Genomic DNA, 109,408 nt, shown 5'->3' with positions numbered 1-109,408 from the left:
ATGCACGGGCCTGTCCTGGAGAACGGCTGAGCAGAGCTGCAAGGCTGTGGCTCAAAGCGACTTTGGTTACTGGTCATTTATCTCCGGTGGCCACACACTCATGCCGGGCACACAGCAGGTGCGCAGGAAATACCTGTGAGACAAACGAAAGCAGGGTGCCCATCGTTCAAGAAAACATTTGAAATGGGCCTGAGCGGGGAGAGGGGCTCATGTCGACCAAGCACCTACTGGGTGCCAAGCTCTGCACACATGCTGTCTGTTATCCTCATTCAGCCCCATTTGACAGAAGAGCAGGTGAGGCCCAGAGAGGCCAAACCACTTGTCCGGGGCCACAGCGCCCTCTCCAGGCAGGGCTGCAACATGCAGCTGAACTGAGACCTTGGTCTCCACTCCTCCTGGGGCTTGGTATTGACTCCCGTGTGCGATGTTAGCCTGGTATCCTGACCTCTCTGGCCATCCAGAAGCAGCAGTAAAAGAGATTTCTCCTTCGTCCTGAGCTCATTTCTTGGTTGAGCTCATTTCGTGTGTTTCTCTGATGCCTTTCCCGATTTGAGTTGTGCCAGAAAATCCCCCAGATTCCCCCCACATTCTGGCTCTTCTGCTGTCCCAGTGGGATAGAGCTTAGAGGAGAGTGTTGGCTGGACCTCAGTCCAGGCTGGCACCTCCTTCCAGCCCATTCTCTCCTCCTGGGCCCTAGAGGGTCGGTCCTGCGGTGCCTCCAAGTCCCTTCACATTTTGGCTCCAGTCTGAGTCCCCAGCCTCCTCTGAGCCCATTCTGGACACTTCTCCATGCCTTGGCTCTGCTGGTTCCGCGGCCTGCTGTTCCGTCCCTGGCACTGTGTGCGGGAGACTTTTCATCCTTCCGAGTTCAGCTCAGATGGCCCGTCCCTCCTTTGCCGCCTGCACTGTGGGGTCTCACAACACTCACTGCATGCCTTCCTTCACTGTTTTCTTTAATGCATTTTTATTGAACATTTACTATGTGCAGGAATCATTTTTGATGTTGGGAACACAGCATGGAACCAGTGAGGCACTGTCCCTGCCCTCATGATGTCACAGTGTCATGGGAGACAGCGACCCATAACCAGGTAAGGACAAGACTGTATGATAGGGGATCTCCGGGGAAGCGAGGAGTCAGAGAGGCACCAGACCCAGCCAGGAGTGGGGTAATCACGAAAGGCTTCCTGGAGGAGGTGGCAGGTGATCTGAGACCAGTTAGTTGAGGCAGATGGGAGGGAGGCATGAGGGATGTGGTGGGACCTGGGGTGAGAGTCTGGTACATTCAAGAAATTGAAAATGCTCCCATCTCATTTTAGCTTAGAGATGCAAAGTGGGTGTTGGAAGAGAGAGGGGGGGCTGAGAGGAAACTGGAGGGACTAACAAGGAGCAGACTTTTGGCTGCAGGGAGGCATCTGGGACTAGGGAGCCATGGATGGTTCTAAGCAAGGGGAAGGATGGAATCTGGTGTTGTGTGGGAAGCAGGTGCAGAAGTCAGAGCCAAAGCAGAGAACTGAGGCAGGGGGGATGCTGTAGTGGGTTTAAATAGTATCACTCAGAAATGTGTGTTCTTGGCACCTGGGTGGCTCAGTCGGTTAAGCGTCTGACTCCTGATTTCCACTCAGGTCATGTCTCCCGGTCATGAGATAAAGTCAGGCTCTGCGCTGACAGCATGGGGCCTGCTTGGGGTTCTCTATTTCTCCCTCTCTCTCTGCCCCTCCCCTGTTTACATGCGCAATCTCTCTCTCTCTGTCTCAAAATAAAGAAATAAACTTTTTTAAAAAAACAGGAAAAACCCAACTACAGTATTAAAAAAAAGAAGAAGAAATGCATGTCTGCTTTGGAACCTCAGAATTGTGACTTTGTTTGGAAATAGGGTCTTTACAGACGTAAACAGATAAGGATCTTGAGATGAAATCCTGGGTGGTGGTCCCCGATATGGCTGGTGTCTAATGACTGGTGTCCTTACAAGGAGAGGAGAAGATATACAGACATGAGAAGTTCATGGGAAGACACAGGCAGAGATCGGAGTGATGCAGTCAAGGTGCTGGTGACCACCAGAAGCCAGGAGAGAGGCGTAAGACTGACTCCCTCAGAGACTCCAGAAGGGGCTCCCCCTGCCCAAGCCTGGCCTCCAGAACTGTGAGGCAGCACACCGCTGTTGTTTTGAGCCACGCAGTTTGTGGCCATTTGTCTCCTTGGCCCCAGGAAATGAATACATGGGCTGGTGCCGTGTTCTAGGTTACACGTGCCCGCCCCAGGTGGGCGTGTCGGAAGTGACAACACAGATCCAGGAGGAGAGTGGAAGCTGAGCTGCGTTGTGGCCCGAGAGCGAGGCCAGCCCGGCTGCGGGTGGCTGGGGCGGCCTGGCACCGTCTCCTCCCTCCTCAGTCCTTCAGCCTGGGGCAGCCTGGGCCCAGAGCAGGGCCATGCTGTGGAGAGCCCATCTCTGTCCCAGTGCCTCTGCCTCTGCAGAGGCCGGACGTCAGCCCCTCCTCTGGACCACTGCCAGCGTCTGGGACGCGGGGCTTCCTCACCAAAGTGGACACCAGCCTGCTCTGGGAGGCATCCTCTCTGGAGGCCCTGGGGTGCCTGTTGGTGGGGTGTGGATGGAGCTCGGGCACTGGGAATGGGGTGTCCACACTTCACACTCCCTGAGAGGGAAGGGGAGGGGCATCACCTCGTTTTGTGTTCCCTGCCCTGTCCCCTTAGAGGTCGTCTTCGTACCTCCTTGTCCCCACCTAACCCTCTTCTGTGGGGTTTCAGAACAACCCAGCTCCCAACTGGGCACAGAGGGCCTCAGGGAAGGTTTGGAGGCCACATGTACCCCTGTGGGCTAATCTCAGGGAAGCCTCTGGCTGTCTCCCTGAGGCCCCCTCTTGACTCTGGGGCCCTGAGGGTGCCCTCCCCACCCCCCCCCCCCCCGCCCCCAGCACAGATCTCCTCTGGGATGCCTTTGGAGAAGAGCTTGAAAATTGCAGGAGCAACCTCCCGCCCTGCCTACCCCACTTTGGGGCTTCTGGTGTTGAGCATCAGTGGGGAGACCCAGGGCTCCCTCTGCTACCCACTCAGAGCGCTCCCGCCGCCGCCAACGGAGGGTGTGCCCCTGGGTGTCTCCCGGAGGAGGTGATGCAAGCCCGGGTTGTGGGGAAGGACTGTGGGTAATCAGAGTGTTGGGGTGGATCTTGGGACCCAGAGCCCAGCCGAACGAAGTCCAAGGCAAACAGGATCTGAGCGGAGGCCTCTGATTCCCAAATTGTTGACCCAGGCTGGCCGCGTACGCACAGTGCACGCACATCCGATGCGCATCCTGGCTGTGGCGGTAGATCTTAGGGTGAAGGTTGTCAGGGACACGGGCGTCAGTCACCGTCTTCCGGCTTCTACTGTGAGAGCGTCTGTCTGTGTGTGCCTGCAGGCTTGCCTATAGCCGCAACTCCGCGGGTGTGTGAGTCCTTCCCCAGGCGGGGTCTCTGATCTAAGTAACTGTCCGGGTCTGATCGCAGCAGGTACATGTGGGCCCCCTGTGTGCATATCTGGTGTGAGAGCTCACAGCAGCTGTGCGGGGTGGGAGGGGACGGGAGGTGGAGTACAGGTACGTGGAGATGGGGGGGCACACCCAACCACGTGTAGATGTTGGTGAGACACAGGGGGCACCGGGGTCCAGGTCCGTAGGAACAGGAGGCCCCCACCCACCCCTGAGCAGAGCGGCCCTGAGGGCCTCCCCTTCTGCTCTCACACACACCTGGGCAGAGGCTCAGGGTCTCCTGCCAGAAGGAACAGGAAAGCATAAGGGGGGTGGTGGGTTCTTCCTCCCTCTGCTCCTGACTGGCCCTGGGCACTCAGACCCTCCCTCTCCCTCTCTGGGGACAGTCTGGGCTGTGAACCAGGGGAGCAACAGCGCAGAAGTAGAAGGGGGCCAAGGAAGGCCCACTTTGCTTTCTTTTATTATTATTATTATTATTATTATTATTATTTTAGAGAGAGAGAGTGCATGCACAAGTAGGGGAGAGGAGCAGAGGGAGAGAGAATCTCTTTTTCAATGTTTATTTATTTATTTTGGGGGGGCAGAGAGAGAGGGAGAGGGTCCCAAGCAGGCTCCACACTCAGCGCAGAGCTCGACCCAGGACTCCATCCCACAACCCTGGGGTCACGACCTGAGCCAAAATCAAGAGTCCGACGCTCAACCAGCTGAGGCACCGGGCACCCCAGTCCCATTTTGCTTTCTAAAACAATGGGGCAAAAATCACATAATATAGAGTTAGCAATTCTAAAGGTGGCTTTTTTTTAAGTGTATTTATTTATTTTGAGAGAGACAGAGACAGCACGAGTGGGGGAGGGGCAGAGAGAGAGGCTGAGAGAGAATCCCAAGCAGGCTCTGTGCCCTCCGTGTGGAGCCCAGTGTGGGGCTCGAGCTCACGAACCGCAAGATCATCACCTGAGCCAAAATCTAGAGTCTGATGCTCAACTGACTGAGCCACCCAGGTGCCTCCATCCTTGCCATTTAAACTTTCACAAAGTCGTGACACACGCACCTCTATTTGGTTCCATACCTGTCACCAGCACAAAGGGAGATCTACAAGCCATTAACAGTCACCGTCCGCTTATCCTGCGCCCATCCCCCCCGCAACCACTGGTCTGCTTTCCGTCTTGATGCATTTATCTCCTTTGAATATTTCTAATAAACGAAATCCTACAATGTGCGGTCTTTGTGGCTAGCCTCTTTCGCTCAGCATAATGTCTTTGAGGTTCAACCGTGTCGTAGCATGGGCCACGTGTTGTGCTTTTGGTATCCTGTTACATGGGCCTGCCACTTTTCATTTATCTACTCATCTGTTGATCCATCCTGCGATTAAAAAAAAAAAAATGTTGCATTTTTGCATCAAGCCTGTTGGTGGCAGAGAAAGGAAAGCAGAGAGACAGAGAGGGGACACCAGATGGAGCAGGTGTTTGGAAGGAAAGCTACCTTCACGAGGAGCTGGGCCAGATGTGAGTCTGTTGTCACTTGGGGAAGGATGCGGGAGAACCTGTAGCTGAGAGCCTTGCTTGCTCCAGGAAGCAGGAGGTTGGGGATAGCGGCGTGGCTAGGACTCAAGGAGGGGCGGGGATTCAGAGAATGGCATCGTGAGATGATCAGCGATACAGCAGGGGTCAGAGAATGCGACTCTGGTGATGCCAGTCAGACCATGTCCTTGTGAGGGACTCGCGCAAGTCAGGCCGCACAACAACCACAGTAGCTAAGAGCCGAATGTGCATCCCTTCACCTACGTGCCACGGCAGCTGTGTGGAATAAGCATTATTATTCCATGTTCCAGGTGAGCTAGTAAGGGATACTGCTGAGATTTAACCAGAGCCTACGTCCTCTCCAAGACACGTAGGAGACGAGACTTCCAGCTGAGCTGGCTGTTAGGGAGTAGCTCGCTCTTAAAATCAGGAAGGATTTGGAGTCACAAGTTGGGGAGAACATGGAGTGACCCGCATGCTCAAAGACAGAAAATCCTGGTGGTTGTACATGGAGTCAATAATGGTAATAGCAGTAGTCATAATAATTGTCAGTATTATTTTTTACTGAGTTTTTACCACGCACCAGGACCAGCGCTAAGCACTTGAGGCCCACAATCTTCCATGAACCCCGTGCAGCTCAGAGGAGTGCTGACCATCGTCACGAGCAGCCTGTGGCCGAGGGACCGGCCATGGCCTGTGGGGTGAGGGGGTACCTCCTCGGGGAAGTCCTCCCAGGCTGGGCTCAGCACACACCTGTAGCTCCTGCCCACCTGGCCGCCCTCGCTCTCTCCTCACCCAGGGATGGCCGCCATGCTGGGCCGAAACCACAGCTCCGTGTCCGAATTCATCCTCGTGGGCTTCTCCACCTTCCCAAGGCATCTCCTGCCCGTCTTCTTCCTGCTGTTCCTGCTCATGTACCTGTTCACGCTGCTGGGGAACCTGCTCATCATGGCCACAGTCTGGAGTGAGCGCAGCCTGCACACGCCCATGTACCTCTTCCTGTGCGCCCTGTCCACCTCCGAGATCCTCTACACCTTGGCCATCACCCCGCGCCTGCTGGCCGACCTGCTCTCCACCCGCCGCACCATCACCTGGGCGGCCTGTGCCAGCCAGATGTTTTTCTCCTTCACGTTCGGCTTCACCCACTCCTTCCTGCTCACCGTCATGGGCTACGACCGCTACGTGGCCATCTGCCACCCCCTGCGCTACAATATGCTCATGAGCCCCCGCGGCTGTGCCTGCCTGGTGGCCTGGTCCTGGGTAGGTGGCTCGGTCACGGGGCTGGTGGTGACCATGGCCGTTTTCCACCTCACCTTCTGTGGACCCAATGAGATCCACCATTTTTTATGTCATGTGCCCCCTCTCTTGAAGCTGGCCTGTGGAACTGATGTACCAGTAGTGGCCAAGGGCATGGGGCTGGTGTGCATCATGGCCCTGCTGGGCTGCTGTCTCCTCATCCTCCTCTCCTACGCCTTCATCGTGGCCGCCATCTTGAGGATCCCCTCAGCTGAGGGCCGGCACAAAGCCTTCTCCACCTGTGCGTCCCACCTCACTGTGGTCATTGTGCACTATGGCTTTGCCTCTGTCGTCTACCTCAAGCCCAAGGGTCCCCAGTCTCTGGAAAGAGACACCCTGATGGCCATCACCTACACGGTCCTCACCCCCTTCCTCAGCCCCATCATCTTCAGTCTCAGGAACAAGGAGCTGAAGACTGCCATGACCAAGACCTTCCTCAGCAAACTCCATCCCTCCAGCATCTAAGTGGCCAGTGTGGAGGCAGTTTTTGAAGAAGGGGAAGGATGACCATACCCTCATCTGTACAGTGGGCTTAACAATGCTTACCTAGTGAGAATGGTATAGATTTGTGTGATGACACCCATGGCAGAGCAGGTACTAATAAATGTGAACTTTTCCTCTTCTTCCTCCCTTGGTTTGTGTCTTGGATATTAATTTTATTTTATAATTAAACAGCATTACTGAGATATAGTCCATGTGCCGTATAATTCATCTATTTAAAGCACTCGATTCAGTTGGTTTTAGTATATTCACAGTTATGCGATCCTCACCATGATTAATTAGAAACATTTTTTTGTCACCCAAAAGAGAAATTCATTCCCATTCAGTCACTCCCCATTTCCTCCCCAACCCCCTTAACCCCCAGCCCTAGGAAAGCACTTTTTTTCAAAAAAATATGTATTTTTAAAATTTTTAATTGCAGTAGAGTTGCCACACAGTGTTACCTTGGTTTCAATTATACAACATATGCTCAGCCAACTGTATACATCTGTCATCACACAATGCTGTTACAACACCATTGACACATTCCCTATGTTGTACCTTTCATCCCCGGGACTCACTCATCTACTTTGCCTGTTCTGGACATTTCCTACAAATGGGAGTATATGTTAGGGGATGTTTTTGACTGAGTTCTTTCACTTGGCATAATGTCAAGTTTCTTCCATGTTGTAGAATGTATCAGAACCTCATTCCTTTTTATAAAAAAATTTTTAATGTTTATTTTTGAGAGAGAGACAGAGAGAGTACGAGTTAGGGAGGGACAGAGAGAGAGGGAGACACAGAATCTGAAGCAGGCTCCGGGCTCTGATCTGTCAGCACAGAACTCCATACAGGGCTTGAACTCACTAACCATGAGATTGTGACCTGAGCCGAAGTCATATGCTTACTGACTGAGCCACCCAGGAGCCCCATCTTTTTTTTTTATATTTATTTATTTTTTTGACAGAGAAAGAGAGACAGAGAGAGAGAGAAAGACAGAGGGCGAGTGGGGCAGGGGCAGAGAGAGAGGGAGACACAGAATCTGAAGGAGGCTCCAGGCTCTGAGCCATCAGCACAGAGCCCAACGCGGGGCTCGAAGTCATGGACTTGGAGATCATGACCTGAGCTGAAGTCGGACCCTTAACCAACTGAGCCACCCAGGCGCCCCAGAACCTCATTCCTCTTTATTGCCAGACACTATTCCATTGTGTGGACATACTGGACTTCGTGTGTCTGTTCATTGCTTGGTGAACATCTCAGGGTTTCTACTTTTGCTATTTTGAATATTGCCACTATGAATGTTTGTGTACAAGGTTTTTGCTTGAATATATAGTTTCGTACTATTGCGTATATACCAAGGAGTGGGTTTTCTGGATGCAATGGTACCTCTATGTTTAATTATGAAGAATGTTCCAGACTCTTTTCCAAAGTGGCTGCACCATTCTGTATCCTCACCAGCAGTGCAGAAGGGTTCAAACGTCTCCACATCTTTGCCAGCACTGGCTATTATCTGTCCTGTTCATCGTAGCTATCTCTGTGCTGTGAAGTTTATCTCTTGGTGGTTCTGACTTGCATTTCCCTAATGAGTAATCACGTTGTGCATCTCATCACATGCTTGGTGCCCATTTCTGTGTGTTTTTGGAGAAATGCCCTTGATACTTCACCCAGTTTTAAAATCGGGTTGTTTGTCTCTTTGTTAAGTTGTGGCTAATTGTTTAGAGTTTCTGGTTACAAGGCCCTTAGCAGATCTGTGAGTTTCGAATATTGTCTCGCATTCTGACTTGTCTTTTCACGAACCTGTTGGTATTCTTTGCAGGACAGAAGATTTTAATTCTGATGACATCCAATCTATGCATTTTCTTTTGTTGCTTACGCTTTTGGTGTTATGTCTACGAAACTATTGCTTAGTCCAAGGTCGCAGAGATTCACAGCTATGTTGCCCTCTAAGAACATTATAATTTCAGTTCTTACATTTAAGTCTTTGGTCCACGTGGAGTTAATTTTTGAACATAGTGTGAAGTAGGGGTGAATGTTAGTTTTGGCTGGGTTCATCTCCTTGAAAATGACCATGTCTGTGAACTTCCATTGGTTGTCCATACCTGTGGTTCTATAAGGATGTGGGGAAAGGGAAGTCACCCCACGCATATGTGTGGGATTGAATTAGCAAACAGTAGCATTATTTCTGGCTCTTGGGCTGCTGTCACTGATGCTGGTCTAGCAATGGTAACAGTAATAGTCACTATATGAATATATACTATGTATTGAGCATTATGCTATATTCATTATTTTTGTATTTTTTTAATTTTTTTTTTTTGAGAGAGAGCATGTCCGCGAGTGGGAGAGGGGCAGAGAGGGCAGGGGGACAGAGGATCCAAAGTTGGCTCTGTGCTGACAACAGAGAGCTTTTTTTCAGGGCTTGAACTCACAAAACCTTGAAAATCATGACCTGAGCCGAAAGTTGGACGCTCAACCGACTGAACCACCCTAATTCCCCTATATTGAGTACTTTTAAGATAGCATTTCTTTACTCCTAAAAACCTGAAAATGGGGGGGGGGGGAGGAAGGCAATTTGTGCCAACAAAAAATGCCTTATTATTTATAATTTCCTGCTGCCTTTGAAGTCATAGGAATAAACTTATTTCTAAATGGAGCACTAGGTGTGAAGATGCAGGGCAAGAGAGGGCAGGGGAGGGGAATGGAGGGGAAAGAGAGAGAGAGACAGAGAGAGAGAGAGGTTTCTTTCTGTACATTAGCAGTGGAACAGAGAGAGGAAGCCAGGCAAGGCAAGGAAAGAAGCGGTGGCTTCACCTGATGAGGCTGTGGGCTCTGCTGGGTGGGGAAAAGAGTGGGAGAGAGAAGACCCTATTGTTGGTAGTGATGGTATCTTTGGGGAAAGAGACAGCCGATGGCTCAGAGCCTGGACACGAACGTGGTGCAGAGAACACAGGTGTTAGGTTTTAGACAGTTTCCACGTGACATCGACTATAAGGCTTCTTCCTTACCTGCCCACGAATGTGTGGCATTGTCATGACCTTGCTGAGCTGCACTGGTCTGCTGAATGCACCTTGGTCAGATCTGACTTCAAAGTGGACCCAGGAGGAACCAGGCTTGCTGCCTTGGGAGTCTATTGTTCCTCCCCCTGGGTCACCCTGATGTGGAGCGGAGCAAACAAACGCGAGGGGCCATCACCACGCGACAGGTAGAATTCCCTCTAACGAGCTGGCTGTTTGCTACAGGCAAGGAAACCAAGGAAGAGAGAAAATACGTAGATGGTATTTCCAACGTGCCACTGACACTCTCTCTGATCTACCCACTCTTACTCAGGGAGCTTCAAAAATCAGCACAGCAATACCTATCTCTCTGGTTCCCATTTCCTGAAATGAATCTTCTCTCACATTTTACTTTCTATCTGCACTTTGAACATTTTGTTTTCCTTTCACGCAGGGTACCCATTTCTCCCTGATTTTTTACTGGCGAAATGTCTAGTTGGCTTGGTAATGTGCCAAAGGTTAGCGGCATGTGATCTCGTTGACAGCTCACCCCCCTTTATATTGATTCCGTTGGATTTTTCCACTACAGTGGACTGGGAAATGCGTGAGGAGGAATTTAGACATGGAACTGTGGTGTAGCCCCAGCATGGCGGCCGTCCCTCTGGGGAAGGAGGGAAGAAAGCTCAGTGGACATCACTCAGGGTCTCCATGGAGCCCAGCCTGGAAGGACTTCCTCGAGGGGCTCCCTCAACCCCCCAGGCCATGGCCAGTCCCTTGGCCATATGCTGTTCATGATAATGGTCTGTGCTTCACAGAGCTGCTTGGGGTTTATGTAAGATCATGCCCCTCAAGTGCTTAGTAGACGGGTCCTGGTGCATAGTAAGAATTCAAAATAATAATAATTATTCTTATGACTACTATTTAAAATCCAAGTGGAAGGAGCTCAGGGTCTCTGTGCAGCCACATCTGGGTTGAGTCCCACTTCAGAGCTTGTCAGTACCTATAGTCCTTTTTCTAAGTAAGAATGGAAAAATAAAGAAAAAACCCAAGTCTAGTCTTTTGTTAAAAAAAATTATGCTAGGATCTTTAAAAAGTTGAATTGGGGGGTGCCTGGGTGACTCACTCGGTTAAGCATCCGACTTCGGCTCAGGTCATGATCTCGCAGTCCATGAGTTCAAGCCCCGTGTTGGGCTTTGTGCTGACAGCTCAGAGCCAGGAGCCTGTTTCAGATCCTGTGTCTCCCTCTCTCTCTGCCCCTCCCCTGATCGTGCTCTATCTCTGTCTCTCAAAAATAAATAAACGTTAAAAAAAATTTTTTTAAAGTTGAACTGGAACAATCTGGTGCTGGTTGACGTTCCATTTTTGAAAGGATATTGTAAATCTTACAATCACTATGTCCTGTATGCTACATCAACTCTGAGCTGTGTGCAAGCTTAGTAAGAATTGTGTGGTGGCTTTCCACTTTTTATACAAAACTCTACCATGTTATCCACATGAGTTAAATAAATTTGTGTAGTTTTTAAAACAGTGCTCCTAGGGGTGCCTGGGTGGCTCAGTCAGTTAAGTGTCTGACCCTTGATTTTTGGCTCAGGTCGTGACATCAGAGTTTGTGAATTTGAGCCCCACATCAGCTCTGTGCTGACAGTGTGGAGGCTGCTTGGGATTCTCTCTCTTTCCCTCTCTCTCTGCACCTCCCACCTTGCTCTCTCTCTCTCTCTCTCTTTGAAAATAAATAAATAAACTTAAAAAAAGAACAGTACTTCCCCAAAACTCCAAACCAATGTTGGGTTGGTTCCTTATTTCTTCCTATAATAAATATCTTCATATGAATCAATAACATAATGTAATATGATATTATATGTTATGTTGCATTACATTTTTAAAAATTATTATTGTACAATATATTATATAACATTATATAATATACATAACAGATAATGTATTATATATAATATCACATTAATATATAATCATATATATTATAAAAATATATACTGTGTTTTTATTATATGATATATTAATGATTACATATTATCATTGCTTATAAAATTAAATTTATATTACATTTTATATGTAACATAAGTATATGCATTCATATGAAAAATACTATAATTTATTAATATTAAAAGCATGTAATAATAATATACAATTATAAAATTTAATTATATTAAATTTTATACATAACATAAGTATATACATTATGTATGAAAAATACTATGCTTTATTAATATTAAAAGTGTGTAATAATATAAAAATAATAAAATAATAATAATATATAAAATACATAATAAATTATTTAATATATTCTTACATCAAATATATTTTTATTTTTTATGTTATCATGTCATGTAATTATGTTAATTATATTTATATATGGAAATATAATATATATTATACAATATATGAAATATATACTATATTATATATTATGTTAATATATGCCATATTAATATAGTATATTATATACTGTGTTGACATTTGCCATATAATATTGTATATTATATATATTATATACAATATCACAGTATAAAATATATATAGTTCAATACATATTGTATTTTATAAAATGGAACAACACAATTATAGCATACTATAATCTATAATGTATTGTAATCGCACTAGAACATTAGTTACTCACAAGATTGAGTTTTCCAGGCAGTTAACATATATTTATTTAGAACCTACTGTGTGCCAAGCATGGTGGAGCTGTGATGGTGTCCAGACAGAGTCCCTGCCCCCAGGAGCTTGCATCCTAGTGGGGAGGTTAACCGGGGAAAGGAGAACCAATGTGTGCTGTCCTGTATGGCAATCCTGCTAAGTGCAAATAACTCATACAAACTACCCTGCAGTGCACACACAAGGTCTCTGCACCACGTGCCAGTGCTAAGAGCATCAAGAGCCGAGGGTTTACCTCCCCCCCCCAGCAAACTTAGCAAAATCCCGCACACTCTGTGGAAATAAATGACCCTTGTACACAGGAACAGTCATAGCCACACACAAAGCTGGGCTCCCCCTGCACCCGCCCGCCCCAGGCCCAGAGGTCTGCAAGCACTGGGCACAATGAGGTGTGTGAGCAGGCCTGCGTCCTTCGGGGGATCCGGGGAGGGATGTGTCTCCTGCTTTCCCAGCTTCGAGGGCACCACGCATCCCCTGGCTCGTGGTTCCTGCCTCAGCTACTCCGATTCCTCCTTCCGGTGTCACATCCCCTGCTGCTCCCTGTCTCTGGCCCCTCCTGCCCCCTTGTCTAAGGACACTTGCAATTATAGCAGCCCATCTGGGTGATGAGGGTAATCCCCCTGTCTCAGATCTTAACTGCATCTCATCTGCACACTCCCTCTTGCTGGGTAAGGGAACGCAGCCACAGGCTCTGGAGAAGCACATCTTAGGAATGGTGGGGGCATCCGTCAGTAACACCGATAATGAGCAAAATAATGAATGGAACCCCAAAACTGCCATAGCCGGTTTTGCCAAGCACTCGTTGTCAGTGTTCATGAGACAAAGTGTCTCATAAACTCCTCTGGAGTCCGTGTTTCCCGCTGGCTGTGTGAAAGGGGTGTGTGCCTAGGGCTGCACCTGCCCTCCTTCCCTGAAAGTGGTCTCTTCCTTCTAATGACAGCTTTCTCCTCTAGGTCACGACCTCACTTCTCTCTGCAGACACCTGAGAGGTGGGTTCCTGATCACCAACTGCACACACGTGTACATTGTGGCCTGGGACAAATTATCCATCAGATTTGCATTTTCTGCATTTCAAAAATATGAATAGGCATAGACGTGAGTCATATCTAAATGTGGAGAAAGAATAATTTGGGAGTCTGAAGAATGAATGCGTCAGAAACCCTTCACACAACATTGGGCAAACAGCAGGCACTCATATGTGACGACAACCCTCCTTAGGTTTATTATTATGAAGCATCCTCTGCCTGCAACTCAAATATCTGGCTACAGTTTAAGTAAGAATTTACACCAACAGAAGACCCCCTTATGGATCCTCAGACATATGATTTCCCAAACCCCAGCATGGGAGTCAGACAGACCTAAAGTTGCATGTAACCCCTTCCTTCACATGTTGTGTGACCTTCACCAACATTTCTCATCTGCCTGAAGGGGTACCCACACCCTTGGCCTTTCTTTGTGCCATCTTGAGATAGCACTGTACCCTCTAACACATCCCGCAGATAGATTCAAGTAAATATGGGAATGAGAAATCTATGTTTTATTGAAAGTAATTGGGGAAAAATGGAAAAGGATTTCCATAAGATGCCAGATAGCAACACCCTTTTGACATTTTGTGTGTTCTTATCCAAGCACTGAACCCTCTCCTCCCCTCTCTCTCTTCCTCTCCCTTCCTCCCTTCCTCTGTCTCTTCCTCTTTCCCTTCACTTCACATTCTGACATCCTTCACTCAACACAGATCAAGGTAGAAAATATCCCTTAGACTCTATCCCTTACAAAGGCAGAAGCAATTATACACAGTCAACCAGCTTCTTGGAGAGAAATAGTTTATTTACTTTTTGTACATTTTTATATTAAGGGGTATATAAAACACTGGACCCAGTGTCTGAAATAAAAGCCCCCATTCTGGTGGCATTTTTTATTATGCTTACTTTTGTTTATCCTTATGATAGAGAAAGGAAAGTCTTCCCCTGATCCTCCATTCAAGAAAAACCATGGGCATCAGTGCCCGACACATCCATGTGAATCTCCCTCCAAACCATAGCTAGATAGCACATTCTTAAACAGAATGGGATGGAGTTCATCACATGGGGTCTTAAACAAGAGATCATCATTGTTAGAACCTATGCAAGAAAGGCACAAACAACTTGGAAAAAGCAAATACGCAGCATGTATACAACACCTATTGACCCATCCAACAATACTTTCTCAGTATTTTCTTACATTGAATCCCTACATCAGTCTTATGGAGATGGACCTTATCATCCCCAGCCCTACTGTCATTTTCCCCACCACCAACTGGCCATCAGGAGCTTAGGGGACTGAATTTTCTCTGGAAGCGTTTCTTTATGGCATTCTTGAGCTCCTTATTTCTGAGGCTGAAAATGATTGGGCTGAGAAAGGGGGTGAAGACTATATAGGTGGTGGCCATCAGGGTGTTACTGTCCATAGAATGGGGGCCCTTGGGCTTGAGGTAGATAATGGAGGCAAAACTGTAGTGCACAATGACCACCGTGAGGTGGGACACACATGTGGAGAAGGTCTTGTGTCTGCCCTCAGCAGAGGGGATCCGCAATATGGCGGCCACGATGAAGACATAGGAGAGGACGATGAGGAATAAACAGCCCATCAGAGCTGAGACACACACCAGGATCACAGCCAAGGTGACGGAGGCTGTTTCTTTCCCACAGGCCAATTTCAAGAGGGAAAACACATGGCATAGAAAATGGTGGATCACATTAGACCCACAGAAGGTGAGGTGAAAAACTATCAGGGTCGACATCATCCCTATGACTGAGCCACCGGCCCAGGACCAGGACACAAGGTGGGCACAGCCACGGGGGCTCATGAGCACATGGTAGCGCAGGGGGTGGCAGATGGCCACGTAGCGGTCGTAGCCCATGATCATGAGCAGGAAGGAGTGGGTGAAGCCAAACGTGAAGGAGAAAAACATCTGGCTGGCACAGGCTGCCCAGGTGATGGTGCGGTGGGTGAAGAGCATGTCAACCAGCATGCGAGGGGTGATGGCAACGGTGAACAGAATCTCGGAGGTGGACAGGGCGCACAGGAAGAGGTACATGGGCGTGTGCAGGCTGCGCTCGCTCCAGACTGTGGCCATGATGAGCAGGTTCCCCAACAGCGTGAACAGGTACATGAGCAGGTACAGCAGGAAGAAAGCAGGCAGGAGATGCTGTGGGAAGTTAGAGAATCCCACGAGGATGAACTCAGTCACCATGCTATAGTTCTGACCAGGCACGGGTGCTGCATCTGGTGAGATCAGAAGAGGAATGAAGGTGACCATCATGACAATCATGAGTCTATACAGCAATATATGAAATGGGGAGACTATAGATGCAGTATGTTAGGATTGGGAAAGTGACCCGGATACTCACTCGTTCTGCTGTTCTTTAGCATGGAACTGAAAGTCATGAGCGGTGCTATAAATAAGAACAAGAAAGAAGGTATGTACGGATGGGAAGGAAAGAGACATGCTCCTTCACCCAGAAAAAGTAAAGAATGAAGACATAAGGTACCACAGCAATAGAGAGCACAGTCTGCAGAAGACAAGATTGGCTCGCAACACTCAGTATTTCTCACAGAATTACTCCAGCAGTAATCATTCAAAGCATAAGCTTTAAGCAAAACTAAGATAACATTCCCAACGGTGACACAAACTATAAAGACACGGCTCGCCAACATTGTGGTCTGGTGATTTCTTAACACTCAAGAAAATGTGAGACTCTGATGGGTTCCTGTTTGGGTGCAGTACAACTCTCTGTTTTCACCATATTAGAAATTAACACTGAGATTGTCTGAAAATATGTAGTATGGATACATTCATGGGACACCTGAAGGTTCAGTCAGTTAATGGTCTGACCCTTGATTTCTGCCCAGGTCATGATCTCACAGTCGTGAGATCAAGCCCCATGTTGGCATCAATACTGAGCATTGAGTCTGCTTATGATATCCTCTCTCTCTCTCTACCCACCCCCACTTGCACATGTTCTCTCTCTTCTCCCTAGAAAAAAAGAAGGAAGGAAGGAAGGAAGGAAAGAGGGAAGGAAGAAGGAAGGGCGGTAGGGAGGGAAGGTGGGAGAGAGGAAAGAAAGAAAGAAAGAAAGGTCAACCTGTTCAAACTGCAATATAAGTCAAACTGTCAATATAAGTAACATATTTTTAGGAAAGTAAGTACATTTACAAAATTAACATTTAGTGAGAAGAGTGGCTTTAAAAAAACATTTTAACAAATTTGGAGACCAATTGATGCTCATTCTGCTTCTTCATTCAGCCTGTGGCAACATGTTGTTTTAGTCGAGCATATGATGAAAATACATCCTCACCTTCATTGGAAAAGTAAGCACCTGATGGTCCCCCAGAAAGGGTCTCCGGGACCCCAGGGTCCTCATATCACACTTTGAAAACTTCTGTTGTACGATATCTAGGAACTAATCAAACACAAGCAATACCTCCAGATTCAGAAATGTTAACCATTAGTAAAAATGTCGATGGCTATCTGAATACACGAAGGACAATCACTCTCTCGGGTGGATGAGCGAATATGGTGATGATTACATCATCAGTATACCTGCATATTCGGCTACAGTGAATCAAATGTACATTTGATAAAAGTTTCCTTAAGTTCCTTCTGGAAAATAAAGTCAGTGCAAAACCATACCAGTCTTCTAAAAAAATGGGTTAACTAGGAGAGAAATGCCCTGGCAGGTGTGGAGACCCATGATAGACATGATACACATCATTGTCATTTTCAAGTGTGACCCTGGAGCAGCCACAGACACCGATCAAGTTGGCTACATACCTCAGAAAGTACCCCAGCGTGATTCAAAACTTGATACAGGTGGGAGCACAAATCCAAGAGAAAAGATGGATGGTTTAGGAGTCCGTGGTGGGAACACTGGCCCTTTTATGAAGCAAAGCAAATCTGAATTTCTGCCTAAGGTCATACACACGAGTGGAATCCAGGTGGATTCAAGACTTAAATATGAAACACAATGCCCTGAAGGTAGTAGGAGAAGGTGTCGGAAAATACTTCTGTTGATGTAGGAGTGGAGAAGGACTTCTTAAACAAACTTCAGAAGCACAAACATGAGGTGGTTTTGAAAGACATGAAAACATCAGCACGATGTGTTTCTGTTCAACAAAATATCCTGGATCCAGTCGATGGGAGATGGAAAGGTGAGAAAAATCATTTTCATTGTACAAAAAAGGACTGGGGAATATAATCTAGAATTAACAAGAGACCGATTATGTGTACAAGAAGCAGAAAGCCTGATACAGAAATGAGCGAGACATAAAACAGAATTTAGCGAAGGTATGAGGAGATAGCTCACAGAGGGTGTAGTAAGAGCCAATAAAAACATGCTAATAAGAAAAAAGAGAGAGAGGGACAGAGAGACAAAGGAAGGGAAATGCAACGGAAATTCAGTGTATATCTATTCAATGCCCCAAGTTAGAAACTCCCTGGTGTTGATCATTTTTGGGGAGAATGCAACCCTCGTGCACGGCCTGTGAGAGCGCAGAATAGTGGAAATGAAGAGCGCACGTGCTCTGTGCCCCAGCACATGTGCTCCTGAACATCTATCGCGATTGCTCAAAGGCATTTACAGGGGAGCATGTCAGAGGGTGTTTCTGTAGCATTGCTTTTAGTGGGGAACTGGAAAGCCTGCTTGTCCATTCTTTGGAAGGGGGCAGGACCCATGGGCTGGATGCAAACCCTGCAGCCCCAGCCAGTTCGATGCACGCACAGCAGCATAAATGAAGCCATAAGATGTGTTGAATGAATGAAGCAAAAAGCAGACGAACGCTCCAGCATAATAACCTTTCGGCATATTAAAAATAGAGCAGCTGACACTATTCTGTAGGATGCTGTAACGGTGGATACATGCCATTATGCATCTGTCAGAATCCACAGAACCCACGACACAGACAGTGAACCCTAATGTATCCCGTGGGCTCTGGTTGTAGCCATATTGGCTCACCAACAGGATGGCTCACAACAATGTAGCCATATTGGCTCACCAACAGGAACAAATACACTATTCCAAGAGGTAAAAGAGGAAACCGTGTGAGGGAGAGAGGCAGTATGTGTTTTCCTGCAAACTTATAATTTTTGTATAAAATCAAAAAGCAAAAATTTTTCTATGAAATTTAAAAGGATGCAAATAATTCACAGCACATATATGCACAGAGAAGACAGTACGCATGTACAAGAGCACATGCAAATCAAAGCGCATACCTTTAGTATGGGAGAAGGTTGTTGGCACTGGAGGGATCAGGTGGTTGAAAGGGAACGTGAGCAAAGTAAGAGAAGGACGTGATGAAAACCAATGCTTGTCAAGCGCAGCGACCCAGAAACGTCATTGACTCAAACCTCTGCACCTGACATCCACCATAAAACAAAACAAAAATGTTTTTATGAATAACTTGAGCCTCGATGCCGCCCACAGCTCCTGAAACCCTTGGATCTGGGGCAGGACTCAGCCATAATTGCACCCCTTGGTCTTACTGATGTGTTGTTCCAAAGGATCCCCCACAATAGGGGTCAGCCTGGAGCCTAGAGGACACGGAACCAGCAGGACAGGGAGGGACTTTCCCAGAGCGAGGAAGGCTGGGCTGGTGAGCTGGAAATAAAGTCTTCTGACCATGCAGCCTTCCCCCCTCCCCAGACCAGGAACCGAGACACCCGTGTCAGCCCCCTTCTGTGCCTCAACCCCCATCACTCAGCACCCTCTCCCCCTGCTAAATAGCTGTCTGTGTGCTCTGCTCCTATCCATCTGCATGGCTCCACCTCCCTCCCTGCACTGCTCACTGCCCCAGGCCCCTCCTCTGCTCCCACTGCACTCTGGCTTCCAGAGAGAACTGTCTGAAACGCACCCCAGGTGTGCAGTCATCAGGGCCAGGGTTCAAGCCCTAGCTTTGGTATGTGTGTCTGAGAAAGAACGTTCTAGCCCTGAGCCTCCTCTCCCCAACTGAAAAATGGGAGTAAGCAGAGAACTATCTTCAGAAGGTCCAGAGGATTCATGGAAAGGGCTCCATGTTTACCTAACATGGGGGGTTATCCCTGATGCTGATATCTTCCCTGTCCTCTGAGCTGCTTTCCTGTCATCAGTCTGTACCAGATGCACCAGTTGGTCCCATTATAAATGTATGGTCTCCCCACTGGGGCCCTTAGGATCTCTGGTGACCTGAAAACACAGCTCCATTAGGGTCTTGTCCAACCTCCACCCCCTTGCCTGGCCCCTGCCTCACTCTGTCTGCCTTCCCACCTGCCACTTGGTGGAGTGGCTGCAGTTCGCCGGGCTGGGCTCCCCCATCTCCTCCGATAGGTGCAGGAGAGAGTTCATCTACTCTGGTCTCACAGAGGTTGGCTCTCCCACAGGTACTGAGCTCATGTCACACACCTGCATCCAGGAATGAATCCAGCTCAACCTCTCTGCCTCCCCTCAAGGATCACCTCCAGGTTAGGAAAGGCCACCTTCAGCCAACCCAGGATACAACGGCCAAGGCAAGACACATACCTGACACAAGGTTTCTGAACCTCAGTACGTGTGGGATTTGGGACCAGGATCATTCTCTGGGGTGGCGGCTGTCCTGTGCATTATATAACATTTAACAGGATCTCTGGTCTCAACCCATCAGATGTCAGTAGCATCCCCTCCAATCATGAGTCATGACAATAAAAAAATGTCTCCAGACATGCCCACATGTCTCCTGTGGGGCAGAACTACCCTGGGCTAAGGACCACTGACCTAGAAGCTACAAAAGGCACTAGGCTGGGTAAATAACCCAGGACCCATAACAGGTACCTGAGAAGACTTTCAGCAGCTGTCCAAGGGTAAGAGCCTGTCTTACCACCCTTCTCCCAGGACCTGTCCCCATCCCTTGTCTGGACCTTGCTCCCAACAAGTGTCCCACTATTGCCACCTACCCTGTCCCTCCTGGTCTCCCTCTTCCAGGAAGCAGCCAGCAGGGCTGCTTATTCTGTCAGCAGCACACAAGAGCAGGTGTGGGGCCAGACTTCTGGGCTCCTGGAACTGATTCTCTGTGCTTTATCCCTGCTGTAGCTTCCCAACACGCTGCTCCCCAGGGCTCCCCAGGATGCCAACTGGGAAGGGCTGCCCTCAGGGTCTGGAGCGGCCAAGAGAATCATCAGAGGGCCTCTGGGGACCTGCAGCCTCTACTCTTCTATTTAGCCTCTATTTAGCAGTGTAAATGCCAAATCATAGGGAGTACCTATGTTCATCTTGAATAGATTCTGCCAAATGGTTTTCCAAAGTGATTATACCAACAGGTACGTCTTAAGCCCAAGAAACATGGTCAGATTCCTGTTTGTAAGGAGCCCCTCTGGCTGCTGTGAGGGAAGCAGGCTGCTAAGGGCCGGCGGGGTGGGCAGACACAGAAAGAGATGAGCAGAAGTACACGTGGGCATCCTGGAATCCCCAACACAACCAAGACTCCTTGCTGTCTCTGTCTGCCCTAAGCCCAGTCCCTGCTGAGGACTAGGAGCTCCAAGTCTTGGGAGAGACCGGGCTAGAGTAGATACCTTAAGGTCAGAGCAGGGTCAGAGGGAAGGCAGGAGCTGGTGCGGCCCACAGTGGGAATCCAGGGCTCCCTCTTGGGGTCAGGGCAGCTGGAGGGTGTCCCAGAATAAGGGTAATTTAGAGCTGGGTCTTGGGGACTGATTTCCTTTGGTCAATAGAAGTTTTCAGGGTCTCCTGGTCACACTGGATAGCCCCACCTCCCCCCACTGGTCAAGTTCTACCCTATCCCTGTTGCCCTGGTGATCCGAGCCAGAACATCTCCATTAGTACGTGCATCCTTGGGCTATAATAACACATTTGGTCTTTGTCCACTTCATGACACACAGCTCCTAAAGCCCTTGTCTCAGGAGTGATGATACTGGATTTTGCATGCTAAGGAGATGCGTGGTGGTTGGGAGCCCCTGGGTAGTCTAGGAAGGAGGCTGCTCCCCTGAACGGCCAAGGTGAGATCAGAGAGCTGGGACTTCCAGGTGGGGAGAGGGGCTATGGATTGATATTCAATCTCCAAGGACCAATGATTTAATCAATCATGTCTGTGTAACAAAACCTCCACAAAAACTCCCTAAGCAATGGGAATCAGAGACCTTCCCATTTGTGAACACGTGGAGGTGCTAGGAGGGTGGTGTGTCCGGAGAGGGCATGGAAGGTCCTCGGTCCTTCCTCCACACCTTGCCTGATGCACCTGTTTCACCTGGCTGTTCCTGACTTGTGTCTTTTATAGTAAACTGGGAAGAGTAAGTGTTGCATTTTCCTGATTTCTGTGAGTCATTCCAGCAAAGTATCCAAAATGAAAGGGGGAATTTAGAAACCCCAACTGTGAAGTCCCATCAGACAAAAGTGCAGGTACCCTGAACACTGAAAACTTGTCACTGGCATCTCCAGGTAGTTCGTGTCAGAAGTGAACTGAATTATGGGACTGCCAGTTGGTGTCTGGGAAGCTGAAGAATTGTTCATTGTTGTGGGAAGAACTCACCCATTCGGTCTTAAGTGTTAGGTGTAGAAACAGTTCACTTCCTGTGTCCCTCTGTCCAATCAGCAACAGTGTCCATTCTGCCTCTGAAATCAACCTCCAGTCTGCCACTCGACCCAGTGCAGGATGCCCACGCACACATCTGCCCATCTCTTCCTGCGTCTGCCCACCCCACCAGCCCTCAACAGCCTGCTTCCCTCACAGCAGCCAGAGGGGCTCCCTACAAATGGGAATCTGACCATGGTGTATGGGCTTAATATGTACCTCTTGGTATAATTACTTTGGAAAGCCATTTGGCAGAATCTATTCAAGCTGAACATAGGTATCCCCTATGACTCGGCATTTACACTGCTAGCTTCAGACCCAACACAACATGTAAGTATTAATCCACGAAGGAACATGTAGTAGACGTCATAGGACCCCCAAGTGGAAACATCTGTGAATATATATTTATAATAGAATACCATACAGGTCTTTTATGTATGTATTTTAAAAGTATTTAGAGTACCCCCATTGTCCTTGGAACAAACTCCTTAAGTGGATGCCATGGTCTTGCATGATCTTGCCCTACCCACCTGTCTGCCTTCATAATCCAGAATCCCCAGAGCCACCTCCAACTCTCCAGGGTGCACTGGACAGCCATCGTCCCCAAATGCACCATGCCTCTGTCACCCTGAGCCTTTGCTCTTGCTGGAAGCCCGTTTTCCACCTGCTGTGTCATCTGAATCATACCTACTCTCCCTTCAGGTCTCAATGTAGCCACCACGTATCGCCCAAGTCTCTAAATTGCAGGCTGGGCTTCTGATCCACACTTGACTTCTGCAGATCCCTAGGGTGCCCTCATTACACCTCTGATCACTCTGTGCAGTCATCTTTCATTATATGACAGCTTCCTTCAGTAGACCATGAATAGGAGAGAGCAGAGACCTAGTCCTGAGTCAATGCTGGATCCTAGCACCTATAAGATTTCCATGTAAAATAAGCCTTGAATGACATTTTTTAAATTTTTATTTATTTATTTATTTTGATAAGGAGAGTGTGTGAGCAGGGGAGGGGCAGAAAGGCAGAGAGAGAATCTCAAGCAGGCTCTGAGCTGTCAGCCACGGTGCCTGATGTGGGACTCCATCTCATGAACCATGAGATCATGACCTGAACCTAAACCAAGTCAGATGCTTAACTGACTGAGCGACCTTGAGTAGCATTTCTTGATTGCATATATATATATATATATATATACACACACACACACACACACACACACACACACATGTATATATATGTCTTTATATATATGTCTTTATATATATGTCTTTATATATATAAATAAATATATACGTGTGTGTGTGTGTGTGTGTGTGTGTGTGTGTGTGTATATATATATATATATATATATATATATATATATATATATATATAAACGAGGGCCTAGTGCCATGAACACATAGGGCACTCTTTTCTGCCCATCACCATGGGCTATGATCACCACCTGGCCACCCGCCATCCCATGTACTACAATGTGCACATGAGTCCCTGTGGCTGTGCCCATCTTGTGTCTTGTTTCTGGACTGGTGGCCTCTGGAATAAGGAACTCAAGAACACCATAAAGAGGAACTTCCAAAGAAAATTAATTCCCCTAACCTCCTGACAACCAGTTTGGTGGTGAAGAAATATGACAGAAGGGCTGGGGATAATAACATCTGTCTCTATTGGACTGTTGTAAGGATTCAGTATATGAAAATACACACATCCATAGCTGTTGGACGCATGCTGGGTATTTGTTTTTCCCCAATTTGTTTGCCTCCCTCTTGCATAGATTCTAGTGGTCATGATCTTTTGTTCTTGACCCTGTCTGATGAACTCCATCCCATCAGTTCTATCTAAGAGTGTCTTATCTTCATATGGGCAGGTGGGGGGCATGACATGGATGTGACTGGGCACTGATGCACATGGTTCTTCTTGACTGGACGACTTTCCCCTCATCCATCAGGTGGTTAAACAAAAATAAGAACAATAATAAGTGCCAGCAACATTGGGCCTTGTCTTATCAAGCACTGTATCTAGTGTTTGATAGTATTGTTTTTTTTAATTATAAGAAATGCACAAAAGAAAACAAATCATTTGTTTTCAAGATGATGGTTCCTATTTATTATTCCTCACTGCCTTGAAGGAATAGACCCTAACGGTGATTTTCTATGCTAAGCTGGTTCAGAAGGTGAAGGGGGGAGGGAGAGAGAGAGAGAGAGAGACAGAGAGACAGAGACAGACAGACTAGTGGGATCTGAACAGGAAGTTGGATAAAGTGCATACAGGGCAAAATCTGGGAAAGGCATAAAGAATGAGAAGGAGGTTGGTAACAGGCACTTTTCATAAGAGGAAGGGAAAGGGAAGGGAGAGTGAGAGAGGAAGAGGGGGGAGAGGAATAGGGAGGAAAAGAGAGAGAGAAAGGGGAGGGGGAGCAGTGCTTGGATAAGAATATAAAGCATGTTAAAAGGGTTTTGCTTTCTGACAGCTTATGGAAAGTCTTTTCCCTTTTTCCACACATTACTTTCCATAAACATCAATTTCTCATTTCTAAGTTTGGAAGAATCTATTTGGGGGATTTGTTGTAGGCACAGTGCTATCTCAAGATGCACAAAGAGAGGTCAAGGGTATGGGTACCCCCTTTATGCAGATGAGAACCCTTGGTGGAGGTCACACAGCATGTGAAGGAAAGGGTCACATGGAGATTGAGGTCTGTCTGACTCCCATGCTGGGGATTGGGAAACCATAGGTCTGGGGACCCAGGAAGGGGGCTTTCTGTGGATCTAAACTACTACTCAAAGGTGAGGCCAGATGTTTGAGTTGGAGGCAGAAGATGTGATGTAATGTTAAACCCACAGCTCCCAGTCACCTCGTGAGCATACAAGAGTCTCCTCGGTGGTCAATGAACAAGGACAACACAGGAGACCAAATATTTGCTTGGTTATATCACAGAGAGGCTTATGTTGATGTGGACCCTCAGGCTCGGATCACCAGGATGACAGGGATAGGGTTGAACTTGACCATGAGGCGAGGTGGGGCAATCCAGTGTGTCCAGGAGACATTGAACACTTCTATTGACAAGGAGAAATCGCTCCCTATGACCCAGCTCTAAATTACCCTTATTGTGGGAAGCCCTCCAGCTGCCTTGACCCCAGGGCAGAGCCCTGGATTCCCATTCTGGGCTGCTGCAGCTCCTTCTTCCCCTCTGACTGTGCCCTGACCCTAAGAGGTTGAAGGCATTTACTCCAGTCCTGTCTCCCCCAAGACTGGGAGCTCCTAGTCCTCAGCAGGGACTGGGACCCTCTGGGCAGACAGAGACAGCAGGGAGTTGTGTTGGAGAGTTGGAGGAAGGAGTAGAGGCTGCAGGTCCCAGAGGCCCTCTGATGATCCTTCTGACCTCTCCAGACCCTGAGGACAGCACTCCAGATTGGTGTTCCAGGGATGCTCTAGGGAGCAGCATGCTGGGAAGCTGCGGCAGGGATAAAGCACACAGCATCAGTTCCAGGAGCCCAGAGGTCTGGCCCCACACCTGCCCCTGTGTGCTGCTGACAGAATAACCCAAGAGAGCGTCTTCTGTCCTCCCCTGCTGGCTGCTTCCTGGAAGAGGCAGCCCAGCAAGAGGGGGACCAGGAGGGACAGGGTAGGTGGCAATATTAGGCAGTTGTGGGGAGCAAGCCCCGGTTGGGGGTGGGAACAGGACTGGGGAGAAAGGTGGTAAGACAGGCTCTTAGCCTTGGGAGCTGGTGGGACTTTTCTCGGGTTGCCCCTGCTGGGTCCTGGGTTCCTCACTCAGCCTAGTGACCTTGGCAGCTTCTAGGTCACTATTGTTGATTGGGACTGATCCTGTCCCCCTGAAATATTTGCACATGCCCGGAGGCCCTTTTGTTGTCACAGCTCATGGGGAGGGAGGGATGCTACCGGCATCTGGAGGGTTGAGGCCAGGGATGCTGCTAAACGTTGTACAATCTGGTATTCATGTGGGGTGTTTGTTCCACTGGTGAACCAATCAGGACACGTTATAGTAACTCCGCCCACATTTACACTAGGGCTCACTGTCTGTGTTGCAGCCTGTGGGTTTGGAGCAGTGGACAGTGGCGTGTATACAGCGTTCCAGCATCCCACAGAATAGTGTCAGGTGCTCTGTTTTTAATGCGCCCAAATGCAATTATGCTGGAGAGTTGAGCTGCCTTTTGCCTCATTCACTCTGTCATTTTACGGCTTCATTTATGCTGCTGTGTGTGCATGGAACTCCTGGCTGGGGCTCCAGGGTTTGCATCCGGCCCGTGGGACCTGCCCCCTTCCCAGTTACGGTTCCCAAGCAGGCTTGTGCATTCCCGCACTACAAGCGGGGCTGCATCCCACATGCTCCTCCCAGGTAGGTGTGCGCCATCGAGACAGAGGTTCAGGTGCACGTGAAGGTTGCACTTCTCCATCGTCGGTTCTCACCCGCAGGCCGCGGGATGGCTCCCTCCCCGTATAGCTGTGGGCACTGGGCACTTCCTAATCTGGGGAAATGAATAGGTGTACAGGGAAATCTCAGGGTCGTTTTCCCCTTCCCTTTCCTTGTCTTGAAACCATCTGTTCACTTGCCTGTGTAACCCCTTCTGTGGGTTCTCTGCTCATGTCCTGGACTCGTTTCTGTATGGAGTCTCTACTTCTTAATGTGACTCGTTTCTTATTTACTCTAGACAGTATTCCCTGGTCAATTTTAGTCAATGCATCGACTCCTTTCCCAAATTTCCATCTGCCTGTTCATGTATCCTGGATATCCTTTGTTGAACAAAATCCTTGGGAAAGTTTTTATGTCTAATTTTTCCCAAGGAGTTAACATTTATGTACTAAGAATGGAATTTGGGGTACTTGGGTGTCTCAGTTGGGTCAGTGTCCAACTAGGGCTCAGGTCATGGTTTCACAGTTCATGAGTTTGAGCCCTATATTGGGCTCCTGCTGTCAGCACAGAGACTGCTTCTGTCAGCCCAGAGCCCGACATGGGGCTCAAACTCACAAACCGCGAGATCATGACCTGAGCCGCAGTCAGAAGCATAACCGACTGAGCCACCCAGGTGCCCCAGTCCATCCATGTTTTGTAAATGGCAAGATTTCAGTCGTTTTTATGGTTGATCAATATTCCATTGTACCTATGAACCACATCTTCTTTATCAAGCAATTGGACTGCTTCTATAATTTGGATACTGTAGGTAATGCTGCTATTAACATCGGGGTGCCTATTTCCATTTTAACTGGTATTTTAATGTTCTTTGGGTAAATACCTAGTAGTGAAAATGCTGGATATAGGGTAGATCTATTTTTAACTTTTTGAGGAATGTCCACACTGTTTTCCAGAGAGCTACCCAGTTTGCATTCCCAGCAAAGGGCAAGAGGGTTGCCTTTTCTCCACTTCACCTTAACATTTGTGTTTGAGATTTGGTTGAGAAGTCCTTCTTCACTCTTACATAGCAAAGTTATTCTCCTGAATCCTTCTCCTATTAATGTTATATTTCATTTTATGTGTGAAATCCATCTAGATTGCATGGGGCCTTAGGCAAGAATTCAGATTTACGCCGCGTCCTAAAATGACCAGTTTTCCCACCACAAATCAGTAAACCATCCTTCCCTTTTTTCATTTGGTTTGTGCTCCCAGTTTTGAATCATGCAGGGATATTTTCTTAGGTATCCAATCTGGGCATCACACACATCACCTCTGTCTGCCCCAGGGTCTCACTTTAAAAAATGATGCTGTATCAATAGAAGAATGGATAGCTGTGGGGCACCTGGGTGGCTCAGTCAGTTAAGCATCTGACTTCGGCTCAGGTCATGATTTCATGGTTTGTGAGTTTGAGCCCTGCCTTGTGTGACAGCTCAGAACCTAGAGCCTGCTACACACTCTGTGTCTCCCTCTCTCTCTCTCTCTGCCCCTCCCCTGCTTGCACTCTGTCTCTCAAAAATAAATAAACATAAAAAAAAAAGAGGAAGAATGGCTGGTTGGAAAAAATAAAATAAAAAAACAAATGATTCTGATTTGGTAGTGAGTCTCAACGCCATGAGGGACATCTCTCTGTCTCTCTTGTGTGCTTCGTTTTTAGAAGACCTGTACAGTTTTTCACTGACTTTATTTTTCAGAAGTAGGCTTATGATAGTTCTTAAATTTAACTTCTCTAATTGTAAATGCAGCTGCACTGAGCATAATTTGGGGAGGAACCGACATAACTGCTATATTAGCTCATCCCATCTAAGAGTACACATGGATTTACAGCTTTCCATGTAGCCAGACCATCTTCTACATATCTATCCATGGTTACAGTTTCTGTCCTTGGAGGTATTGCATGTGTTTGGTTAATTTCTAGATAGTAAAAAAAATTTTTTTTGATGTTTATTTTTGAGAGAGACAGAGTGTGAGTGATGGAGGGGCAGAGAGAGAGGGAGACACAGAATCTGAAACAGGCTCCAGGCTCTGAGCTGCCAGCACAGAGCCCAACAAGGGGCTTGAACTCACGAGCCGTGAGATCATGACCTGAGCCAAAGTCCGACGTTCAACCGACTGAGCCACCCAGGTGCCTGGGTTGATTATTGCACTTTTAAATGGGTTAAGAATTCAATATTTTCAAAGAATCTCAGTTTAAATTGCTAATATAGTAAGAATGGAGAGTTCTAACTCACTCAAACAAAAGCTTTCAAGGGGACTCAATAGTTTTTTTTAACATAAAGAAACACTGCAACCAAATGGGGGCACCTGGGTGGCTCAGTTGGCTAAGGGTCTGACTTTGGCTCAGGTCGCGATCTCATGGTTTGGTTCCTGAGTTCAAGCCTCACATCTGGCTCTATGCTGTCAGCACAGAGCCCACTGTGGATCCTCTGTCTCCCTCTCTCTCTCTGCCCCTTCCCCCTAGGCACACTCTCTCTTTCAAAAATAAATGAAACTTAAAAAAAGAAAAGAAATACTGCAACCAACATGTTTGACAACTGTCTCCTTATAGTTTGTGTCACTATTGGGAATTTTACCTTGCTTTTTCCTTGAATTCTGTCTTTCACATGATTACTATGAGTGCAATTCTATGGGAAATGCTATGAGTTTGGGAAGTTGATCTGTCTTCCACAGCATGTGTTCTGTCTTTGCTCAAAGATTTTCTGCCTTCATTCTTGTACCTTTCTAGGTAGATGATCACGTCTCTTTGCTTCCGATCCTGGTATTCCTTTTTTCTTTAACAATCCTCAAGCACCTCTCCTGGCTTTCAGTCCCCTGCTAATGAACAGCCAAGACAGTGAGTAACCTTGGCTTGTTTCTGATTCTAAAATAGTCTATTTAGGGGTGCCTGGGTGGCTCAGTCAGTTAGGTGTCCAACTTCAGCTTAGGTCATGATCTCACAGTTCCGTGAGTTCCAGCCCTGTATCTGGCTCTGTGCTGACAGCTCAGAGCCTGGAGCCTGCTTCAGATTCTGTGTCTCCATTTCTCTCTCTCTCTCTCTCTGCCCCTTCCCTGCTCGCACTCTGTCTCTATCTTTCAAAAAATGAATAAACGTTAAAAAAAAATTATAAAATAATGCATCTATCTGTCTCCCACTTCTTGTACTATTTCCTAGTTTGTAGCATGTATTCTTAGTTAACTAAGAAAGTCTCAGTTGATTTGATGTTGACAAAGCTTTAAAAAAATCCTCAAGATATATAAACATGTCATCATTATGCTGTGTATTAAAATAATATAATGTATGTCAGTTATAAATCAATTTTAAAAACCATATAGGAATTGAACTTTAGCAATCCAGGATAGCTTTCTAGATTGATATAATTATATGACATTTCCTTTTTAACTTATTCATGTGACTGACTATATGATAGGTTTATTCTGAATCATCCTTGTCATTCATGGGATAAATTACGCACCCTCATTCCCTTTCTGATCTCACCAGATGCAGCACCCGTGCCTGGTCAGAACTATAGCATGGTGACTGAGTTCATCCTCGTGGGATTCTCTAACTTCCCACGGCATCTCCTGCCTGCTTTCTTCCTGCTGTACCTGCTCATGTACCTGTTCACGCTGCTGGGGAACCTGCTCATCATGGCCACAGTCTGGAGCGAGCGCAGCCTGCACACGCCCATGTACCTCTTCCTGTGCGCCCTGTCCACCTCCGAGATTCTGTTCACCGTTGCCATCACCCCTCGCATGCTGGTTGACATGCTCTTCACCCACCGCACCATCACCTGGACGGCCTGTGCCAGCCAGATGTTTTTCTCCTTCACGTTTGGCTTCACACATTCCTTCCTGCTCATGATCATGGGCTACGACCGCTACGTGGCCATCTGCCACCCCCTGCGCTACAATGTGCTCATGAACCCCCGTGGCTGTGCCCGCCTCGTGTCCTGGTCCTGGGCTGGTGGCTCGATCATGGGGATGATGGTGACCCTGATAGTTTTTCACCTCACCTTCTGTGGGTCTAATGTGATCCACCATTTTGCCTGCCACGTGCTTTCCCTTCTAAAGTTGGCCTGTGGGAAGGAGACATCCTCTGTCACCTTGGGTGTGATCCTGGTGTGTGTCTCAGCTCTGATGGGCTGTTTATTCCTCATCGTCCTCTCCTATGTCTTCATCGTGGCCGCCATATTGCGGATCCCCTCTGCTGAGGGCAGGCACAAGACCTTCTCCACGTGTGTGTCCCACCTCACGGTGGTCATTGTGCACTACGGCTTTGCTTCCATTATCTACCTCAAGCCCAAGGGCCCCCATTCTATGGACAGTAACACCCTGATGGCCACCACCTATATAGTCTTCACCCCCTTTCTCAGTCCGATCATTTTTAGCCTCAGGAATAAGGAGCTCAAGAATGCCATAAAGAAAAGCTTCCAGAGAAAATTCAGTCCCTTAATCTCCTAACACTGGAGGAAACATTGTGGTGAGGAAATATGACAGAAGGGCTGAAAATAATAACATTGTCTCCATAGGACTATTGTAGGGGTTCAATATATGTAAATACTGAAAAGATATTATTGGATGCACCCATAGGTGTTGGATACCTGCTAGGTATTTGTTTTTCCCCAATTTGTGTGCCCCCTCTTGCATAGGCTCTACGGACCATGATCTCTTGTTTAAGACCCCATGTGATCAACTCTATCCCATTACTTCTAAGAATGTGTTATCTACCTATGGGCCAGTGGGGGGCATCACATGGATGTATCTGGGCACCGATGCCAATGGTTCTTGAATGGACAAGCAAAGGAGGATTTTCCCATCTTCCTCTATAAGGATAAACAACAATAAGCATAATAATAAATGCCACCATCATCGGGACTTTTCCTATCAGGCTCTGTGCTCAGTGTTGTATAAGCATATCTTTCAATTACGCCAAGTGCACAAAAGAAAATACATTATTTCTGTCCAAGAAGATGACTGAATGTGTATAGTTCCTTCTGTGTTTTGAGGGGATAGACTTGAAGGAGATTTTCTGTTGAGCTGAGTCAAGTGAAGGATGTCAGAAGGCAAAGTGGAGAAAGAAAGAGACAGAAAAAGGAGAGAGGGTTCAGTGCTTGAGTAATGACATACACAATGCTTAAAGGGTGTGGCTATCTGACATCTTAAGGAGATCCTTTTACCTTTTCCCCCATATGCTTTCAGTAAAACATCAATTTGTCACTACTATGTTTGCTTGCAGCTATCTGGAGGATGTGTTGGACGGCACAGTGCTATCTCAAGATGGCACAGAGAAAGGTCAAGGGTGTAGGTACCTCCTTTACGCTGATGAGAAATGTTGGTGGGGGGTCACACAACATGTGAGTGAAGGGGTCACACGCAACTTTAGGTGTGTCTGACTCCCATGCTGGGGTTGGGAAACCATGTCTGAAGCTCCAGGAGGGGGCCTTCCATTGGTGTAAATTCTTACTTAAACTGTGGTCAGATATTTGAGCTGCAGTCAGAAGATGTTTTACAATACTAATCTAAGGATGGTTGCCACATATGAGTACCTGCCACTTGCTAAATGCTGTGGGAAGGGTTTCCTATACATTCACTCTTCTAAGTCTCAAAATAAATTATCCTTTCTCCACATTTAGATATGACCCACATCTATCACTAATCACATTTTTCAAATGTGAAAAATGCAAATCTGTCCCAGGCCACAGCACCATGGAGGCAGGGAGGAGGAATCGATTACAATGTGCATGTGTGTGCCGTTGGTGATCAGGAACCCGCCTCCCTCAGGTGTCTACAGACAGAAGTGAGGTCATGACTAGGAGGAGAAGGCTGTCATTAGAAGGAAGAGAACCCTTTCAGGGAAGGAGGGCAGGTGCAGCCCTAGGCACACACCCCTTTCACACAGCCAGAGGGAAACACAGACTCCAAAGGAGTTTATGAGACACTTTGTCTCATGAACACTGACAACGAGTGCTTGGCAAAACCGGCTATGGCAGTTTTGGGGTTTCATTCATTATTTTGCTCATTATCGGTGTTACTGACGGATGCCCCCACCATTCCTAAGATGTGCTTCTCCAGAGCCTGTGGCTGCGTTCCCTTACCCAGCAAGAGGGAGTGTGCAGATGAGATGCAGTTAAGATCTGAGACAGGGGGATTACCCTCATCACCCAGATGGGCTGCTATAATTGCAAGTGTCCTTAGACAAGGGGGCAGGAGGGGCCAGAGACAGGGAGCAGTAGGGGATGTGACACCGGAAGGAGGAATCGGAGTAGCTGAGGCAAGAACCACGAGCCAGGGGATGCGTGGTGCCCTCGAAGCTGGGAAAGCAGGAGACACATCCCTCCCCGGATCCCCTGAAGGATGCAGCCCTGCTCACACCTGGACTCACACCTGGTGACCCTGATTCAATTCTGGCCTCCAGCATAGAAGAGGATAGATGTGTGTGGTGTCAGGGCACAAGGTTTATATGCTTTGATACAGCAGCCCCAGAAACTGACTCGTGAAATGGCATCTTGACATTAAAAGTTATTGGGTTTCACTTTACAATTAGTTTCAAGCCAGATTCTTAGACCATTCTTCTTTGTGGAGAAGACCTGGGGCGTTGAGATGGCTCTCGAGAAGTGCTGAGTGTCCTTGGAATTCGGTCAACAAAGGTGAAGGAGTCCCGGGAGCCCAGCTGCAGGGTTTGCTCATTGGGGTGTGTTTTGAGGACTCACCTGACCGTGTAGCTGCAGGGGCCCCAGCACAGGGCCTGGGGTGCGGTGTGCCCTCAACCAACACTATCGGAGCAGGCGCTGGAGGACAGGAGGAACGGTCTCCGTGCTCGACGTGGACCATGTGACTCAGGAGGGATGCTCACCCTCCTGTGTGATGGGGCCCCTGCATTAGAATAAAGACACAGCATCATGCACATCCTCAGATTGACGCTGAGTTGCAGGGGCTGAACTGGGGGAAATGCTTACCCACAGGACAAACCACCAGGGATCCTGAGGTCTGGGTCTCATCTCTTTAGATGGAAAAGGGACATTTTTACAAGGCCTCTTTTAAGGTTTTTGTGTTAGTCAGGGTTCCCCAGAAAAGCAGAACCACTGGAATGAATGTGTATATATGCGTGTGAACATATATACGTAAGTGTATATAACATATAACATATGTAATAATGTTACAGTATGTTTAAATTCATCTTTTTACTGCTTGTTGCTATTTTCTTTTCCGTGACCAATCTCAAAGCACAAATAACATTTTGTCCTTGGTACTCTAACAAGTAGTCTTGTGGCTAAAGACTAAGTGGTTCCAACTACTAAGCTCATGTGATACAAGATGTATAATTTAGTTTACAAAGTATAATACTTGAATTTTTATACTAATTTTTAAAGAATACAAACTAAGGTCTTTTTTTATTTAAATTTTTAAAAATATTTTTATTTATTTTTGAAGGAGAGAGAGAGACAGAGCATGAGCAGGGGAGGAACCGAGAGAGAGGGAGACACAGAATTTGAAGCAGGCTCCAGGCTCTAAGCTGTCAGCACAGAGCCTGATGCGGGGCTCGAGCTCACTAACTGTGAGATCATGACCTGAGCTGAAGTTGGATGCTTAATCGACTGAGCCACCCAGGTGCCCCCAAACTAAGGTCCTTAAAATACACACCCAGAAGAGAAAAGTGGCTATGCAAACCAGTACCAAAATAAAAAGTAGATTATTTTCTACAACAGCCCATGGACTTTCCCCTGTTCTCAGCTTTGGGGACAGAAGCCAGAACTGGAGATGGCAGGGGGGATCTGCATGTGGCCATAGCAAGTGAGGATGATCACAACGACCCCAGCGACATGCTCCCCACCTGCTCCTTGTGTGACCCTCCATCCACTCGTCAGTTCCTTAACCTGTGCCACAAAGCACTTCAAAATTCAGGTGAGAGGCGCCTGGTGGCTCAGTCAACTAAGCATCACGTCTCAATGTAGACACTACCAATTGCCAAAGTCTCTAAATTGCAGGCTGGGTCTGTGACTCACCCTTAGGTTCTGCAGATCCCTAGGCTGCCCTCCTCACACCTCTGACCACTGTGTATTGTCATGTTTGGTTATATGACAGGTTCTCTCAATGAACCATGAAAAGGGGAGAGCAGAGACTTAGTCCTGGGTCATTGCTAGATCCTAGCACCTGGAATATTTCCATACAAAATAAGCCTGGAAGAACATTTCTTTTTTTTTAATTTTCTTTAAAGTTTATTTATTTTTGAGACAGAGAGAGACAGAGCACGAACGGGGGAGGGTCAGAGAGAGAGGGAGACACAGAATCCGAAACAGGCTCCGGGCTCTGGGCTGTCAGCACAGAGCCTGACACGGGGGTTGAACTCATGAACCGTGAGTTCATGACCTGAGCCGAAGTCAGACGCTTAACCGACTGAGACATCCAGGCGCCGCTGGAAGAACATTTCTTGACTATACACATGCTAAATGAAGGCAAAGTATTGTGAGAACAAAGAGCACTCCTTTCTGCTCATGATCAGGAGCTATGACTGCTACGTGGCCGTCTGCCACCCCATGTGCTACAGTATGCTCATGAGTCCCTGTGGCTGTGCTGTCCTACATCCCAGGGCTGGGCTGGTGGCTCAGCTGGGAATGACAATGACCCCAATGGTTTTTCATCTCACTTTCTGTAGGTCTTGTGTGATCCACCATTTTGTCATGCTGGTTGACATGCTCTCCACCCGCCGCACCATCACCTGGACGGCCTGTGCCAGCCAGATGTTTTTCTCCTTCACATTCAGCTTCACCCACTCCTTCCTGCTCAAGATCATGGGCTACGACCGCTATGTGGCCATCTGCCACCCCCTGCGCTACCATGTGCTCATGAGCCCCCGCGGCTGTGCCCGCCTTGTGTCCTGGTCCTGGGCCAGTGGCTCAGTCATAGGGATGATGTCGACCCTGATAGTTTTTCACCTCTCCTTCTGTGGGTCTAATGTGATCCACCATTTTCTATGCCATGTGTTTTCCCTCTTGAAATTGGCCTGTGGGAAAGAAACAGCCTCCGTCACCTTGGGTATCATCCTGGTGTGTGTCTCAGCTCCGATGGGCTGTTTATTCCTCATCATCCTCTCCTATGTCTTCATTGTGGCCACCATATTGAGGATCCCCTCTGCTGAAGGCAGGCACAAGACTTTCTCCACATGTGTGTCCCACCTCACAGTGGTCATTGTGCACTACGGCTTTGCCTCCATTATCTACCTCAAGCCCAAGGGCCCCCATTCTATGGACAGTAACACCCTGATGGCCACCACCTATACAGTCTTCACCCCCTTTCTCAGCCCGATCATTTTCAGCCTCAGGAATAAGGAGCTCAAGAACGCCATAATGAGAAGCTTCCATGTTTTCATGTGTATGTTAGTCATCTGGTGTCTTCTTCAGAAAAGTTTCTTCTCATGTCTTCTACCCATTTCTTACCTGGGTTGTTGAGTTTTGGGTGTTAAGATTGATAAGTTTTTAAATTTTTTGTAATGTTTATTTATTTTTGAGAGAAAGAGAGAGAGAGAGAGAGAGAGACAGAATGTGAGCAGGGAGGGGCAGAGAGAGAGGGAGACACAGAGGCTCCAGGCTCTGAGCCATCAGCACAGAGCCTGATGCAGGCCTTGAACTCATGAACCGTGAGATCACAATCTGAGCTGAAGTCAGATGCTTAACCAACTGAGCCATCCAGGCGCTCTGAGTTCGATAAGTTCTTTATGGATTTTGGATATGATTCCTTTATGAGATATGTTATTTGCAAATATCTTCTCTCATTCCATAGGCTGCCTTTTGGTTTTGTTGATTGTTTCCTTCTCTGTGAAGAAGCTTTTTATCTTGATGAAGTCCCAATGGCTCAAGTTTGTTTTTGCTTCCCTTGTCTTCAGCAACGTATCTAGTAAGAAGTTGCTATGGCCAAGGTCAAAGAAGTTGCTGTCTGTGTCCTCCAGGGTTTTGATGGTTTCTCATCTCACATGTAGGTCTTTCACCCATTTTGAATTTATTTTTGTGTCAGGTGTAAGAAAGTGGTACAGTTTCATTCCCCTGCATGTTGCCATCCAGTTTTCTCAATACCATTTGTTGAAGAGACTGTCTTTTTTCCATTGGATATTCTTTACTGCTTTATCGAAGATGAGTTGGCCATAGAGTTGTGGGTCCATTTCTGGGTTTTCTATTCTGTTGCATTGATCTATATGTCTGTTTTTGTGCTAGTCATATTGTCTTGATGACTAGGGGTTTGCAATATAACTTGAAATCTGGAATTGTGATTGCCTCCAGTTTTTTCTTTTTCAGGATTGCTTTGGCTATTTTCAGTCTTTTGTGGTTCCATACAAATTTTAGGATTCTCTATTCTAGCTCTGAGAAGAATCCTGGTGATATATTTTCCTAGGGATTGCATTAAATGTGTAGATGGCTTGGGTAGTATACACACTTTAATATTGTTTGTTCTTCCAATCCATAAGCATGCAATGGTTTTCCATTTCTTTGTGTCTTTTTAAATATCCTTCATAAGTCTTCTATAGTTTTCAGAGTACAGATCTTTTACTTCTTTATTAGGATTATTCCTAGGCATCTTATTGTTTTAGTGCAATTGTAAATGGGATTGATTCCTTGATTTCCTTTTCTGATGCTTCATCATTGGTGTATAGAAATGCAACAGATTTTTGCACATTGATTTTATATGCTCAATATCGCTCATCATCAGAGAAATACAAATCAAAACTACAATGAGATATTACTTCACACCTGTCAGAATGGCTAAAACTAACAACACAAGAGACAACAGGTGTTGGCAAGGATGCAGAAAAAAGGGAGCCCACTTGCACTGTTGGTGGCAATGCAAACTGGTGCAACCACTCTGGAGAATAGTATGGATGCTCCTCCAAAATTGAAAAATGCAACTACCCTACAACCCAGCAATTGCACTATTACCCAAAGGACACAAAAATACAAATTTGAAGGGGTACATGCACCCCAATGTTTATAGCAGCAGTATTAACAATAGTCAAATGATGGAGAGAGCCCCAATGTCCATCAACTGATGAATGAATAAAGATGTGGAATATTGCTCATACACAATGGAATATTACTCAGCCATCCAAAAGAATGAAATCTTGCCATTTGCAACAATGTCGATAGAGCTAGAGTGTATTATGCTAAGTGAAATAAGTCAATGAGAGAAAGACAAATATTGTATGATTTCACTCATATGTGGAATTTAGAAAACAAAACAGGGGTGCCTGGGTGGCTTAGTCAGTTGGTCATCCGACTTCAGCTCAGGTCATGATCTCACACTTTATGAGTTTGAGCCCTGCATCAGGCTCCGTCCTGACAGTGCAGAGCTTGGAGCCTGCTTTGGATTCCGTGTCTTCCTCTCTCTCTCTGCCCCTCCCCCACTCACTCACGCTCTGTCTCTCTCTGTCTAAAAAGTAAATAAAGATTAAAAAAAAATTTTAAACAAACAAAACAGATGAACACATAGGAAGGGAGGGAAGAGAAGGGGGAGAAACAAACCATAAGAGACTGTTAATGATAGAGAACAGACTGAAGGTTGATGGAGGGAGGCGGGTGGGAGATGGATAGACAGGTGATGGGCACTAGCAGGGCACTTGTGATAAGCACTGGATGTTGTATGCAAGTGATGAATCACTGAGTTCTACTTCTGAAACCAATATCGCACTGCATATTAATAACTAAAACTTAAATTAAAAAAAAAAGAAAAGCTTCCAGAGAAAATTCAGTCCCTTAAGCTACTGTTGGCCAGTTTAGTGATGAAGAAATATGGTAGAAGGCCTGAGGACAATAACAGCTATCTCCACAGGAATGTTGTAGAGTTTTAGTCTATGAAAATACACACATCCATAGATGTTGGATGCATGCTGGGTATTTGTTTTTACTCAATTTTTACACCCCTCTTGCATGGCATCTAGTGACCATGATCTCTTGTTCTTGACCCCATGTGATGAACTCCTTCCCATTACTCTGTCTAAGGATGTGTTATCTCTCTATGGACCAGTGGGGAGCATCACAGGGATGTGTCTGGGCAATCACAGGGATGTGTCTGGGCAATAACGCACAAGGTCTTCTTGAATGTTCATGCAAGGGAAGATTTTCCCCTCCTCCAACATAAGGATAAAGAAAATTAAGCAGGGTAATAATATCTGACCCCAGAATTGACCCTTTTCATATCAAGCTATTCATCCAGTGGTTTATAGTATTGTCTTTTAGAGTATGACAAATGCACAAAAAAATTAAACTATTATTCTCTAAGAAGATGATCTATTGTTTACAATTCCTCACTGCCTTGGAAGGGATAGACCTTAAGGGAGGATTTCTGTATAATACAGGGTTCAGGGATGCCTGAGTGGCTCAGTTGGTTAGGCGTCCGACTTCAGTTCAGGTCATGGTCTCACTGGTTGTGAGTTCGAGCTCCGTGTCAGGCTCTGTGCTGACAGCTCAGAGCTTGGAGCCTGCTTCAGATTCTGTCTCCATCACTCTGCCCCTCCCCTGGTCATTCTCTCTCTCTCTCTCTCTCTCAAATATGAAAAATAAAACTTAAAAATTTTTTTAAAAAAACAGGGTTCAGAGGGTGAAGCAGAGAGAGGAAGGGAGAGACACCGGAAGAGAGAGAGAGAGAGAGAGAGAGAGAGAAAGATAAGTAGTGGGATAGGAGTCCTGAAAATGATCTGAACAAGAAGTTGGATGAAAGTGCATATGGGGCAAAATCTGGAAAAGGCGTGAAAATGAGAAGGAAGTTGGTAACAGCACAATTTTCACATGAGGAAGGGAAAGGGAAGGGAGAGTGAGAGAGAAGGAGGGGGGAGAGGAATAGGGAGGAAAAGAGAGAGAGAAAGGGGGGGATCAGTGCTTGGATAAGAACATAAAGCATGTTGAAAGGGTGTTGCTTTGCACTCTCAACAATAGCTAAATTATGGAAAGAGCCTAAATGTCCATCAACTGATGAATGGATAAAGGATTGTAGTTTACATACACAATGGAATACTACATGGCAATGAGAAAGAATGAAATATGGCATTTTGTAGCAACATAGATGGAACTGGAGAGTGTTATGCTAAGTGAAATAAGTCATACAGAGAAGGACAGATTCCATATGTTTTCACTCCTATGTGGATCCTGAGAAACTTAACAGAAGACCATGGGGGAGGGGAAGGAAAAAAAAAAAAGGTAGAGAGGGAGGGAGCCAGATCATAAGAGACTCTAAAAAACTGAGAATAAACTGAGGGTTGATGGGAACGTGGGAGGGAGGAGAGGGTTGGTGAGGGGCATTGAGGAGGGCACCTGTTGGGATGAGCACTGGGTGTTGTATGGAAACCAATTTGACAATAACTTTCATAAAAAAAAGAACATGATCGCAGATATGTCTTTATATAACAGGTTAGTTTGTGTATGTACATTTCTGTGCTGTTAGCTGAAAAGCCCCCAAATAAATGATAACCCACTAGCAAAAAAAAAAAAAAGGGTGTTTCTTTCTGACAAGTTATGGAAAGTCTTTTCCCTTTTTCCCCACATTACTTTCCATAAACATCAATTTCTCATTCCTGAGTTTGGAAGAATCTATTTGGGGGATTTGTTGTAGGCACAATGCTATCTCAAGATGCACAAGGAGAGGTCAAGGGTATGGGTACCCCCTTTATGCAGATGAGAACAGTTGGTGGAGGTCACACAGCATGTGAAGGAAAGGGTCACATGGAGATTGAGGTCTGTCTGACTCCCATGCTGGGGATTGGGAAACCATAGGTCTGAGGACCCAGGAAGGGGGCTTTCTGTGGATCTAAACTAGTACTCAAAGGTGAGGCCAGATATTTGAGTTGGAGGTAGAAGATGTGATGTAATGTTAAACCCACAGCTACCAGTCACCTCATGAGCATACAAGACTCTCTTCGGTGGTCAATAAACAAGGACAACACAGGAGACCAAATATTTGCTTGGTTATATCACAGAGAGGCTTATGTTGATGTGGACCCTCAGGCTCGGATCACCAGGACGACAGGGATAGGGTCGAACTTGACCATGAGGCGAGGTGGGGCAATCCAGTGTGTCCAGGAGACATTGAACACTTCTATTGACAAGGAGAAATCGCTCCCTATGACCCAGCTCTAAATTACCCTTATTGTGGGAAGCCCTCCAGCTGCCTTGACCCCAGGGCAGAGCCCTGGATTCCCATTCTGGGCTGCTGCAGCTCCTTCTTCCCCTCTGACTGTGCCCTGACCCTAAGGGGTTGAAGGCATTTACTCCAGTCCTGTCTCCCCCAAGACTGGGAGCTCCTAGTCCTCAGCAGGGACTGGGACTCTCTGGGCAGACAGAGACAGCAGGGAGTTGTGTTGGAGAGTTGGAGGAAGGAGTAGAGGCTGCAGGTCCCAGAGGCCCTCTGATGATCCTTCTGACCTCTCCAGACCCTGAGGACAGCACTCCAGATTGGTGTTCCAGAGATGCTCTAGGGAGCAGCGTGCTGGGAAGCTGCGGCAGGGATAAAGCACACAGCATCAGTTCCAGGAGCCCAGAGGTCTGGTCCCACACCTGCCGCTGTGTGCTGCTGATAGAATAACACAGGAGAGCATCTTCTTCCCTGCCCTGCTGGCTACTTCCTGGAAGAGGCAGCCCAGCACAAGGGGGTCCAGGAGGGACAGGGTAGGTGGCAATATTCAAACAGTTGTCGGGAGCAAGACCCAGACAGGAGATGGGAGCAGGGCCTGATAGACGGGTCATAAGACAGGCTCTTACCCTTGCCTGTGGTCTTCTCAGGTGCTGTTATGGGTCCTGGGTTCTTACCCAGCCCAGGGCCCTAGAAGCTTCTAGGCCAGTGGTCCTCAGCCCAGGGTAGTTGGGCCCCACAGGAGACATGTGGGCATATCTGGAGACATTTTTGATTGTTGTGACTCATGATTGGAGGGGATGCTACTGACATCTGATGGGTTGAGACCAGAGATCCTGTTAAATGTTATATAATGCACAGGACAGCCACCACCCCAGAGAATGATCTGACACCAAATCCCACACGTACTGAGGTTCAGAAACCTTGCGTCAGGTGTGTATCTTGCCTTGGCCGTTGTGTTCTGAATTGCCTGAAGGTGGCCTTTGCTAACCTGGAGGTGAGCCTCGAGGGGAGGCAGAGAGGTTGAGCTGGATTCACTCCTGGATGCAGGTGTGTGACATGAGCTCAGCACCTGTGGGTGAGCCATCCTCTGTGAGACCAAAGTAGACGAACTCTCTCCTGCACCTGTCGGAGGAGATGGGGGAGCCCAGCCCGGCGAACTGCAGCCACTCCACCAAGTGGCAGGTGGGAAGGCAGACTGTAGGGTGAGGCAGGGGCCAGGCGAGGAGGCAGAGGTTGGACCAGCCACTTGTCAAACTGTGTTGTCAATTTACCAGAGGTCCTAAAGACCCCACTGAGGTCAGAAACTATGAGTTTGGAATGGGACCAACTGGTGCATCTGGTACAGACTGATGACAGGAAAGCAGTTTGGAGAACAGAGAAGATATCAGTGTCAGGGATAACCACCCATATTAGGTAAACATGGAGCCCTTTCAGTGAATCTTCATGGTTCTTCTAAAGATAGTTCTCTGCTTACTCTCATATTTCAGTTGGGGAGAGGAGGCTCCAAACTGGAAAGTTCTTTCTCAGATACACACAGCAAAAACTGGGGCTTGAGCCCTGGCTCTGATGTCTGCACACCTTGGGTATATTTCAGACAATTGTCTCTGGAAGTCAGAGTGGAGTGGGAACAGAGGAGTAGCCCGGAGCAGTGAGGGGTATAGGTGGAGGATACATTAGGGTTCACTGTCTGTGTTGCACGTTCTGATGTATAATGGCATGTATCCACCATTACAGCATCCTACAGAATAGTGTCAGCTGGTCTATTTTCAATATGCCAAAATGTTACTATGCTGGAGCATTCATCTGCTTTTTGCTTCATTCATTCAACACATTTTACGGCTTCATTTATGCTGCTGTGTGAGCATCGAACTCCTGGCTGGGGCTGCAGGGTCCTGCCCCCAGCCCACGGGTCCTGCCCCCTTCCAAAGAATGGACAAGCAGGCTTTCCAGTTCCCCACTAAAAGCAATGCTACAGAAACACCCTCTGACATGCTCCCCTGTAAATGCCTTTGAGCAATCGCGATAGATGTTCAGGAGCACATGTGCTGGGGCACAGAGCACGTGCGCTCTTCATTTCCACTATTCTGCGCTCTCACAGGCCGTGCACGAGGGTTGCATTCTCCCCAAAACTGATCAACACCAGGGAGTTTCTAACTTGGGGCATTGAATAGATATACACTGAATTTCCATTGCATTTCCCTTCCTTTGTCTCTCTGTCCCTCTCTCTTTTTTCTTATTAGCATGTTTTTATTGGCTCTTACTACACCCTCTGTGAGCTATCTCCTCATACCTTTGCTAAATTCTGTTTTATGCCTTGCTCATTTCTGTATCAGGCTTTCTGCTTTTTGTACACATAATCGGTCTCTTGTTAATTCTAGATTATATTCCCCAGTCCTTTTTTGTACAATGAAAATGATTTTTCTCACCTTTCCATCTCCCGTTAACTGGATCCAGTATATCTTGTTGAACAGAAACACATCGTGCTGATGTTTTCATGTCTTTCAAAACCACCTCATGTTTGTGCTTCTGAAGTTTGTTTAAGAAGTCCTTCTCCACTCCTACATCAACAGAAGTATTTTCCGACACCTTCTCCTATTACCTTCAGGGCATTGTGTTTCATATTTAAGTCTTGAATCCACCTGGATTCCACCTGTGTGTATGGCCTTAGGCAGAAATTCAGATTTGCTTTGCTTCATAAAAGGGCCAGTGTTCCCACCACGGACTCCTAAACCATCCATCTTTTCTCTTGGATTTGTGCTCCCACCTGTATCAAGTTTTGAATCACGCTGGGGTACTTTCTGAGGTATGTAGCCAACTTGATCGCTGTCTGTGGCTGCTCCAGGGTCACACTTGAAAATGACAACGATGTGTATGATGTCTGTCATGGGTCTCCACACCTGCCAGGGCATTTCTCTCCTAGTTAACCCATTTTTTTTAGAAGACTGGTATGGTTTTGCACTGACTTTATTTTCCAGAAGGAACTTAAGGAAACTTTTATCAAATGTACATTTGATTCACTGTAGCCGAACATGCAGGTATACTGATGATGTAATCATTACCATATTCGCTCATCCACCCAAGAGAGTGGATTGTCCTTCGTGTATTCAGATAGCCATCGACATTTTTACTAATGGTTAACATTTCTGAATCTGGAGGTATTGCTTGTGTTTGATTAGTTCCTAGGTATCGTACAACAGAAGTTTTCAAAGTGTGATATGAAGACCCTGGGGTCCCGGAGACCCTTTCTGGGGGACCATCAGGTGCTTACTTTTCCAATGAAGGTGAGGATGTATCTTCATCATATGCTCGACTAAAACAACATGTTGCCACAGGCTGAATGAAGAAGCAGAATGAGCATCAATTGGTCTCCAATCCAAATTTGTTAAAATGTTTTTTAAAGCCACGCTTCTCACTAAATGTTAATTTTGTAAATGTACTTACTTTCCTAAAAATATGTTACTTATATTGACAGTTTGACTTATATTGCAGTTTGAACAGGTTGACCTTTCTTTCTTTCTTTCTTTCCTCTCTCCCACCTTCCCTCCCTACCGCCCTTCCTTCTTCCTTCCCTCTTTCCTTCCTTCCTTCCTTCCTTCTTTTTTTCTAGGGAGAAGAGAGAGAACATGTGCAAGTGGGGGTGGGTAGAGAGAGAGAGAGGATATCATAAGCAGACTCAATGCTCAGTATTGATGCCAACATGGGGCTTGATCTCACGACTGTGAGATCATGACCTGGGCAGAAATCAAGGGTCAGACCATTAACTGACTGAACCTTCAGGTGTCCCATGAATGTATCCATACTACATATTTTCAGACAATCTCAGTGTTAATTTCTAATATGGTGAAAACAGAGAGTTGTACTGCACCCAAACAGGAACCCATCAGAGTCTCACATTTTCTTGAGTGTTAAGAAATCACCAGACCACAATGTTGGCGAGCCATGTCTTTATAGTTTGTGTCACCGTTGGGAATGTCATCTTAGTATTACTTAAAGTTTATACTTTGAATGATTACTGCTGGAGTAATTCTGTGAGAAATACTGAGTGTTGCGAGCCGATCCTGTCTTCTGCAGACTGTGCTCTCTATTGCTGTGGTACCTTATGTCTTCATTCTTTACTTTTTCTGGGTGAAGGAGCATGTCTCTTTCCTTCCCATCTGTACACCTTCTTTCTTTTTCTTATTTATAGCACCGCTCATGACTTTCAGTTCCATGCTAAAGAACAGCAGAACCAGTGAGTATCCGGGTCACTTTCCCAATCCTAACATACTGCGTCTGTAGTCTCCCCCGGGTACATTGTTGTATAGACTCACGATTGTCATGCTGGTCACCATTCCCCTTCTGATCTCACCAGATGCAGCACCCATGGCTGGTCAGAACTATAGCATGGTGACTGAGTTCATCCTCGTGGGATTCTCTAACTTCCCAAGGCATCTTCTGCCCACTTTCTTCCTGCTGTACCTGCTCATGTACCTGTTCACGCTGTTGGGGAACCTGCTCATCATGGCCACTGTCTGGAGCGAGCGCAGCCTGCACACGCCCATGTACCTCTTCCTGTGCGCCCTGTCCACCTCTGAGATTCTGTTCACCGTTGCCGTCACCCCTCGCATGCTGGTTGACATGCTCTTCACCCACCGCATCATCACCTGGACGGCCTGTGCCAGCCAGATGTTTTTCTCCTTCACGTTTGGCTTCACCCACTCCTTCCTGCTCATGATCATGGGCTACGACCGCTACGTGGCCATCTGCCACCCCCTGCGCTACAATGTGCTCATGAGCCCCCGTGGCTGTGCCCGCCTTGTGTCCTTGTCCTGGGCTGGTGGCTCAGTCATGGGAATGATGTTGACACTGATAGTTTTTCACCTCACCTTCTGTGGGTCTAATGTGATCCACCATTTTGTCTGCCACGTGCTTTCCCTTCTAAAGTTGGCCTGTGGGAAGGAGACATCCTCCGTCACCTTGGCTGTGATCCTGGTGTGTGTCTCAGCTCTGATGGGCTGTTTATTCCTCATCGTCCTCTCCTATGTCTTCATCGTGGCCGCCATATTGCGGATCCCCTCTGCTGAGGGCAGGCACAAGACCTTCTCCACATGTGTGTCCCACCTCACGGTGGTCATTGTGCACTATGGCTTTGCCTCCATTATCTACCTCAAGCCCAAGGGCCCCCATTCTATGGACAGTAACACCCTGATGGCCACCACCTATACAGTCTTCACCCCCTTTCTCAGCCCGATCATTTTCAGCCTCAGGAATAAGGAGCTCAAGAATGCCTTAAAGAAAAGCTTCCAGAGAAAATTCAGTCCCTTAAGCTCCTGAAGGCCAGTTGGTGGTGAGGAAATATGATAGCATGGCTGGGGATAATGAGGTCTGTCTCCATAGAGCTTTTGTAAGGATTCATGTATGTGAAAAGACACACATTGATAGATTATGGATACATGCTGGGTATTTGTTTTTCTCCAATTTGTTTGACCCTGTCTTCCATAGTCTGTAGTAATCGTCACCTCATTGCTCTTGACCCCATGTGATGAACTCCTTCCTATATTCTGTCTATGTTGTGTTCTCTACCCTTGGGCTATTGGGGAGCATCACATGGATGTCTGGGCACTGATGCCCATGGTTCTTATTGAATGCACATGCAAGAAAGGAATTTCTCCTTCACCAACATAAGGATAAACAAAAATAGGAAAAACCAGTGCTGCCAGAATTGGGGCTTTTCTAAGCAGGAACTGTGTCCAGTATTGTATATATTATCTTTTAATTATAACAAATGCACAAAATAAGATTAACTATTTGTCTCTAAGGGAATGGTTGAACGTTAATGGTTCTTCACTGTCTTTGGAAGGAATAGATCCTAAGGAGGTTACTATGTTGATCTGAGTAGAGTGAAGAATATCAGAATCCGAAGTGAAGTGAGAGAGGGAGGGAGGGGTAGAGAGTGGGTGGAGGAAAGGGTTCAGTGTTTGGGTAATAACGTAAAGTGTGTTTACAGGAAGTTGCTTTCTGACAGTTTATGGAAAGTCTTCTTCCTTTTTCCCCATATTATTTTCCATAAACATCAAGTTCTCATTGCTGTGGTTACTTGAATCTATCTGGGGTATTTGTTGGAAGGCATAGTGCTATCTGAAGATAGAACAAAGAGAGGTCAAGGGTGTAGGTACCCCTTTATGCAGAAAAGAATTGTTGGTAGAAGTCACACAACACGTGAAGGAAGGGGTCACATGCAACTTTAGGTCTGTCTGACTCCCATGCTGGGGTTGGGAAACCATATGTCTGAGCATCTGGGGGAGGGGGGGATTTCCATTGGTGTAAATTCTTAGTTAAATTGTGGTCAGATATTTGAGTTGCAGTCAGAAGATGTTTTACAATAATAAACCTAAGGATGTCTGTCACATATGAGGGCCTGTTGTTTGCCAAATGCTGTGGGAAGGGTTTCCTATGCATTCACTCTTCTAAGCCTCAAAATAAATTACCCTTTCTCCACATTTAGATATGACCCACATATATCACTAATAACATTTTTGAAATGCAGAAAATGCAAATGTGATAGATAATCTGTCCCAGGCCACAGCACCATGAAGGCAGGGAGCAGGAATCGAATACAATGTGCATGTGTGTGCAATTGGTGAACAGGAGCCCCCCTCTCTCAGGTGTCTACAGAGAGAAGTGAGGTCATGACTAGGAGGAGAAGGCTGTCATTAGAAGGGAGAGACCCATTTCAGGGAAGGAGGGCAAGTGCAGCCCTAGGCACACACCCCTTTCACACAGCCAGAGGGAAACACGGACTCCAGAGGAGTTCACGAGACACTTGTCTCATGAACACTGACGATGAGAGCTTGGCAAAACCGGCTATGGCAGTTTTGGGGTTTCATTCATTATTTTGCTCGTTATCGGTGTTACTGACGGATGCCCCCACCATTCCTAAGATGTGCTTCTCCAGAGCTTGTGGCTGCGTTCCCTTACCCAGCAAGAGGGAGTGTGCAGATGAGATGCAGTTAAGATCTGAGACAGGGGGATTACCCTCATCACCCAGATGGGCTGCTATAATTGCAAGTGTCCTTAGACAAGGGGGCAGGAGGGGCCAGAGACAGGGAGCAGCAGGGGATGTGACACCGGAAGGAGGAATCGGAGTAGCTGAGGCAGGAACCACGAGCCAGGGGATGCGTGGTGCCCTCGAAGCTGGGAAAGCAGGAGACACATCCCTCCCCGGATCCCCTGAAGGATGCAGCCCTGCTCACACCTGGACTCACACCTGGTGACCCTGATTCGATTCTGGCCTCCAGCATAGAAGAGGATAGATGTGTGTGGTGTCAGGGCACAAGGTTTATATGCTTTGTTACAGCAGCCCCAGGAACTGACTCGTGAAATGGCATCCTGACGTTAAATGTTATTGGGTTTCACTTTACAATTAGTTTCAAGCCAGATTCTTAGACCATTCTTCTTTGTGGAGAAGACCTGGGGCGTTGAGATGGCTCTCGAGAAGTGCTGAGTGTCCTTGGAATTCGGTCAACAAAGGTGAAGGAGTCCCGGGAGCCCAGCTGCAGGGTTTGCTCATTGGGGTGTGTTTTGAGGACTCGCCTGACCGTGTAGCTGCAGGGGCCCCAGCACAGGGTCTGGGGTGCCGTGTGCCCTCAACCAACACTATCGGAGCAGGCGCTGGAACAGGAGGAACGGTCTCTGTGCTCGACGTGGACCGTGTGACTCAGGAGGGATGCTCACCCTCCTGTGTATTGGGGCCCCTGCGTTATAATTTTAATTACTGGTGTTTTAAGACTTAATTCTGTCACATTATTTAATACTTGAGCTATATATATATATATATATATATATATATATATATGGCTCAAGTGTATATACTATGTATTCTATATACATTCATGTACGTACATGTATATATATACAAAATGAAAGAAAAAGAGAAAAACATCAAACGCTGTCAGGTCATAAAGGAAATACAGGTACATTCCCAAGTACCAAAACCCAAAGCCCCAAATATCTGATCATTTGGCAATACTACTGGACTTTAATAAGAAAAGGACCCCTCAAAATTCCCATGTATTTAGAATGTAAATATTGGGTGAACCATTTGACAATGCTAAAGTAACATATTAGTCATTAATCATCTGGCTAAAAGGGAAATTAAGAGATACTTAGAAGTGAATGATAATGCAAACTTGAAATAACAACTACATGAAATGGATGGTGTCCTGGAATAGAAATAGGATATTAGTGGAGAGTCGAAAGAATTCTAGTAAGAGCTGTTGTTTGCTATACAGTGTTATATACCAGTGTTCATGCCCTAGGTCTCAACATTGTCCTGGTTCTGGAAGATCCTGGCATTCAAAGGGGTTGGTGGGGGGAGGATGAGAGTTTTCTGTATGCTTTTTGCAGCTTTCTCATAAGTTTAAAATTAGTTAATAATAAAACATTACAAAAGAAGGTATCATTCAAAGTTGCACAAAACCTGACAACAGTCTAGGAATTACTTTAAACAAGTACACACAGGAGCTTCATGGAGAACTATGAGACCTCTAACAGACAGGAAACATGACAGATGACCTAACAAAACGGATGAAAGCAAAAGACAATATCCGAAAGATGTTCATTCTTCCCCAAATTTAATCTATACATTCAATGTAATCCTCTCAAAAACATCCAGTTGGACTCTTGAGAAAGAGGATAAACATATTGCAAAATGTTTGTCAAAAATAAGGACCCATGTATAACTGAGTCCATCTGGAAATGAAGAATGACAGGAGGTGGGGGGAGACTGCACTCTGTAGACACACGACAGCATCTTGGAAACAAAGCAGTGTGGGATCAGTGCAAGGACAGACAGTGACCAGTGGTTCTGGAATCAGAGCTCGGAGACAGAGCCAGTCATGTATGGTTAAGGTCACACCACAAATCATTTGGAAAAAAGGTGAATTGTTTAGGGGATGCTGTTGAGGAAAGTGTCTCTCTCTACAAACAAAAACCACAACTAGACTCCCAATACCCCACCAAAAGGAGAATCAAGATAGATTGAAAACATAATTGTGAAAGATAAAAACATAGCTAATGACAGCAAGTGTAATAGGATCTTTGTGCTCCAAGAACAGGAAACACATTCCTTAAAAGGAAAAAAGAACACAAACCTTCAGTAAAAAAGATCAATTCTTTTACATCGAAATTCTGAATCCTTTTAACAAAGAGCATCGTGGATAAAGGTTACAGATGACAGAGAACAGAGAGCTACGTGCTGTATAAGTTCCTGAGCTCTGCCGTTCAGCCTACAAGCTAGAGTTAACAACACGATAGTGCACAAACACTTGTTAAGAACATAGACGCCAATATTGTATTCTCATCATCAAACTCGCTAAGAGACGAGATCTTATTTATCCCCAACACTAAAACAGACATGATGATCACGTGACCCGATAGACATGCTAACTATTAGCGCAATGGTGATCGCATTATAATGAATAAACATACCAACTCAACACACGGTACACCTTAAATTCACACAAGTTTATTTGTCAACTATATTTCAATAAAAAAGAACTCGTTAAGAGGGTAGATGTCCTTTTAAGTTACTAACACACACACACACACACACACACACACACACACACACAGAAGGGGACATGAGGAATCTTTGGAGGCGGTAGATAACATTTATTACCTTGGTTGTGCGGATGGTATCACAATTGTAGGCGTATGTCCAAAGTCATCAAAATGTACCCATTAAATATACGCAGCTCTTTGTATATTATGTATACCTCGATCAAGCTGAAAAAAACCCATTGACAAGAGAGTAATATCTAGAATCTACAGTGAGAAAAAAGAGAAATGAGGAAAACAATGAGAAAAAGGACAGGCATCATGATAGAAAGTGGGCAAGAGGGGGGCACAGGTGATCTGCAGCTGAGGAAACGCACTAGGCCAGCAGCAAACAAGGACATGAGCGGCTCATTAGCAAGGAGAGGAATTCGGTTTACAACAGCAACACTCAGGACGCCTGGGTGGCTCAGTAGGGTAAGCGTCTTTGTCTTGGTTTCAGCTCAGGTCGTGATCTCATGGTCCGTGAGTTCGAGCCCCGCATTAGGCTCTGCTCTGATGGTGTGGAGGCTGTTTAGGATTCTCTGCCCCTCCCCTGCTCATGCTCGCTCTCTCTGTCTGTCTGTCTGTCTCTCAATAAATGAATAAATATTAAAAAAATAATAAAACAGCATCAATCTGTGAACACAGTGGGTACAGGCTCCCCATCTGCTTGCTAGAGCGGCAAGACTTAGAAATCTGGATCCGCCCTGTGTTGGCCCAGATGTGAGATGAGTAGACTGAAGACATCCTCACTTGGTGGTTCATGGCCAGATTAAGGGGACACTTACCCAAGGTCCCACAAACACTTCTAGATCTCCATCTGAAACACAGCTCAGCGAGGGGACGTGGTCAAGCCATTCATGGCAGCCTTGTCTGTGATGGCAGACAGTCAGGGGCAGTCAGAGACACCCCCACCCTCACCTGGGGGCAGGGCCAAGTAACATGGGGTGGGCGTGAGCCACGAAGCTCTACACGGCATATAGAAAAAACAAACCTGACAGCCACAGAGCACAGGGGATGGCTCTGAAGCCGCAGCTCTGGTGAAAAATTGGAAAAGAGGTACACACAGGTATGCGTATTTATATCTGCATCACTGACACATGCATCTCGATGGTACATACTAATGTATCCGTGATACACAATCTGTCATTTACATATATCACTGAGATTTGATGACAAGGCTTCAAATACTTACCCTGGGGCAGGGCTCACCCCCATATCACAGCAGTGCTTCTGCCCCCTCACCCAACCCCCAGAAGCTTGTCACCAAGTGTTATCCCAGAGCCAAGTCAGCCAATGCTTGGAGGACCCAGGACCCCACCTGGAAAGTGGATGATTGGGCTGGGTGTCAGGATGGAGTCTCTCTCTCATGCAGGAAAGAACCATTTGGGGGCAGCAGGGGCCTGGGTGGCAATCCCGGGGCACCAAACTCAGCTCCTCCTGGACCTCATCCCTCAGCCACCATCTCTGGCCCCCACTGCCGCCTCTTTGTGCCGTGGTCTAGCCCTGGCTCTGGCCTCACGCCCCGTCTGCTGGTGCACTGTGCCCGCTGACCTCCCCTCTCGACTCCACCCTCCTCTGGCTGCCAGACTCCAGCTCCTGACACAGACACACCTTGTGGAGTCATGCCAACCCGGGGTCCAGGGCAATCTCTGTTCTGCAGGCGAGTGCCCCCTACCCACCTCCTATCCCCACCCCCTTGGGGAGCCCACCCCTTCCTCTCTCTCACAATGTCTGCCTTGGATGCCCTGGTTGCTGCTGCACTGGGGCCAGAAGTGAGCGGGGCAAGAGTGTTACCTCTGAGGGCACCCTCCCTTGAGGCAGATCCCGGGGACCTGGCCCCAGAGCACTGGAAGCTGGATGCGAACTCCTCCATGTCTAAAGAAGGTGGCTGAGGCCCTGGGAATGCCCTTCCTTTCTCTCTCTCCTTCCTCCCTCCTTCCCTCCCTCCCTCCCACTCCCTCTCCTCTTCCCCTCTAGTCATTCCTCCCTTCTCTCATCCACTCTACTTCCTTCATCCATTCATCACATCCGCTCTGATCTCTAGCTAAGGGACCCACTCTGAATCTCGGGACCTGAAAATAACACTGATGTAACCTGGCACTAAAAAAGCCCTCAGTGTGGGGACAGGAAGAGCTGGATGCAGGCATATCACATTTTATAAAATGGAACAACACAATTATGACATACTATAATATGTAATATACTGTGGTTGCACCAGAACAATATTTATTCAGTAAGTTGAGTGTTGTAGTCAAATAACAAATATTTAATAAACTTCTACTATGTGCCAAATGGGCTTTTCCTTTTGATACTGATTTCAAAGCTTTTTGTTCGGTTTTAAAAATCAGTGCCTCAAAGGAAAGGCATTATAATTTGTGAACTAAATTATACATCTTGCATTTAATTAGCTTAGTAGCTGAAAGACTACAGTTCCAGGACCAAGGGAAAACGTCATATATGTGATGAGATGGTACATTAAAAAAAATAGCAAGAAGTTATTCAAAACATGAATTTAAAACATACACTAACATTATTACATGTTATATGTGTTATATATGTTATATACACCTATGTACATATACACATCTGTATGTATACACATCCATCCTAGTGGTTCTGTTTCTCTGGGGAATCCTGAATAATACAAAAAAAAAAACAAACCTTAAAAAAGAAAAACAGGCCTGGTAAAAGTGTCACCTTTCTGTCTAAAGAGATGAGTTTGAGATCTACCAATCAATTCCTGGTGGTTTCCCCTTTGTGTAAGTACTTAATCTGCCATTTCATTCCCTGCAACTCAGCTGATTTTGTAATGAAACCCCAAAACATTTAATGCCAGGATACCATTTCAGGAGTCAGTTTCTGGGGCTGCTGTAACAAAGCATATAAATCTTCTGCCCTGAAACTACAACACCCTCCTCCTCATCTGAACACCCTCTCTTGATGGGTCAGGGAACACAGCCGCAGACTCTGGAGAAGCACATCTTAGGAATGGTGGGGGCATCCGTCAGGAACACCGATAATGAGCAAAATAATGAATGGAACCCCAAAACTGCTGTAGCCAGTTTTGCCAAGCTCTCGTGGTCAGTGTTCATGAGACAAAGTGTCTCATGAACTCCTCTGGAGTCCGTGTTTCCCTCTGGCTGTGTGAAACGGGTGTGTGCCTAGGGCTGCACCTGCCCTCCTTCCCTGAAAAGGGTCTCTTTCTTCTAATGACAGCCTTCACCTCCCAGTCACGACCTCACTTCTCTTTGTAGACACCTGAGAGAGGCGGGTTCCTGTTCACCAGTTGCACACACATGCACATTGTAATCGATTCCTGCTTCCCGCCTTCACGGTGCTGTGGCCCAGGACAAATTATCTATCACATTTGCATTTTATGCATTTCAAAAATGTGAATAGTAATAGATGTGGGTCATATCTAAATGCAGAGAAAGAATAATTTATTTTGAGACTTAGAAGAGTAAATGCATAGGAAACCCTTCCCACAGCATTTGGCAGACAGCAGGCATTCATATGTGACAGCCATCATAGGTTTATTATTATAAAACACCTTCTGCCTGCCACTCCAATATCTGGCCACAGCTTTGAGTAAGAATTTATACCAATGGAAGACCCCCTCCTGGGTGCTCAGACACATGGTTTCCCAAACCCTTGGCATAAAGGGGGTGCTCACACCCTTGACCTCTCTTTGTCCCATCCTGAGATAGCACTGTGCCCTCTAGCACATCCCACAGATAGATTCAAGTAAACACAGGAATAAGAAATTTATGTTTTATTGCAAGTAATATGGGAAAAGATGGAAAAAGATTTCCTTAAGATGTCAGAGAGCAACACCTTTTTAACAATCTGTATGTTCTTCAAGCACTGAATCTTCTCCGCTTTCTCTCTCTGTCACTCTGGCTCTCAAACTCTCTTTCTCCACTTTGCATTCTGACATCCTTCGCTCAACTCATCTCAACATTAAGAATCATTTAGGGTCTATCACCTCCAAAGAAGGTGGGAACTATAAACATGGAACCATCTCCTTAGAATAAAATAGTGAATGCTCTTTTGTGCATTTGCTATAATTAAAAGATAGTACTTACACAACACTGGACACAGTGCCTGATAACTAAAACCCCAGTGCTGGTGGCATTTATTATTATGCTTACTTTTGTTTATTCCTATGGTGAGGGAAGTTTGAGAAAGTCCTCCCTTGTTTGTCTATTCGAGAAGAACCCTGTGCATCAGTGCCAAGACACATCCGTGTGATGCTCTCCACTGGCCCATAGAGAGCTAACACATTCTTAGACAGAGGTAATGGGAAGGAGTTCATTGCATGGTATCAAGAAGAAGAGATATTGATCACTAGGGTCTATGCACGAGGAAGGTGAAAAAAATTGGGAAAAACTAATACCTATCCTGCTCCAAAACCCTATGCATCCAACAATACCTAACAAGTATTTCCATATACTGAATTCCTACAACTGTCCCTTGGAGACAATCATTATTCCCAGCCCTTCAATCACATTCCTCACCACCCAACTGGCCATCAGGAGCTTAGAGGAATGAGTTTTCTCTGGATGCTTTTCTTTATAGCGTTCTTGAGCTCCTTATTCCTGAGGCTGAAAATGATTGGGCTGAGAAAGGGGGTGAAGACTGTATAGGTGGTGGCCATCAGGGTGTTACTGTCCATAGAATGGGGGCCCTTGGGCTTGAGGTAGATAATGGAGGCAAAGCCGTAGTGCACAATGACCACAGTGAGGTGGGACACACATGTGGAGAAAGTCTTGTGCCTGCCTTCAGCAGAGGGGATCCGCAATATGGCGGCCACGATGAAGACATAGGAGAGGACGATGAGGAATAAACAGCCCATCAGAGCTGAGACACATACCAGGATCACAGCCAAGGTGACAGAGGAATTCTCATTCCCACAGGCCAACTTTAGAAGGGAAAACACATGGCAGAAAAAATGGCGGATCATGTTAGATCCACAGAAGGTGAGGTGAAAAACTATCAGGGTCACCATCATCCCCATGACTGAGCCACCAGCCCAGGTCCAGGACACAAGGCGGGCACAGCCACGGTTGCTCATGAGCACATGGTAGCGCAGGGGGTGGCAGATGGCCACGTAGCGGTCGTAGCCCATGATCATGAGCAGGAAGGAGTGGGTGAAGCCGAATGTGAAGGAGAAAAACATCTGGGTGGCACATGCCGCCCAGGTGATGGTGTGGTGGGTGGAGAGCATGTCAACCAGCATGCGAGGGGTGACGGCAACGGTGAACAGAATCTCGGAGGTGGACAGGGCGCACAGGAAGAGGTACATGGGCGTGTGCAGGCTGTGCTCGCTCCAGACTGTGGTCATGATGAGTAGGTTCCCCAGCAGCGTGAACAGGTACATGAGCAGGTACAGCAGGAAGAAGGCGGGCAGGAGATGCTGTGGGAAGGTGGAGAAGCCCACGAGGATGAACTCAGTCATCATGCTATAGTTCTGACCAGCCATGGGTGCTGCATCTGGTGAGATCAGAAAGGGAATGAAGGTTCGTAATTTATCCCATGAATAACAAGGTTGATTCAGCATCAGAAAACCTATCATGTGATCAGTCACAGGAATAAACTAAAATAAATATCATATAATTATATGAATTCAAGCTGCAATCCTGGATTGCTAAAGTTCCATTACTATTTATGGTTTAAAAATTAATACATAATTGTCATAAAGTATTGCACCATTTTAGATATACAGCATAATGGTGATAGATGTATATACCTTAAAAATCTTTTTAAAAGCTTCTTCTCAACATGAAGTCAACGGGGACTTTCTTAGCTTACTGGGAATATACAGCACAAAACTAGCAAATAGTACACGAAGTGGGAGAAATAGATGTATTATTTTAGCATCAGGAAGAAGCCAAGGTTACTCACTGCCTCTGCTGTTCATTAGATGGGAAGTGAAGCTGGCGGTGATGCTTGAGAAAAAGTAAAGAAGGAATATCAGGATTGGAAGGGAATAGACATGATCATCTACCTAGAAAGGTAAAGGAATGAAGACAACTATTTAGAACAAAGACAGACACACGCTGCAGAAGATGAGGTCAACTTCCCAAATTCAGTATTTCCTGTAGAATTATACCTGTAATAATCATGCAAATCCTCCAAAACCTAAACATAGAACTACCTTACATTCCAGCAACTGCACTACTAGGTATTTATCCAATGGATACAAAAATACAGATTTGAAGGGGCACATGCAGCATTATCAACAATAGCTAAGCTACGGAGAGAGCCCAAATGTCCATCGATTGATGGATGGATAAAGAAGATGTGGTATTGTGTGTATGTATATACGTACATATACACACACACTGGAATAACACTCAACGATCAAAAAGAATGAAACCTTGTCATTTGCAATGACATGGATGGAGCTAAAGTGTATTATGCTAAGTGAAATAAGTCAATCAGAGAAAGACAAATGTCATATGAATTTCACTTCTATGTGGAATTTCAGAAACAAAACAGATGAACATATGGGAAGGGGGGAAGAGAAGAAAGGGAAACAAACCACAAGAGATTTTTTTTAATGTTTACTTGTTTTTGAGAGAGAGAGACAGAGTGTGAGTGGGAGAGGGACAGAGAGAGAGGGAGACACAGAATCTGAAGCAGGCTCCAGGCTATCAGCATAGAGCCTGATGTGGGGCTCAAATTCATGAACTGTGAGATCATGACCCGAGCCAAAGTTAGATGCTTAACCGAGCCACCCAGGCGCCCCAAGAGATTCTTTCTTTTTTTAATTTTTGTAATGTTTATTTATTTTTGACAGAGAGTGAGAGAGAGACAGAGCATGAGCAGGGGAGGGGCAGAGAGAGAGGGAGACACAGAATCTGAAGCAGGCTCCAGGCTCTGAGCTGTCAGCACAGAGCCCGATGTGGGGGCTCAAATTCACAGACTGTGAGATCATGACCTGAACCAAAGTCAGACACTCAACTGACTGCCACCCAGGCACCCCGGTGCCCCAAGAGATTCTTAACCATAAAGAACAAACTGAGGGTTGACGGAGGGAGGCAAGTGGGAGATGGGCTAGATGGGTGATGAAGATTAAGGAGGGCACTTGCTGTGATGAGCACTGTGTGTTGTATGTAAGTGATGGATCTTTGAATTCTACTTCTGAAGCCAGATCAGATAATGATCTCATGGTTCATGGGTTCGAGCCCCAGGGCTGACAGCACAGAACCTGCTTGGGATTCTCTCTCCCTCTCTCTCTGCCGTTTCCCCACTCGTGCTCACTCTCTCTTAAAATAAAAAATAAGGGGCGCCTGGGTGGCACAGTCGGTTAAGCGTCCGACTTCAGCCAGGTCACGATCTCGCGGTCCATGAGTTCGAGCCCTGCGTCAGGCTCTGGGCTGATGGCTCGGAGCCTGGAGCCTGTTTCCGATTCTGTGTCTCCCTCTCTCTGCCCCTCCCCCGTTCATGCTCTGTCTCTCTCTGTCCCAAAAAAAAAAAAAAAAAAAAAAAAAAGTTGAAAAAAAGGAAAAAAATAAAAAATAAAATAAAATAAAATAAAATAAAATAAAAGATAGAATTCATGGAAAAAGTAAGATAACATCACCAATAGTGACACAAGCTATAAGGAGACAGCTCTCAAATGTTTTGGTCGCAGGATCTGTTTACGCTAAATAACTATTGAGTCCCCTAGAGGGCTTTTCTTTAACTGAGTTAGAACTCTCCATTCTTACAGTATTTGTAATTAAAACTAAGATTTTTTTATTTTTTTATTTTTTTAATGTTTATTGAGAGAGAAACAGAGAGAGCAGGGGAGGGGCAGAGAGAGAGGGAGACACAGAATCCGAAGCAGGCTCCAGGCTCTGAGCTGTCAACACAGAAACCAGCTCAGGGCTTGAACCCACAAACTGTGAGATCATGACCTGAGCCGAAGTCGGACGCCAACCAACTGAGTTACCAAGGCGCCCCGATCCTACGACTTTTGAAAAATATTGAGTTCCTTACACATTTAAAAGAACAATGATCAATCTTTGATTCAACCTAAAGGAACAATCGGTATCATGTTAACGTAAGTAACTTTTTAGGAAAGTAACCACATTTTAAAAACTCAGTGAGAATTGTGGCTTTCTTTTACATTTTAGCAAAATTTTCCAGTGCTGGCTGGATGGCATACAAGGTGATGCTGGTATCTGCTTTTTCATCCCGCCTGTGGCAACATGTTGTTCTAGTTGAAGCACATGACGAAAACACATCCTCGTGTTCACTAGAAGAGTGAGGACCTATTGGTCCCCCAGAAGGGGTCTCTGGGACCCCAGTGTCCTCAGATTACTCTTTGATATCCTTCGGTTTTTTTTTTATTTTTTTTTAAGTTTATTTATTTTTGAGACAGAGAGAGACAGAGGATGAACATGGGAGGGGCAGAGAGAGAGGGAGACAGAATCTGAAACAGGCTCCAGGCTCTGAGCGGTCAGCACAGAGCCCGACGAGGGCTCAAACTCACGGACCGCGAGATCGTGACCTGAGCCGAAGTCGGATGCTTAACCGACCAAGCCACCCAGGCGCCCCTGATATCCTTTGTTTTAAAATATCTAGGAATTGGGTGCCTGGGTGGCTCAGTCAGTTGGGCGTCCAACATCAATCATGATCTCACAGTTCGTGGGTTCCAGCACCGTGTCAGGCTCTGTGCTGACAGCTTAGGGCCTGGAGCCTGCTTCAGATTCTGTGTCTCCCTCTCTCTCTGTTTCTCCTCCACTCGCTCTCTGTCTCTCCCTCGAAAGTGAATAAACATCGAGAAACATTAAAAAAAAATATCTAGGAATTAACCAAACACACCTCCGAGGACAGAAGATGGTCTGGCTATGTGGAAAACTGGAAATCAATATGTACTCTCAGATGGGATGAACCAATATAGCAGTCATGTTGGTTCCTCCCCAAATTATACTCAGTGCAGCTGCATTTACAACTGAAGAAGTTAAATTTAATAACTATGCTAAACCCACTTCTGAAAAATAAAGCTAGTAAAAAACTATACAGGTCTTCTTAAAATGGAGCACACAAGAGAGACAGAGAGATGTCTCTCCCAGAGTTGAGACTCACTACCAAATCAGAATCATTTTTAAAAATGCGACCCTGGGGGCGCCTGGGTGGCTCAGTCGGTTGAGCATCCGACTTCGGCTTAGGTCGTGGTCTCGCAGTTTGTGGGTTCGAGCCCTGCATTGGGCTCTGTGCTGACAAACAGCTCAGAGCCTGGAGCCTGCTTCAGATTCTGTGTCTCTCTCTCCCCCTCCCCTGCTCATGCTCTGCCTCTCTCTGTCTCTCAGAAATAAATTAATGTTAAAAAATTTTTTTAAATGCGACCCTGGAGCAAACATGGATGATAGATGATATGTGTGACACCTGTGTCGTGCTGATTGGATATCTCACAAAACATCCTGCACCATTCCAAACCCAATATGGGATAAAGGTGGGAGCACAAATCAAATGGAAATAATGGATTGTTTACAGGTTTGTGGTGAGAAACTGGTCATTCTATGAAGCAGTATAAATCTTTTTAAAATTTTTGTTTTGATGTTTATTTCTTTTAGAGACGGAGAGACAGAGTACAAGTGGGGGAGGAGCAGAGAGAGCCAGAGACAGAATCCGAAGCAGGTTGCAGGCTCCCAGCCCTCAGCACAGAGCCCGACGTGGGCTCAAACTCACAAACCGTGAGATCATGACCTGAGGTGAAGTCGGACACCCAACCAACTGAGCCACCCAGGTGCCCCGGAAGCAGTATAAATCTGAATTCCTGCCTAAGATTCCACACAAAGGTGGGATCCAAGTGGATTTCACATGTAGAATGAAGTATAAAGTCAGTAGGAGAAGGATTCAGGAGAATGACTTTGTGATCTATAAGTGAAGGAGGAGTTTGTAACCAAACATCAAAAGCACACATGTTGAGGTGATTTTAAAAAGACGTGAAATGTGTCTATGGCATGCTTAATCGGTAAAGGAGCATTTGAATTTCAGAAGCGTATCTTCTGTGAGTGCTGACGCCAGTTCATTAAATTCATTTAACTGCTTAGAGAAAGAAACACATGAAAACTTCCAGGACATCCTGGAATATCCAGGATACATGAACAGGCAGATGGAAAATTGGGAAAGGAGCCTTTGCATTTTCCAAAATTGATGAGGGAATACTGTCTAGAGTAAATAAGAAACGAGTCACATTAAGAAGTAGAGACTCCATACAGAAACGAGTCCAGGACATGAGCAGAGAACCCACAGAAGGGGTTACACAGGCAAGTGAACAGATGGTTTCAAGACAAGGAAAGGGAAGGGGAAAACGACCCTGAGATTTCCCTGTACACCTATTCATTTCCCCAGATTAGGAAGTGCCCAGTGCCCACAGCTATACGGGGAGGGAGCCATCCCGCGGCCTGCGGGTGAGAACCGACGATGGAGAAGTGCAACCTTCACGTGCACCTGAACCTCTGTCTCGATGGCGCACACCTACCTGGGCGGAGCATGTGGGATGCAGCCCCGCTTGTAGTGCGGGAATGCACAAGCCTGCTTGGGAACCGTAACTGGGAAGGGGGCAGGTCCCACGGGCCGGATGCAAACCCTGGAGCCCCAGCCAGGAGTTCCATGCACACACAGCAGCATAAATGAAGCCGTAAAATGACAGAGTGAATGAGGCAAAAGGCAGCTCAACTCTCCAGCATAATTGCATTTGGGCGCATTAAAAACAGAGCACCTGACACTATTCTGTGGGATGCTGGAACGCTGTATACACGCCACTGTCCACTGCTCCAAACCCACAGGCTGCAACACAGACAGTGAGCCCTAGTGTAAATGTGGGCGGAGTTACTATAACGTGTCCTGATTGGTTCACCAGTGGAACAAACGCCCCACACGAATACCAGATTGTACAACGTTTAGCAGCATCCCTGGCCTCAACCCTCCAGATGCCGGTAGCATCCCTCCCTCCCCATGAGCTGTGACAACAAAAGGGCCTCCGGGCATGTGCAAATATTTCAGGGGGACAGAATCAGTCCCAATCAATAATAGTGACCTAGAAGCTGCCAAGGTCACTAGGCTGAGTGAGGAACCCAGGACCCAGCAGGGGCAACCCGAGAAAAGTCCCACCAGCTCCCAAGGCTAAGAGCCTGTCTTACCACCTTTCTCCCCAGTCCTGTTCCCACCCCCAACCGGGGCTTGCTCCCCACAACTGCCTAAATATTGCCACCTACCCTGTCCCTCCTGGTCCCCCTCTTGCTGGGCTGCCTCTTCCAGGAAGCAGCCAGCAGGGGAGGACAGAAGACGCTCTCTTGGGTTATTCTGTCAGCAGCACACAAGGGCAGGTGTGGGGCCAGACCTCTGGGCTCCTGGACTGATGCTGTGTGCTTTATCCCTGATGCAACTTCCCATCCTGCTGCTCCCCAGGGCCTCCCTGGGACACCAATCTGGAAGGCTGTCCTCAGGGTCTGGAGAGGCCAAGAGGATCATCAGAGGGTCTCTGGGGACCTGCAACCTCTACTCCTTCCTCCAACTCCCCAACACAACCAAGACTTCCTGCTGTCTCTGGTGCCCAGAGAGCCCCAGTCCCTACTGAGGACTAGGAGCTCCCAGTCTTGGGGGAAACAGGGCTGGAGTAGATGCCCTCAATCCCTTAGGGTCAGGGCAGGGACAGGAGGAAGGCAGGAGCTGGAGCAGCCCAGAGTGGAAATCCACTGGGAATCCAGTGGGAATCCAGGGCTCTGCCCTGGGGTCAAGGCAGCTGGAGGGCTTCCCACAATAAGGGTAATTTAGAGCTGGGTCATAGGGAGCGATTTCTCCTTGTCAATAGAAGTGTTCAATGTCTCCTGGACACTCTGGATTGCCCCACCTCGCCTCATGGTCAAGTTCGACCCTATCCCTGTCGTCCTGGTGATCCGAGCCTGAGGGTCCACATCAACATAAGCCTCTCTGTGATATAACCAAGCAAATATTTGGTCTCCTGTGTTGTCCTTGTTCATTGACCACCGAGGAGACTCTTGTATGCTCACGAGGTGACTGGGAGCTGTGGGTTTAACATTACATCACATCTTTTGTCTCCAACTCAAACATCTGGCCTCACCTTTGAGTAGTAGTTTAGATCCACAGAAAGCCCCCTTCCTGGGTCCTCAGACCTATGGTTTCCCAATCCCCAGCATGGGAGTCAGACAGACCTCAATCTCCATGCGACCCTTTCCTTCACATGCTGTGTGACCTCCACCAACTGTTCCCATCTGCATAAAGGGGGTACCCATACCCTTGACCTCTCTTTGTGCATCTTGAGATAGCACTGTGCCTACAACAAATCCCCCAAATAGATTCTTCCAAACTCAGGAATGAGAAATTGATGCTTATGGAAAGTAATGTGGGGAAAAAGGGAAAAGACTTTCCATAAGCTGTCAGAAAGCAAAACCCTTTTAATATGCCTTATGTTCTTATCCAAGCACTGCTCCCCCTCCCCTTTCTCTCTCTCTTTTCCTCCCTATTCCTCTCCCCCTCTCTTCCTCTCTCACTCTCCCTTCCCTTTCCTTTCCTCATGTGAAAATTACCCTGCTACCAACTTCCTTCTCATTCTTCATTCCTTTCCCAGATTTGGCCCCATATCCAATTTTATTCAAGTGTCTGTTCAGATCAATTTAAAGGATTCCTATGCCACTACTTATCTCTCTGTATCTCTTTCTGTCTCTCTCTCTCTCCAGGTCACCTTCTGAACCCAATTTGACATAGAAAACCTCCCTTAGAATCTATCCCTTCCAAGGCAGCGAGAAATTATACATAGTAAATCATCTTCTTAGAGACTAAAAGTTTAATTTCTTTTGTGCATTTGTTATAATTTAAAAGACAGTAGTATAAACCATTGGTAAAGTGCTGGATGAAATGCTGAGTCATATATAATTACTCTGCTTAATTTTCTTTATCCTTATGTTGGAGGAGGGGAAAATCTTCCCTTGCATGAACATTCAAGAAGATCTTGTGCGTCACTGCCCAGACATATCCATGTGATGCCCCCCACCTGCCCATAAGAAGATAACACATTCTTAGGCAGAGTAATGGGAAGGAGTTCATCACATGGGGTCAAGAACAAGAGATCATGATCACTAGATCCCATGCAAGAGGGGTGTAAAAAATTGGGGAAAAACAAATACCCAGCATGTATCCAACACCCAACAATATGTATATTTTCATTTATTTGAGTTTCACCTATGAGTGAAAACATATGGTACCTGTCTTTCTCTGACTGACTTATTTCACTTAGCATAATACCATCCAGTTCCATCCATGTTGCTGCAAATGGCAGGATTTCATTCTTTTTTTTTAATGTTTATTTATTTTTGAGAGAGGGAGAGACAGAGTGCAAGCTGGGGAGGGGCAGAGAGAGAGAGGGAGACACAGAATCCGAAGCAGTCTCCAGGCTCTGAGCTGTCCGCACAGAGCCCGATGCAGGGCTCAAACTCACAAACCATGAGATCATGACCTGAGCCAAAGTCAGACGCTCAACCAGCTGAGCCACCCAGGCGCCCCAGGATTTCACTCTTTCTCATTGCCAAGTAATATTCCATTGTATACATAAACCACATCTTCTTTATCCATTCATCAGTTGATGGACCTTTAGGCTCTTTCCATAATTTGGCTATTGTTGAAAGCACTGGCATAAACCTTGGGGGACCTGTGCCCCTATGCATCAGCACTCCTGTATCCTTTGGGTACATTCTAGTAGTGCTATTGCTGGGTTGTAGGGTAGTTCTATTTTTAATTTTTTGAGGAACCTCCACACTGCTTTTCAGAGAGGCTGCACCAGTTTGCATTCCCACCAACAGTGCAAGAGGGTTCCCTTTTCTCCACATCCTCACCAGCATCTGTTGTTTCCTGAGTTATTAATTTTAGCCACTCTGACTGGTGTGAGGTGGTATCTCACTGTGGTTTTGATTTGTATTTCCCTGATGATGAGTGATATCTTACCTCAGTCCTATGAAAACAGAAGTTATTATCCCCAGCTCTTCTCCCATATTTCCTCATGAGCAAACTGGCTACCAGGAGCTTAGGGGACTGAATTTTCTCTGGAAGCTTTTCTTTATGGCATTCTTAAATATGGAATTCTTAAATAAGCTCCTTATTCCTGAGGCTGAAAATTATTGGGCTAAGAAAGGAGGTAAAGACTATATAGGTGGTGGTCTTCAGGGTGTTACTGTCCATAGAATGGAGGCCCTTGGGCTTGAGGTAAATAATGGAGGCAAAGTCGTAGTGCACAATGACCATAGTGAGGTGACACACACATGTAGAAGGTCTCAGCTGAGTAGATCCTCAATATGGCGGCCACGATGAAGACATAGGAGAAGACGACGAGGAATAAACAGCCCATCAGAGCTGAGACACACACCAGGATCACACCCAAGGTGACAGAGGATGTCTCCTTCCCACAGGCCAACTTTCGAAGGGAAAGCACGTGGCAGGCAAAATGGTGGATCACATTAGACCCAAAGAGGGTGAGGTGAAAAACTATCAGGGTCACCATCATCCTCATGACTGAACCACCAGCCCAGCACCAGGGGCAGCTGTGGGGACTCATGAGCACATTGTAGCACAGGGGGTGGCAGATGGCTATGTAGCAGTCATAGCTCATGATCATGAACAGAAAGGACTGCTCTGTGTCCTCATATCGCTTTGCCCTCATTATTCATTCATATAGTAAAGAAATGGTATTCAACACTTATTTCATATGGAAATATTATAGGTGATGGGATCCAGCTATACCCAAGAACTAGGTCTCTGCTCTCTCTTTTCATGGTCCAGTGAAAGAATCTGTCATATAACCAAAGATGACAGCACAGAATGGTCAGAGATGTGATGAAGGCAGCCTAGGGATCTGAAGAAGCTGGCGTGGGTCACAGATCCAACCTGGGATTTAGAGACTTTGGCAATTGGTGATGTCTACATTGAGACATGAGGGAGTGTAAGTATGATTCAGGCAAGGCAGGTAGGTGGAAGATGGGTTTCCTGACAGTATAGCAAGTGCAAAGGTTCAGAGTGACAGAGGCATGGTGCATTTGGGGACAATCATTGTCTAGCACAGCCCAGAGAGTTGGAGGTGGCTAGGGGAGTTCTGGAATGTTAAGGCAGATAGGTGGGTAGGGCAAGATCATGAAAGACCATGGCGTCCACTTAAAGAGTTTGTTCCAAGGAAAGTGAGGAACTCTAAATACTCTCAAAATACATATAGAAAAGATGGAAGGCCTGGATGGCTCAGTTGGTTAAGCATCTGACTTCAGCTCAGGTCATGATCTCATGGTTCGTGGGTTTAAGCCCCGCAATCTGGCTTTGTGCTGACGACTCAGAACCTGGTGCCTGCTTTGGATTCTGTGTCTCCCTCTCTCTCTGCCCCTCCTCACACTCACACTCTGTGTCTCCCTTTCTCTCTCTCTCAAAAATGAATAAACATTAAAAAAAATTTTAAATACACAGAAAAGATGTGTATGGTAATTGAGTATGTCAACATATTTGTAGATGTTTCCACTTGGGGGTCCTATGACGTCTGCTACATGTTCCTTCGTGGATTAATACTTACATGTTGTGTTGGGTCTGAAGCTAGCAGTGTAAATGCCGAGTCATAGGGGATACCTATGTTCAGCTTGAATAGATTCTGCCAAATGGCTTTCCAAAGTAATTATACCAAGAGGTACATTTCAAGCCCATGCACTATGGTCAGATTCCCATTTGTAGGGAGCCCCCTGGCTGCTGTGAGGGAAGCAGGCTGCTGAGGGCCGGTGGGGTGGGCAGACGCAGGAAGAGATGGGCAGAGGTGAGCGTGGGCATCCTGGACTGGGTCGAGTGGCAGACTGGAGGTTGATTTCAGAGGCAGAATGGACAGTGTTGCTGATTGGACACAGGGACACAGGAAGTGAGCTGTTTCTACACCTAACACTTAAGACCGAATGGGTGAGTTCTTCCCACAACAATGAACAATTCTTCAGCTTCCCAGACACCAACTGGCAGTCCCATAATTCAGTTCACTTCTGACACGAACTACCTGGAGATGCCAGTGACAAGTTTTCAGTGTTCAGGGTACCTGCACTTTTGTCTGGTGGGACTTCACAGTTGGGGTTTCTAAATTCCCCCTTTCATTTTGGATACTTTGCTGGAATGACTCACAGAAATCAGGAAAATGCAACACTTACTCTTCCCAGTTTACTATAAAAGACACAAGTCAGGAACAGCCAGGTGAAACAGGTGCATCAGGCAAGGTGTGGAGGAAGGACCGAGGACCTTCCATGCCCTCTCCGGACACGCCACCCTCCTAGCACCTCCACGTGTTCACAAATGGGAAGGTCTCTGATTCCCATTGCTTAGGAAGTTTTTGTGGAGGTTTTGTTACACAGACATGATTGATTAAATCATTGGTCCTTGGAGATTGAATATCAATCCATAGCCCCTCTCCCCACCTGGAAGTCCCAGCTCTCTGATCTCACCTTGGCCGTTCAGGGGAGCAGCCTCCTTCCTAGACTACCCAGGGGCCCCCAACCACCACGCATCTCCTTAGCATGCAAAATCCAGTATCATCACTCCTGAGACAAGGGCTTTAGGAGCTGTGTGTCATGAATTGGACAAAGACCAAATGTGTTATTATAGCCCAAGGATGCACGTACTAATGGAGATGTTCTGGCTCAGATCACCAGGACAACAGGGATAGGGTAGCACTTGACCAGTGGGGGGAGGTGGGGCTATCCAGTGTGACCAGGAGACCCTGAAAACTTCTATTGACCAAAGGAAATCAGTCCCCAAGACCCAGCTCTAAATTACCCTTATTTTGGGACACCCTCCAGCTGCCCTGACCCCAGGAGGGAGCTCTGGATTCCCACTGTGGGCTGCACCAGCTCCTGCTTTCCCTCTGACCCTGCCCTGACCCTAAGGGATTGAGGGCATCTACTCCAGCCCTGTTTCCCCCAAGACTGGGAGCTCCTAGTCCTCAGCAGGGACTGGGGCTTAGGGCAGACAGGGACAGCAGGGAGTCTTGGTTGTGTTGGGGAGTTGGAGGAAGGAGTAGGGGCTGCACATCCCCAGAGATCCTCTGACGATCCTCTTGGCCACTCCAGACCCTGAGGAGGCCCTGGGGAACAGCCTGCTGGGAAGCTGCAGCAGGGATAAAGCACAGAGCATCAGTTCCAGGAGCCCAGAGGTCTGGCCCCACACCTGCCCCTGTGTGCTGCTGACAGAGTAACACAGGAGAGCGTCTTCTTCCCTGCCCTGCTGGCTACTTCCTGGAAGAGGCAGCCCAGCAAGAGGTGCACCAGAAGGGACAGGGTAGGTGGCAATAATGGCACGTTTGTTGGGAGCAAGACTCAGACAGTGGATGGGAACGGGGCCTGGTTGAAGGGTTGTAAGACAGATTCTTAGCTCTGGACACCTGCCAGGGGGGCTTCTCAGGGTGCCCATGCTGGGTCCTGGGCTCTTCACTCAGCCTAGTGCAAATGGCACCACAGAGGCCGTGAGTTTGGAATGTGACCAACTGGTGCATCTGGTACAGACTGATGACAGGAAAGCAGCTCAGAGGACAGGGAAAGATATCAGCATCAGGGATAACCCCCCATGTTAGGTAAACATGAAGCCTTTTCCATGAGTCCTCTGGACCTTCTGAAGATAGTTCTCTGCTTACTCCCATTTTTCAGTTGGGGAGAGGAGGCTCAGGGCTAGAATGTTCTTTCTCAGACACACACACCAAAGCTGGGGCTTGAACCCTGGCCCTGATGACTGCACACCTGGGGTGCGTTTCAGACAGTTCTCTCTGGAAGCCAGAGTGCAGTGGGAGCAGAGGAGGGGCCTGGGGCAGTGAGCAGTGCAGGGAGGGAGGTGGAGCCATGCAGATGGATAGGAGCAGAGCACACAGACAGCTATTTAGCAGGGGAGAGGGTGCTGAGTGATGGGGGTTGAGGCACAGAAGGGGGCTGACACGGGTGTCTCGGTTCCTGGTCTGGGGAGGGGGGAAGGCTGCATGGTCAGAAGACTATTTCCAGCTCACCAGCCCAGCCTTCCTCGCTCTGGGAAAGTCCCTCCCTGTCCTGCTGGTTCCGTGTCCTCTAGGCTCCAGGCTGACCCCTATTGTGGGGGATCCTTCGGAACAACACATCAGTAAGACCAGGGGGTGCAATTATGGCTGAGTCCTGCCCCAGATCCAAGGGTTTCAGGAGCTGTGGGCGGCATCGAGGCTCAAGTTATTCATAAAAACATTTTTGTTTTGTTTTATGGTGGATGTCAGGTGCAGAGGTTTGAGTCAATGACGTTTCTGGGTCGCTGCGCTTGACAAGCATTGGTTTTCATCACGTCCTTCTCTTACTTTGCTCACGTTCCCTTTCAACCACCTGATCCCTCCAGTGCCAACAACCTTCTCCCATACTAAAGGTATGTGCTTTGATTTGCATGTGCTCTTGTACATGCGTACTGTCTTCTCTGGGCATATATGTGCTGTGAATTATTCGTATCCTTTTAAATTTCATAGAAAAATTTTTGCTTTTTGATTTTATACAAAAATTATAAGTTTGCAGGAAAACACATACTGCCTCTCTCCCTCACACGGTTTCCTCTTTTACCTCTTGGAATAGTGTATTTGTTCCTGTTGGTGAGCCAATATGGCTACATTGTTGTGAGCCATCCTGTTGGTGAGCCAATATGGCTACAACCAGAGCCCACGGGATACATTAGGGTTCACTGTCTGTGTCGTGGGTTCTGTGGATTCTGACAGATGCATAATGGCATGTATCCACCATTACAGCATCCTACAGAATAGTGTCAGCTGCTCTATTTTTAATATGCCAAAAGGTTATTATGCTGGAGCGTTCGTCTGCTTTTTGCTTCATTCATTCAACACATCTTATGGCTTCATTTATGCTGCTGTGCGTGCATCGAACTGGCTGGGGCTGCAGGGTTTGCATCCAGCCCATGGGTCCTGCCCCCTTCCAAAGAATGGACAAGCAGGCTTTCCAGTTCCCCACTAAAAGCAATGCTACAGAAACACCCTCTGACATGCTCCCCCGTAAATGCCTTTGAGCAATCGCGATAGATGTTCAGGAGCACATGTGCTGGGGCACAGAGCACGTGAACTCCTCATTTCCACTATTCTGCGCTCTCACAGGCTGTACACGAGGGTTGCGTTCTCTCCAAAACTGATCAACACTGGGGAGTTTCTAACTTGGGGCATTGAGTAGATATACACTGAATTTCCACTGCATTGTCCTTTCTTTGTCTCTCTCTGTCCCTCTCTCTCTTTTTTCTTATTAGCATGTTTTTATTTGCCTGTGCTACACCCTCTCTAAGTTCTCTGCTCAAACCTTTGCTCATTTTTCTTCCTTTTCCCTCTGCTTATTTCTGTATGGAGCTTTTGCTTGTTGTAGATGTAAATGGTTTCTTGTTTATTCTAGATTGTATTCCTTGGTCCTTTTTGCACAATGAACATGATTTTTCTCACCTTTCTGTCTCCATTAACTGGATCCAGAATATTTTCTGTTGGACAAAAACGCTTCTTGTTGATATCGTTGTGTCTTTCAAAATCATGTAAGGTTTGTGCTTCTGGAGTTTAAAAAGTCCTTCTTGGGGTGCCTGGGTAGCTCAGTCGACTGAGTGTCTAACTTTTGATTTTAGCTCAGGACATGATCCCAGGGCCATTGAATCAAGACCCGGCCAAGCTCCACACTGAGCTTGGAGCCTGCTTCAGATTCTCTGTCTCTGACTTTTCCCCTCTCCCTTGCTCACTCTCTCTCTCTCTCAAAACCAAAAACAAACACAAAACAAAAGAAGATCCCCACTCCTAGTTCAAGAAAATTATTCTCCCCCACCTTCTTCTATTAACTTCATAGCATCATGTTTCATATTTATGTCAGAAACCCAATTGGATTCCACCCATGCATGTGTTTATAGGCAGAAATTCACATTTACTTTGCTTCTAAACGGGACGGATTTTCCCACCACAAACTCTTACACAATCCATCTTTTTCCATTGATTTGTGTCCCACCTTTATCATATATCAAGTTTTGCATCACACTGGGGTACTTACTGAGGTGTGCAGCCAACTTGATCGGTGTCTGTGGCTGCTCCAGGGTCACACTTGAAGATGACAATGATGTGTATAATGTCCATTATGTGTCTCCACCTGCCAGGGCATTTCTCTCCTAGTTAATCCATTTTAATGGTGCAATTGTAAATGGCACTGATTCCTTGATATCTCTTTCTGCTGCTTCATTATTGGTGAACAGAAACACAACCAATGTTTGTACATTGATTTTATATCCTGCAACTTTGCTGAATTCACGTATCAGCTCTAGCAGTTTTTTGGTGGCGTCTTTTGGATTTTCCTTGTAGAGTATCATTCATCTGCGAAGAGGGAAAGTTTGACCTCTTCCTGCCAATTTGGATGATTTTATTACTTTTGTTTCCTGATTGCTGAGGCTAGAACTTCCAACATTATGTTGAACAACAGTGGTGAGAGTGGACACCTGTGTTGTGTTCCTGATCTCAGGAGGAAAGCTCTCAGTTTTTCTCCACTGAGGATGATGTTAGCTGTGGGCTTTTCATATATGGCTTTTATGATGTTAAGGGATGCTCCTTCTATTCCTGCTTTCTTGAGGGTTTTTATCAAGAAAGAATGCTGTATTTTGTCAACTGCTTTTTCTGCATCTATTTAAAAGATCATAGGGTTCTTATCCTTTCTTTTATTAATGTGGTGTATCACATTGATTGATTTGTGAATATTGAACCAGGCCTGCAGCCCAGGAATAAATCCCACTTGATTGTGGTGAAAAATTCTTTTAATGTACTGTTGACTTCGATTTGCTAGTATCTTGTTGAGAATTTCTGCATCCAGATTCATCAGGGATATTGGCCTGTAATTCTCCTTTTTAGGAGGGTCTTTGTCTGGGTTTGGAATCAAGGTAATGCTGGATTCATAGAATGAATTTGGAAGCTTTCCTTCCATTTCTATTTTTTGGAACAGTGTGAGAATAATAGGTGTTAACTCTGCTTTAAATCTCTGGTAGAATTCTCTGGGAAGCCATCTGCCCCAGGACTCTTATTTTTGGGGAGATTTTTGATTACTGATTCCATTTCTTTCCTGGCTATGGGCCTGTTCATATTTTCTATTTCTTCCTGTTTGAGTTTTGGTGGTGCATGAGTTTCTAAGAATTTGTCCATTTCTTCCCGATTGTCCAGCTTGTTGGCATATAATTCTTCATAGTATTCTCGTATATGTTTGTATTCCTGTGATGTTGGTTGTGATCTCTCCTCTTTCATTTCTGATTTTATCTATTTGGGTCCTCTCTATTTTCTTTTTGAGAAGTCTGGTTAGGAGTTTATCAATTTTGCTTATTCTTTCAAAAAACCAGCTCTTAGTTTCATTGATCTGTTCTACTGTTTTTTTTTTTATTCTATATCATTTATTTCTGTTCTAATCTTTATTATTTCCCTTCTTCTCCTGGCTTTGGGCTTTATTTGCTGCTCCTTTTCTAGCTCCTTTAGGTGTAAGGTTAAGTTGTGTATTTGGGACCTCTCTTGCTTCTTGAGACAGGCCTGAATTCCAGTGTATTTTCCTCTTAGGATTGTCTTTGCTGCATCCCAAAGGGCTTGGACTGTTGTGTTTTCATTTTCATTTGCTTCCATGTATTGTTTTTTAGTTTTTTGATGTTTATTTATTTTTGAGAAAGAGGGAGAGACAGAGCGTGAGCAGAGGAGGGGCAGAGAGAGAGGGAGACACAGAATCCGAAGCAGACTCCAGGCTCTGAGCTGTCAGTACAGAGCTTGACGCAGGGCTTGAACTCATGAACTGCAAGATCATGACCTGAGCCGAAGTCCGATGTTGAACCAACTGAGCCACCCAGGTTCCCCTGCTTCCATGTGTTTTTAAATTTCTTCTTTAATTTCCTGGTTAACCCTTTCATTCCTTAGAAGGATGTTCTTTAACCTCCATATATCTGAGGGCTTTCCAAATTTTTTCTTGTGGTTGATTTCGAGTTCCTAGCATTGTGATCTGAAAATATGCATGGTATGATCTCAATCTTTTTGTACCTGGTCAGGGCTGATTTTTGCAAGATTGGTATGGTTTTGCACTGACTTTATTTTTCAGAAGGAACTTAAGGAAACTTTTATCAAATGTACAGTAGACTCACTGTAGACATAATGTAGGTGTGCTGATGATGTAATCATTACCATATTCACTCATCCATCCAAGAGTGTAGATTGCCCTCCATATATTCAGATCACCTCCTACATTTTTACTAATGGTTAACATTTCTGAATTTGGATGTATTGCATGTGTTTCAGTAATTCCTAGATATTCTATAGCAAAAGTTTTCAAAGTGTGATATGAGGACCCTGGGGTCCTGGAGACCTTTTCTGGGGGAACATCAGTTCCTTACTTTTCCATTTTTCATCATATGCTTCAACTAAAACAACATGTTGCCACAGGCTGAATGAAGAGGCAGGTATGAGCATCAATTTGTTTCCCATCCAAGTTTGTTAAAATGTAAAAACAAACAAACAAACAAAAAACAGCAACTCTTCTCACCAAATGTTAATTTTGTAAATGTAGTTACTTTCTAAAAACATGTCACTTGTATTGACATTGAGCAGGTGACTATTCTTTTGAATGTATGCATAATAAGTATTTTCAAAGAATCTCGGTGTTAACTTCTAATATGGTGAAAACGGAGAGTTGTACTGCACCCAAACAGGAACCCATCAGAGTCTCACATTTTCTTGAGTGTTAAGAAATCACCAGACCACAATGTTGGCGAGCCGTGTCTTTATAGTTTGTGTCACCGTTGGGAATGTTATCTTAGTTTTGCTTAAAGCTTATGCTTTGAATGATTACTGCTGGAGTAATTCTGTGAGAAATACTGAGTGTTGCGAGCCGATCCTGTCTTCTGCAGACTGTGCTCTCTATTGCTGTGGTACCTTATGTCTTCATTCTTTACTTTTTCTGGGTGAAGGAGCATGTCTCTTTCCTTCCCATCCATACATACCTTCTTTCTTTTTCTTATTTATAGCACCGCTCATGACTTTCAGTTCCATGCTAAAGAACAGCAGAACCAGTGAGTATCCGGGTCACTTTACCAATCCTAACATACTGCGTCTATAGTCTCCCCATTTCATATATTGTTGTATAGACTCATGATTGTCATGATGGTCACCTTCATTCCTCTTCTGATCTCACCAGATGCAGCACCCGTGCCTGGTCAGAACTATAGCATGGTGACTGAGTTCATCCTCGTGGGATTTTCTAACTTCCCACAGCATCTCCTGCCCACCTTCTTCCTGCTGTACCTGCTCATGTACCTGTTCACGCTGCTGGGGAACCTGCTCATCATGGCCACAGTCTGGAGCGAGCGCAGCCTGCACACGCCCATGTACCTCTTCCTGTGCGCCCTGTCCACCTCCGAGATTCTGTTCACCGTTGCCGTCACCCCTCGCATGCTGGTTGACATGCTCTTCAACCACCGCACCATCACCTGGGCGGCATGTGCCAGCCAGATGTTTTTCTCCTTCACGTTTGGCTTCACCCACTCCTTCCTGCTCATGATCATGGGCTACGACCGCTACGTGGCCATCTGCCACCCCCTGCGCTACAATGTGCTCATGAGCAACCGTAGCTGTGCCCGTCTGGTGTCCTGGACCTGGGCTGGTGGCTCAGTCATGGGGATGATGGTGACCCTGATAGTTTTTCACCTCACCTTCTGTGGGTCTAATGTAATCCACCATTTTCTATGCCATGTGTTTTCTCTTTTGAAATTGGCCTGTGGGAATGAGAATTCCTCCGTCACCTTGGCTGTGATCCTGGTATGTGTCTCAGCTCTGATGGGCTGTTTATTCCTCATCGTCCTCTCCTATGTCTTCATCGTGGCCGCCATATTGAGGATCCCCTCTGCTGAGGGGAGGCACAAGACCTTCTCCACATGTGTGTCCCACCTCACGGTGGTCATTGTGCACTACAGCTTTGCCTCCATTATCTACCTCAAGCCCAAGGGCCCCCATTCTATGGACAGTAACACCCTGATGGCCACCACCTATACAGTCTTCACTCCCTTTCTCAGTCCCATCATTTTCAGCCTCAGGAATAAGGAGCTCAAGAATGCCATAAAGAAAAGCTTCCAGAGAAAATTCACTCCCCTCAGCTCCTGAAAGCCAGTTTGGTGGTAAGGAAAATGACAGTAGGGTTGGGGATGATAAAGTCCATCTCCATAAGCCTGTTGTAGGGATTCTATATAAGAAAATACTGAGTAAGTATTGTTGAATGCATCTATAGGTGTTGGATACCTGCTAGGTATTTGTTTTTCTCCAATTTGTGTGCCTCCCTCTTGCATAGGATCTAGAGATCATGATCTCCTGTTCAAGACCCCATGTGATGAACTCCATCCCATTACTTCTGTCTACAAATGTGTTATGTACCTGTGGATGAGTTGGGGGGGGGCATCACATGGACGTGTCTGGGCACTGATGCCCATGGTTCTTCTCAAATGGAGAAGGAAGGAAAGACTTTCCCTTAATCACCATAAGGCTGAACAAAAGTATGCATAATAATAAATGCCATCAGCTTTTCTTTCAGGCATGTGTCCAGTGTTTTATATACCCTTTAATATAAAAATGTACAAAAAGTAAATAAACTCTTTCTCTCCAAGAAGTTGGTTGACAGTGTATATAGTTCCTTCTGGGTAGCAGAGGATAGACCCTAAGGGAGTCTTTCTACCTTGATTGGTGTTGAGTGAAGGATGTCAGAATGAGAAGTGAAGGGAAAGAGGGAGGGAGGGAGGGTGGGAGGAAGGGAGGGGAAGAGAGTGAGGGGAGGAGACGGTTCAGTGCTTGGATAAGAACATACGGAATGTTTAAAGGTGTTGCTTATGGAAATCCTTTTCTGTTTTTCCCCACATTACTTTCAATAAAACATCAATTTCTCATTCCTGTGTACTTACATCTATCTGCGGGCTCTGTTGGAGGACACAGTGTTATCTCAAGATGGCACAAAGAAAGGTCAAGGGTGTGGGTACCCCTTTAGGCAGATGAGAAATGTTGGTGAAGGTCACACAACATGTGAAGGAAGGGGTCACATGCAACTTTAGGTCTAACTTCCATGATAGGGTTTGGGAAATCATATGTCTGAGCATCCAGGAGGGGGTCTTCTGTTAATGTAAATTTCTTACTTAAGCTGTGGCCAGATATTTGGGTTGCAGGCAGAAGGTGTTTTATAATAATAAACCAAGGGAGGGCTGTTGCATATGAGTGCCTGCCATTTGCCAAACGTTGTGGAAAGGGTTTCCTATGCATTCACTCTTCTAAGTCTCAAAATAAATCATTATTTCTCCGCATTTAGATATGACCCACTTCTATTATTATTCACAATTTTGAAACACAGAAAATGAAAATCTGATAGAGAATTTGTCCTGGGTTACACCACCTTGAAGGGGGGAAGCAGGAATCTATTACAATGTGCACGTGTGTGCAGTTGGTGAATAGGAACCCGCCTCTCTCAGGTGTCTACAGAGAGAAGTGAGGTCGTGACCAGGAGGAGAAGGCTGTCATTAGAAGGAAGAGACCCCTTTTAGGGAAGGAGGGCAGGTGCAGCCCTAGGCACACACCCCTTTCACACAGCCAGAGGGAAACACGGACTCCAGAGGAGTTCATGAGACACTTTTTCTCATGAACACTGACCACGAGAGCTTGGAAAAACCGTCTATGGCAATTTTGGGATTCCTTTCATCATTTTACTCATTATTGGTTTACTAACTAATGCCACCCCTCCCCATCAAGATGTCCTTATCTATGGTGCATTTGGGGACATTGGTATGTTCAGTTCACCAGGGAGAGTTGGGAGTCACTAAGAGGGTGCTGGAATGAGATGTAGATATGTGGGTAGGGCAAGAGCATGTGAGACCATGGTGTCCACTTAGGGAGTTTGTTCCAAGGGCAATGGGGAGCTCTAAATACTCTTAAAATACATACACAAAAGAGCTGTGTGGTATTCCATTATGTGAACAAATGCATAGACATTTCCATTTGGGGATCCTACAAATGGTGTTCTTATGACATCGACTACATGTCCTTTAGTGGATTAACACTTATGTGTTGTGTTGAGTCTGTAGCTAGAAGTGTAAAGGCCAAGTCATAGGGGATACTATGTTCAGGTTGAATAGATGTTGACAAAAAGTTTACCAAAGTGGTTGTACCAAGTAGAAAAAATTTTTAATCAAATTCAAGTTAGTTAACATATAGTGTTTTGGATTCAGGAGTAGAATTTAGTGATTCGTTACTTACATACAACACCCAGCGCTCATCCCAGCAAGTGCCCATCTGCCCACCCACCCCCCCTCCAGCATCCTTCAGTTTGTTCTCTGCATTTAGGTCTCTTATGGTTTGCCTCCCTCCCTGTTTTTATCTTATTTTTCCTTTCCTTCCCCTATGTTCATCTGTTTTGTTTCTTAAATTCTGCATATAAGTGAAATCATATGATATTCCTTTTTCTCTGACAGACTTATTTCACTTAGCATAATACAGTAAACCTTGGATTGTGAGCATAATTCGTTCTGGAAACACGCTTGTAATCCAAAGCACTTGTCTATCAAAGCAAATTTCCCTGTAAGAAATAATGGAAACTCAGATGATTTGTTCTGCAACCCCAAAATATTTATATAAAAATGATTACAATACTGTAATATAATACAAAATAATAAAGGAAATATAAAATATAAAGAAAAATAAACAAACTAACCTGCACTTACCTTTGAAAACCTTCATGGCTGGTGTGAAGGAGACAAGAGAGAGGAGGGTTATTGTGTTGGACGACTTTCACGATCACTAATGGAATCACTGCTATCTATTGGCTCAGTGGAATCTTTTTCTGCATGGAGGCAATTGTATACACTTGCATGGATGTTGACTACAGCACAGTATTAATAAACTCTTGTCATATATTGTATTTAATGTAAACTGACAATAAGGCGGCAAAGGAAAAGGCCTCAATCTGCAGGCAGCCTGACCTAGAATGAAGCAAAGCATTCCTGAGCTTCCTCTTGTATGGAGAAGCAAAGGACTGTCCATGGGTGCTTTGAAGTGACAAAAAATACACCAGTGCCCATTGTGGGCATCTTCAAACATTCTGAAAAATCACTGATTTCTGCCAAATACTACAGCCTGAGACCGAGCATGGGAGATGATCACCCACAATCCTACAGCAGGAGAGAGAGAGGAACCATTGGCTCAGTTGTGATCATGTGACATCTGGAGTCACATCCCACCCGTATTGCAAGACATTGCTCATTTATCAAGTTGCAATTTATTAGAGGGGTGCCTGGGTGGCTCAGTCAGTTAAACATCCAACTTCGGCTCGGGTCATAATAATCTCATGGTTCATGAGTTCAAGCCCCACATTGGGCTCTGTACTTATGGCTCAGAGCCCGGAGCCTGCTTCGAATTCTGTGTCTTCTCTTTCTCTGCTCCTCTCCCATTCATGCTGGTCTGTCTCTCTCAAAAATAAACATGATAATTTTTTAATTTATTAGAAATGTTTGCTCGCCTTATAGAGCACTTGCAGAACAAGGTACTCATAGTCAAAAGTTTTACTGTGCACTCTAGTTCCATCCACATTGTTGCAAATGGTAAGATTTCATTCTTTTTCATCGCTATTATTCCAATGTATACATATACAAATCTTCTTTATCCACTCATCAGTCTATGGGCATTTGGACTCTTTCTGTAGTTTGACTGAGGCTGATAGTGCTGCTATAAATTTGGGGTGCATATACCCCTTCGAATCCACATTTTTGTATCCTTTGGATAAATACCTACTAGTGCAATTGCTGGGTCATAGGGCAGTTCTATGTTTAATTTTTTGAGGAGCCTCCATATTGTTTTCCACAGTGGCTGCCCCAGTTTGCATTCCCGCCAACAACGCAAAAGTGTTCTCCTTTCTCTGCATCCTCACAAACATCTGTTATTTCCTGAGTTGTTAATTCTAGGCATTCTGACAGGTGTGAGGTAGCATTCAAGTGGTACATTTTAAGCCCATGCACCATGGTCAGATTCCTGTTTGTAGGGAGCTCCTCTGGCTGCTGTGAGGGAAGCAGGCTGCTGAGGGCCGGTGGGGTGGGCAGACGCAGGAAGAGATGGGCAGAGGTGCGCGTGGGCATCCTGCACTGGGTCGAGTGGCAGACTGGAGGTTGATTTCAGAGGCAGAATGGACAGTGTTGCTGATTGGACACAAGGACACAGGAAGTGAGCTGTTTCTACACCTAACACTTAAGACCAAATGGGTGAGTTCTTCCCACAACAATGAACAATTCTTCAACTTCCCAGACACCAACTTGCAGTCCCATAATTCAGTTCACTTCTGACACGAACTACCTGGAGATGCCAGTGACAAGTTTTCAGTGTTCAGGGTACCTGCACTTTTGTCTGGTGGGACTTCACAGTTGGGGTTTCTAAATTCCCCCCTTTCATTTTGGATACTTTGCTGGAATGACTCACAGAAATCAGGAAAATGCAACACTCACTCTTCCCAGTTTACTATAAAAGACACAAGTCAGGAACAGCCAGGTGAAACAGGTGCATCAGGCAAGGTGTGGAGGAAGGACCGAGGACCTTCCATGCCCTCTCCGGACACGCCACCCTCCTAGCACCTCCACGTGTTCACAAATGGGAAGGTCTCTGATTCCCATTGCTTAGGGAGTTTTTGTGGAGGTTTTGTTACACAGACATGATTGATTAAATCATTGGTCCTTGGAGATTGAATATCAATCCATAGCCCCTCTCCCCACCTGGAAGTCCCAGTTCTCTGATCTCACCTTGGCCGTTCAGGGGAGCAGCCTCCTTCCTAGACTACCCAGGGGCCCCCAACCACCACGCATCTCCTTAGCATGCAAAATCCAGTATCATCACTCCTGAGACAAGGGCTTTAGGAGCTGTGTCATGAAGTGGACAAAGACCAAATGTGTTACTATAGCCCAAGGATGCACGTACTAATGCAGATGTTCTGGCTCAGATCACCAGGACAACAGGGATAGGGTAGCACTTGACCAGTGGGGGGAGGTGGGGCTATCCAGTGTGACCAGGAGACCCTGAAAACTTCTATTGACCAAAGGAAATCAGTCCCCAAGACCCAGCTCTAAATTACCCTTATTCTGGGACACCCTCCAGCTGCCCTGACCCCAGAGCAGAGCTCTGGATTCCCACTGTGGGCTGCACCAGCTCCTGCTTTCCCTCTGACTCTTCCTTGACCCTAAGGGATTGAGGGCATCTACTCCAGCCCTGTTTCCCCCAAGACTGGGAGCTCCTAGTCCTCAGCAGGGACTGGGGCTCTCAGGGCAGACAGAGACAGCAGGGAGTCTTGGTTGTGTTGGGGAGTTGGAGGAAGGAGTAGGGGCTGCACATCCCCAGAGATCCTCTGATGATCCTCTTGGCCACTCCAGACCCTGAGGAGGCCCTGGGGAACAGCCTGCTGGGAAGCTGCAGCAGGGATAAAGCACACAGCATCAGTCCAGGAGCCCAGAGGTCTGGCCCCACACCTGCCCTTGTGTGCTGCTGACAGAATAACCCAAGAGAGCGTCTTCTGTCCTCCCCTGCTGGCTGCTTCCTGGAAGAGGCAGCCCAGCACGAGGGGACCAGGAGGGACAGGGTAGGTGGCAATATTTAGGCAGTTGTGGGGAGCAAGCCCCAGTTGGGGGTGGGAACAGGACTGGGGAGAAAGGTGGTAAGACAGGCTCTTAGCCTTGGGAGCTGGTGGGACTTTTCTCGGGTTGCCCCTGCTGGGTCCTGGGTTCCTCACTCAGCCTAGTGACCTTGGCAGCTTCTAGGTCACTATTGTTGATTGGGACTGATCCTGTCCCCCTGAAATATTTGCACATGCCCGGAGGCCCTTTTGTTGTCACAGCTCATGGGGAGGGAGGGATGCTACCGGCATCTGGAGGGTTGAGGCCAGGGATGCTGCTAAACGTTGTACAATCTGGTATTCGTGTGGGGCGTTTGTTCCACTGGTGAACCAATCAGGACACGTTATAGTAACTCCGCCCACATTTACACTAGGGCTCACTGTCTGTGTTGCAGCCTGTGGGTTTGGAGCAGTGGACAGTGGCGTGTATACAGCGTTCCAGCATCCCACAGAATAGTGTCAGGTGCTCTGTTTTTAATGCGCCCAAATGCAATTATGCTGGAGAGTTGAGCTGCCTTTTGCCTCATTCACTCTGTCATTTTACGGCTTCATTTATGCTGCTGTGTGTGCATGGAACTCCTGGCTGGGGCTCCAGGGTTTGCATCCGGCCCGTGGGACCTGCCCCCTTCCCAGTTACGGTTCCCAAGCAGGCTTGTGCATTCCCGCACTACAAGCGGGGCTTCATCCCACATGCTCCGTCCAGGTAGGTGTGCGCCATGGAGACAGAGGTTCAGGTGCAGGTGAAGGTTGCACTTCTCCATTGTCGGTTCTCACCCGCAGGCTGCGGGATGGCTCCCTCCCCGTATAGCTGTGGGCACTGGGCACTTCCTAATCTGGGGAAATGAATAGGTGTACAGGGAAATCTCAGGGTCGTTTTCCCCTTCCCTTTCCTTGTCTTGAAACCATCTGTTCACTTGCCTGTGTAACCCCTTCTGTGGGTTCTCTGCTCATGTCCTGGACTCGTTTCTGTACGGAGTCTCTACTTCTTTTTTTAAATTTTTTTTTAACGTTTATTTATTTTTGAGACAGAGAGAGACAGAGCATTAACGGGGGAGGGTCAGAGAGAGGGAGACACAGAATCTGAAACAGGCTGCAGGCTCTGAGCTGTCAGCACAGAGCCCGACGCGGGGCTCGAACTCACGGACTGGGAGATCATGACCTGAGCCGAAATCGGCCGCCCAACCGACTGAGCCACCCAGGCGCCCCAAGGAGTCTCTACTTCTTAATGTGCTGGTTTCTTATTTACTCTAGACAGTATTCCCTCATCAATTTTGGAAAATGCAAAGGCTCTTTTCCCAATTTTCCATCTGCCTGTTCATGTATCCTGGATATCCTTTGTTGAACAAAATCTTTGTGGAAGTTTTCATGTCTGTTTCTTTTTCCAAGCAGTTAAAATATATTTAATGAGAATGGCATCAGCACTCATAGAAGATATGCTGATGAAATTCAAATGCTCCTTTGTGTGTGTGTGTGTGTGTGTGTGTATTAATTAATTTATTTATATAGAATGCATACATACATTTCATCTGTTTTTGAAGTTTTTATTTAAATTCCCATTAACATACATGTAATATTAGTTTCAGGTGTACAATACAGTGATTCAGCCCTTCTGTACATCACCTGGTGCTCATCACAGCAAGTGCACTCCTTCATCCCCATCACCTAATTCACCCAGCCCCCCACTCCATGTCCTCTGGTAACCATCAGTTGGTTGTCTATAGTTAAGAGTCTCTTCCTTGGTTTGCCTCTCTCTCTCTGTCTCTCTCCCTCTTCCACTTCTCAATTTTTTTTTTGTTTCTTAAATTCCACATATGAGTGAAATCATATGCTATTTGTTTTTCTCTGACTGGCTTATTCACTTAGTATAATACCCTTATTATATGGTATTCACTTAGTATAATCCCATCCATGTTGTTGCAAATGGAAAGATTTCAGCCTGTTTTTATGGTTGAGTCATATTCCGCTGTATATATTTTATATATGTATAATCTTATATAGCCATATATAGATATCTCAGGAGTTACAGTGTCTGTCCTTGGAAGTACTGCATGTGTGTGATTAATTCCTAGATATTTCATAACAGAGGTTTTCAAAGTATGATATGAGGGCCCTGGGGTCCCAGAGACACATTCTGGGGGACCACCAAGTCCTCACTCTTCCAGTGAAGGTGAGGATATATTCTCATCATATGCTTCAAATTAAGAACATATTGCCACAGGCTGAACGACGAGGATACCAGCATCATCTTCTATGCCATCTAGCCAGCACTGGACAAATTTGCTAAAATTTAAAACAAAGCCACACTTCTCATTAAATGAGGGTTTTTTTTAATCTTTATTCATTTTTGAGAGAGAGAGAGAGAGAGAACCAGAGCACAAGCAGAGGAGGGGCAAAGAGAGAGGAGGAGACACAGTATCTGAAGCAGGCTCCAGGCTCTGAGCTGTCAGCACAGAGCCCAATGCAGGACTCGAACTCACGAACCATGAGATAATGACCTGAGCTGAAGCCAGACACTTAACTGACTGAGCCACCCAGGTGCTCCGTCATTAAATGGGTTTTTAAAATATGGTTACTTTCCTTAGTTTGAACCAAAGGTTGATTATTATTCTTTAAATGTGTCAAGAACTTTGAGATCCTGGGTGGCTCAATCAGTTAAGCATCCAACTCCTGGTTCTGGCTCAGGTCATGATCTCCCGCTTCATGAGTTCTAAGCCCTCGTGGGCCTTGCACTGACAGTGTACAGAGCCTACTTGGGATTCTCTTTCTCTCCCTCTCTCTCTCTGCCCCTCCCAACTCATGCTGTCTCTGTCTCTCTCAAAATAGTAAGTAAACTTTAAAAATGTGTTAGAACTAAATATGTTCAAAGAATCTCAGTTTTAATTACTAATATGGTAAGAATGGAGACTTCTAACTCACTCAAACAAAAGCCCTCTGGGGGACTCACGGGTTTTGTTTTTCATAAAGAAATCTTGAGACCAAACTGTTTGAGAGCTGTCTCCTTACAGTTTGTGTCACTATTGACAATGTTGTCTTACTTTTTCCTTAAATTCTATCTGGTGTGTGATTATTATGGGTGCAATTCTATGGGAAACACTATGAGTTTGGGAAGTTGCTCTGTCTTCCACAGCATGTGTTCTGTCTTTGCTCAAATATTTTCTGCCTTCATTCTTGTACCTTTCTAGGTAGATGATCACGTCTCTTTCCGTCCAATCCTGATATTCCTTCTTTCTTTATAATTCCTCAAGCACCGCTCCCGGCTTTCATTTCCCTGCTAATGAACAGCAGAGACAGTGAGTAACCTTGGCTTGTTCCTGATGCTAAAATAGTGCATCTATTGTCTCCCACTTCTTGCTAGTTTTGTAGTGTATATTCTTAGTTATCTAAGAAAAGTCCAGTTGATTTCATATTTAGAAGAAACTTCTAAAAAATCTTTAAGATGTGTACATATATCAATCATTATACTGTATATCTAAAATAATACAATATTTTATGATAATTATATATTAATTTTTAAAATAATAAACAGTAATCGAACTTTAGCAATCCAGGATTGCTGTCTGAATTGATGTAATTATATGATATTTATTTTAGTTTATTCCTGTGACTGATCACATGATAGGTTTTTAGACACTGAATCATCTTTGTTATTCATGGGATAAATTACGCACCCTCATTCCCTTTCTGATCTCACCAGACGCAGCACCCGTGCCTGGTCAGAACTATAGCATGGTGACTGAGTTCATCCTCGTGGGATTCTCCACCTTCCCACGGCATCTCCTGCCCGCTTTCTTCCTGCTGTACCTGCTCATGTACCTGTTCACGCTGCTGGGGAACCTGCTCATCATGGCCACAGTCTGGAGCGAGCGCAGCCTGCACACGCCCATGTACCTCTTCCTGTGCGCCCTGTCCACCTCCGAGATTCTGTTCACCGTTGCCATCACCCCTCGCATGCTGGTTGACATGCTCTTCACCCACCGCACCATCACCTGGGCGGCCTGTGCCAGCCAGATGTTTTTCTCCTTCACGTTTGGCTTCACCCACTCCTTCCTGCTCATGATCATGGGCTACGACCGCTACGTGGCCATCTGCCACCCTCTGCGCTACAATGTGCTCATGAGCCCCCGTGGCTGTGCCCACCTTGTGTCTTGGTTCTGGGTTGGTGGCTCAGTCATGGGGATAATGTTGACGCTGATAGTTTTTCACCTCACCTTCTGTGGGTCTAATGTGATCCACCATTTTGCCTGCCACGTGCTTTCCCTTCTAAAGTTGGCCTGTGGGAAGGAGACATCCTCCGTCACCTTGGGTGTGATCCTGGTGTGTGTCTCAGCTCTGATGGGCTGTTTATTCCTCATCGTCCTCTCCTATGTCTTCATCGTGGCCGCCATATTGCGGATCCCCTCTGCTGAGGGCAGGCACAAGACCTTCTCCACGTGTGTGTCCCACCTCACGGTGGTCATTGTGCACTACGGCTTTGCCTCCATTATCTACCTCAAGCCCAAGGGCCCCCATTCTATGGACAGTAACACCCTGATGGCCACCACCTATACAGTCTTCACCCCCTTTCTCAGCCCGATCATTTTCAGCCTCAGGAATAAGGAGCTCAAGAATGCCATAAAGAAAAGCTTCCAGAGAAAATTTAGTCCCTTAAGCTCCTGACACTGGAGGAAATATGTTGGTGAGGAAATATGACAGAAGGGCTGGGGATAATAATGTCTCCATAGGACTTTGTAGTGATTCAATATATGAAAATATTGAATAGGTATTGGTGGGTGCATCCATATGTGTGGAGGCATCCTACACCTTTGCTTTTCCTCAATTTGATTGCCCATCTCTTGTATAGGCTCTAGTAAGCATGATCTCATGTTTAAGACCCCATGTGATGAGCCACATCCCATTAACTCTGCTAAGAATGTGTTACCTACCTATTGGCTAGTGAGAGACATGACATGGATGGGTGTCAACACTGATGCCCATTGTTCTTCTTAAATGGAGAAGCAAGAGAAGAATTTCTCCTCCACCACCTTAAGGATAAATCAAAATAGGCATAATAATAAATGCCTCCAGTATCAGGGATTTTCTTATCAGGCACTGTGTCCACTGTTGTATAAGTATTACCTTCTAATTATAACAAATGCCCAAAAGAACATTAAATATTTGTCTCCATGGAGACGGTTGAATGTTTACGGTTCCTCGCTGTGTTTAGAGGGGATAGACCCTAAGGAGGTTTGTATTTTGAGCTGGGTTGAGTGAAGGATGTCGGAATGTTTAGTAGAAGAAAAGAGAGAGATAGAGAAATGGACACAGAAACAGAGACAGAGAGAGAAAGGGGAGAAGATTCAGTGTTTGGGTAAGAACATACAAAAATGTTTAAAGGGTGTTGCTCTCTGACATGTTACGGAAATCTTTTTCCCTTTTGCCCCACAGTACTTCTGGTAAAACATCAGTTTCTCATTCTTGTGTTTACTCAAATCTATCTACGGGCTCTGTTGGAGGACACAGTGCTCTCTCAAGATGGCACAAAGAAAGGTCAAGGGTGTGGGTACCTCCTTTATGCTGATGAGAAATGTTGGTGGGGGGTCACACAACATGTGAGTGAAGAGGTCACATGCAACTTTAGGTGTGTCTGACTCCCATGCTGGGGTTGGGAAACCATGTCTGAAGCTCCAGGAGGGGGGCTTCCATTGGTGTAAATTCTTACTTAAACTGTGGTCAGATATTTGAGCTGCAGTCAGAAGATGTTTTACAATACTAATCTAAGGATGGCTGCCACATATGAGTACCTGCCACTTGCTAAATGCTGTGGGAAGGGTTTCCTATGCACTCACTCTTCTAAGTCTCAAAATAAATTATCCTTTCTCCACATTTAGATATGACCCACATCTATCACTAATCACATTTTTCAAATGTGAAAAATGCAAATCTGTCCCAGGCCACAGCACCATGGAGGCAGGGAGGAGGAATCGATTACAATGTGCATGTGTGTGCCGTTGGTGATCAGGAACCCGCCTCCCTCAGGTGTCTACAGACAGAAGTGAGGTCATGACTAGGAGGAGAAGGCTGTCATTAGAAGGAAGAGAACCCTTTCAGGGAAGGAGGGCAGGTGCAGCCCTAGGCACACACCCCTTTCACACAGCCAGAGGGAAACACGGACTCCAGAGGAGTTTATGAGACACTTTGTCTCATGAACACTGACAACGAGTGTTTGGCAAAACTGGCCATGGCCGTTTTGGGGTTCCATTCATTATTTTGCTCATTATCGGTGTAACTGACGGATGCCCCCACCATTCCTAAGATGTGCTTCTCCAGAGCCTGTGGCTGCGTTCCCTTACCCAGCAAGAGGGAGTGTGCAGATGAGATGCAGTTAAGATCTGAGACAGGGGGATTACCCTCATCACCCAGATGGGCTGCTATAATTGCAAGTGTCCTTAGACAAGGGGGCAGGAGGGGCCAGAGACAGGGAGCAGCAGGGGATGTGACAGCGGAAGGAGGAATCGGAGTAGCTGAGGCAGGAACCACGAGCCAGGGGATGCGTGGTGCCCTCGAAGCTGGGAAAGCAGGAGACACATCCCTCCCCGGATCCCCTGAAGGATGCAGCCCTGCTCACACCTGGACTCACACCTGGTGACCCTGATTCGATTCTGGCCTCCAGCATAGAAGAGGATAGATGTGTGTGGTGTCAGGGCACAAGGTTTATATGCTTTGATACAGCAGCCCCAGAAACTGACTCGTGAAATGGCATCTTGACATTAAAAGTTATTGGGTTTCACTTTACAATTAGTTTCAAGCCAGATTCTTAGACCATTCTTCTTTGTGGAGAAGACCTGGGGCGTTGAGATGGCTCTCGAGAAGTGCTGAGTGTCCTTGGAATTCGGTCAACAAAGGTGAAGGAGTCCCGGGAGCCCAGCTGCAGGGTTTGCTCATTGGGGTGTGTTTTGAGGACTCACCTGACCGTGTAGCTGCAGGGGCCCCAGCACAGGGCCTGGGGTGCCGTGTGCCCTCAACCAACACTATCGGAGCAGGCGCTGGAGGACAGCAGGAACGGTCTCCGTGCTCGACGTGGACCGTGTGACTCAGGAGGGATGCTCACCCTCCTGTGTGATGGGGCCCCTGCATTAGAATAAAGACACAGCATCATGCACATCCTCAGAGAGACGCTGAGTTGCAGGGGCTGAACTGGGGGAAATGCTTACCCACAGGACAAACCACCAGGGATCCTGAGGTCTGGGTCTCATCTCTTTAGATGGAAAAGGGACATTTTTTACAAGGCCTCTTTTTCTTTTAAGGTTTTTGTGTTAGTCAGGGTTCCCCAGAAAAGCAGAGCCACTGGAATGAATGTGTATATACGCGTGTGAACATATATACATAAGTGTATATAACATATAACATATGTAATAATGTTACAGTATGTTTAAATTCATCTTTTTACTGCTTTTTGCTATTTTCTTTTCGGTGACTAATCTCAAAGCACAAATAACATTTTTTCCTTGGTACTCTAACAAGTAGTCTTGTGGCTAAAGACTAAGTGGTTCCAACTACTAGGCTAATGAAATGCAAGATGTATAATTTAGTTCACAAATTATAATGCCTTTCCTTTTGGGCACTACTTTCAATACAGAACAAAAAGCTTTGAAATCAATATCAAAAGAAAAACCCACTTGGCACATAGTAGAAGTTTACTAAATATTTGTTAGTTGACTACACCACTCAACTTACTGAATAAATATTGTTCTGGTGCAACCACAGTATATTATATATTATAGTATGTCATAATTGTGTTGTTCCATTTTATAAAATGTGATATGTCTGCATCCAGCTCTTCCTGTCCCCACACTGAGGGCTTTTTTAGTGCCAGGTTACATCAGTGTTGTTTCGGATCCCAAGATTCAGAGCAGGTCCCTTAGCTAGAGCTCAGTGAGGATGTGATGGATGGATGAAGGAAGGAGAGAGGATGACAGAAGGGTGGAATGACTAGTGGGGAAGAAGAGAGGGAGTGGGAAGGAGGGAGGGAGGGAGGAGAGAGAGAAATATCCACAGAGGAAGGGGCATTCCCAGGGCCCCAGCAGCCCCCTTGGACATGGAGGAGCTCTAACCCGCATCCCAGTCTCAGGGGAGAGGCTCCCAGGAAACCCGCCTCAGGGGAGGCACCTGCGGAGATAGAGCTCCTGCCCTGCTCACCAAGCAGCAGGAGGGGTGGCCCCAGGCTGGGCTGCAAACAGAGCATCCCAGACGGACAGTCTTCACGCCAGGCGAGAGGAACTCGGTTTCCCAGGAACAGGTAGCAAGCAAGGTGGGAGCTGAAGGGGGAAATTGTGGCGACCGCGGAAAGCCAGAGCAGAGGGAGGCTCTGGCTGGAGGAAGGGGTGGGGAGTCGGATGGGGGCAGAGGTTACGGCCCCAACAACCTGGTCCCAACCTGGCCCACACTGCCTCCTTCCCCCAAAGCCTGGACCCACAGCAGTCAGGGATTGTCAGGGTCCATTCCCAGGCAGGAAGTAGTCTCTGCACCAGGTTGAGCCAGAAGGGCGACCCTGGGCTTGTCACCATGCACGTGTGCTCATTTCTGCAGCATGGTGCCTGCTTCTGCGTGCAGTGTTTGTGTACATGCAGCTGCATTTGCCTGGATCCATTTCCTGGGGCTGCTGTCACAGAGGACCACAACCAGGTGGCTTTAAACAGCAGAAATTTATCCTCACAGTTCTGGAGGCTACAATCCAAAACCAAGGTTTCCACAGGGCCATGCTCCCTGCAGAGACTCCAGGGCAGAATCTTTCCTGGCCTCTTCCAGCTTCTGGTGACCCCAGCTGTTCCTTGCCTGTGGCCGCATCACCCCAATGCCTGCCTCTGTCTGCACACAGCCTGCCTCCCTCTGTGTGTCCCCTCCTATTCCTGTGAGGACACCAGCCATTAGATTTAGGTCTCACCTTTACCCAGTACGGTCTCACCTTGAGCCTTACCTTGATTATATCTGCCAAGACCCTATTTCCAAATAAGGTCACATTCTGAGGTTCCAATGGATGTGAATTTGAGGGGGATGCTATACAACCCACCACAGTGTCTGTGCGTCCCTGGCTTATCCCAGTCCCAGACAAGCTCCGGGCACTGGTTAGTGCTCCGTAGATGGGTTGCAGAACCAGCAAGGTCTCTGCTCCTGGCTGCGTGTTTGCTGGGTTCCACTGCCCGTGTGTATTTCAGAAGCCATGTGTACATGTGCATTGGTGTTGTCTCTGTCTGCTTGTGCTCCTGTGAGCACAGTCTTGAGTCTCTGGCAGTGGTGTAGAAGCAGAGAGAGCAGAGTGGGTTCCATAGTGTCCCCTGGAGGTGAAAGGGTACAGGAGCAGGATCTGGGAGCCAGCCTGCATGTGCCCTGGCTGGGGGTTCTGGCTGAGAGCCCAGAGGTAGAAGGTGGGCCTCTCTCCCCCTTTAAGTCCAGACCTATACAGCTGACTTGGGGAGCTCCCTTGCAGCATATGCAGAGGGGCTGTTCTGGAAAGGGTGAGTGCCTGAACGAGCGCCAGAGAGAGACCCAGAGCCAAGAGAGACCCCTTTCATGGTACTATTTGTGGATTTCAGAGCACATGCCTGGGAGCCTGTTCCTAGCCAGGAGGGAGGAAGGGGTGGGCTCCCCAAGGGGGTGGGGATAGGAGGTGGGTAGGGGGCACTCGCCTGCAGAACAGAGATTGCCCTGGACCCCGGGTTGGCATGACTCCACAAGGTGTGTCTGTGTCAGGGGGTGGAGTCTGGCAGCCAGAGGAGGGTGGAGTCAAGAGGGGAGGTCAGCGGGCACAGTGCACCAGCAGACGGGGCGTGAGGCCAGAGCCAGGGCTAGACCACGGCACACAGAGGCCGGCAGTGGGGGCCAGAGATGGTGGCTGAGGGATGAGGTCCAGGAGGAGCTGAGTCTGGTGCCCCGGGATTGCCACCCAGGCCCCTGCTGCCCCCAAATGCTTCTTTCCTGCCTGAGAGAGAGACCCCATCCCGACACCCAACCCAATCATCCACTTTCCAGGTGGGGTCCTGGGTCCTCCAAGCATTGGCTGACTTGGCTCTGAGATAACACTTGGTGACAACCTTCTGGGGGCTGGGTGAGGGGGCAGAAGCACTGCTGTGATATGGGGGTGAGCCCTGCCCCAGGGTAAGTATTTGAAGCCTTGTCATCAAATCTCAGTGATATATGTAAATGACAGATTGTGTATCATGGATATATTAGTATGTATCATCGAGATGCGTGTGTCAGTGATGCAGATATAAATACGCATACCTGTGTGTACCTCTTTTCCAATTTTTCACCAGAGCTGCGGCTTCAGAGCCATCCCCTGTGCTCTGTGGCTGTCAGGTTTGTTTTTTCTATATGCCGTGTAGAGCTTCGTGGCTCACGCCCACCCCATGTTACTTGGCCCTGCCCCCAGGTGAGGGTGGGGGTGTCTCTGACTGCCCCTGACTGTCTGCCATCACAGACAAGGCTGCCATGAATGGCTTGACCACGTCCCCTCGCTGAGCTGTGTTTCAGATGGAGATCTAGAAGTGTTTGTGGGACCTTGGGTAAGTGTCCCTTAATCTGGCCGTGAACCACCAAGTGAGGATGTCTTCAGTCTACTCATCTCACATCTGGGCCAACACAGGGCAGATCCAGATTTCTAAGTCTTGCCGCTCCAGCAAGCAGATGGGGAGCCTGTACCCACTGTGTTCACAGATTGATGCTGTTTTATTATTTTTTTAATGTTTATTCATTTATTGAGAGACAGACAGACAGACAGAGAGAGAGAGCATGACCAGGGGAGGGGCAGAGAATCCTAAACAGCCTCCACACCATCAGAGCAGAGCCTAATGCGGGGCTCGAACTCACGGACCATGAGATCACGACCTGAGCTGAAACCAAGACAAAGACGCTTACCCTACTGAGCCACCCAGGCGTCCTGAGTGTTGCTGTTGTAAACCGAATTCCTCTCCTTGCTAATGAGCCGCTCATGTCCTTGTTTGCTGCTGGCCTAGTGCGTTTCCTCAGCTGCAGATCACCTGTGCCCCCCTCTTGCCCACTTTCTATCATGATGCCTGTCCTTTTTCTCATTGGTTTCCTCATTTCTCTTTTTTCTCACTGTAGATTCTAGATATTACTCTCTTGTCAATGGGTTTTTTTCAGCTTGATCGAGGTATACATAATATACAAAGAGCTGCGTATATTTAATGGGTACATTTTGATGACTTTGGACATACGCCTACAATTGTGATACCATCCGCACAACCAAGGTAATAAATGTTATCTACCGCCTCCGAAGATTCCTTATGTCCCCCCCACCGTGTGTGTGTGTGTGTGTGTGTGTGTGTGTGTGAGTTAGTAACTTTAAAGGACATCTACCCTCTTAACAAGTTGTTTTTTATTGAAATATAGTTGACAAATAAACTTGTGTGAATTTAAGGTGTACAGTGTGTTGAGTTGGTACGTTTATTCATTATAATGCGATCGCCATTGCGCTAATAGTTAGCATGTCTATCGGGTCACGTGATCATCATGTCTGTTTTAGTGTTGGGGATAAATAAGATCTCGTCTCTTCATGAGTTTGATGATGAGAATACAATATTGGCGTCTACGTTCTTAACAAGTGTTTAATTGTGCACTATCGTATTGTTAACTCTAGCTTGTAGGTTGAACGGCAGAGCTCAGGAAGTTATACAGCAAGTAGCTCTCTGTTCTCTGTCATCTGTAACCTTTATCCATGATGCTCTTTGTTAAAAGGATTCAGAATTTCGATGTAAAAGAATTGATCTTTTTTACTGAAGGTTTGTGTTCTTTTTTCCTTTTAAGGAATGTGTTTCCTGTTCTTGGAGCACAAAGATCCTATTACACTTGCTGTCATTAGCTATGTTTTTATCTTTCACAATTACGTTTTCAATCTATCTTGATTCTCTTTTTGGTGGGGTATTGGGAGTCTAGTTGTGGTTTTTGTTTGGAGAGAGAGATACTTTCCTCAACAGCATCCCCTAAACAATCCACCTTTTTTCCAAATGATTTGTGGTGTGACCTTAACCATACATGACTGGCTCTGTCTCCGAGCTCTGATTCCAGAACCACTGGTCACTGTCTGTCCTTGCACTGATCCCACACTGCTTTGTTTCCAAGATGCTGTCGCGTGTATACAGAGTGCAGTCTCCCCCCACCTCCTGTCATTCTTCATTTCCAGACGGACTCAGTTATTCATGGGCCCTTATTTTTGACAAACATTTTGCAATACGTTTATCCTCTTTCTCAAGAGTCCAACTGGATGTTTTTGAGAGGATTGCATTGAATGTATAGATTAAATTTGGGGAAGAATGAACATCTTTCTGATATTGTCTTTTGCTTTCATCCATTTTGTTAGGTCATCTGTCATGTTTCCTGTCTGTTAGAGGTCTCATAGTTCTCCATGAAGCTCCTGTGTGTACTTGTTCAAAGTAATTCCTAGACTGTTGTCAGGTTTTGTGCAACTTTGAATGATACCTTCTTTTGTAATGTTTTATTATTAACTAATTTTAAACTTATGAGAAAGCTGCAAAAAGCATACAGAAAACTCTCATCCTCCCCCCACCAACCCCTTTGAATGCCAGGATCTTCCAGAACCAGGACAATGATGAGACCCAGGGCACGAACGCTGGTATATAACACTGTATAGCAAACAACAGCTCTTTCTAGAATTCTTTCGACTCTCCACTAATATCCTATTTCTACTCCAGGACACCATCCATTTCATGTAGTTGTTATTTCAAGTTTGCATTATCATTCACTTCTAAGTATCTCTTAATTTCCCTTTTAGCCAGATGATTAATGACTAATATGTTACTTTGGCATTGTCAAATGGTTCACCCAATATTTACATTCTAAATACATGGGAATTTTGAGGGGTCCTTTTCTTATTAAAGTCCAGTTGTATTGCCAAATGGTCAGATATCTGGGGCTTTGGGTATTGGTACTTGGGAATGGAATGCACCTGCGCTTCCTTTATGGCCTCACACATAATCTTTTTTGGTGATAGGTCCATGCTCCTAGTGTTGGGGTTTTTTTTGTTTTGTTTTGTTTTATTTTGTTGTTTGGTGTATTGAATAGGAGTGTATGCATGTTTGTGTATATTTATACAAGTTAAATATATGTATATAAGTATATATTAGCTTTTGCACATATATATACACATATGTGTGTATATATACTTGAGCTGTGTGTGTGTGTGTATTAAATAATGTGACAGAAACACCAGGAATTACGAAAGTGGTAAATGCATTAAATGCATAATCAAAAAAGAGATACAGGGGCACCTGGGTGGCTTAGCCAGTTGAGCATCTGACTCTTGGTTTTGGCTCAGGTCATGGTCTCATGGTTCATGAGATCGAGCCCTGCATCAAGCTCTGCATTGACAGTGTGGAGCCTGCTTGGGATTCTCTCTCTCCCTCTCTCTCTGCCCTTCTCTCTCTCTCTCTCTCTCTCTCCCTCTCTCTCTCTCTCTCTCTCTCTCTGTCTCAAAATAAATAAATAAACTCCCAAAGAAAAGATTCTCTCTCTCTCTCCCTTGCCCTTCTCCCCAGCTTCCATGCTCTCTCTAGAAAGAGAGAGATACAACCATAAGTTGCTACATTTTAAGGGAATCTGATTCTGGTCATTCACGCCCTTCCTCATTCTCAGCGTCTCTAGTGTTTACTCTATTTCACTCCCCACAGTAAGTACATTAAGCGCATAATGTTACTTCTCATAACAACCTTGTCAGCCAGACATTATTATGATCAACTTCCTTTAGGGAGGAGGAAACTGAGGCTCAAAAAGGTTAAGGAACCAACCCAATGTTGTTGTGGTTGGTGTTGGTGTTGCAAGAGTGTTTTAAAGCAACTTCTCAACTTTATTTAACTTAGGCAGATAACATGGTAGAGTTTTGTCTAAAAAGAGAGAAAAGCCACCCCATAATACTTAGCAAGCCTGGCAGGCGCTAAGGAGATGCAGCCTACAGGACACATGATGGCGAGGTTTGTGCTGTCCTTTCAAAGATGGAACACCAACCAGCAGCAGGTTCTTCCAATTCAAAATATTTCATGGGAGACCCCAGCATAATCACTGTTTTCAAAAAGAAGACTGAATTGTGTTTTTCTTTATTTTTCCATTCCCTATTAGCACAATGACTGGAGGCACTGACAAGCTAGTGGCGACTCAATCCAGGTGTGGCTGAGTAGAGACCCAGAGCTCCTATCACTGGGATTTTAAAATACTAGTAGCCATTATTATTAACAGTATTATTATTATCATCATGTCCTGAGTTCTTACCACGCACCAGGATCAGCGCTAAGCACTTGAGGCCCACTATCTTCCGTGAACCCCGCGCAGCTCAGAGGAGCGCTGACCATCCTCACGAGCAGCCTGTGGCCGAGGGACCAGCCATGGCCTGCGGGGTGAAGGGGTACCTCCTCGGGGAAGTCCTCCCAGGCTGGGCTCAGCACACACCCGTAGCTCCCACCCACCTGGCCGCCCTCGCTCTCTCCCCACCCAGGGATGGCCGCCATGCTGTGCCGAAACCACAGCTCCGTGTCCGAATTCATCCTCGTGGGCTTCTCCACCTTCCCAAGGCATCTCCTGCCCGTCTTCTTCCTGCTGTACCTGCTCATGTACCTGTTCACGCTGCTGGGGAACCTGCTCATCATGGCCACAGTCTGGAGCGAGCGCAGCCTGCACACGCCCATGTACCTCTTCCTGTGCACCCTGTCCACCTCCGAGATCCTCTACACCTTGGCCATCACCCCGCGCCTGCTGGCCGACCTGCTCTCCACCCGCCACACCATCACCTGGACGGCCTGTGCCAGCCAGATGTTTTTCTCCTTCACGTTCGGCTTCACCCACTCCTTCCTGCTCACCGTCATGGGCTACGACCGCTACGTGGCCATCTGCCACCCCCTGCGCTACCATGTGCTCATGAGCCCCCGCGGCTGCGCCTGCCTGGTGGCCTGGTCCTGGGTAGGTGGCTCGGTCATGGGGCTGGTGGTGACCACGGCCGTTTTCCACCTCACCTTCTGTGGACCCAATGAGATCCACCATTTTTTATGTCATGTGCCCCCTCTCTTGAAGCTGGCCTGTGGAACTGATGTACCAGTAGTGGCCAAGGGCGTGGGGCTGGTGTGCATCATGGCCCTGCTGGGCTGCTGTCTCCTCATCCTCCTCTCCTACGCCTTCATCGTGGCCGCCATCTTGAGGATCCCCTCAGCTGAGGGCCGGCACAAAGCCTTCTCCACCTGTGCGTCCCACCTCACTGTGGTCGTTGTGCACTACGGCTTTGCCTCTGTCGTCTACCTCAAGCCCAAGGGTCCCCAGTCTCTGGAAAGAGACACCCTGATGGGCATCACCTACACGGTCCTCACCCCCTTCCTCAGCCCCATCATCTTCAGTCTCAGGAACAAGGAGCTGAAGACTGCCATGACCAAGACCTTCCTCAGAAAACTCCATCCCCAGAGCTCCTGAAGTGGCTCCTTTCGTGGCAATGATGTGTCAGGTAGAGGCACTTCAGGCTTCTATCTGTAAAATGGGAATGATTACACTTCACTGGTGATGATTCTTATATGGGAATTACCCCACCTCCCCACTTTGCAAGTACTCCGAGTTCTAGATGTGTGTGTTCTCTCCTTTCTCTCAGTCTGGTTGACCTTGTTCTTCCTGGATTCACTGGGGTGTCGACCTTCCCACTATGGACCTAGTATGTCACCTTCCTCCAGGTTCCTGTGCCTGATGGTGGCATCGGGGGAGGGGGTGCCCAAGTCACTGTGTTGGGGAACCTGTGTTCATGGTTTATCATGAGTGTGTGAATGAGGGATGCCGACTCTGCCCAAAATGCATAAACTGTGATTGGGCACCTGCTGTGTACCAAGCATTGTGTCATCTGCCTCAGACACACCATTGCTGTCATTCTGAATACTACACTGAAGAAAGGAAAGCATTCTTGATGAAGAAAATGATTGTTCATTTTTAATTCTTCACATTTTTGGAGGAAAGGTGTCTCCTCTTAGGAGTTGCCTTCATTGAGCTGAATGACTGGTTGAGGAGAAAGAAAGAGGAGGGATCTGAATTTCTCCTTGGGAAAAAAGCTATGTGTGGACACATGGAGTTGAAGTCTTCATGGGAGAGGGATAAGGAAGTGGAGAGGGAGAGGGATAAGGAAGTGGGGGCTGAGCTGAGAGAAAGGGGCGGGACAGGTAGAAGAACCAGTTGCTGGCCCTTAACCTCCAGGACGTAAGGGAGGTGATGGGCCCAGTGACTGGTGAAAAAGTTTGAGGAATGAGCAGGCCTGTAAATGGGCATTTTATAAGGTTTATGAGGTTGCCATAAAGTGCCTGATATAATTCCCCCTTTCCTGACTCCCTTGAAATCCTCAATAAGAATCCATTTCTCTTTCATGTGTTGTGTACTCAGATATATTGAGGGAAGCATCCACAGGCTGGGTCTTGCTTCAAGGGAGGTGCTCAGGCGGAGTCAGGCAGCCCCTTTAGATTACACCTGTTTTTTAAATGAGGAAATGGACACAGTGAAGCTCAGACTTGCCCAGGTTCATGAAACCAGACAGGTGCAGGGATGCGGTATGCCACCAGCCCAGTGAGTCCTCTGTGGCAATGGAGGTCCAAAGTGGGGGCACATCACAGTCACCTGGAGGGCTGGTTAGGTCACAGGCTGCTGGGCCCCACTCCAAAGTGTCTGCTTCAACAGGTCAGGGTAGGGCTCTAGAATCCATACATCTAACAAGCTCTCAGGTGCTCTCAGGCTGCAGGTCTGAGGATGAAATTTTGGGAACCACTGTCCTACAGAATCTTTAGCTCAAAGATAAAGCCAGATATATGAGTTGGAAACAAAAGCAATCAACTTTCTTTCTTTCTTTCTTTCTTTCTTTCTTTCTTTCTTTCCTCCTTCCTTCCCTCCCTCTTTCTTTCTTTCTTTCTTTCTTTCTTTCTTTCTTCTTTCCTTCCCCTTCCTTCCTTTCTTTTTTTTTTTGAATTTTTTTAATCTTTATTTTCGAGAGAAAGAGTGAGAGACATAGTGTGAGCAGGAGAGGGGCAGAGAGAGAGGGAGACACAGAATCTGAAGCGGGCTCTGGGCTCTGAGCTGTCAGCACAGAGCCCAACGTGGGGCTCGATCTCAGGGACTGTGAGATCATGACCTGAGCAAAAGTCAGCCACCCAACCAACTGAGCCACCCAGGCGCCAACCCCCCCTTCCTTCCTTTCTTTCTTCCTTCCTTGTTAATAGTTATGCTGATAACAGCTTCCATTTTTCCCCATGGTGGGGGGAGGGAGGGACATTTATCATCAGCTAGGTAAGGTTTAAAAAAAAATAGTTCTATTGAGATATGATTCACATACCATATAATTCACCTGTTTAAAGATATGTGTAATCCAAATCAGTCAATTTAGAACATTTTCATCACCTCCAAATAAAACCTTATAGCCTTTAAGTGTCATCCCTCTTTCCTCTCTTCCCTTCAGCCCTAAGCAGCCCTAATCCACTGTATTTATAGATTTGCCTGTTCTGAACATTTTATATAAGTCATATATATAAGTCATACAATATTTATCCTTTTGTGTTTGGCTTCTTTTACTCAGCATAATGTTTTCAAGGTTTATCCACATGTATCAGTATTTCATTCTTTTCTATGGCTGAATAATATTCCATTGTTTCGATAGGCCACATTTTATTTATCCATTCATCTGTTGATAGATATTTGAGTTATTTCTAACTTTTGGCTATAATGAGTAATGCTGCTGTAAACATTCATGTACAAGTTTTTATGTGGACATACATTTTCACTTGGGAGGTGTGTACTTAGGAGTGGGAATGAGGGGTTATGTGGTAACTCTATGTTTAATCATTTGAGGAATTGCTAGACTGCTTTCCAAAGTGGTGGCTCCATTTTATATCCCCACCAGCAGTCTCTGCGGGTTCCAGTGTTTCCACATCCTCGCCAACGCTAATGTATCTAACTTTTTGATTATAGTCATTCTAGTAGTATCTTATTGTGGGTTTGATTTGTATTTCCCTGGTAACTAATGATAGATAGGTATAGTCCTTTTTTAAATTTAATTTTATTTATTTTAGGAAAAGAGACAGGCAGAGAAAAGGAGAGAAAGAATCTTAAGCAGACTCCACACTCAGCACAGAGCCTCAGGCGGGGCTCAATCCGTTGACCATGGGATCAGGACCTGACCTGAGATCAAGAGTCAGATGCTCAACCAACTGAGGCACCCAAGTGCCCCAATGATAGGTATGGTCTTCAACGATTTAACACACGTGGGTTCTTTTACTTCACAGGGAAGATAATATTATCAGCTCCATTTCAAAGATGAGGAAACAGGGCTATAAAGAGATTAAATCCATTAGTTAAAGGTCTTGCCCTGAAGTGGAAAAACTAGAATTCTTTATGTTGGAACTTGGGGTCAGAAGCATACATTTCTCAGGAATTATGAGGAGAGGAAGCCAGTGTGTTCCAAGAAGAGATGAAGACATGAAGGTGTTGATTGGAAGGAGAGGACCAACTGTAGCAAGCCCTGAAAAAAACAAGCCAGAACTGGAGATACACATTCTCGGGGGTCAGGAGGAAACCCCCAGCATGAGAGGATCCGTGAGACACATCGTAATCTCGACCAAACTGGCTGAACATTTCCATGTTTTCATTAGTAGATGTATTAATATGCAAAATATTGTTATATTCAAACATGAAATTGTTTGCTCTAAAGAAATGCTGATCCCTTTAGGGGAGCCTGGGTGGCTCAGTCAGTTGAGCGACTGACTTCGGCTCAGGTCATGATCTCACGGTTTGTGGGTTCGAGCCCCGCGTTGGGCTCTGTGCTGACAGCTCAGAGCCTGGAGCCTGCTTCGGATTCTGTGTCTCCCTCTCTCTCGGCCCCTCCTGTGTCTCAGAAATAAACATTAAAAAAAGATTAAAAAAAAAAAAAGACATGCTGATCCCTTTTGAAGCCAGATTCCTAAGTTATACTGAGAAGATTCAAGGCAGTTAGCTAGCAATATTTGGTGGCATCCTTTGCCCCCCTTACAAAATGAGAAAGAGTCCAGATGGTAAGATCAACCCCTCTTAGAGTTGTCCTGTAAGAGTTATGTTTAAGTGGCCAGCATAAGTCTTGGGGTGTAGCCACTGCTCCTTAGCTGGCTACAGATCCAGAGACGTCTTGGAGTATATGCTGGTTGACCTGGGAAACAGGTGAGAGACTGTGAACTTGAAAGAGCTCATGGCAAACATGGCTTCTGGATTATATCCAGGAACTGTAGGTGTGGTTCCCTGTGGTCATCAGAGAAAAAAATCCACTTCCTCTAATTGGACTGACAAATGTCAATGCACTCCGAAATGTAGATAAACCACGTTTTTAATTCTTTTGATTTAGTATTAGTTGCTTTGAAAATTTAAAACAACCAAGGAAATTGAAGTTAGTGAATGTATGTTGTTTCTGTAGGTGACAGATTCTAGACCCCAAGGGCTGGGTCAGGACGAGATGTTTGAGGCAGAGCTATGAAAGCTCACCGTTACATCCCATCTTTATTTAAAATGTTGATGCGCTGCTCATCATACATTTTTTTGCATTAATTTTGGTTTTAAAAAGGTTGTATTAAATACAATTTATCTTTTTTAAGTTTATTGTGAGAGAGTGAGCAGAGAGAGAGGGAGGGAGAATCCTAGGCAGGCTCCACACTATCAGCAAGGAGCCTGACACGGGGCTGGAACCCACAAACGGTGAGATCATGACCTGAGCTGAAATCGAGTCAGACACTCAACCGACTGAGCCACCCAGGTGCCCCAAAATATGATTTATCTTCATCACTGAATTCTTTGGTGGCCCCTTAAACTTGGTGGTCAAGGTGAATGCCTCACTTGCTTGACCCTAGTCCCTGCCTTGCTAGACTCCCCTTCCTTGCCACCCCAAATAATCTTGCATTTATTTTCCCTGAAAAAGACCAAAAAAATAGAAGCCATAATTAACTTATCTGGTGATAGAAAATAGAAGTAGGAATATGTGCCAAAAGTCAGTGTAAACACATCAGGGTTTTAGGTTAAGACCCTCCACATCAGGGGAGAGAGCCCCGCCCCTCTGCTCATTAGTGTTGGCCAGGACTCCACCCCCACGCCCAGGGGAAGTGTCCCACCTCCTTGCCACTATTCAGCTTCCCCTTTTAGAAGTTGCCCCCACCCTCTCCATTCCTCACTGTTTGCCATTCCTTGCTAATGGTCCCCTTTGTGACACATTCTTTGGTATCCCCAAGGCATAGCCAGAGCCCAGAGAGGTGATTAAAAGGCCTGGAGTGCTGAGAAGGGCTGTTGATGGCGAGATCTCCAGACTTTAGGGGACCCCTCTCCCTGCACTAATTAGAGCCACCAAGTGTTTCAGTGCTAATTTCTGGAGGCAAAGGCCAGCCTGAGAGATGCAGTTTGCTGCCTTAACTCCTCTTGTTCTGTTCTTCCCCAGTGTTGACTTGACCCCCTTGCCCTTGCCAATTCCCTCCTCAAGGGTGTTTTCCTCCTCCCCCACCCCCAACCTCCCAGACTACCTCTGTCCAGAGGCCAGAGGGATCTTGCTAAAGGGAAAACCTGAAAAATCACCAGTCTATTTATATACTCTTGAGATACATTACAAACTGTAGTGTGGTTGGGTCACTGCTTCAACTCCAGCTTTATCCCACAGCCCTTCCCACCTCTCCTGCCCCCCTAGTTCTCCAGCTGTTCTGTAATAAACCAAGCATGCTCAGACCTCAGGAAGTTTGCACAGACAGCTGCCCTTTCCTTAGTCCTACGTATCCATAGGTCTGGCTTTAAATGCCACCTCCTCAGGAAAGCCTTTTCTGACTTCCCCATACTGTGTCACCACCCCTATTATGAGCAACTCCTATCACAGCAACTCCCTTCTTTTCCTCATAGCTTTTATCACAGTTTATCATATATGTTCATTAGGTTATTTGTTTAATACCCACATCTTCCTCTCTGAAGTACAAGCACTGAAATCAGGGGTCATGTCTAATGAGTTTAACATTATATCCCTAGTGGCATCTAAAAAAGTGCCTGTCAAACAGTAGGTGTCCAATAAGTCTTTGTTGAAGAAATACAATAAGATTTGTCATCCTTGGCATGACTGACATTTGGGGATGGCTCATTCTTTGTGGTTGGGTCTGTTCTATGCATTGTGGGGTGTTGAATGTCATCCCTGGCCTTCGCCCACTAGATATCGTGACATATGTCTCCCTCCTTCAGCTTTAACAACCAAAAATTCTCCAGAAACTTCCAAGCATCCTCTGGTGGGCACTGGTTAGGGTCATGCCCCTTTGGTGACCCTTAGCTCTTGGTCCATATCTTGGTGAGAGCCTTGATATTTCTCTGTCGTTCCACTAAGCACCTAGAAACAGGAAATAGCAATGTACCCATCTCTGTGCTCCCAAAACTAGCACAGGAATTGAGACACATTTGAAAGCTGCAAATAATTACTGAAAAGATCTTTAAAAGCTGGCATTGAGTGCAATCGGATGCCAGACATCGTCAATCACCCTACATACACGATGTTATTTAATTCTCAGAACAATCCTAACAGGTGGCTACATTATTATTGAACCCATTTTAAAGATGGGAAACTGAGGCCAAGAAATGGGATGTAATTCAACCAACACCACTTTGCTTCATCACTTAACCACTGCACAGCCTTGTCTGCCATTCAGAGCACCTCTTTGTCTCTTGAGAGAGCCAGGTGTCATCACCTATCTCCAGTCCCATTAGCTGTTGCCATGGTGATGAGTCATGGGGACCATGCATGGAGGCTAGGAGCCACAGAGAGGAGGAGAAGAGGATTCTGGGAGAAAAAGGCTAGGTCAGAAAGCCTAGCTGGAGCAACCCTTCTCCCAGTGGTGCCCCCTGCTGGACCCCAATCCTCTCCACTGAGGTCCTACTCCTTCCGCAGCACTGATAACCAAGATGGATACATCAAAGTTGATGGCTCCACATGGTCGTTGCTTCAATTCACACCTCTCCCTCTGATCCCAAACTTATAAAAAAAAACCTTGAAATTATAATGTCATCCTAACTCCTGTGGCTACCATTGCGCCAGGCACCATGGGAACCATGCTAAACCCTTTGTAAGCATGGTCTTGCTTCAATCTTACAACTGTCTTAGAAGGTAGGTGCTGTTACATTCTTTCAGTGTAGGCTCAGAGAGGGGAAGTAACCTGCCTAAGCTCAAACAACAAAGTGTGACAGCCAATTTCCCCACACCCACTCCAACGGTGTTAATAAACTTGAAACATTTTTTGTCCATCTTATTGTGTAGACAAAAACTGTACCTCACAGTTATATGTTCATTTGTCATCATTCTTTTTACTTAATGTCTTCAACAAATATTTGAGAACTTACTGCATGCTGTGTAGGCATATAGCAGTTTGCAAAATGGACCAAGCGTCCCTGACTACCTCAAACAACATTCTGTTGGGCAGAGACAGACAATATCTAATAAGCAGATATATTCCAGGTGGTGATAAGCACATGTCAGACAAATAAAGCTGATCAATAGACATGGGACATGGCCAGGAGTGTATCTATTTTGTGTAGTGTGGTTAGAGAAGGGCTCTATGATTTTTGAGCAGAAATGTCTTCAAGGAATTGAGATTGAATTGCTGTGTTCTGAGATAAGAAAGACTGTGGAAGAATGTGTGTGTGTGTGTGACAGAGAGAGAGAGAGAGAGAGAGAGAAAGAGAGAGAGAGAGAGAGGGAGGGACACAGAGAAAATGAAAATGGCAATGAAAATGTCTAAGAGTTAGATTTTGGACACATTAAGTTTGAGATACCTACTAGATATCCATGTAGAGATGCTGAGTAGGCTATTGGATAGGGATGAAGATAAGAATTTTGGGGTCACCTGTGTGCAGAGTGTACATAAAGCCCTGATACTGGATAGGATCCCCAGGGAGAAAGGACATTGATGAAGTCCAAGGATCAAATTTCTTTTTTTAATCTTCTGTCATTTATTTGTTTTTTTAATATAATTTATTGTCAAGTTGGCAATAACTGCTTTGTGTTTCAAGTATGAATGAACAAATGTTCATTTAACAATCCTTCACTAATGGATATATCTAATGCTTTCCAATCATAAATTTCATTTCTCTGAATATACTTTTATTTACACAAATGTGGAATATATCTGTAAGAGGTTGATTGAATTCAGTGGAAAAATGGGAAGCAAGTTCAAACCCAGGTCAGTTTGACCTCAAACACAGCTCCCCCTACCCCATCTCCCACTGCTTTGGAGGGCAATGAGGCTTCTTACAGTAAATATTATAAACCAATATTCTGGTTTGTTTCAGCACTGTAGGGAATACATAGGTCCACCCAAGAAATATTTATTAATCAATTTATGTCTTCCTAATATCATGTTGATGCTGTGTGATGGTAAGCAAGATAGACAGACTTCCTGACCTCAGGAAGCGGATAGCCTAAGGGATCAAAATAAGTTAGCATAAGACACTGGAGGCCTGACTCACACTGGCCCACCAACTACCTTCCAGGTTCTCTGTCTATTCAGATACCAGTAGGATCAGAGGCCAACTTGGCCTTTAACGAAGAAAATGAAAGAGACTAGCTTGTATTCTTGTCCAGATTGGCTTTGCTGTTGGAGAAGAGGAGCATCTTGGCTCAGTGTGATAAGAATTCACTGCAAGATGAAACTTATTTTAAAATCAGGAAGTAGACCTGAATCTATAGAAATAATCCATCAGTGTCCCAAAGCTCATGCATGGCGGGTTGCAAGTGCCTGCCTGTGGTTTAAAAGTCTCTTAGGATTGTGGAGTGTTTGGTTTGAGGGTGGGCTAGTCCTCCATGGACAGGCACCCCACAAAACCCACCATAGGAAGATGTGTGAAACATTGGGTGGCCAGGACTGGGATTCACAAAAGACCTACACCAGAAACTTGGCCCTACCAAGTTGTGTGATCTTGGATGAGTCATACAACCATTTTGATCCCGAGTTTCCCCTCTGTCAAAGGGAGTGGATGTGTTTATCTGCCCTGATCCCCTTATGTGGCTATGATGAGATAATGTTCATGAGGGGTAATAGGAAACATGCAGTGCAGTGTATATTCTGCAAAGAAGGATGGTCTGGATTTCCCACATTTGACTGAAATTTTTTCCTACATCCTCCCACTTCATGATAAGATGGGATATTTTTACCACTCGAGTTATAGAGAAAGACTGAGTCCAACTTTAGGACAAATGATGAATAGTTTATTATTCAACATAAACATGAATAAACATTTTCCTTATTTTAGCTTTAGGTAATTTAACTAATTTATTGTTCACGCATTTTAAATATTTTTTAAAGTTTATTTACTTATTTTGAGAGAGAGAAAGAGTGGAAGCAGGCGATGGGCAGAGGGAGAGAGAGAATCCCAAGCAGGCTCCACGCTGTCAGCATAAAGCCTGAAGCTGGGCTTGATCCCACAAACAATGAGATCATGACCTGAGCTGAAATCAAGAATCAGACGCTTAACTGACTGAGCCATCCAGGAACCCCATTCATCGTACATTTTAATTACATTGGTTGTTGTGCACAACAGTATCACTATAACCTAGTGTCCATTAAGTATTACTATAAATTATTGTTTTTATTTATTTTTTTAAATGTTTTTATTTATTTTTGAGACAGAGAAAGACAGAGCATGAGCAGGGGAGGGGCAGCGAGAGGGGGAGACACAGAATCCGAAGCAGGCTCCAGGCTCCGAGCTGTCAGCAGAGAGCCCGACGCAGGGCTCTAACTCACCGAGTGTGAGATCATGACTTGAGCTGAAGTTGGACGCTCCACCGACTGAGCCACCCCAGGCGTCCCTATAAATTATTATTTTTATTTTTAAAAAAAAATTTTTTTTCCAACGTTTTTATTTATTTTTGGGACAGAGAGAGACAGAGCATGAACGGGGGAGGGGCAGAGAGAGAGGGAGACACAGAATCGGAAACAGGCTCCAGGCTCCGAGCCATCAGCCCAGAGCCTGACGCGGGGCTCGAACTCACGGACCGCGAGATCGTGACCTGGCTGAAGTCGGACGCTTAACCGACTGCGCCACCCAGGCGCCCCTATATTATTATTTCTAAATGAATGCATAGATTCATATTCAGAAACAATTTAAATTTGTCAAAAAAACTTTTTTTTAAATTTCATCTTTAAGTAATCTCTACACCTAGCATGGGGTTTGAACTCACAACCCCAAGATCAAGAATCACATATTTTACTGGCTGAACCAGCCAGGTGCCTCAAGAAAAACTTTTTTAAATGAGATATAATCGATACATAATATTGTGTAAGTTTAAGGTGTACAGTGTATCGATTTGATGCATTTATATATTGCAATATGCTTGCCACTGTAGCATTAGCTAATATCTCTATCATGTCACATAATCATCATTTCATTTTTGTGGTGGGGACAATTAAGATCTAGCCTCTTAGGGACTTTGAAGTTGCTAATACAATATTGTCACCTATAATCATTATGCTGTGCATGAGACCTCCAGGACTTATATATCTACTGGTTGCAAATTTATACCCCTAAACAACATCTCCCCAGTTCCCTCACCCCTCAGTCCCTGGTAACCGATGACTCTACTCTCTGTTTTTATGAGTTCAGCTTTTTTAGGCTTTGCATATAAATGATATTATACAGTATTTGTCATTCTCTTGAATACACTTATTTTCAACAAAGTATAAATACTATGTAGTATGATCAACCTTAAATCCCCCTCATGGCCACAGGGAAGCATTAAGCTGGTCTGATCATGAGATACACCTTTATCCTGGACTCTGAACTCAATGTGGTTCAACAAAGAGTTGCACACTGGCCCATGTGTCACATCACTCTCTAACACAGCAGGCGATTTCTCATGGTGGGACTTATTATAGAGACTTCTCTGTGTCCCTGCAGCTGCTCAAGATTCACACTTGAAATGTAGAGGTTTCCTTGACTTTTTCTGTGAGTCTGCTCTGTTAACTGTTTCTAACGGTTATTGTACAGATCTGTGCAATGCTGAAATTTAGGGTGATTTGCTCTCCTCGGCTATAATCTGGCTTAGTTTTTTGTAGCCTTACAAAATCCATGTTGGAGGTACCCACTACTGCCTAGTACAAGGTGGGGACCTGGCATCTTCCATTTCTCCTAGCAGTGTGGACTAATGGTAGTGGGACTAATTAGACCACTCTGGCTGCTGTCAGGAGAAGAACAGATCCCAGGTTTGAGGCTGCCTGATAAAATGTCATGCAGCAGATGAGAATCGTGAAATCTGATTTTCTCTGTGTCATCATCTTATACGTCTTTCCACTCTGAATATACTCTTGATGCTGATTAACCATTGTGTGTGCATTTGGATGTTGCCTTCAAGGGTCCTTGTAAACCTTAAAGCATCAGATAAATATAGGTTATTACATGTTTACAAGGTGCCATTTCTTTTTCCTGTTTTTTTTTTTTTTAATGTAGACTCCACGCCCAGCATGGAGCCCAATGTGGTGCTTGAACTCAAGACCCTGAGATCAAGACCTGACCTGAGATCATGAGCCGGGTGGTCAACCGACTGAGCCACCCAGGTGCCCCTCAAGGGTGCAGTTTCTAAGTTGGTAACCCAACTTAGCTGTTTCCAAGTAATTCCTCCCTGATCATCATATTTTTTCTGGATTGAGTTTGCTGAGGAAGGTCTTGGTCATGGCTGTCTTTAGCTCCTTGTTCCTGAGACTGAAGATGATGGGGCTGAGGAAGGGGGTGAGGACCGTGTAGGTGATGCCCATCAGGGTGTCTCCTTCCAGAGACTGGGGACCCTTGGGCTTCAGATAGATGACAGAGGCAAAGCCATAGTGCACAATGACCACAGTGAGGTGGGACGCACAGGTGGAGAAGGCCTTGTGCCGGCCCTCAGCTGAGGGGATCCTCAAGATGGCGGCCACGATGAAGGCGTAGGAGAGGAGGATGAGGAGACAGCAGCCCAGCAGGGCCATGATGCACACCAGCCCCACGCCCTTGGCCACTACTGGTACATCAGTTCCACAGGCCAGCTTCAAGAGAGGGGGCACATGACAAGCAAAATGGTGGATCTCATTGGGTCCACAGAAGGTGAGGTGGAAAACGGCCGTGGTCACCACCAGCCCCATGACCGAGCCACCTACCCAGGACCAGGCCACCAGGCAGGCGCAGCCGCGGGGGCTCATGAGCACATTGTAGCGCAGGGGGTGGCAGATGGCCACGTAGCGGTCGTAGCCCATGACGGTGAGCAGGAAGGAGTGGGTGAAGCCGAATGTGAAGGAGAAAAACATCTGGCTGGCACAGGCCGTCCAGGTGATGGTGCGGCAGGTGGAGAGCAGGTCGGCCAGCAGGCGCGGGGTGATGGCCAAGGTGTAGAGGATCTCGGAGGTGGACAGGGCGCACAGGAAGAGGTACATGGGCGTGTGCAGGCTGCGCTCGCTCCAGACTGTGGCCATGATGAGCAGGTTCCCCAGCAGCGTGAACAGGTACATGAGCAGGAACAACAGGAAGAACATCATCTGAAGGTGGGGGAAGGTGGAGAAGCCCACGAGGATGAATTCAGTCCCTGCTGAGAAATTGCCTTTCTGCATGGAGACTGTGCCTGGGGCGAAGTGTGAGAGACAGAGCTCAGCTACTTGGTGGAGAAGGTCTTCCCCATCCCGGGGTCTGCTCAAGAGGGTACCCCGATCAATGACAGCTGGCATTTGTAAAAATTAGCAGTGGGAAACCTCACTAAAATGCAGTCAGAGGTTTTGGCAGGAAGAGAGCTCACACCCTGTCCCTCCTAGTCCATTGCAAACTTGACAAGGACAGGAAGAGATGGACTTGACCTTGGGAGTGGCTACTACTCCCCACCCTCCCAGTAAGAAGCCACCATACTTTGAGCTCTCGGTTTATTCTAATGGACTTTTTATAACAGCCTTTCCAACTTACCCCTTTTCTCCTTAAAAAGTCTACCTTTCCTTTGTTCCCCCCAACCTGCCTTTGGTTTTGTGGTGGTCTGTTTGCGCTGGATTGTGATTCCATTTTATTTCTGAATAAACACATCTCTTTTGCTGGTAAAATAACTGGGTTTTTATTTTTAAGGTTAACACACTGAGTTCCCACTCTGTGCCTCTTAAGATTTAACTCTCTCATTAACCTAGTAACAGAGGTGCTGTTTTTATCACCCGCATTTTGAGCATCTTGAGCAGACTCACGAGAATATCGGTGTGCATGGAAGTTAGGCAACTTGCTCTAGGTGAAGCTGTCAAAATGGCAGAGCTAAGACTTGAACCTATGCCTGGCTGTCTCTAAAGACTGCCTTTCACTATTCTTCTGGGTTGCCTCCCAGAATGAAAACATTCCTCCCCTGGAGCTTCCAGCCATTGTCATTGTATCCTTCTACTCCCTTCTGATAAATCCTGTTCTTCACGTAGCTCAGTGACCACAAGACACCCCTACCCCATGTCTATAATCCTTGGACCGGCAGGCATCTCTAACTTCATACAAATCAGATTCTTTCTCTGGAGGTATCTCTTTAGGGAGTCAGAGGTAAGAGGCTGTGTAGAAGTAACACTCTGGATGTTTTCTAGCTCCCATGAGGCACATCTGTATGTTCTAGGACAATGCAACATGGACATCCGACAAAGGGACGTGGGAGCCAACCTGAATTCTTGTTCTGCCAACTGTGTAAAAGTGAGCATGTCTCTTCATCTCTCTGTACCTTCATGTTCCCCTGCCTCCCTCAGCATTGTTTTGAGAAATAAATCAGTTATTCTTGGAATGTGACCTGACACCCAGCAAGTGCTCCCTATAATAATTAAATCAACACACTAAGTGAGCAAATGTAGTCTATGACCAGCAAATAACTTCAATTTCATGAGATTTCAGTGTCTCTTCATGAATAACTTCACCATTTTTAAATGATCTTTTTTATTAGGCAGTATAAAGTTTTAAAGGCTATAAATCCCCAATCTTCTTTCTATCTCTATTTGCCTGTTCTGGACATTCATCGAAATGAAATCATACAGTATGTGGCCTTTGGGGTCTGGCTTCTTTCGTTCTGTGTACTGTTTTTGAGGCTCACCCACATTATAGCATGTAACATTCTGAGAACCTGGTTGCTTTTCCATGGTTGACCAGTACTCTGTTGTATGGATAAACCACATATTGTCTATTTAGTCACTGCTTAATGGACATTTGGGTTGTTTCCACTTTTTCACTGTTGTGAATAGTGGTGCTATGAATATTCATTTATGTAGGTGTTTTAAAGCATATCAGTGGTTGCCAGGGGCTGTGGAGGGAGAATGGGGAATGACTGCTAACGAACACAGGGTTTCTTTTTGGGTTGATGAGAAAGCTCTGGAACCAAACAGAGGTGGTTGGTTCACAACACTGTGAATGTAATTAATGGCACTGAACTGTATGCTATAAAATGGCTAAAATGGCAAATTTTATGTTATGCGTATTCTACGGCAATAAAAAAAAATAGGGGAAAAAAGTAGTAAGTGCTCTATTAGGTGGGTGCAGGTCCCTGATCAAGCCCTGACAGGCTAGTAGTGAGAAATAAAGAAGGGAACAACTGCATTGGTGACTGGAGGCTGCATTCCCCAAATATCACCAGTTTCCAGAGTTTCTTAGTTTCCCTTCCCTGGAGTCCCTCG

The 109,408-nt window shown here is 46.2% G+C and overlaps 10 protein-coding genes and 1 pseudogene across 10 annotated transcripts; 7 read left to right on the top strand and 4 right to left on the bottom strand.

The window, feature by feature from the left end:
* The first annotated feature begins 5,799 nt into the window (after positions 1-5,799).
* LOC102958273 (olfactory receptor 10H1-like) lies at positions 5,800-6,759 on the top strand. The gene has a single exon (XM_007088623.2). The coding sequence runs from the start codon at positions 5,800-5,802 to the stop codon at positions 6,757-6,759; it is 960 nt and encodes a 319-aa protein (XP_007088685.2).
* A 7,983-nt stretch (positions 6,760-14,742) lies between these two features.
* LOC102957991 (olfactory receptor 10H3-like) lies at positions 14,743-15,687 on the bottom strand. Its single transcript, XM_007088622.2, has one exon. The coding sequence runs from the start codon at positions 15,670-15,672 to the stop codon at positions 14,743-14,745; it is 930 nt and encodes a 309-aa protein (XP_007088684.2). The 5' UTR covers positions 15,673-15,687.
* Positions 15,688-29,907: 14,220 nt separating this feature from the next.
* Positions 29,908-30,852, top strand: LOC102957706 (olfactory receptor 10H3-like). The gene has a single exon (XM_015540316.1). It carries the CDS (start codon positions 29,923-29,925, stop codon positions 30,850-30,852), a length of 930 nt encoding a protein of 309 aa, XP_015395802.1. The 5' UTR covers positions 29,908-29,922.
* A 4,157-nt stretch (positions 30,853-35,009) lies between these two features.
* On the top strand, positions 35,010-38,153 carry LOC102957416 (olfactory receptor 10H3-like). The gene is made up of 2 exons (XM_015540315.1): positions 35,010-35,750; positions 38,115-38,153. The coding sequence occupies exons 1-2, from the start codon at positions 35,010-35,012 to the stop codon at positions 38,151-38,153; spliced, it is 780 nt and encodes a 259-aa protein (XP_015395801.1).
* A 6,709-nt stretch (positions 38,154-44,862) lies between these two features.
* Positions 44,863-45,813, top strand: LOC102957129 (olfactory receptor 10H3-like). The gene has a single exon (XM_007088619.3). The coding sequence runs from the start codon at positions 44,863-44,865 to the stop codon at positions 45,811-45,813; it is 951 nt and encodes a 316-aa protein (XP_007088681.3).
* Positions 45,814-54,610: 8,797 nt separating this feature from the next.
* LOC102949218 (olfactory receptor 10H4-like) lies at positions 54,611-55,561 on the bottom strand. The gene has a single exon (XM_007088329.1). The coding sequence runs from the start codon at positions 55,559-55,561 to the stop codon at positions 54,611-54,613; it is 951 nt and encodes a 316-aa protein (XP_007088391.1).
* An 8,542-nt stretch (positions 55,562-64,103) lies between these two features.
* On the bottom strand, positions 64,104-64,747 carry LOC102956868 (annotated as a pseudogene).
* Positions 64,748-73,285: 8,538 nt separating this feature from the next.
* LOC102956577 (olfactory receptor 10H3-like) lies at positions 73,286-74,230 on the top strand. Its single transcript, XM_015540380.2, has one exon. It carries the CDS (start codon positions 73,301-73,303, stop codon positions 74,228-74,230), a length of 930 nt encoding a protein of 309 aa, XP_015395866.2. The 5' UTR covers positions 73,286-73,300.
* Positions 74,231-83,456: 9,226 nt separating this feature from the next.
* LOC102956301 (olfactory receptor 10H3-like) lies at positions 83,457-84,401 on the top strand. The gene has a single exon (XM_007088617.3). It carries the CDS (start codon positions 83,472-83,474, stop codon positions 84,399-84,401), a length of 930 nt encoding a protein of 309 aa, XP_007088679.3. The 5' UTR covers positions 83,457-83,471.
* Positions 84,402-94,244: 9,843 nt separating this feature from the next.
* Positions 94,245-95,204, top strand: LOC102948925 (olfactory receptor 10H1-like). The gene has a single exon (XM_007088328.2). It carries the CDS (start codon positions 94,245-94,247, stop codon positions 95,202-95,204), a length of 960 nt encoding a protein of 319 aa, XP_007088390.2.
* Positions 95,205-106,405: 11,201 nt separating this feature from the next.
* LOC102948646 (olfactory receptor 10H1) lies at positions 106,406-107,556 on the bottom strand. Its single transcript, XM_042977323.1, has one exon. It carries the CDS (start codon positions 107,465-107,467, stop codon positions 106,406-106,408), a length of 1,062 nt encoding a protein of 353 aa, XP_042833257.1. The 5' UTR covers positions 107,468-107,556.
* Positions 107,557-109,408: the final 1,852 nt, after the last annotated feature.

This window comes from Panthera tigris, chromosome A2, assembly GCF_018350195.1.
Source record: "Panthera tigris isolate Pti1 chromosome A2, P.tigris_Pti1_mat1.1, whole genome shotgun sequence".
Taxonomy (NCBI): domain Eukaryota; kingdom Metazoa; phylum Chordata; class Mammalia; order Carnivora; family Felidae; genus Panthera; species Panthera tigris.
This window is presented reverse-complemented; position numbering and strand designations above follow the sequence as displayed.

Bases quoted from the DNA above. Each gene is read 5' to 3' on its own strand.
- LOC102957129 (XM_007088619.3), top strand. From the start codon at position 44,863: ATGGCTGGTCAGAACTATAGCATGGTGACTGAGTTCATCCTCGTGGGA.
- LOC102948925 (XM_007088328.2), top strand. From the start codon at position 94,245: ATGGCCGCCATGCTGTGCCGAAACCACAGCTCCGTGTCCGAATTCATC.
- LOC102956577 (XM_015540380.2), top strand. From the start codon at position 73,301: ATGGTGACTGAGTTCATCCTCGTGGGATTTTCTAACTTCCCACAGCAT.
- LOC102958273 (XM_007088623.2), top strand. From the start codon at position 5,800: ATGGCCGCCATGCTGGGCCGAAACCACAGCTCCGTGTCCGAATTCATC.
- LOC102949218 (XM_007088329.1), bottom strand. From the start codon at position 55,561: ATGGCTGGTCAGAACTATAGCATGATGACTGAGTTCATCCTCGTGGGC.
- LOC102948646 (XM_042977323.1), bottom strand. From the start codon at position 107,467: ATGCCAGCTGTCATTGATCGGGGTACCCTCTTGAGCAGACCCCGGGAT.
- LOC102956301 (XM_007088617.3), top strand. From the start codon at position 83,472: ATGGTGACTGAGTTCATCCTCGTGGGATTCTCCACCTTCCCACGGCAT.
- LOC102957416 (XM_015540315.1), top strand. From the start codon at position 35,010: ATGACCCCAATGGTTTTTCATCTCACTTTCTGTAGGTCTTGTGTGATC. The intron at 35,751-38,114 runs GTTTTCATGTGT...AAAAGCTTCCAG, and splicing joins CCATAATGAGAAGCTTCCAT to AGAAAATTCAGTCCCTTAAG.
- LOC102957991 (XM_007088622.2), bottom strand. From the start codon at position 15,672: ATGGTGACTGAGTTCATCCTCGTGGGATTCTCTAACTTCCCACAGCAT.
- LOC102957706 (XM_015540316.1), top strand. From the start codon at position 29,923: ATGGTGACTGAGTTCATCCTCGTGGGATTCTCTAACTTCCCACGGCAT.